We start from the raw sequence: 101,574 nt of genomic DNA, 5'->3' as shown, positions 1-101,574 counted from the left end.
GAAACGTATGCAACCAGTGGCGCCACCACGGGGTGGCCAGGGGTGGCCACGGCCCCCCTACAAACTTGCTGGCCACCCCAATGGCCACCCCACTAGCTTCAATAAATAAAAAATAAATAAATATAAAAAAAACAAACAGATTCTATCGTCAGTTATGCATTTCATCCCTAATCATTTGGGCCAAATGCACAGCCAGCCAGGTTTTAAGATATGAGCCATCTGTTCCCCTTTTCATTAAATATTCATTATTATCCGTCAATAAAATGAACATTTTTGAAACAAGTTTATTTATGTTCAAATTTAAAAATTATATACAAGATCTTCCTTCTTCTTTTAATAATTTCTTTTGTGTTAATTCCGATATTCATTCTTATGCCACAAGGCACAAAGATGATTTTAATTTACCGTTTTGTAGAACATGTAAACATCAATCTTTCTGTCATGATCACAGTTCATGGTTTTTTTTTGCTGTGTTACTGACTCTCCTGTCATCTGGATCCTGCCACCCTCATCAGCCTCATTCCCTTCACCTGTGCTTCCCTGGCCCAGCTCCACACCTGGTTTCCCTCATCAGTTTCCCCTTCATAAACCGGCCCATTCCCTCATACCTGTTGCCAGATTGTCGTGTGCTTTTTCTCCGCTTTCCAGCCTTCCTGATTTCTGTCCTGTTCCTGCCTGCCTGCCTGCCTGCCTGTAACCCTGCATGACTCCCGGTATGACTCCCGGTTTTTGATTTTTGCCTGCCCCCTTGGACTTGTTTGCCTGATCTGCCTGTCTGCCCGGTTTTGACCCCTGCCTGCCTTGGACCCGAATAAAGCCTCTTGGACTCTGATTCTGCCTGGTGTTGTGCATGTGGGTTCTCTGTCCTGTCTGAGCCGTGACAGTACAATCTGGCCAAGACTGAACCCAGCCAACATGGACCTACCACGTAAGGACGAGGATTGTGGGATTTTTTTTATGGGGACCAAGTGGCGTTCTACCACCGTACGGTGAAGGGGACGGGGACATGCCCCCAGTTCCGGCCTGTTGCTGTTCCCGAGGTGGTCCCAGACCCACCCCAGTCCCTTCCCCCTTTCTGGGGAACACGCCTGGCTCTGGGTGGGCCCAGGAGCCTGCAGGCTCAGGGGAGGCAACGACGAAGGCGTCAGCCCCAGCCCCAGCTTGCTCCAGCCCCAGCTCCTGCTCCGGCTCCTGTTCCAGCTCCTGCTCCGGCTCCTGCTCCAGCTGCGGCTCCGGCTCCAGCTCCAGCTCCTGCCCCGGCTCCTGTTCCGGCTCCCCGCATCCTGTCTGCTCCTGTTCCGGCTCCCCGCATCCTGTCTGCTCCTGTTCCGGCTCCCCGCATCCTGTCTGCTCCTGTTCCGGCTCCCCGCATCCTGTCTGCTCCTGTTCCGGCCCCCCGCATCCTGTCTGCTCCTGTTCCGGCCCCCCGCATCCTGTCTGCTCCTGTTCCGGCTCCCCGCATCCTGTCTGCCCCGGTTTCAATTTTTCAATTTCAATTTTATTTATATAGCGTCTAATACAACAGAGTTGTCTCTAGACGCTTTACAGAGACCCATACCCAGAACATGACCCCCGAGCAGTTATTACATAAACAATGGCAGGTAAAAACTCCCCTAGTGGGAGAAAAACCTTAAGCCAAACAGTGGCAAGGAAAAACTCCCCTTTAGGAGGGAAGAAACCTTGAGCAGGACCAGGCTCATAAGGGGGGACCCTCCTGCCGAGGGCCAGACTGGTGGGTCAGGGACGGCAAAAGCACAGCAGGTAGTTGGAAGCAGCAACGGGATGACCAGGGGTGGGGACCGCAGGCCAGCACGCAGCTCCCGAAGCTCCGGCCCAATCAGCAAGTCCCAGGTTGGGGTGCAGGGTCAGGGAAAGACTTGTGCTCCGTAATGCAAGCTACAGGTTCCGGCTCCCCGCATCCTGTCTGCCACGGTTCCGGCTCCCCGCCTCCTGTCTGCCCCGGTTCCGGCTCCCCGCCTCCTGTCAGCCCGACTCCGGCTCCCCGCCTCCTGTCAGCCCCGACTCTTGTTCCTGAGGCGGTCCTGCAGCCCTCGGTTCCTGAGGCGGTCTCTGTTCCCCTTCCTGAGGCGATCCTGGATGGATCTGCCGCAGTCCCAGACCGACCCCCTGACCAGTCTGCCGCAGTCCCAGACCGACCCCCTGACCAGTCTGCCGCAGTCCCAGACCGACCCCCTGACCAGTCTGCCGCAGTCCCAGACCGACCCCCTGACCAGTCTGCCGCAGTCCCAGACCGACCCTCTGACCAGCCTGCCAAGCCCCCAGACCGACCCCTAGACGAGCCTGCCAAGCCCCTAGACCCGCCTGCCAAGCCCCCAGACCGACCCCCTGACCCGCCTGCCAAGCCCCCAGACCGACCCCCTAGACGAGCCTGCCAAGCCCCCAGACCGACCCCCTGACCCGCCTGCCAAGCCCCCAGACCGACCCCCGGACCCGCCTGCCAAGCCCCCAGACCGACCCCCGGACCTGCCTGCCAAGCCCCCAGACCGACCCCCGGACCCGCCTGCCAAGCCCCCAGACCGACCCCCGGACCCGCCTGCCAAGCCCCCAGACCGACCCCCGGACCCGCCTGCCAAGCCCCCAGACCCGCCTGCCAAGCCCCCAGACCGAACCCCGGATCCGCCTGCCAAGTCCCCAGACCGACCCCGGAAGACCTGCCTCGCTGGTCTGCCCGGCACCGAGGACGGCCCCCGGAGCTTTGGCCATGTGTTGGCCGGGGCCCTCCTCCGGTGGGGGGGTTTTGGGACATCTGGAATCTGTCCCTTGAGGGGGGGGGGGGGGTTCTGTCATGATCACAGTTCATGGTTTTTTTTTGCTGTGTTACTGACTCTCCTGTCATCTGGATCCTGCCACCCTCATCAGCCTCATTCCCTTCACCTGTGCTTCCCTGGCCCAGCTCCACACCTGGTTTCCCTCATCAGTTTCCCCTTCATAAACCGGCCCATTCCCTCATACCTGTTGCCAGATTGTCGTGTGCTTTTGCTCCGCTTTCCAGCCTTCCTGATTTCTGTCCTGTTCCTGCCTGCCTGTAACCCTGTATGACTCCCGGTTTTTGATTTTTGCCTGCCCCCTTGGACTTGTTTGCCTGATCTGCCTGTCTGCCAGGTTTTGACCCCTGCCTGCCTTGGACCCGAATAAAGCCTCTTGGACTCTGATTCTGCCTGGTGTTGTGCATGTGGGTTCTCTGTCCTGTCTGAGCCGTGACACTTTCACCATCCTTGCCAATATTCAAAAAACATTTAAAGAACTTTCTTATTGTTTCATCTTTGTAGTGTTTATTATTTAATCTGAGTTACATTTTCTTCTGTTTTTTTTTTTTTTTTTTTTTTTTCCCCCTTGTGTAGCTTTTGTTTTTTTATTCATATATGGAAAGGATTCTATAGAAGCCACCAGGCTTCTTCCTTTCCTTGCATGTTATTTCAATGTTTTTACATTTATTGTTCAATTTGTCTTATACTGCTAAATAAATAAACTAAAACTTTTTTAAATGCCAAATGGTGCTGTTTACAGCACCTGTTACAGAAGCCTTATGACTTATTTATTGGCATTTGGAACTGAGTTACTTAGCTAACGTTAGCTGCTGCTTGTATGTCAATTTGCAGACAATGAAGGGAAAAGTCCAAAGAAATTTCTACTTTTTTTTAAGAAGAAAATGAGTACAGAGTGAGGGAAGGAGCAGAGGCTTGGTGAGGAGGAGAAAGAGGAGGATGGTATATCAGTAGGCGTTTCTTTAAGTATTTCTGAGCCTGTATACTACAACAGTATAATACAATCCTGTAATGATGGCTTTTAATTTTGGTTTCCACCCCAAGAATTGAAGTGGCCCCTTCTGGCCAGTCCGAGGTGATGAGAGTAATTCAAGTAACAACTGTGGTAACCACTGGAACTGATTCATTTATTTTTCTTGCTATGACAGTGTGCTGAAGATGCATTCAGAAAATAGTGGAAGAGTGAGAGTCACTAAGGGCCCCCAGGTGTCACTGTTGTCAAACAGGGTGGACGGCTGCACCATCACACCATCCTCCGAGGTCCGTAACCTGGGCGTCATCTTGGACTCCTACCTCTCCTTCCAGTCGCACATCAAATCTGTCACCAAATCTGACTTCTACAGCCTCAGAAACATTGCCCGTCTCCGTCCCTCACTCTCTGACTCTGTGGCAGAAACACTAATCCACGTCTTCATCACCTCCCGACTGGACTGTTGGAATGAAGTCCTGTCCGGGGTTCCCAGTAAAACCCTGGACAGGCTCCAGTACGTTCAGAACTGCCAGGGTTCTCACACACACACAAAGGGCCAATCCCAATACACCACCTACTTTCTACCACTAGTCCTCACTCACTACCACTAGCCCTAAAAATGAAGCCACAGTCGTAGGGCCCTTGTAATCTTCCCTAGGGATTGGGACACCACTTGCTACGTCACTGCGTGGTTTACGTTCGGGTACGTAAGCGACTGCGTAGTTACGTTTGCACATACGTCACACCATATCAGGAAGCTGAGAGATAAAAGCTGTTTTAATTTCAGCTGTAGCGCTGTTAATATGCCACTTTATTAAGTTTTAATATTTTTTCAGGGGTAAAAGTAACCGTTAAGATCCCCAACCTGGGCTCAGTTTATCCAAATAACGCCTGTTAAGAAATTTGCTCCGATGTTTTCGTGCTCGGGAGCTGATTTATGGTTCTGCGTTAAATCGAGTAATCGTGTAACGCGGAACCATAAATCAGCCTTTATTCTGGCGTGATCTTCGCAACAACGGGCAAGCGAGTGATTATATACATTCACTGAGTGAATATTATGAAAGTAAAATATATATTTCTCGCTAGAAATGTAATCAAAACGCATTTTTATGCAGAAACTAACTCAAAATATAGATTTTATTCACTAAAAAATAAGAAATGTCCGCCATGTTTTTTTGTTGATTCAGTCTGCAAATGATGACGTAAATCATTCTGGGAAATTTCTCTACGAGTCAGCATCTGAAATCCCTCGCTCTGAAGGGCTAGATTCATACACACTAGCCCTCGTTATGCCCACTACCCCTACATGCAAAGAGGAATTGGGACACCACTACCCTCACGGGAACACGCAAAATTTAGGGGTAGTGAAGAAAAGTAGGACTAGGGGGGGATTGGGACTGGCCCCAAGCCCTGGCAGCACATCACCCCAGCCCTCATCCACCTCCACCCCCATCACCCCCACCCTCATCACCCCCACCCTCATCCACCTCTACTGGCTACCCGTCAAGTTCCGCGTACAGTACAAACTCCTCCTACTTACCTACAGATCCCTTCACACTCTGGCCCCCCAGTACCTGTCTGACCTCCTTCATCACCACACTCCCTCCCGGAACCTGCGGTCTTCAGACACTGGTCTGCTCTCCATCCCCCGGACCAGACTGAAGACCGTCGGGACAGAGCCTTCAGTGTTGCTGCCCCCCACCTTCTGGAACTCTCCCTGCTGTAATCTGTGACTCTCCTTCTCTGGACAGTTTCAAAGCACAACTCAAAACTCACCTTTTCACTCTGGCCTTTCCCCATTAAGTGGTTCCCTCCCTTGTTGTTTTGTCCCGCTTGTGTTTTTGTTTTGTTTGTTCTTTTCCTGTTTTTTTCCTGTAAAGCAACCTTGGGTTCCTTCAAAGTCCTCTATATAAGTGCAAGTTATTATTATTATTATTATTATTATTATTATTATTATTATTATTATTTAGAAGTCAAAATGACATGATCACAGCACTACAACAACAGGAGGGAGATCCAAGGAGAAATCCAAGAAGCTGAAATATACTCTGTCCTCTTGGATGAGACCACAAATGTTTCCCCACAAAGAACAGGTGTCATTTGTAGTGCAATATCAGCATCAAAAACATATAAAAGGAATGATTTATTTAAATTTGCAACACTGATCACAGCCCTGGGGCTGGAGAATACTGTAGTATCCCTTCTAAAGAAGAATGGTCTGGAGCTGAAAAATATGTGTGGTCAGGGCTATGAGCAGCCAACATGACTGGCAAAGGTCTTCAAGTTAGAATACGGTACCCACACTCAGTGAGAAGGCCCTCTATGTGCACTGCAAAGCACATTGCCTGAATTTGGTCCTGGTGGAAGCCTCAAAGTCAAATAAGCACCTTCTTCAACGCTGTGGAACCAGCCTGAGTTGGGTTTCTGTCTGTCCATGTTGACCCGTGACGGACGGACGGACGGACGGACTGACTGACTGAAAATCTGACGGACGGACGGACGGGTTTTTAAGGGTCCCACTTGTGACATTTCCTGAGCGACGTGCTGCATCTTACAGAAACCAGGAAATAAAGATGTCCTTTTCTCTGCAGATGAGTGGAGAGTTTCCAGATGAGGACTGTAGGCCCCGCCCCGCTCCAGAGCCCCCCCTCCCTGTACCCCCCCCATCCCGGACCCCCAACCCAGACACCCCGGTCCTCAGGTGTACGGTTTCCGAGGGGACCCCTGTCCAGGACTCTGGTCCTGCAGACTTTGATGTTTCCTCTGTAAAGGTGTAAAATCAGCTTCGGCACCAAACCTGTTTCCATCTGGTGAATCTGTTCTGGGTGACAACAAGTTCATGTAAGAACTGTTGTGTTGACAATCAAGGACAATCAAGGTGCTGATCAAGGACTGGATGTCTAGAAATTTCTTGCTTCTAAATTCAGTTAAAACAGAGGTTATCATTCTTGGTCCAGAGCATCTTAGGAAGGGATTAGATGGTGTTGCAATGGCTTCCAGTGCAACTGTGAGAAACCTTGGTGTTGTTTTCAATCAGGATTTGTCATTTAAACCATATGTTAATCAGGTTTGTAAAATAGCATTTTTCCATCTCCGTAATATTGGAAAGATTAGGAAAATCCTCTGGCAGAGTGATGCAGAAAAACTAGTTCATGCATCTTCTAGACTAGATTACTGTAATGTGTTGTTAGCAGGATGTCCAAGTAATTTGCTGAATAGGCTCCAGCTGATCCAAAATGCAGCAGCTCGAGTACTGACAGGAATCAGCAGGAGAGACCACGTCTCTCCAGTCTTAGCGTCGCTCCATTGGTTACCCGTAAAATTCAGAATCCAATTAAAAATTTTATTACTTACGTATAAAGCCCAAAACGGCTTAACTCCGCAGTATTTGCAAGACCTGATAGTGCCTTATGTTCCTGGCAGAGCTCTCCGTTCTCAGAGTGCAGGTTTACTCGTAGTTCCTAGAGTATCCAAATGTAGATTTGGAGGGCGGGCGTTCTGCTATCAGGCACCATTACTATGGAACCAACTTCCAATCTGGGTTAAGGAGGCTGACACCACCGCCACCTTTAAAACTAAACTTAAAACCTTTCTGTTTAGTAAAGCCTATAGTTAGTGTTTAGTAAACCTCTAGCTGGTGTTGGTAAATCTCTAGGTAGTGTAAACTCTAGTGTGTTAGAGTCGCTCCTGTAGTTTCTTGTGCTGGCCCCCCCTTCTCCTCCCTTTTCTCTCTTTTGTACATGGTGCAGCATCCTCTGCCGGTGGCGAAGACCATCTCTGAATGCACAACACCGGAACCTGCAGTGTGGGAGTGAGAGGGGCAGGGTAACGGCCCGGACTGGCGGGGGAGAGATTTTTCCGTCAAGACTCCTCTCCCTGGCCCTGCCCCTTCTCAACCTTTCCCCGACCCTGAACCTAACCTGGGGCTTGCTGATTGGGCCGGAGCTTCGGGAGCTGCGTGCTGGCCTGCGGTCCCCACCCCTGGTCATCCCGTTGCTGCTTCCACCTGCCTGCTGTGCTGTTGACGTCCCCGACCCCCAGTCTGGCCCTCGGCAGGAGGGTCCCCCCTTATGAGCCTGGTCCTGCTCAAGGTTTCTTCCCTCCTAAAGGGGAGTTTTTCTTGCCACTGTTTGGCTTAAGGTTTTTCTCCCACTAGGGGAATTTTTACCTGCCATTGTTTATGTATTAATTTCTAGGGTGTTTAAGTTCATGTTCTGGATCTTTGGAAAGCGTCTAGAGACAACTTTTGTTTGTATTGTTTTGTATTAGACGCTATATAAATAAAATTGAATTGAATTGAAGAGCAGTAGCTCAGTGCAGTAAGAAAGAGGCTTTGGTCCTGCTGGTTGCTGGTTCCCCATCCTCCTCTATCCACCCCTTCCCCACCACAGTGACACCAGTTTTAAGGGCTCCAGGTACCAGCGTCGGGTTTGAACCGGCGTGCACAGCCCTCCTGGTGCCTTACAGCCGTGAACTAACAACACCGATCCCCTTCACACTGAGGCCGGTTCTCGTACCGCATTTAACCTCTGGTTTCAGGCGGTGGACTTAAAAACTGAACCCATCATAAATTGTGACCCAGATCCTCCCAGGGATTGAACTTGTATCCTCCGACTCCCCAGGCAGCTCTCTGACACCCTGAGCTCCTTTTAAGCCTCAAACGTTTATCTGTCAGCGACTCAGAAGGATCCAGATCGCTACGACGGGCAACTCGGTCCTTGGTCACCGTTACGCTCAAAGGCCTGAATCAAAGCAGCCAGACTTCTGTTTCTGTCCTGAAAGACGTTTCATCTTCCGTCCAGGAAGCGTCCAACTGACGCCGTTTTCCTGCTTGGAGGTCAAACGTATTCAACACCAAACCAGAGGAAGCCTTGTTGCATTAATTGCAGGGTAAACCGTTATTGTTCAAACCATTAATCGGGCCATTATTTTCATCTGGTTTCATCTGTAAACGCTACATGAAGTCTCTGCTCATGTGAAATTTATAAGAATTATAAACTATAAAATAATCCATCTGTCTAAAATGAAACCTAAGTTGCAATTTTGTGTTTTTATTTCTGACTAAATACAAGTTGAGGTAAAAAGAGGTTTCCTTGTACACTGAAGTCTGATATAAAAGGGTTAAATTCAGAGGTGGTCCTCTTTCTGGAATCTGGTGCTGATGAACCTCCCTCTTCTTCCTGCTGTCAGACAAGCAGATGCAGTCGGACCAGTTTCCTGGTTCCCTCCCCCACAGATCTGCAGCTGGAAGGCGGGTCTGAACAACACAAGCTGAACACTGAGAGCTGACAGCTTCCGTTCTCTGCACAGACGCATGATTTATTGATTTATTACAGTGCTCAGACTAGTTTCAGCTTTGAGGAAGTGAAACTGTCTCAGTCTCAGTTACCGAGAGGTGAAATGGCGCAGGAAGGAGATCAGCTGGACCAGGAAACCTTTTCTTGTTCCATCTGTTTGGAGTTTTTAAAGGATCCGGTGGCTATTCCCTGTGGACACAGTTACTGTATGAACTGTATTAAATCCTACTGGGATGAAGGAGAGAAGAAACTCCCCAGCTGTCCTCAGTGTAGAGAGACTTTCACCACGAGGCCTGCGCTGGTGAAAAACACCATGTTAGCAGCTTTAGTGGAGCAGCTGAAGAAGATTGGACTCCAAGCTGCTCCTGCTGATCACTGCTATGCTGGACCTGGAGATGTGGCCTGTGATGTCTGCTCTGGGAGAAAACTGAAAGCCACCAAGTCCTGTTTGGTCTGTCTGGTCTCTTACTGCGAGAAACACCTTCAACCTCATCATGAAGTGGCTCAATTAAAGAAACACAAGCTGGCGGATCCCTCCATGAACCTGCAGGACAACATCTGCCCCCGTCATGATGAGGTGAGGAAGATGTTCTGTCGTACTGATCAGAAGTGTATCTGTTATCTCTGCTCTGTGGATGAACATAAAGGCCACGACACAGTCTCAGCTGCAGCAGAAAGGAATGAGAGGCAGAGAGAGATGGAGGTGAGTCGACAACAAATCCAGCAGGAGATCCAGGACAGAGAGAAAGATGTGAAGCTGCTTCAGCAGGAGGTGGAGGCCATCAATCAGTCTGCTGATAAAACAGTGGAGGACAGTGAGGAGATCTTCACTGAGCTGATCTCTCTCCTCCAGAAGAGAAGCTCTGAGGTGAAGCAGCAGATCAGATCCCAGCAGGAAACTGAAGTGAGGAGAGTCAGAGAGCTGGAGGAGAAGCTGCAGCAGGAAATCACTGACCTGAAGAGGAGAGACGCTGAGATGAAGCAGCTCAGAGACATCGAGGACCACAACCAGTTCCTCCACAGCTTCTCCTCACTGCCACCACTCAGTGAGTCCACACACTCCTCCAGCATCAGCATCCGTCCTCTCAGGTACTTTCAGGATGTGACAGCAGCTATGTCAGAGGTCAGAGGTCAACTACAGGACATCCTGAGAGACACGTGGACAAACATCTCACTGACCGTCGCTGAGGTGGATGTTTTACTGCCACAACCAGAACCAGAGCCAGAATCAGAACCAGAACCAACGAGCAGAGCTGGATTCTTGAAGTATTCATGTGAAATCACTCTGGATCCAAACACAGTAAACACACGGCTGTTACTGTCAGAGGGGAACAGAAAGGTGACTTTTATGAACCAACATCAGTCTTATTCTGATCATCCAGACAGATTCACTAATCTTTATCAGGTCCTGAGTAGAGAGAGTCTGACTGGACGTCATTACTGGGAGGTGGAGAAGAAAGCAGGTGTAATTCGTGTAGCAGTTTCATACAAGAATATCAGCAAATCAGGGCGGTGGAAGGAAAGTGGATTTGGAGGAAATGAGGAATCTTGGTCACTACGTTTTTCCTCAGACAGTTATGAATTTTATCACAACAGCATCAGAACCTCCATCTCAGGTCCTCAGAGCTCCAGAATAGGAGTTTACCTGGATCACAGAGCAGGAGTTCTGTCCTTCTACAGCGTCTCTGAAACCATGACCCTCCTCCACAGAGTCCAGACCTCCTTCACTCAGCCGCTCCACGCTGGAGTTCGGGTTAATAACCGTCCTGGAGAATCAGCTGAGTTCTGTAAACTCAAGTAGACGTGTTTCCTCTTCATGTTTTCATCTCAGTTTTTATTGATTTTCTTTTCTTCTCAGAGACGAACGTCTCAAACTCTGATGGATGGAGGGACGTTTTTATTCTATAAGTTGGTGGTTTGTTGTTATTTCCTCTTTTGGAGGTGGAAGTCGTTCTTTTGTAGCTTCACCTGGGAAATATTCATGTTATTAACATCTTCTATGTCGGTATAAAAACGAAGAAATAATCTGTGTTGTAATTGTTGTTAACTGTTAGTTTGGATGTGTTTCTATGTTGTATTTCTCTTTTCTTCTCCTCTTTTTCTTCCACTTCATGGACTCAGACGACCCACCAGACCTTCTTCATCTCTGATGTCATGTCTGCATTCACACTGGTTTCCAAACCAAATGTTCTTGTTTTCTAAACCAGTGAAGACGTTTTTAAGGTGAAATAACAGCAAAGCGTATCTGACGGCACCGACTTCTGAGATCTGCTCGGTTCTTGTTTAACGCTGCAGAGGTCAAAGTTCATGAAATGGTGACAGATGTTTGTTCTGTCTCTGACTTGTTGATGGTTGTTTGTTGACGTGTGAGAAAGGCTTTGTACATGACAGAAATAAACCGCCACGCTTTAAAGAAACTCCAGCACATCCCAACGGCTCTTTATTTGCACCGCGGATACGAGAAGAAACTCATTTGAACAAAAACGCTGACTAAAGATTAAAGTATTTCTGAGTTTCATTTTCCAGACACGAGCATAAAGTTCATGATGTTCAGAAATGTTACTGACCAACAGCAACGCACTCCAGCTTGGGTCCAAACTGATAATAAGGTAATAAACGGAGCAGCGGGTTCAAACTGCCTCAATGCAGAACTTTAAACAAGTGCAGGCCCACATGGTTCCCTTTGAGAGGTGTAAATCAGGGTGGAACCTGCAACCCTGGTGGGGCAGGAGATGAGGCTCATCAGCCAGGAGGTGGAGGTTGGACTTGTGTGGTCCTGAAAGACCGGAGTGGAGCGCTGCCCCGGAGGACCACAGGAGCTTCATTATCACGACTCACCAGACTCTCCTCCAGGTGAGTGAAGGTCCTGGTTCACCAGACTCTCCTCCAGGTGAGTGTTCTGGTCCTGGTTCACCAGACTCTCCTCCAGGTGAGTGTTTTGGTCAGTGTTGTGCATGAACTCGTTCAAATGAACGCGTTCATTGAACACTTTTTGTGAGATTTCTGTGAGAACGTTGAACTGAGCGCGACATATTTGCAAATTAAGAACTACAACGTGAACTTGTTCATTCTGCAGATCACAAACTGGAATTTGAACTGTTCACATTCAGTTTCACTGTTTAGGTCCAATTACGGAATAATCCTTCTCATCTCACCAGCGGGCGGCACATTTAACATGCTCGACGAGACAACTTCACACTACATTACCCACAATGCAGCGCACACACCAGCATAACAACGGGCACCAGCTCCATGGCAACGGTGGCCCGAACCCGGTGCATCTTTACATGACCAGTGAAGAGAGAGACGTTGCAGACGCAGTGTCAGCGAGACGTCACATGATGATCCTTATCATTATCTGCAGGAATTTTACACATCGTCTCCCAAAGAGTCTGATGGTAAAAATCTAACCTTTCTGTGCAAATTATGTCCACCTGCACTGATTAAACAAGTCCGGCGTCTGCCTCGTCAACTTCACATTTGAAATGTCATGTGGAGTTAAAGCATCCGTCCAGTGTGAGAAAATATCGCAAATGAAGAAAGAGCAAGAAGACCCAACAGCCCCAAACGACCCCAGTCACTGCTGCTCCTTCAGGGGGAGGATTTACCTGCAACAGGTAGACAAACTGATAATAGACTACATTGTTGGAGATTTACAGCCTGAGTAAAGTTGAAAAGCCACTAGGACAATACATGATTATATACAGCAGTGGTCTTCAACCCTGGTCCTCCAAGTCTGTTAATGACAGTCATTTTTATCAGGGTGCTGCAGCAAGGAAACATCTAAAACATGCAGGACAGGGTCCTGAGGACAAGGGATGGAGACCACTGCTATACAGTGAACAGTTTTAGGATACAGTGCGTTTCATTCGTACTCCTCACCTAAAAATATTGAAATGAACTGAATTTAAACTAGTTCAAAATGAAAATGGTGAACTATGAACGTGAACTGTTCGTTTTTAAACTATGTGAACTGAACTTTGAACTAGTTCATGAGAAGTATGAACTTGCACAACACTGGTTTTGGTCCTGGTTCACCAGCTTCCCCCGTCTCATGAGAGAGATCCAACGATGAGACGTCCACCTCTACGTCCTGCTGCTTCCTCTCCAGACCGCTGGAGTCTTCCTCCAGGTCTGGATCTGTGATGTCCTGGTTCCTCCTGGTCCGGGCTGCAGCTCCTCTGCAGGTTACAGAAAACCCCGTCCTCCTCCACCTCACCAGCATTTTTACTGTGGGGGAGTCTGCAATTACGAAAAGATTAGACCAGATTAGATCCTTATTGCCATCGGTATATAACAACGAAATTAAAAGAGCCATCATTCAGTGCCAGAAATAAATAAATAAATCCTATAGTATATAAAACATTTACACACAACATAAAATAAGACAAATAACTGATTTAAAACCAATAAATAATTAACAATAGCACAAAATCCCTCATATCAGTTACAGTTTGTAATGAGTAGATTTAGTTTTGTTACAGCTGTAGGATAAAAACTGTCTCTGAACCGGGTTGTTTTTATTGCTCCATACCGTCTACCTGAGGGCAACAGAGAAAGTCCAGGGGGGGGAGTGTCCTTTGGGATCTGTTTTGCCTTTTTAATGCAGCGGTAAGTCCTCCATGATTGTTTGGGCATTGTTCCCAACCAGTACTCGAGTTGTAAAAATAAATCAGGGGGAATGGTGGATTTTATCATATGGGGACAGATCATTTGTGCTGATTACAAATAATATAATATATTACAAATAATAGCAGTGACCAAAACACCTGCAGAAATACTGCAGGAATGACATAGCAGCAGTTAAATGCAGCCTTCTGTAAGCTTTAAATATCCACTGGGCTTACATCAAATACATCAAAACACAACAATAAAAAACACTTTTCTGAACTTATCAATATGACTCTGTCCTTCACAGGATAAGTAACATGGATCACTGCAAAAACTCACAATCTTTTTTTTTTTTTAACATGTTTCTTTATTGGGTAATCCATGTAAATTATATTACACAGTAAACATTTCTTTTAAAGGGTTCGACAGAATACCCCGTTTTTTATATTTTACCATACACACTCAAAAAAATAAATAAATAACTAAATAACTAAATAGAATAAAAAATAAATAAATAAGGACACAAGACTTAACATAACAAACACCCCAAAACACACACACTGCAAAATACGTAATTATAAACAGGTCCCAAAGTAAGTACCGATTACCAATCAGACTCTGACTGAAGACAATAATAATAGGAAAAATAAAGTAATAAACTAAAATAGAGGACACGCAAAACAGCAGCAACAAAAAAAAATTAAAAAATAAAAATAAATTAAAAAAACAAAATAAGATAAATAAATAAAAATTAAAATAAACTGACGTAAGAGGAACCCTAAAAAAAAAAAAAAGAGACATGGTTAGCAATATCATACTTCTCTGTAATTAAGTTAAATCAGATTAAATTAATCTTCCAAGGATGCCAAAGAATTAACAAAAGAAAGAATAGGTTCCCAAGTATAAGAGAACTTATCAGAGCAACCCCTAATACCGTATTTAATTTTCTCTAAATATAAAAATGACATCAGGTCTTTCAACCAAGAATTGGGAGATGGAGGTTTTTGGTCCTTCCATTGAAGTAGAATACGTCTTCGAGCTACAAGAGAGGAAAAAGCAATTATATTGATCTCCTTCTTAGTAAAACTATTAAAATCTTCAGGTACACCAAAAATAGAAATTAATAGAAATTAAATTGTGATTAAAACTCACAATCTTAACAAGAATATTTGTCTTATTTCTAGTTAAAATGTCTCATTTTAGTAAAAAAATCTCATTACACTTAAAACAAGACTCATCACTGGAAAAAAAAACAACAATTTCCACCTGTTTCAAGTAGATTTTCACTTGAATAAGTAGAAAAAGTAGAAAAATCTGCCAGTGGAACAAGATTTTTTTGTTTGTAATAAGAAGATAAATCTTGTCCCACTGGCAAATTTTTCGACTTATTTCAAGTGAAAATTTACTTGAAACAGGTGAAAATTGTCAAATAAGTTATTTTTCTGGTGATGACTCTAAATGTGGAAATACCAGTAAAACCACATTCATTGATGAAATGACAACGAAAGGATATATATATATTTAGCATATTATTCTAGTTTAACTTGAATACTCACATAGAAATGAAGGTTGAAAAACAATAACCTAAAAAAACAAACCAGCAATGCCATTTTTCTCAATGTTTGGGGATAAGGAGTTTCTTCAACAGGTCACTTTTTTCTGCAACTCTGTCTATGACCAAGTCATTGTCAAGGGACATGAGGATGTCTTTCTCTGTGGTCATAAGCATGAATGCTGTCAGGTGTTCTTGTGACTGTGTGCTCCCCTCTCACAAAAGAAAAATAGAGAAACATATTTTCTCATCAACAAAACATGTTATTTTATTGTCTGAAAGATGGTTCAAATGTTATTTTATTGTCTGAAAGATGGTTCAAATGTGTTATTTTGTTACTTGAAAAATTGAAAATATGTTTTGTTGATGAGAAAATATGTTTCTCTATTTTTCTTATTTTTGTGAGGGGGGATATATATTGTTTTTCGGCACTACCTTGTTCTCTATAGCTGATATAACATGAATTACTCCTATGTAGGATCAATAAAGTTCTTATTTTTGCCATCTGCGAAAATTAAATATATTATATTTGGTGCCTAACTGTTTCCCAAGTATATTAGTGCGTGTGTGAATGAATAAACGAGACGTAAAACGTACATTTCTTTGTAGAAAGGCGCTTTACGAAAATAAGTCCATTTACTTGTATTAGTTTACAGCGCAGTCTTGAACATCCAATATGGCGGTGATGTTGACTGAGTGCTGAGCCATACGCTCAGCACTCCGTAGACTACTTCTTCTTTTTCTGCTTCTGGCAGCATCCAACGTAAAGATGCATTGCTGCCACCTAGCGTACCGGAGTGTGAAACAGTAGATTAGCGGGGGGGAAAAACAGACTGCGTGGTGTGTGGCCGGCCACCGGCCGTCCTGGAGTACCGGCCGTTCTGTGATTCTACAGATCACACAGATGACCAGTCCGCCCCAGGGAGAAGTTGTATGCCTTTTGCAGCGGCATGCTGCGTTAATTAGATTGCAGTAGTCCCAGAATGCAGAAGGACACATTGTGGACCTTAAGAGGCTGTCAGATACCCATTGGACTTGCAGGGAACAAGCACGGAAGGCCTTTCAGAGAACTCTGAAAGCTATAATGATGCTCCTTGATGAGATCTGTGAAAGAGATTCACCTGACCTGGCCCATGGGGATGCAAAGGTGTATAAAAATGCAATTAACTTCCCATTCATCTTCTGCTGCACCAAACCCTCTGCAAGAGGAAAGGGCCTGGACCACTCCACAGCCTACAAGCTAATTGGTGGTGTACTTCATACAGCATACACTTCATAAGCATTGAGGTCTGAGGAAAGGCTGGGAGAGATATTTCAAGGTGCATGAGAGAAGGCAAAGACTTGCAACATTCCTTTAAGCCGGGCAGACACTGTGCGATTGTCTGCTCGTTTTGAACCGATTTTCCAGTCGTGCGACTATTTTTTTGATCGGCCCGGATTTCGACCCAATCGTTGGTCGTGCCTCGTGCAGTAAATGTAACGACGAGAGATTAACACCTCACGACGAGAGATTAACACCTCACGACGAGCTCCCGATCACGAATCGCGTACTCGTGTAATCGTGCAAGAAAATCAAACTTGTTTGAAATCCTGGTCGCTCCTCGTGAAGGAATCACAGTTGAAGCAGCTACGACCCGATTGGACTCATCCTTTCACAGAGAGCATGCGCAATCTCTGATGTCACGTCAAAAACTATTATTTGTAGTTTAAAGTGTTACAAATTCACATTACAAATCATGTTTTAATAGCAGAAAAAAAAGACCACATTTCCCGCGTCTGCCCAGACAATTCCTTGTCCAATCACAATGTTGTCTAATCTTTTTTCATTTATCGCCACACAGAATGGCACAAATTGCTAAAGGCTGATTTATGGTTCCGCGTTACACCAACGCAGAGACTACGGCGTAGGGGACGCAGCAATTTAACGCGGAACCATAATTCAGGCTTAAGGCAGCGCGTTTGTTTTTGCTGAGCATCTTCGGTGTCTCCCACTTCGGGGTTCCTCCTCTTCCACTTCTTTTTGACGTTGCAGTTCCAGTAACAGAAGTCCGACGTGAGGATTATGATCGTATAGTGTGAGCTGACGTGAGGATTATGAACGTATAGTGTGAGCCGACGGAGCATCAAAGCATCGGGTCGTACAGCGTGAGACCATAAATCGTGGGCTGCAAACTTTTGAACTCAGAGATCTAGTCGTGCAGTTTGAGATGGAGCTGAATCAAACCATTTAAAATATCGCACAGTGTATGCCCACCTTTACCCACTGCAGTTCCTGGTCAGGGAAGATAACGGAAAGTGGGGTAGGGAGGTGAAATGAAAAGCATTAGATAGGAGTCTGTCTGTCTATCTACTGTAGGAAAAAATGAAACACAATACACCTATATTTGTTGTCTGTAATATTACAATAGTATTTTGCTTTGTTTGTGTTTCTTACAGGGATCTATCTAAAATATTATCATCTAAACTGCTAGTCTGATACAACCAAGGGCCTTGTTTACAGCTGTATATCAACTGTGTATGTTATGTTATGGGAACTTGCCAGCAGATGTCAGTGTGGAGACGAATTTCAAAGGTTGTGAAGGTTTGAAACCATTTCTGGCACAAATTGTCCAAACATTTATCATAATTTTTCAAAGTTTGGTTCTGCATTTGCCTTTAATATGCTTATCTATAATTTTCTGGTCTCCTCAGACAATTGTCTCCTTTGCTTCAGCAAGGATGAATTAAGTATACATTAAGTGATTGTTGTGTGATTGAAACTGTTTTGTTAATATCAACTATATTCATAAGGTGACTTTTTGTTGTAAGAGGCATTTTGATAGGTAACTATTTTATTTTAAGGTAATTAAAGAGTACTTATTTTGTATTAACAGAGAGTTATTAGAGGTATTTGGGGTTTAACTTAAAAGCATAAAAATGTATTTTTGTTGAACTTAAAGCAACACAAAAAGGTATTGTTTACTGAATATAAAGGTATAGAAGAATATTTGGAAACAAAAAGGAAAAGAAACCTGATATTTTCAATTTGTACAATTTTATTTATACCATTTTGAGTGTTGTTTATATTTGATTTCACAAAGAAAGAATTACCTCATTTTATTTGATCTCATTTTGTAAATAAATACCTGTAAAAGGATGATTACATTTAAAGTACAATTGTGTGGTGTCCTTATTAAGTCTATTTAGGAAGGTTGGAAGTCAAAATTGGGGTAAAACTTAACAGAGTTAAATTAAAGGGTAACATGTAACAGTTCAACAACGAAATCAACGAACACACTCATCGTACTACACACTCAAGATAAACTTAACACAGCTACATGGGACCTGGGTTACAAATGCTTCCTTCCAGGGCCACTTTGAGACGACCTGTGCAACTTCTCTACCCTCTTGAGCTTTTTCACTGATGAGCTGATTGGAGTCAGTCTCATCGGCCGGGAGTGTGTTGCAGCTGTTATGGTGCATAAAACAAGCGCACCCATCCTGCAGTCACCGTAGTTCTCAATTAACTGATTACCTGCGGGGGGGGGGGGGCGTGGTTCATTTACAAATGTTTGTCTTTCATATTGTGTGTGTGTGTGTGTGTGTGTGTGTGTGTGTGTGTGTGTGTGTGTGTGTGTGTGTGTGTGTTTGAACGAAAAGTAAAAACCAGAAACAGAAATATCTCTCTGTCTTCATTTGACAAACATGTCATGCAACAGTTCTAGGCTATGACTGACACCTCCCCCTAGTGCAGGGGTATTCAACTAGATTAGGCAGGGGGCCACAAAAGGACTGTATGGAGAGGGCTAAAATGTGGGGGTTTTCAAAATGTATTTTGCACTCAAAGACGAAGATTTATGTATATTTAATACATTTGTGCTCAGAAATGAGCAGGAGAATATCTGTCTAGTTTACATATGAATTATGTATTAATTGTCTCCAGATTTAGTCAGTGTGAATGTTAAATATAATATTCAGATAAAGAAATATTATTTTAAATGCAAGTTCATTTTGAAACCATGCATTGTGCAAACTTAATGACGTTGATATTGACCTACTTTTAATAAAACACGCCATAATGACAAAGCTCCACTTTCCACCAAGATTTCCTTATTTGAATATTATATTAAGCATTGAGCACAAGCATTTCAGTCCATAGTAGCCAGTTTGATGTTATAAATAAGGAACCAAAATATTAACCATAAGCTCCTTTATTTATGAAACATCTGTTCATTATATCAGCAAAACAAAACAATCACATGAAATTATAGGAGGCTTAGAAGTTCATCTGAAATGCAAAGTCCTCATTTAGAGATTCAAATGAAAAAAATGTACGGCCAATCCTAGAAGCCTAATGATGTAAACAAGTCCTCTATAAACGGAGGTTAATAACAAATAATGTGACAAACATTATCACTGTGCAACACTGGCAAAAAATCTGAAGTAGTAAAAACATCTCCAACAGAGATTAACATGTACAAACACTGTCCAATGAATCATTAACCAACTGAAAAGGCTACCAAGCATCTGAAACTTTTATTAATTAACAAAATGCAATATGTAAACCATGTTAGTTTCGCTTACTTCGTCACTTCCGGAAGTGACGCTACCGGCCGCCACGGATCGGGCGTCCGATCGATCGGGACAACACTACTTTCCCCCCCTTTTTTAAGATATGACCAGGGGCCACATAAAAGCTCCTGGCGGGCCGCCAGTTGAATATCCCTGCCCTAGTGACTATCTGGTCCACCACATTCATTATCTCCATCGTGTAGTGTGGCGCCATGTTGTAACTGTGCGGAAAAAGTGCTCCGATAAAAAACAAGTATACTAGCTTTTCAAGACTACAGACCTGACAGAAAAAAAGTGGAAAGATATGGCTACGACTACAGAAAAGGGAAACTATAAGGAAAAGAAGAAGAAATAACTAAATAAAACGTCTACCGCCAATGCTAAAACACAGCTAGCACTAGCAATGAAGGCTAACGTTTACGATAGCGGTGAAGAACCAAAACAAGGCTCGCTGATACTGGAGGAGCTGCGCAGGCTCAGGCAGGAACATGCTGCTGCAGCTAATGAAAACAAACAACCGATGGACAGAGTAGAGACCAGCATTAAAGACATAGTGGAAAGAACGGCTGCGTTGGAGCAACGAACAACACAAGCAGAAGAAAGAGTGAGTGCTACAGGAGACAGGATTGCTCTTTTAGAAAGAGCGGTCGCCTTTCTACTTCATGAAGAGGCGAAAATGTGAGGACCTGGAGTCGAGGGCAAGGCGCAATAACGTACGGATACACGGCATCCCGGAGGAAGCCGAGAAAAACGATACCATTGGATTTGTGACAGGTTTTATCCGTACATCTTTGCAAATCTCAAGCGACATGGACATTCACATTGAAAGAGCTCAGCGCTCCACGACTCCTAAACCTAAAAGGGTGCCCCTCCGCGGGTGATTATTGTGCGGTTCCTAGACTACAGGATGAAGGACCACGTCATACAGACAGCGTGGAAACAGAAGACTACCTACAAGGGACAAACCATCTACTTTAATCAAGACTACACAGTAGAGATACAACGCAGGAGCAGGTACGGGACGTGGTCAAGAAGCTAAGGGAGAGGAACGTGAAAGCTCAGTCTCCCTATCCTGCACAGCTGGAAGTGTTTCTAGAGTCTGGGACCAAGACATTCAATGCTGGCTGAAGCTGCACCCGCGCTGAAGAACCTGCCTTTGAGCTTGATGGGGAGAATAGAGACTGTGAGAATGAATGTATTGCCAAGGCTGTTGCTTTTGTTCCAGTCCTTACCTATAATGGTTCCAAGTTCTACTTTCAAGTCTTTAGACACAGTCATCTCCAAATTCATTTGGCAGAAGAAAAAAGAAAAAAGCTAGAATCAAGTTTAAGACACTTCTTTGTGCAAAAGAGAGAGGAGGGTTACATTTACCTAACTTTAAAAAATACTATTGGGCAGCTCAGCTTAGAGCTATGGTTATGTGGATACCAGAGACACTGACACACTGTGGGTGGGAATGGAACAGAGCTCTTGTCAGAAGGTTCCTTTGGAGTCGCTTCCATTCCTGAATGATAAGGAACTGAGGAAACTCAAGATCAATAATGAATGGATCAGGGGGACATTGAAAATCTGTTCAATGGTGAGAAAGAAACTTAAACTGTCACATGGCAGGGCCACTAAGATGGCTATAAACCCAGACTTTTCAGGGTATAACAAATGGGCCAGTAAGGGAGTGATATATATTGGACAAATGCTTAAAGGAGCCGTCTGTAAGAAATGGCCAAAACTGGTACTGCAGTCACTTTCAAAATATTGTTGAGCGGCGTGTACCCTCCCCCTCCTCCCCCCGACCAGAGGTTGCCAGGTTGGCTGCAGAATGCAGCAGGAACGTAGGCTGCCATGGCTGCGATAATTAGAGCCGAGCTGGCAACCCGGATGCCGAAACAATACTGACTTGGTGATTGGGAGATAGGTGGAGGGTGGAGCTTCAGGCCAAAACAAAAAATTACAACATAAACATCAGTTGAGGGCTGCAACTCCTCTTTTTAAACTGGAATATCCTGGCATGAGTGCTGTTGTCAGTGACATAAGTATTGTGTACATGATTAGTACATGAGTACATGATTTTTAAATGTCTGTTGACATATCAGGGTTATTTTATGATTCGTTTTATTATTGCTCTTACATACAGCTCCTTTAAGGGTCAAACCATGAAGTCATTTTAGCAACTAAACCAGGAGTTTGATCTTCCAACTCAGGACTTTTACAAGTTCTTGCAGCTGAGGCACTATCTTCAGAAACATGAGGAATGGGCGATTATTAGTAATAATAATAATAATATAATTTTTTTCAATTCAATTTTATTTGTATAGCGTCTAATACAACAGATGTTGTCTCTAGACCCTTTCCAGAGACCCAGAACATAAACCCCCGAGCAATTATTACATAAACAATGGCAGGTAAAAACTCCCCTAGTGGGAGAAAAGCCTTAAGCCAAACAGTGGGAAGGAAAACTCCCATTTAGGAGGGAAGAAACCTTGAGCAGGACCAGACTCATAAGGGGGGACCCTCCTGCCGAGGGCCAGACTGGGTGGGGGGGGCGGTAATAATAATAATAATTAAAGCTGCAAGCAGCGATGAACGGGTCCTCCACCCTTGTGCATGTTCAGGCTGCAGTGGAAGCGCTTGTATGACTTGCATGTAGATTCTTCAGGCCTGGACATTTAGCGGATGACACCACCCACAACTCTCTATATCAAACCATTGAAAAGTTATGGCAGAGAGTAGGAACAGATCAGATATCGACCAATCAGATGAAGGGGCGGGGCTAATTTGCACCAATTATGTTCAAGGACTCAAAACCGAGTCCAATGACACCACCCATGACTCTTTATATCAAACCATTCAAAAGTTATGGCAGATGCCATGGTAACACTTTTGACTGAGAAAAGTGATGCCCATTGAGGCATGATGGAGACGCATCCAACAATGTATGCCATGCATGGGTGCACGTTGCGGTTCGGGCCGTATTAACGGACGAAAAAAGCATGCGGAATAATAATAATAATTCAAAATGGCCGACTTCCTGTTGGGTTTCGGCCATGGTGCCAAAAGACTTTTCTTTAAGTTGCGACATGATACAGGTGTGTACCGATTTTCGTGCATGTACGTCAAAACGTATTGTGGGGCTTGAGGCACGAAGTTTTCTAGGGGGCGCTGTTGAGCCATTAGGCCACGCCCATTAATGCAAACCATTAAATATCAAATTTTTTGCCAGTCCTGGCTTGGTGCAAAATTTGGTGACTTTTGGGGGAGATAAAATAGGGCCTTCGCACTGTCAGTGCTCGGGCCCTAATAACTTGCAGTTATATAGCGCCTTTCAAGGAACCCCAAGGTCACTTTACAGGAAAAACCGGAAAAGAACAAACAAAACAAAAACACAACCGGGACAAAACAACAAGGAAGAGGACCACTTAATGGGGAAATGCCAGGGTGAAAAGGTGAGTTTTGAGCTGTGCTTTGAAACTGTCCAGAGAAGGAGAGTCACGGATTACGGCAGAGAGTTCCAGAGGGTGGGGGCAGCAACACTAAAGGCTCTGTCCCCAAAGGTCAGTCTGGTCCGGGGGATGGAGAGCAGACCAGCGTCTGAAGACCGCAGGTTCCGGGAGGGAGTGATGGAGGAGGTCAGACAGGTACTGGGGGGCCAGAGTGTGAAGGGATTTGTAGGTGAGTTGGAAGAGTTTGTACTGTATAGGGAACTTGACGGGTAGCCAGTGCAGGTGGATGAGGGTGGGGGTGATGAGGGTGGGGGTGATGTGCTGCCAGGGCTTGGTGTGGGTGAGAACCCTGGCAGCTGACTCCTGTAGTGGAGATCCATCTAAACTAGAGGAGCTATTGATATCCTTTACAAAGGAAAGGACTAAAAAAGGGATTGTATCAAGGATTTATAAAGCCCTACAACAGGAATCAGATGGTGATAATATGGGGATCAAAGAAAAATGGGAATTGGAAGTGAACATTATAATAACTGATGGCCAATGGGATGAAACATTTAAAGCAGGACATAGATTGACTAAAAGCCCATTATGGAGGGACTTTGACTCGAAGGTGAAGATGCAGTACTTTGCCATCACAAAATACAGCAATATGTCTGAGCTGTGTTGGAGAGGCTGTGGTCTGATTGGGGACTTTACACATCTATTTTGGGACTGCCTAAAGCTCACTGATTTCTGGAAGAAGGTTGAATTAGAGATTAAACAGATTCTGCATGTTGATTTTACTATGGGGCCAGCCCTAGTCATACTAGGTACACTTCCAGTTGATATGATGGAGAGAGATCTGGCTTCTCAAGTCAAGTCAAGTTCCTTTTATTGCCACACGGCTAGGCCGGTGGAATTTGTTTCTCAGTGCAGGTGGTACAGTAGCTGCAACAATACATCACAGCAATACAAAAGACAGAACATTTTCCAGAGGAAAAAGACAGAGTGATAACAATGCAGACAAAGCTGGACAAGGAACACCACAGCACATATCAGACAGGACCACCCAAATAAGACAAGGAGTTAAGCATTTAGTAGTCGTACGGCCGAGGGAAAGAAAGAGTTGTATCTCTTGTTCCTTTTACCCAGTGACATAAATAATCCTCCTCTGGGTGCGGAGGCGGTTAAACAGATAGTTAGCAGGGTGTGAGGGGTCCTCAATTATTTTAGTTGCCCGTGTGATGGTTTCTCTACTGAGAATTCTACTTTTAGTGGGCAAAAATTGATAACAGTCAACTGGCTGAAACCACAGTCCCCAAGCATGACAGACTGGAGAGAGAAGATAAGACATTAGGGTTGTCCCGATCAGGATATTTTAGCTCCCGATCTGATCCCGATCACTTGCGTTTGAGTATCTGCTGATCCCGATTTTTCCCAGATCCGATCAATTTTTTTGGCTCCCGATACAAATCCGATACTTTTTCCCGATCAGATGAATTAAGTAAAAAAAAAAGGACTAAAAGTCAAATTGTCCCAAGTTTCTTTTTTTGTCCATTCTCTTCAACATGGATATATATTTCTTTTCACTGACTGCATCATTGGATCAAAACAAAGCATGTACGTCAAACTGTATTGTGGGGCTTGAAGCACGAAGTTTTCTAGGGGGCGCTGTTGAGCCATTAGGCCACGCCCATTAATGCAAACCATTAAATATCACATTTTTCGCCAGGCCTTGCTTGCGTGCAAAATTTGGTGACTTTTGGGGCACGTTTAGGGGGGCAAAAATACCCCCATTTCGTCAGAAGAAGGAAAAAAAAAAAACGAGAAAAAAAAAATAATTCCTACAGATACAATAGGGCCTTCGCACTGTAAGTGCCCAGGCCCTAATTAATGAAATGTTGACAATCAATACAATCAATACTTTCAGATAATTCAGCCATACATTGTTTAATTTTGGTGCATTTTTTTTGCAGTCCAACTCTGAACACACCAACAGTGTAATATTCAAGAAAACATGTAGCGCTACCTGTTGGCATCAGGAAAGATAAAGTATTACGTTTGGCATTGTCCTAGAGACCCCAGATTTAGGGTGTGTGTGGGCTCAGAGTTGCCCCCACCCGCCCCAATTTTTTTTTTTTTAGGGATGGGTATTATACAGACAATACCTTGTTTATGGGAATTGGATTGTAAGATTTATGTCTTTTACAATGTTTCTCCAGATGTTACATGCTGTTTATTGGCTTTAGATTTCTGCTACAGTGTATTGATGGTAAACATTCTACCTACTGTAACACAATGTAACAATGTATAGCATTTATCCAATCTTGAACAATTGCAGCCAGCAGCGTGCTAAGCACCTATTACCGGTGACTGGGTTACATGACTGTAAATGAGGTGCATTCACGAATTTCCAGCAGATATGACTTTTTTTCACTGCTGTTCATACTGTAGTTAAGAAAATGTATGCCCCCCGCCCCTTTCTCTCTCTCTTTTGAACTCACTTACAATGACCTTTTCTCCTTTTCTCTCTGCAAGTCTTCTCCCTCTATACAGGTGGAGCCTCCGGCAACAGTGTCTCAGGTGTGCTGTTACCTGCCCAGATGTGCTTATTCCTCCAGCATGGCAGCACAAGCAGGTATGTCCACATTCGCTATCACTTTCACGCGTCATTATTTTTACAACACTATAGCCTGTGGTTACCTATTTACTGTATTCTGACTGAATGAGAAGTAAACGTATTTAAGGAACACCTTAACGTTGATTAATTCTGATTTGAAGTTAGACTAAGTTGACAATACAGACAAGCATTAAGGTACAGTAGTTATCTGTGTTTCAGTTGTCAATCACTTGCTGGAGTTATTGTACTATACCAGGCTACAGTTAAATCTGCAGGCTCCAGTATATTTTTGGGGTTTTTAAATGTAAATGTATGAATATAGGTACTACAGTTACTGTAGTGTACGTTGCTGCCAAATATAATTAAGCTAAAACATCAACATGTGTATTCTAGTTCGTCAGATTATAAGTATGTTAAAGAAGGCATAATCAATTCCATGCTGTAGAGCTGTCATTTAAACAGCATAAGAAACCAGCCATGAAAAGAAGAAAAATGTTAAGTAAACAGAAACTTTTTTTAAATGGAAGGATGTTTTTATTGGTTTCCTCTAATTATTTTGTTTCTCGCTCACATTTTAGATTTCAAGAGGTCTGCTTTGAACAAAAAGTAAATATTTCATGCTGAATCAAACATGCATATTACGAGGCTGTTAATGTTTTATTTGTTTGAAAGATGGGACAAATCACACCAAGAAAAGGGATACAGCTGGTGGAGATAATTTGATCCTTTTACTGATATAAAACAAATGTAAATTTACCAACAGAAAATCAATATGAAAACGAATACATGTCAAGAACTTGAATGAACAAATCCTGTAAAGTAAAAGTGCTGTTCTTTTTCTGCTATGCTAAGAAGGTATAGTGTATGTTATTCTTTTTTACTGAAACGTGCTACTGTAATCTGAAACTAAGCATTGTGCGATATGATTTCTAAATGTACTCTCATTAAATTATATTTACAGTTATTGCTGAATGCATTCATCTAATGTTAAATAAAAGCTTATTACTTTCAGGATGACAGCTAGCCATCGCCTCAGAGAGTCAAGTTCATATTACAGTTTTTCTCTATTGCTTAAACACATTTCACGATACTGCCCTCACTTTTCACAAAACTCTAAACACAAAACACTTTTCTAAAGCTACGTACACTAAACCTCACAGTTTCTTTTCAAAACCAACCCATCACACCAAAACAGTTGCTCATATGCTCAAAAACCAACCCATCACACCAAAACAGTTGCTCATATGCTCAAAAGCAAACTCTGACACCAAAATACCACTCAAGGCCTGCAAAAATGTAAACACTACTGAGCATCATTAACCACATTACCAAAAAAATTGAAAACACAATTTTCACACTGTGAGACTGTTCCTTTTACAGTTTCACAACTGCCAGGATGCATTTGAGCAACCCTTATTGATTCTCAAATATGTTTTGGGCATTTACTATAGATTTGTGCATTTCATGGGAATAGTTACATAATGCAGAAAATTCAGTAATATCACAACTCAATGCAAAAATGAGTACTGTAAACTCCATAGAGGATCCATTACACACAATAGATACAGTAAAGTAACAATTGAGAACACAATGTTCAGGGTGCGATTTCTTTTACAGTATTACAGTACGTTTGAAAATTGACACAGTATGTTGTATGTTGACACCGAAATCATGGGGCGTCATCACGTCGGGCCACAGGACCTCATCAACGTCACAGGCAATATTGTCCATAGCCAAACAACGTGGGAAGAATGCCCTGGCATGCCGCACCCAGCCTTGGAACGCCTCCACAGCCACATCATCACAGGCCAGGTCCATAGCCCTGAGAAGGTTCTCTCTGGTGTAAGGTTGGCGGTCATAGACCTTCCACCGCCATGATGAGAAGAACTCCTCTATTGGGTTTAGGAACGGAGAGTAGGGTGGCAGACACACATTACTGTAATGGATTGCTGATTGATGTTACAGTAAAGTACCTGTTGTGTTCTCTGAAGGCCCGAATACAGTAATGGTGGCCACTGAGAATCTGCTGAGGTTTGGTTGGACTTGTTGTCCTGCTTCGGTCATTGTCATGCCGTGGACAAAGACGTGGTCAATGACTTTTGCTCTCATTTCATCTGTAATGAAAATGCGTTGTCTTGCTTTCCCTCCTTCTCCTCTCCCTCCTCGACCTGCTCCTCTCCCTCCTTGACCTGCTCCTCTCCCTCCTCTGACCCGAACTCCTCTTCTTCTGTCTTGATCATCCATTTTTGTTTTTGAGCCTTCAGCAAACTGCACTGACTTATATAGGTGTGGTCACATCATTTGCAATAGGTGTTTTAAATTATGAGTCGTTGTGTTTACTGATTGACACCAGGTATGTTCATTGTGTTCAAGTTTTGCTGATTGTGGGTAGGATTTTGCATCACATGAGCTTCACAATGCATATTGGAGCAGAGTTATATGCAAAATGTGTTTTAGCAAGGTAAAATGTGTTTAGAGTTTTGAGAAAAAGGGGATGGGTTTTGTGAACAGTGTCTACAGGTGAATTGTGTTTGTGGTTGTGGCAAAAGGGGGGTAGTTTTACTAAATGTGTTTAGGCAACTGGTCATTTGGTTTAGAGTACTGGGTTTTGTGTTTTGGCAATAGAGAAAAACTGTATCCATTAATCCAGGTTTTAGAAGCTGCACTATGTTTTGTGCCCAAAAACACATCTTCGTGATGCATTTTCTTGAACAAAAAAGAGCTTTAAAGACATGAGCCACTCCTGCAGGGTTGTGATTAAAGGAAGACGAGACCTGACAGTGTTTGAAACATGAATCCTCAATGAAGACAGTTCAGTATAAAGCAGCTCAGAGAAACGATCTGATCTCTGACACTATCTTATTTCTGATGGTCTTTCTTGTTCTAAAGAGTCCAGTTAACTGCTCCTTCATCTTGCAACAAAGATGAGCATATATCGGCTTTGTGCAAGAATATCAGTAATGTACTTTTTGGATTTTTCAATCTTGACATTCCACTCTACCACGGATAACGTATAATTGTGTGCATATAGAATTTCAGTCTCATTTTGTGGTCTACATCTCATACTGTACATGACTGTACATGACATAGTAAAACTGTAGAACGAAGAGTGTAAAAAAAGCATCTCCATCTGACTAACTAAATAGTGTTTTTTTTTTTGGTATGGGTTTTTAACAGAGGTGTCTTCAGTATTCACATTCATTACTCAGGTAGAAGTATAGATACTAGAGTTTAAAAATACTCCTAAGTTTTTTACTCAAGTAAAAGTATAAAAGTACTGGTTTCGAAACTACTTAAATTATAAAAGTAAAAGTAATGTAAGGGGAAAAAAGCCATTAAGGACAAAAGCCATTGAAAATGAATGTATCTTAGTATAATGCAAATATATTAAAGAACCATGTATGTGTACTATTGAGCATTAACATGTGTTTCAGAGAGCAGGAGATATGATGACTAGTTGCCTATAAGTATTGTAATGGTGCAAAAAGTCAAACTTCAGAGGCATGTTATCATTTATCCTAACCTTTATTGGAATGTACATCCAAGTTTAGTTGCAGGAATCTGAGGGAACGGATGTAAGAACAAAACTGGACAAGAACATCTGAAACAACCACAACCAAATTCACTCTATCCGGATGGAGCAATTTAACTGGATAGTTTTTATTTAAAGGCCGAAATGAAATAGAGTAACGAGGCTGTTTTTAAAATGTAAGGAGTAAAAAGTACAGATAATTGTGTGAAAATGTAAGGAGTAAAAGTAAAAAGTCGTCTGAAAAATAATAACTCCAGTGAAGTATAGATAACCAAAATTTCTACTTAAGTAAGGTAACGAAGTATTTGTACTTTGTTACTTGACACCTCTGGTTTTTAATTACAAAAGCAAACTTGGGTAAGAGAATTGTTAATGTGCTTAGAAGGTGATTAATTTGCCCTACAACTTACAAACTACAAATACCGCCTGACTGCATATATTTTTATAGACAAAGTCCTTTACTCGGATCCATTTTGAGTTGATTTTGTGGTCTTTGAGGTTTATTATGAAGATCAAATGGTTCCTCCAATAGTCAATATTGGGGTTTCAAGTAGTGTTCGATACAGACATGTTACCTTGGCTTACACTATTTCAGTGATTTTACTTTTCTCATTTTCTGACTTTCTAACCATATGCTGTCAGTTGAGCATCTTTTAATCACCGTGCCCTAAGTGTAGCTGTAACAGCAGCAGTTGTTGTCAATGTGCAGTATTTGTTTCCAGAGGACAGTGACAGAACAAGGGCATCTGTTTTGTAGAATAAGAGTGGGTGAGGTCTTTAGATTGACTTCAGACTTACAGGACTCTCTCAGAAAATTAGAATATTGTGATAAAGTCCTTTATTTTCTGTAATGCAAAAATGTCATACATTCTGGATTCATTACAAATCAACTGAAATATTGCAAGCCTTTTATTATTTTAATATTGCTCATCATGGCTTACAGCTTAAGAAAACTCAAATATCCTGTCTCAAAAAATTAGAATATTCTGTGAATCTTAATCTTAAAGTGTAAACCATAACCAGCAATATTAAAATAATAAAAGGCTTGCAATATTTCGTTTGATTTGTAATGAATCCAGAATGTATGACATTTTTGTTTCTTTAATTGCATTACAGAAAATGAAGAACTTTATCACAATATTCTAATTTTCTGAGACAGTCCTGTATTGATAGAAGCGAAGATGTACAATTAACTGTGGGGAATATGTCTATCTAGAAAAGAGTTACAAGTTTCCTTAACTTAAACACATTGTTAATAAAAAAGATATACAAAAAGAGACAGATGGTTGATCAGACATGGACAGATAACACATTGATAAGGTGTATATAAAGAACGACAAGGCTTATGGCACTTTAAATGATCATTCAAAGTATGCTCAGAAATAGCTGTCAGTGAACATTTATTGCAAGTATTCAGCAAAATAGGGTCACTGTTCTTCATTTATTCTGCTGCGTGTCACTCAGTGAAAGATTCTCTTTGCACATCTCCACAGTCTTTATGTACAGTTTTTACAGGCATGAATGACTTCCTGTCAGATTCTTTTTAGCAGCACAGCTGAAAAAGCCTCCGAATGAAAGCAGTGTTTAATGACAGTGCTTTGAACAGGGTCTGTGTGTCGCTCTATATGTTGAGCACAGTGAAGCTCAGTAGAGCTGCCATGGAGGCCCAAACATTCCTGTTAAAGTTCACCAGTCCCTTGAGGGGATGCACTTTAGTGCTGTACGAACACGTTTCCATTTCCATTTCTGCTGGAGTCACAAAAATGAAACAGCTCCATTTCCCACTTCAGTCATTGGAGTTCAAACAAGACGTATGTGTCTACAGTACGTATAGAAAATATGTCATATCATATTTGTTTTCTTCTTCAGCGGACTACAGACAGTTTGTGGAGTGCATGCCAGTTATGCGAGTTATTTTTCTAAATCAGACGGTGCATTTATATAACCAAAGAAATTGGGGGAAAAAAAACAAGAGAAGACAGTTAGGGATTTACAGAAGAAAACAAAGATATCCAAGGCTGAGAGAAGATAATAATAGTTAATGTGGAGGTTGTACTCAACTCTGCTTGGTGATTACCAATTTGTAGCTTTATTTGATGGTTAATTGAACCTCATTAACCCTCAAAGGTTAATCTACCATGTATCCATGTAATTTCAAACAGATCAGATCATTCCTATCTGACAGTGCGGCCCTAACATTTCTACATTCTATGATTCTATCGCATATTGATTACTGTATCACCAGCTGGTCTTACACCTGTGAATCATTTCTTAGCCCTATTGAGTCCTGTTTTAAAAAGGCGCTAAAAGTCTTGGATAAGAAGCCCTTGTCTTATCACCATTGTAGAATCCTAGACAAATATAATTTTCTGAATTTTACTAACTTAAGAAATTTTAAATCTGCTGGTCTTATCTATAAAACATTACATGGTTTGGCTCCTCTGCCACTGAAAATGTTTATTAAAAAGAGATCTACCCATGGCCCTACTCTGCGTGCGACGAGAGCCACTGATAGAGGGGATTGTGACCTAAGTTTCAGGCGGACAACTTTTGCCCAAAATACCCTATCTTATAAAGGGTGTGCACTTTGGAATAGCATCCCACCCTCGGTAAGGGAGTGCTCTAATTTCACCACATTTAAGAAACACTTGAAGATGTGGTTAAGAGGCAACCAAACCTGTGATCATGCATAATTCAGATTGGGCTTGTCTGGGGTATGTAGACATGGGTATGGATATGTGTGTGTAGGTGTATGTATATATATGTGTGTATATGTGTGTGTGTACGTACTGTACATGCGTATGTGTGTATATATATGTGTATATATACATATGTATATATTAAATACAATTAGTGGAGATACGGTAGAGCAATGTGCAATTTGATTATGCACTTTATATTAACGACGGGTTTTGTGCAATATGTATACTCCATTTTGGTTCCCGTGCAATATAATTTATCTCCTCGCACTAAGCACTTTAAAATATAAACACAACATATATCCACTATAACTGTACTCTACTGTTTAGACTCGTTTACACACTGGTCGTTGGTCTCCTGTTTTTATTCTTTGTACTAAGTTTCGTGTTGTGTTGTGGTATTATGTGTTTCTGTCTTTGTTTTTTCTTATTCCTTGTACTGATTTTCGTGTTGTGTTGTGGTATTATGTGTTTCTGTCTTTGTTTTTTCTGATTCGTTTATGTTCATGTTACCATCAACCTGCCAGGGGACTACAGATGGAAATTAGCCTTAGGCTATAATCTGGCATATTTACATGTGAATGTTCATTAATATGCACTGTCCCATTTTAAATAAATAAATAAATAAATAAAAAATAAATCCAAAGAAAATTTAAACAAAAAAAAGAAAATTAAAACGGGAATATGACATTGTGCCTAAGGGTTACACCTAATTCAAGTCTAATTTATGCTCCTCAAATTTTTGTTTTGATTTATGCCTCTCCATCGACACAGAACGGCATAGCTCTGCGTTGTCTGACGTAAACTTCCAAACTTCTCCGACTAGTGTTGCATCGTCGCCACAGACTGTACAAAACCATGGGTGAAGTCACATGACTCACTGCTTTATGAAGAGTGGCTTTGTAGCCTCTTTCTTCTGAAGCCCCAGATATACTTGCAGTTCAGACGCCTACGCATCATGGCCGCCATGCTTAACCTGATACCAGCTGGTCCCGGTCTGATACCAGCTGGTCTGATACCAGCTGGTCTGATACCAGCTGGTCTGATACCAGCTGGTCTCGGTCGCTGTTTCCTTTGCAGAGATCGCAACCAAAGCAATGTTATAATCTCCTCTCCATCCAATGGTGTCATGTAAACTTGTTTGTTGTTCTAATCTGCTACTGCTACTGCTACTAAATATTTAATCACTTTTCCAACTGTTGCTCTGCTTACTGCCCCCTATCAGTCACCGCCGGTACGACACGCTCTCCTCACGTACTATGCGAGCGACGTTGGGGTTGGTGGTGCAGGTGAACGGACGCGAACGCAAGCACCACCAGCAAGTATATCTGGGCTTTACGCTGTACAGCAATGTAGCTGGGGAAGCTGACAGGACTGCCCACCGTGTGTCAAAGTTAGCTGTGGGTACCTGCTCCTTACCAGCCATTCAGTGCGTTTACATGGGAAGTTTAATTCCTCTTTCATTCAGAATTAAAATTAAATCAGATTTAAAATGAGTAAAAATTACCATGTAAACACCTAATTCCCAATGAAAATGTCCATTCTGAATTAAACTTAATTCCGAAGTAAGTGGCTGGTTTATTCTGATTTTAAATCTGAATAGAATAATTCCACGATCATGTTTACACTCATTCCTCTTTAAATTAATTCCAGTCTTTCTTTCTGCTCGTTCCCTCGCCCGTCTGTCTCCATGACGCTTATATTCCGCTGGGCTGGTTTTCCAAACAAAGTTTCAAGATGCAGCAGCAGTAAACGCTGGTCAAGAGCAGAGACCATTTATTTAATAAATAGAAATAATTAAAAGAACAGATGGAAACAGGAAACATCAAAATTATGAGCTTTTCAAAGTTCTAAGTTAGTTTTTCTTCCGGTAGTTTAACTTCCGGTCCCCCCCTATCCAATCAGAACCTTCCCAACCCCCAGACCTGGAGAGGAATTGGAGAAAGACGACGTGTTTTCCATGTAAACCTCAATTCAGAATTACTATTTCCATGTAAACTAGAAGGAAAATAGTTTAATTCTGAATTATTTAATTCAGAATAATTAATTCCAAATTAAAAAACATCATGTAACTGTGGCCAATGTTTACAACAGAATATACCGTTTCACATGTTCTCAGTGGTGAAACAATGACCACTGTGTTAAGCTGACGCTGCATGAATATAGACGGACGGTTGCTTTACTAAGTGCGGCTGAGCCGACTGTCAATCATTAGAAATAAATGTAATGCTTTATATAAATTCTCCTGGTGAGGTACAAAAAAAAAATCACCCCCTTCACAATGGGTGTGAAATCAAAAGACTGAGAGCAAAATATCACATTTTGATTTGTTTGTTTATCTGCAGATTTGTTGGCCCTCGGTAGCCTGGAAATGTTTGCCGATAGAAACACTGATGCAGCGTTGTCACATCTCAGTGCTGTACTAATGATGTTTAATGTGTTTGTGTTTTTTGTGTTCACCAGAATGAGTTAAGTCAAGAGTGCATTGGACTTGGATTGAGCTCACCAGAGGCTGGAGTCTATCAGTGAACATCAGAGACTAAACCATACCAGAAACCAGCTGACATCCTGGACCTCCGCGCTCACAACATGATCCTCCCCTTTCTCATCTGTGAGTTCACCTCATTCACCACCACACATTTCACTGGTTCATCTCACACACATGGCTTTGTTGAGAGAAGGAAAGAATCTGAAAATAAATAAAAATTAAAGCTGCAAGCAGCGATGAACGGGACCTCGCATTCATGGCCACCGCCCCCCATAAGCATATCAGAAATGACACCACCCACGACTTCCTATGTCAAACCATTCAAAAGTTATGGCAGAAAATAGGAACTATCAAATATTGACCAATCAGAAGAAGGGGCGGGGATAATTCATGCCAATGAAGGTCAAGTACTCAATACCGAGTCAGATGACAATGACACCACCCACGAGTCTTTATATCAAACCATTCAAAAGTTACGGCAGAAAGTAGGAACTATCAAATATGGACCAATCAGATGAAGGGGGGGGCGCGCTTTTTGGCATCTATCATCGCCACGGTAACGCTTTTGAAAGAGAAAAGTAATGCGCGTCGTCGCAGAATGGAGACGCACATTTTGATGTATAACACACCTGGGTGCACGTTACGGTTCGGGCCGTATTAACTGCCGAAGGAATGGCATACATTTCGCCAAAATTACACGATTAATTCAAAATAGCAGACTTCCTGTTCGGTTTCGGCCATGGCGCCAAGAGACTTTTTCTTTGTTAAGTGTAGAAGGCAAGATCTTCTTTTCTGTACTGGCCAAGAGGATGACCTCATACATGACAGAGAACGGATACATTGACACCGCTATCCAGAAAGGTGGGATCCCAGGCTTCTCTGGATGCCTGGAACATACTGGAATTCTCAGTCAGATGATCCGGGAGGCCAAAGTCAGCAAAGGCAACTTGACTGTTGTCTGGCTGGATTTGGCGAATGCCTACGGGTCAATACCTCACGCTCTCATCCATGCAGCGCTAGACCATTACCTCATCCCTCAGCACATCAAGGGAATGATCAGCAGTTACTTTGGCGGAATCCAGTTACGATTCAAAACAGCCCATTTTACAACACAGTGGCAAACCCTGGAAAAGGGAATCGTGACTGGCTGTACAATCTCCCCCATCCTCTTCATCATGGGCATGAACCTCCTAATAACAGCTGCTGGGAAGGAAGCTCGAGGCCCAAAAAAAAAAAAAAAAAAAAAAAAAAATGGAATCCGGCATCCGACAACCCCCAATAAGAGGTTACATGGACGACCTTACGGTGACGACCACAACCCATGTGGAGGCAAGGTGGGTGCTAACAGTTCTGGACCAAGTTGCAACATGGGCCAGAATGAAGTTTAAGCCAAAGAAATCCAGGGCAATGGTGATCAGGAAAGGTAAAATAACAAACAGGGTCAAGCTGCATGTGCAAAGAGAAGAGATTCCATCGATAGAGGATAATCCAATCAAGTGCCTCGGAAAGTGGTTCGATGAGTCACTTACCGACAGGAACAGCGTCACCAGTACAGAAAAGCAGACGGAGGAATGGCTGAGGAGGATAGAGAAATCAGGGCTCCCAGGGAAGTTTAAAGCATGGCTTTACCAGCATGGATTGCTGCCAAGACTCATGTGGCTGTTGACAATTTATGAAGTTCCTATGACAAGGGTTGAAGGAGTGGAGAGGAAGATCAATAAGCACCTCCGTAAATGGTTGGGAATCCCTCCAAGCTTCACATCATTAGGCCTGTATATAAGATCAGGGCAGCTCCAACTTCCTCTGTCATCCGTGGTGGAGGAATTTAAGGTAGCCAAGTGCAGAGTCGTAATGACATACAGAGACTCCAAGGACAAACAAGTCAGACATGCAGGCATCCTCACAAGATCAGGCCGCAAGTGGGCAGCTGACTCGTCTGTTGCACAAGCTGAAGGTATGGTGAAGCTCCGTGACATTATTGGAACACCATGCACAGGAAGACAGGGTCTCGGAACTTCCCACGTCCAGCAATGGGGGAAGGCAGGAACCAAGGACCGAAGGCCCATGATCCAGGTGGAAGTGAGAAGCCTGGAGGAGGAAGGTCGGAGGGCAAAAGCAGTGGAGCTAGCGTCCCAGGGAGCATGGACCAAATGGGACCTACCCAAAAGGAAGATCACATGGGGAGATCTGTGGAGACTGGAGCCTTTCCGCATCTCTTTCCTGCTAAGAGCAGTATATGACACACTGCCAACACCAACAAACTTGCACAAGTGGGGCTTGAGGGAGGACCCATTGTGCAAGCTGTGCGGGGAGAAGGGTACCATGGCGCACATCCTGTCGGGCTGTAAGACGGCACTCGCCCAAGGAAGATACAGGTGGCGCCACGACAAGGTGCTCATGACTCTCGCTAACACTCTGGAGCAGGAGAGATGTAAAAAACGACAACCACAGGGGAAAACAATACCATCTATCAAGTTTGTTCGAGAAGGACAAAAGCCACCAACCACAGTAACATCAAGAAGCAATCTGCTACAAAAGGCCCCATCATGGGAAATGAAGGTAGACCTGGGGGGAAGACTGCAATTCCCCCAGGTTGTCCAGACAACCCTGAGGCCAGACGTGGTAATGTGGTCTGAAGAGGCAAAGAAGATCATCCTCCTAGAACTGACAGTCCCATGGGAAGAAGGTTGTGAGCAGGCGTTTGAGAGGAAGAGCGCCAAATACCAGGATCTCTTGAATGACTGCAGGGGGAAAGGATGGCAGGCATGGCTGTTCCCAGTCGAGGTCGGCTGTAGAGGATTCCCTGCCCAGTCGGTGTGGAGGATGCTCACAGCCATTGGAATGACAGGGAGGGAGAGAAAGACAGCAGCTCGCAGGATGGGGGAGGCAGCAGAGAGAGCCTCTTGCTGGTTATGGAGCAGGAGAGAGGAGCTTAGCTGGAAGCCAGGAGGAGGAGATGGGCAGTGATTTGGCCACCACTGCCGGCCCGCCAATGGGAGTGTGTTGTGGTCCAGGGTCGAAACATCCGATGAACTTGGTTACCACCTGATGACATCAAGTCCTCCTGGCCAAGGCTACATTCACTAAAAGTGAGTGAAGGAGAAGCATCTTCGGATGTAATTATAATCATTTAAGTTGCGACATGATACAGGTGTGTAGCGATTTTCGTTCATGTACGTCAAACCGTATTTTGGGGCTTGAGGCACAAAGTTTTTTCTGTCTGAACCAATCAGATGAAGGGTAGGCGCGCTTTTTGGCGTCTAGCGTCGCCACGGTAACGCTTTTGAAAGAGAAAAGTAATGCGTGTTGTCGCAGGATGGAGACGCACATTTTGATGTATAACACACCTGGGTGCACGTTACGGTTCGGGCCGTATTAACTGCCGAAGGAATGGCATACATTTCGCCAAAATGACACGATTAATTCAAAATGGCCGACTTCCTGTTCGGTTTCGGCCATGGCGTCAAGAAACTTTTCTTTAAGATGTGCAATGATACAGGTGTGTACCGATTTTCGTGCATGTACGTCAAACTGTATTGTGGGGCTTGAGGTACAAAGTTTTTTAGGGGGCGCTGTTGAGCCATTAGGCCACGCCCATTAATGCAAACCATTAAATATCACATTTTTCACCAGGCCAAAATTTGGTGACTTTTTGGGCACGTTTAGGGGGGCAAAAAGAAAGAAAGAAAGAAAGAAAGAAAGAAAGAAAGAAAGAAAGAAAGAAAGAAAGAAAGAAAGAAAGAAAGAAAGAGAAAGAAAGAAAGAAAGAAAGAAAGAAAGAAAGAAAGAAAGAAAGAAAGAAAGAAAGAAAGATACAATAGGGCCTTCGCACTGTAAGTGCTCGGGCCCTAATTAGGGATACTAAAGCAGACTGAAGTGAAACAAAGTTTAGCCGAATGTATTTATTTTTTCACAGAGAGGAGATGAGGAGACAGAAAAGATTTAAAAAAGGGTTGATTCATGCATTTAGAGAAAGACAGAGAAAGAGAGAGAGCAAGAGCAAGAGAGAGCAAGAGAGAGCGAGCTCGTCCATCCATCATCAGGCGGATGAGTTTCTACAAGTAAAATCAGACTGGAGATATTTTGCTATTGAAACATGCCTGTTCTTTCAGCAGACGACTTGTGTCAGACATGTGATTGCTTGTTAAATGAGAGGAATATTGTTTCCGCTGCATTTTTCATGGCCCCTTCCATACAAAAGCAATAAGGTATAAACCTTTATTTTCATGGTAGCTATGTGCTATCTCAGTTTGAAACAACAGTGATGTTCACATGTGAGTCAAGCTTGTACACATAACAGATATAGTGTAATGTAGTTAGGGTTGCCAACTCCCTGAAAAATAAATAAGGAACCCTTCATCACCCTTCCTGGCGTGGTGAATTTTTTTAGCCCCTTTTTTTGTGAGTGAAACGATTTTTTTAAATATTTGACTTGAACCTGAATTGAATTAGATAAATATTTTTGAATGCCATGAACACGTGGAAAACAAATTATTATCCGGCAATTCACTTTAATACAAAATAACAAAATGCACAGAATAAAATAAGTATCTTTCTTAAACAGAAACCTGTCCTGCTTAACTTTAAATTGTATAAATGAATATATAACAATAGAAAGAAAGCAGAACATCCATTCTGTAATAGTGAACATTTTTAGTGCAATAACAAAAGTGCAAACAGAAAGTCTGTAGAAAACGTATTAACGCCACAGCTCAATGCCATTTTTCATTGGCATTTTATGACTATTTTTTGACAGTAATACGGGACAAAGTGCGTCCCTTTTCAGCTCAATACGGGACGCGTACTTTAGGTTATAAATACGGGACGATTCCGTTTTTCCATGGGTTGGCAACCCTAAATGTAGTGTCCACCAGCTTTAGATCCTCCCATTTTATTATGTTGTGATGTTCTTGATGTCTGATGAAAACTGACAGACTGACTGACCTGGATTGATTTTTGGATGCAGTTTTTATTCCAGCGGTGAGACTCCAGGATCCCCAGAGGACCCAGGACCAGTGCGATGGAATTTCCTGTAACCCCCAGCTGGGTGATCTGATGATCGGACGAGCAGCACAGCTGTCAACGTCATCTACGTGTGGTCTGCGTGGACCCCAGCAGTACTGCATCCTCGGATTCCTGGAGGTCAGAGGGGGTTCATAGAAACATTAGTGCTAATCTGTAATCTGGAAGTAATGTGACCACAACAACACTGCAAAAACTCAAAATCTTAACAAGAATATTTGTCTTATTTCTAGTTAAAATGTCTCGTTTTTAGTCAAAAAATCTCAATACACTTCTAACAAGTCATTACCAGAAAAATAACTTGTTTTTTGACAATTTTCACTTGTTTCAAGTAAATTTTCACTTAAAATAAGTAGAAAATCTGACAATGGAACAAGATTTTTTTGCTTGTTATGAGAAGATTAATCTTGTTCCACTGGCAGATTTTTCTACTTATTTCAAGTGAAAATTTACTTGAAACAGGAGAAAATTGTCAAATATTATTTTGTTATTATTTGTAATGTTATTTTTCTGATAATGACTCTTGTTTTAAGTGTAATGAGATTTTTTGACTAAAAATGAAACAGTTTAACTAGAAATAAGACAAATATTCTTGGTAAGATTTTGAGTTTTTGCAGTGAACAAGGGTAACAGTGAATAAAATTAGAGCAGATATGAGTAGTGCAAGGTTTGTTATCAGATGAACTATTATATTTAATGGGAATGATACACCGTGCCACTTTTCTTTATTTGCAGAATAGAATAGAAGCTTTATTTATCATTGTATTACATACAGTGTATCAACACAACAAAATTGAAGGTGCTACTCCGATTAGTGCTTTGAAACAAAATAAAATTAAAGCTGCAAGCAGCGATGAACGGGCCCTCCACCCTTGTGCACGTTCAGGCTGCAGTGGAAGCTTGTATGACTTGATGTAGATTCTTCAGAACTGGACATTTAGTGGATGAAACCAGCCACGACTCTATATATCAAACCATTCAAAAGTTATGGCAGAAAGTAAGTACTATCAAATATCGACCAATCAGAAAAAGGGGCGGGGCTAATTCATGCCAATGAAGGTCAAGTACTCAATACCGAGTCCGATGACACCACCCACGACTCTCTATGTCAAACCATTCAAAAGTTATGGCAGAAAGTAGAAACTATCAAATATGGACCAACCAGATGAAGTGGGGGTGCGCTTTTTAGTGTCTATCGTCGCCACGATAACGCTTTTGACTGAGAAAAGTACTGTGTGTCGTCGCAGGATGGAGACGCACATTTTGATGTATAACACACCTGGGTGCACGTTACGGTTTGGGCCGTATTAACTGCTGAAGGAATGGCATAAATTGCGCCAAAATTACACAAATAATTCAAAATGGCCGACTTCCTGTTGGGTTTCGGCCATGGCGCCAAGAGACTTTTCTTTAAGTTGCAACATGATACAGGTGTGTACCGATTTCTGTGCATGTACATCAAACCGTATTGTGGGGCTTGAGGCACAAAGTTTTCTAGGGGGCGCTGTTGAGCCATTAATGCAAACCATTAAATATCAAATTTTTCACCAGGCCTGACTTGCATGCAAAATTTGGTGACTTTCGGGGCACGTTTAGGGGGGCATAAAGGCCCTCCTTTCGTCGGAAAAATAAAAAAAAGAGAAAAATTCCTACAGATACAATAGGGCCTTCACACTGTAAGGGCTTGGGCCCTAATAATAACAATGCATGACAGACAAGACATCCCCCCAGACGTGCATACACTTCTCCCTCCCTTCACCCTCACTCATCACCCACACAACCATACATACAGTATCTCCACGCTCACAGTACACATGAGTGCGTTTATATGGGAAGTTTCATTCCTCTTTAATTCAGAATTAAAATTAAATCCAATGTAATAGTCTGAGGTAATGTTCATGAGGGAAGTATTCACCAGCTATGAGTTATTTAGTCATCGTATGGCCCAGGGAAAAAACTGTTCGTGAAGCTCAAAGTGTGTGTGTGTGTGTGTGTGTGTGTGTGTGTGTGCGTGTGTGTGTGTGTGTGTGTGTGTGTGTAATCAGTTTCTTTCTCTGACTGAGTTTTCTCAGACTTTCATACTGAGACATGTCCTGATTTGTAACTTCACTGTCTGACACCGTTCTCCCCACCCCGGATTACCTCCACTTCTCCTCATTATTGCATTTTTTTCAGTTTTCATGCTCTTCAGTCAGCTTCTTAGGATTATATATTTTACAGTCTCTCAAAGATATTTCTTGAAAACAAAATTAAACAAAAAAACATAACTTTCCCAGAAACTGTAGCTGTTTCACATCATTTTACAGAAAATGTTACATGTAAATCTCAGTTTTACATGTAACATGTAACCTCAGATCTAAACATTCCTGCCACTATGTTTCACTGAAGCCTCCATTCACAGCAGTAAAAGCATTTCATCTGAAGGATGTGACAGCAGGAGAAGACATCAAGACATCAGACATCAACATGTATCTATGTGGAAGCGTGATTTGACAGGTTTTTTTCTTCTGCCGAAGCGTGGTACACATGGATCTATGTGAAGCACATTCTGACTTCCTGCTGTTAAATCGTCTATTTGCATGAAAAAGCCTTTGGAAAAAAAGAAACTGAGATAAAAGGGATCGTACGGTAGTATTTTCTGCCGAGGTAGGACAACTCGGCAGAACCCCGGCTCGACATGTCTTATTCATCCTGACGCACAGCAGAAACAGACTGCAGGTGGCGCTGCACATGCTCAGCAGGCTCATTTATATGCAAATACAGTCATCAAGTAGTTTGCATTGACCATTCATGGTATGAAGTGGGCGTGTAGAGGGCGGGGTATGAGGCGAATTCACATTTGCAACCTTCCAGCTGGACTGTGATTTATAAAGCGAACATTGCGTGCAGATGTGCGTGCACACGGTTTTAGAAATCCGGATTTTTTTGTGTGCATTTTTGTGTATCATTTCATCCTACGGGTAGGACGATTCGCGGAGGTAGGACAACTCGGCAGAACACCGGCTTGGGTGTACATGGATCTATAAGTCTGATATGTGATGACATTAAAAGTATGACATGAATCTGTCTGGCTTCATTTCACCACCTCACCGCCTGCATCGCCAGTTCCCCATATGAAAATGTTCGTGCGCGAGAGTCAGGGTTGGCATAAAGATACGCACATTTCCCCGTTAGTTTTTTTTTTAATCCCAATTTTTGTGTAGAAGGTGGCGTGCACATCTTATAAGCCCTGTTTTGTGCACAAGCAAGCTTTATAAATGAAGCCCCGGGTTTTTAGTGATGAGTAGCAGCAGCTCATCCATCTTGTTCGCGAGGGAGCGGACATTCCCCAGGTGTATAGAGGGGAGCGGGGTGTGGAAGCCTCTCTCTCTCGCTTCCCCCATCTGCGTCTCCTGCTCCGACCAAAATCTCCTTAAAACTGTCCGGTTCCGTGAAAACCAGGTAAAAAGTTCCAGGAAAAGACTTCCCAATGTTGAGGAGTTGTTCTCTGCTGAAGGTGACCCGTGGTGGGCAGCAGAGAACAGGAGATACACATAAAATGCTAAAAAGTAGCAGAGAGCAAAACACCGTGGCGACCGTGCAAGGAGACTGAAGCCACAAAATATTACACTTACAAAGTGTCTTTTCCAGGGTCTTAAAAGAATCCTGGAAATTATATTGTTATTTAATGATCATGATGATTTTGTTTTCATTAACAGGAGGAAAAGAAATGTTTCATCTGTGACTCTCAACAACCATACGATCGCTATGACAACCTCAACAGCCACCGCATTGAAAACATCATCTCAACTTTTGACCCTGAAAGAAAAACAAGGTGGTGGCAATCTGAAAATGGTGAGTTAAAAAAAAAGGTGATAATGGTAAAAACTACATAGCATACAGCGATGCTAATGTCTGATCATGACATTACTGCCAAAATAACAATCATGCAATCCTAAACTCTGCTTTGTTGTCATTTACAGGAGTTCATCGAGTCAGCATCCAGTTAGATCTGGAAGCTGTGTTCCAATTCAGTCACCTCGTCCTCACCTTCAAGGTAAACGTCTAAACGCACACACACACACACACACACACACACACACACACACACACACACACACACACACACACACACACACACACACACACACACACACACACACACACACACACACACACACACATGCACCAGTTTTTTAGAATAAAAATTAATGTATGTGAAATGTGCAGTTACTGACTTTGTTAATCCCTTTGGGAGGTTTCCCTAGGGCAGGGGTCGGCAACCCAAAATGTTGAAAGAGCCATATTGGACCAAAAACACAAAAAACAAATTTGTCTGGAGCCACAAAAAATGAAAAGTCTTGTATAAGCCTTACAATGAAGACAACACATGCTGCATGTTTCTATATTAGTTATAACTGGGTCCTCGGCTGCAAATGTCTTTCCACATGACTCTTTTTGTTACGCAAATCCATGGAAGAGTGTTAGGGCCAGGCAGGAGAAAAATAAAAATAATATTTTAGAGGAGGAAGATTTTTTTTTTATTATGCAAAAAGTCGAAATGTCAAGATTAATGTTGAAATACAATCTTGAGAAAAAAGTCAAAATTTCGAGAAAAAAGTGGAAATGTTGAGAAAAAAGTCGAAATGTCGAGAAAAAAGTCAAAATTTCCAGAAAAAAGTCGAAATGTTGAGATTAAAAACGAAAGGAAAAAGGAAGAAAAAAAGAGAAAAAAATGAAAAAAGTAGAAAAAAGAAGAAAAAAAAGAAAAAAACAAGAAAAAACAGAAAAAAGGGAAAAAAGAGGAAAAAAAAGAAAAAAAGAAAAAAAAGAAGAAAAAAAGGAAAATAAATCAAATCAAATCAAACATTTGTGAAAAAGCTCCAGGGAGCCACTAGGGTGGCGCTAAAGAGCCGAATGCGGCTCTAGAGCCGCGGGTTGCCGACCCCTGATCTAGTGAAACTGAAATCTCCATCTCACTCACACTCAGCACTATTTGCAGAAATGTACAGAAATTTGAAGGAGAAACAAAAGTGGAAAAAACTCCCAACACCAGCACCCATATAAAGAAAAGAATTGCATATCAGAATAATTATGATACATAATGATACTTATAATTCCCCTGTACAACATAAATGATTGACCGCAGGGATTATTGCACTTCTTTGCATTGTTAGTTAGACGGACTGACTGCCACTCATCCTACAGTCCCTCTGTCCTTCTGTTGCCCCCTCCCCAATGAGGAGTTAAACAGTTTTGTAGTGGCTATTTGTCCTCCAGGTGAATAATAACAAAATAAATAAATAAATCAAAATATTCAACTCAAAGTATCAAACTATAATAATCAAACGGCCACTGAGACACCTAGGGAGTGGATTTACGCAGGATACAGAAAGTCCATTGTCCAGGCAAAAATCAAGTTTCCAATGGTTTATTTTCCTGGCAAACAAACGAGCAAAGATCTCTGACGCCTCTCTTGCCCTGGTAAAAAACCATCTGCCCTCCCAGGTGCCTGGCTCACCTGTCGTGCAGTGCACCTGGAGGTGGCACACACACTTGATACACATTCCTGTATTAATGCTGTGCGGAGATTTGTTTGCAGAAGAGGTCCTGTGTCAAGCATGAGGTCTGATAACGGCACAAACTTCATTGGAGCCAACAAAGAGTTGAAGCAAAGTCTTGCTGCTTTGAATGAAGAGAAGATTCAAGGTGCTTTGGTTCAAGATGGGATTAAATGGAGCTTCAATACACCAGCAGCCCCACATCAAGGTGGTATTTGGGAACGTCTGATTCGCTCAGTAAAGAGCATGCTTTCTTCGATTGTCGGACAGCAGGCGTTGGATGATGAGGCCCTGCAGACGCTGTTTTGTGAGGTGGAGGCAATACTGAACGACAGACCCATCACAAAAGTTTCTGATGACCCCAATGACCTTGAGGCCCTTACACCCAATCATATTCTGTTGCTAAAGGGAAAACCCATCTTTCCACCAGGACTCTTTGAACAGACTGATCTATACACAAGGAAAAGATGGAGACAAGTACAGTATATTGCACAACTCTTTTGGAAAAGATGGATATCCGAGTACTTACTTGTGATGCAAGAAAGACAACGGTGGACAAGGCCAAGAAGAAACTTCTCTCCAGGAGATATTGTCATCATCGCTGATGCTACAGCTCCCAGAGGATCCTGGATGATGGGCCGAGTTCTGAGTACCAAGTCTGATGCCAAAGGATTGGTCCGTTCCGTGTGCCTTCAAACTAAGACCAGTGTTTTGGAGCGGCCTGTAACGAAGATATGCCTGCTCCTGGAGGCCACGGCTTAGGATCATGGACATTATTCTCTCTCTTTCTCCCTTACTTCTCTATACTCTGTCTGGTTGTTTCGTTTACAGTATTCCAGAAGAAGACGGAAGAATCACCTCCCGTTAGAGTTAGGGAGAGATAAAGAAAATAGCTCCTTTTAGAAATGAATGTAATTGTGAGTTTACACTTTCCACAATTAGGGGCCGGAGTGTAGGAGCTATTTGTCACTTTTGTATTATTTAATTCATTTATTATTTAGTTAGTTTTTGTGGTCTAGTTTTGGGAATACACTTTTAATTTGTTTATGATATTTAGTATTGATTAAGTTTATTTTGTTACTTAACCATGTTTTATTTTGAAAGTACTGGGTAGCTGGAGCGCACCAGGTGAGATTATATATATGGGTTGGCAGACACAGGTGAGCCAGGCACCTGGGAGGGCAGATGGTTTTTTACCAGGGCAAGAGAGGCGTCAGAGATCTTTGCTCGTTTGTTTGCCAGGAAAATAAACCATTGGAAACTTGATTTTTGCCTGGACAATGGACTTTCTGTATCCTGCGTAAATCCACTCCCTAGGTGTCTCAGTGGCCGTTTGATTATTATAGTTTGATACTTTGAGTTGAATATTTTGATTTATTTATTTATTTTGTTATTATTCACCTGGAGGACAAATAGCCACTACAAAGTGTAGGAGCTATTTGTCACTTTTGTATTATTTAATTCATTTATTATTTAGTTAGTTTTTGTGGTCTAGTTTTGGGAATACACTTTTAATTTGTTTATGATATTTAGTATTGATTAAGTTTATTTTGTTACTTAACCATGTTTTATTTTGAAAGTACTGGGTAGCTGGAGCGCACCAGGTGAGATTATATATATGGGTTGGCAGACACAGGTGAGCCAGGCACCTGGGAGGGCAGATGGTTTTTTACCAGGGCAAGAGAGGCGTCAGAGATCTTTGCTCGTTTGTTTGCCAGGAAAATAAACCATTGGAAACTTGATTTTTGCCTGGACAATGGACTTTCTGTATCCTGCGTAAATCCACTCCCTAGGTGTCTCAGTGGCCGTTTGATTATTATAGTTTGATACTTTGAGTTGAATATTTTGATTTATTTATTTATTTTGTTATTATTCACCTGGAGGACAAATAGCCACTACAAAAGTAAAAAACCCACCCTAAAGTGAAGATTTGGCGGATGGAATCTCTGGAACCTTGGATATTGGATTGATGATCTATGAAAGAGGATTATTGGGCTGGAAAACGCTTTTCGTTTGGAGAGTCAATGGCCGACGGACATCTCACGAAACTACTCAAACAGCATCGGTGAGCAAAGGAATACAAACGGGCTGTATTGGAAAACGGCTTCACTATTGGAGTGTTTGGATTGTCGTTTCTTTGCACTGGATGTTTATTGGGAGCTTTGGAAGTTTGGACGACCCGCGTGTGCTGCGCAATACTACTATCGCATGGTAAGCCACGCCTCTTTTCATTCATAAAGCTCTGATGCGGAGCCGCATGCCATAAAAGATATCCTTGTGTGAGTACTGCAAGCCAAAGTGTGGAAATTCAAGGATTGAAAAGGATTTGATGTGGAAAAATGTCAGAGGCTGCAGCTAAAGAAAATGACTCTGCATCTGTGCTCTCAAAAAGGAGTGTAAAGTTTACCTTAAAGGGTCTGACATTTTATTTAAAGACATGCCAAGAAAAAAGGTCTTTGAAATGCAAGCAGGTTAAAAGGAGCATGGATAAAATGTGTGATTTGATGTTATCCATTGATAATGTGACGTCGGTGCAAGCCCAGCTGAGTAAATGCATTACATGCTTTGAGGAAGCTAAAGATATGCATGAAGCCATTCTGAATCTGAATTTGCCAGAGGATGAAGTTGAACGGCAAAATACATATTTTCATGCAAAAGGTTTTGAGTTTTCAAATTTCATTGAAAAAGTAAAATGTTGGTTATCTGATGCTGGTTATCCATATGTGCAATCAAATGATGCTGCAGAACCTTCTGGTAACTCGAGTGTGGCTTCTGATGAGATTAATCCCGAAGACAGCGTTTCAAATGTTTCATGTCAAGAGGAAAAGCGTTCCAGAGCACATTCTAAGTCATCTAAGGCCTCATCTACGTCATCTGCAAGAATAAAGGCACAAGCAGACAAAGCAGCACTTATGCAGCGTATGGCTGCATTAGAAAGGAAACACGCGTTGGAAGCCAAAGAGGAAGAACTCAGAAAGGAAAAGGAGCTGTTCACTTTGGAAACGGAACTTTCTGCCGCTAATGCAAAGCTGAATGTGTTGGAAATCAATTCAAAATGTGGCTCTAAATTATCGGACGCACTGAACTCATATTACGACAGGAACTGGACTGGTGCTCCAGGAACACGTCCGCTGAATCTTCACGCGGATGATTTTGTTCCACAAAAGGATGCTGCAAATAACAGTCAAAGTAAAGCTCCCATAGCTCGGGCTGTCACTGTCAGACCTGTAGATGCAACAACAACGCAAACTGACGTCAGGCCATCACTCACAACCAACACCCAAGTGAATGTCAGGCCTGGACCAGCAGCAACGACACAAGACACTGGCCCAGTAATAAGTCAAAGTCAAACAACACAAATGTTTCCAAACACCTTGAATCTACCCCACAACAATAACCCCTGTAATGATATTATGGACATTATGCAAAGGCAAAATGATATCACTGCACTGTTGGTTCAGCAAAATTTAACCTCTGCTTTGCCTGTGAGAAATATTCCTGTGTTTGATGGTGACCCTCTTCAGTTTAATTCCTTCATGAGATCTTTTGAAAACTGTGTAGAAGGAAAAACTAACAATGCCAGTGATTGCTTGTCATTTTTGGAACAGTACACCAGGGGACAGCCAAGAGACCTTATCAGGAGCTGTCAGCATTTGCCCCCAAGTGTGGGTTATCAGAGGGCCAAATTCCTGCTGATGGAGCATTTTGGCAATGAACATAAAATCGCTTCTGCTTATATGGAAAAAATTCTGAATTGGCCCCCCATTAAAACAGAGGATGTACCAGCGCTGCAATCTTTTTCTCTGTTTCTTCGAGGTTGCTCCAATTTAACACAGCAGATAATGTACATGAAGGAGTTGGATATGCCCTCCAATCTCATAATCATTGTGATGAAGCTTCCTTACAAGCTACGGGAGAAGTGGAGGAGCGTTGCATGTGATCTGCAGGAGCAAAATGGATGTAGAGTAATGTTCACTGACCTCGTGACATTTGTGGAAAAACAAGTCAAGATCCTCTCTGACCCATTTTTTGGTAATATTCAAGATCTGCCACCTGTCAGCCGCAGCAAAGCCCCCAATGTCAGTCACACAAAGCAAAGGAGAAATGGAAGCGCTTTTGCCACCAGTGTCTGCGCAGTAAAGGAAAGCAACAAGATCGACATGGACAGTAACATCAAGTCTTCCTCTGCCCAAAACTATAGCAAATGTTGTCTATTTTGCAAACTTAACAGTCACTCTCTGGATAAATGCTCACAGTTCAAGTTAAAGATGCATCGGGACAAGATAAGTTTCATACAGGAAAATGGAATTTGTTTTGGTTGCCTGAGAGTTGGTCACAGAAGCAAAGACTGCAGGAGTCGTTTGGTCTGTATTGTGTGTAACCAGAAGCATCCATCAGTCCTTCACATTCAGGAAAAGGATAAAGGTACATCCTTAAAGGACGCACAAGCTGTGAGCTCTCCACCGAGTGTTTCACATGGATCTTCTCAGACATGTGGAGCTATAGGGGCCGGTGATGAGGATGATGCTGTCTTCTCCATTGTTGCAGTAAAGGTGAAATGTCAGATGAGCAATGAGGTTGTGCAAACCTATGCCTTTTTGGATCCTGGGAGTTCAGGTACATTTTGCACTGTCAGTCTGGCAAGGAGACTGGGCCTGAGAGGCAAACCAGCCAACATTTTACTGAGAACCATGGCGCAGAAGAAAATTGTGAGCACCACTGTGTTGTCTGGTGTGGAAGTGTCTGGCATGGATGTGGATGATTTTATCGAGTTACCGAATGTTATGACTCAAGAGACTATGCCAGTGTCAAGACTGAACATTCCACAGCAAGAAGATATTGCGAAATGGTCTTATCTGAGGAACATAAAACTTCACCATCTGGATGCAGAGGTGGATCTGCTCATTGGGACAGATGCTCCTAAAGTGATGGAACCCTGGGAGCTGATTAACAGCCAGAGTGAAGGACCATACGCAGTCAGAACCAGAGTTGGCTGGGTGATTAATGGACCACTACGCAGTGGAAAGAGCAGTGGAGTCAAGACGGGCTGTTCCGTCATCACGACAAATCGTATCTCTGTGGAACATCTGGAAGAGATGCTCATCAGTCAATATAACCATGATTTCAGTGAAAAGACATCAGTGGAACGGTTGGAAATGTCAAGAGAAGACATTAAATTCATGAAAATTGTGCAAAGTACAACAGAACTGAAAAGTGGACATTATTGCATTGATTTACCTTTCAGAGAAGATGATCCTGCGGTACCAAACAATCGCTGTGTGGCAAAGCAGCGGCTTCAAGGCCTGAAGAGGAAATTTGAGAAAGATATCAAGTACAAGGAGGAGTACACTTCATTTCTCAGTGACATGTTGGATCAAGGTTATGCTGAGATGGTACCCACAGAACAGCTGGAACAAGATGATGGAAAAGTGTGGTACATTCCCCATCACGGAGTACATCACCCTACCAAAGGAAAGTTGAGAGTTGTATTTGACTGTGGGGCCATATATAAAGGAACTTCACTGAACCAGCATCTGTTGCAGGGACCAGACTTAACCAACTCTCTGATTGGAGTCCTCATCCGGTTCAGGAAGGAGCCTGTTGCAGTTATGGCAGACATCCATGCTATGTTTCATCAAGTGCAGGTACCTGATAAGCATGTTGACTTCCTCAGATTTCTGTGGTGGCCCCAGGGCGACACCGACCAAGAACCAGCAGAATATCGCATGAGGGTTCATTTGTTTGGAGCTGTATCATCCCCAAGTTGCGCTAATTATGCCTTGAGAAGAACTGCAGAGGATAATACGTCTGATTTCTCCCCTGAAGTAATAAGTACCGTCAACCATAACTTCTATGTAGACGACTGCCTGAAGTCCACAGCCTCGGGGGGAGATGCCATTCAACTGGTGAAGGACTTGACTGCACTCTGTGGGAAGGGAGGATTCAGTCTCCAAAAATGGGTAACGAACAGCCGGTCTGTGTTGATGTCAATTCCAAGTGACATTAGAGCGACAGAGATGAAAGAACTGGATTTGGACACAGAGCAGCTTCCTGTTGAAAGAGCGCTTGGATTGAAATGGTGTGTTGAGTCTGATAAGTTCATGTTCAGGACTTCAGTGCAGGAACGGCAGCAAACTAGGAGAGGAATTCTGTCTGTGGTGAGCTCGCTGTATGATCCGCTAGGATTTTTGGCTCCTTTCACCATGTCAGCCAAGTTAATGTTGCAGGAGCTCTGTAGAAGAAACCTGATGTGGGATGAACAAATTCCCTCCTCCTTCTCTAAGCAATGGTCTGATTGGCTGAGCGATCTTCAAAAGATGAATGCATTCACAGTTGAACGCTGTATCAAACCTCATGACTTTGGCACATTTGTGACAGCGCAAATCCATCATTTTTCTGATGCAAGTCAAGCTGGTTATGGAACAGTGTCTTACTTGAGAGTGGAAGATGGTGATAAAGTGCACGTGGGATTTCTTGTGGGGAAAGCCAGAGTTGCTCCCCTGAAGCAAATCACCATTCCTCGCCTGGAGCTCACAGCAGCAGTTCTCGCTGTCCGAGTGGATGCCATGTTGCGAAAGGAGCTACAGTGGCAGCTGGAGAGATCAATGTTTTGGACTGATAGCACGACCGTCCTAAAGTACATCTGCAATGAAACTAGACGTTTCCACACCTTCGTTGCCAACAGAGTCTCAGTTATTAGAGAAGCTACGGATGTTGGTCAGTGGAAATATGTGAGCACGAAGATCAATCCTGCAGATGAAGCATCACGTGGATTGACTGCTGAGGAGCTTCTCACAAATGGAAGATGGATTAAAGGCCCGGAGTTCCTCCGTTTGTCAGAGAGTGAGTGGCCTGTGCCTGATTTTGAGCCAGCTGTGATTCCTGCTGATGACCCGGAGGTCAAAAAAGAACCAGCAGTGTATGCCATCGTTAAGCACTTAGAAGATCCCACAGACTGCCTCATTCATTACTTCTCATCATGGAGGAGACTTAAAACATCTGTTGCCTGGTTCCTTGAGCTTAAAAGAGTTCTTTTGCTTTTGAGCCAAAAGAGAAAGGAGTTTAAGGCTGCTGAGAGTGACAAGGAAACGGGAGCTAAAAATTCTGTGGAACAAAAACTTCAGAGCTTCAAGGCCACACTTCGAAGGAGGATTTTTGAACCCGGAAAATTATGAGGAGGCAGAAAAGGCAATCTTTCGTTTTGTCCAGAAGTACAGGTTTGAGAATGAAATTGCCTCACTGACACGTGGCTTGAATAACATCTCCAAGGACAGCCCACTGTACAAGCTGGATCCAATACTGGACGACGGCATTCTCAGAGTTGGGGGTCGTCTTCATAAATTGGCATTACCATCAGAAATCAAGCATCCTGTTATCCTGTCAAAAGACATGCATGTTTCCCAGCTTATTCTACGTCATATCCATCAACAGCTTGGACACGCTGGTAGAAACCACATGTTGCATCGGCTTCGACAGAGATATTGGATCATCAGTGCCAATTCTGCTGCAAGGAGGACAATCACAGAATGTACAGTGTGCAGACGGTACAGAGGAAAACTCGGAGAGCAGAAGATGGCAGACTTACCAGAGGAGAGAGTCATGCCAGACAAGGCTCCTTTTACAGATGTCGGAGTGGATTATTTTGGCCCCCTGGAGGTCAAGAGAGGAAGAAGCCTTGTGAAAAGGTATGGAGTGCTGTTTACCTGCCTCACCAGTCGTGCAGTGCACCTGGAGGTGGCACACACACTTGATACACATTCCTGTATTAATGCTGTGCGGAGATTTGTTTGCAGAAGAGGTCCTGTGTCAAGCATGAGGTCTGATAACGGCACAAACTTCATTGGAGCCAACAAAGAGTTGAAGCAAAGTCTTGCTGCTTTGAATGAAGAGAAGATTCAAGGTGCTTTGGTTCAAGATGGGATTAAATGGAGCTTCAATACACCAGCAGCCCCACATCAAGGTGGTATTTGGGAACGTCTGATTCGCTCAGTAAAGAGCATGCTTTCTTCGATTGTCGGACAGCAGGCGTTGGATGATGAGGCCCTGCAGACGCTGTTTTGTGAGGTGGAGGCAATACTGAACGACAGACCCATCACAAAAGTTTCTGATGACCCCAATGACCTTGAGGCCCTTACACCCAATCATATTCTGTTGCTAAAGGGAAAACCCATCTTTCCACCAGGACTCTTTGAACAGACTGATCTATACACAAGGAAAAGATGGAGACAAGTACAGTATATTGCACAACTCTTTTGGAAAAGATGGATATCCGAGTACTTACTTGTGATGCAAGAAAGACAACGGTGGACAAGGCCAAGAAGAAACTTCTCTCCAGGAGATATTGTCATCATCGCTGATGCTACAGCTCCCAGAGGATCCTGGATGATGGGCCGAGTTCTGAGTACCAAGTCTGATGCCAAAGGATTGGTCCGTTCCGTGTGCCTTCAAACTAAGACCAGTGTTTTGGAGCGGCCTGTAACGAAGATATGCCTGCTCCTGGAGGCCACGGCTTAGGATCATGGACATTATTCTCTCTCTTTCTCCCTTACTTCTCTATACTCTGTCTGGTTGTTTCGTTTACAGTATTCCAGAAGAAGACGGAAGAATCACCTCCCGTTAGAGTTAGGGAGAGATAAAGAAAATAGCTCCTTTTAGAAATGAATGTAATTGTGAGTTTACACTTTCCACAATTAGGGGCCGGAGTGTAGGAGCTATTTGTCACTTTTGTATTATTTAATTCATTTATTATTTAGTTAGTTTTTGTGGTCTAGTTTTGGGAATACACTTTTAATTTGTTTATGATATTTAGTATTGATTAAGTTTATTTTGTTACTTAACCATGTTTTATTTTGAAAGTACTGGGTAGCTGGAGCGCACCAGGTGAGATTATATATATGGGTTGGCAGACACAGGTGAGCCAGGCACCTGGGAGGGCAGATGGTTTTTTACCAGGGCAAGAGAGGCGTCAGAGATCTTTGCTCGTTTGTTTGCCAGGAAAATAAACCATTGGAAACTTGATTTTTGCCTGGACAATGGACTTTCTGTATCCTGCGTAAATCCACTCCCTAGGTGTCTCAGTGGCCGTTTGATTATTATAGTTTGATACTTTGAGTTGAATATTTTGATTTATTTATTTATTTTGTTATTATTCACCTGGAGGACAAATAGCCACTACAAGTTTGATAGCACAGGGGACAAAGGAGTTCCTAAGTCTGTTGGTCCTGCGATTGGGGAGAAGCAGCCTCTTGCTGAACAGGTTTCTCTGGCTGCCGATGACACTGCAGAGGCTGGCCAGCAATCTCCAGTATAGCCAGGACTTCTTCTCTCTGCTAGAGGCTCCAGTTTTGTGCCAACCACGGAGCTGGCCTGCCCCATCAGCTTTTCTAGCCTGGAGAAGTCTCCCCTTTTTAGGTGCTCCCTCCCTTGCAGACCACAGCGTAGGACAGGACTCTGGAGACCACAGACTGATAAAACATCCCAGGAGCTTCTTGCAGATGTTGAAAGATATCCGCCTCCTCAGCAAGTACATCCTGCTCTGAGCCCTCTTGTACAGCTGCCTCATGTTACTCACCCAGTCCAGCTTGTTGTCTAGCCACAAGCCAAGCTATTAGTTTTTTTTGATTGATTAAGCACGATTTTCAAAACAGGGCCTGTGTTTTCAAAACACTACGCACAATTAGCACAACCACACAGCCCCACTAGGGGGAGTTTTTACCTGCCATTGTTTATGTAATAATTGCTCGTGGGGTCATGTTCCGGGTCTCTGGAAAGCACCTAGAGACAACTTCTGTTGTAATAGATGTTATATAAATAAAATTGAATTGAATTGATGTGATTTAATGGTAGATTTTTGTGTGTAAAGTATGTTAAGTGTGTTTATTGTTTTGCAATTCACTGTGTGTAGAGTTTTGCAATATGGGCTGATGTTTTGCTTCTCAAGTGTAAGGTGTCACGGCTCAAAAGGCAGAGAACCCAAAAGCACAACACCAAACAGAGTATCAGAGTCCAAAAGGCTTTAATCAGGTCAAACGTAGGCAGGAGTCAAAAACCAGGCAGACAGGCAGATCAGGCGGACAAATCCAAATGGGGCAGGCAAAAATCCAAAAACCGGGAATCAGGCAAAGTAGCAGGCAGGCAGAAACAGACAAACTCAGGAATGCTGGAAAGCTAGGCATGAACACTAGACAATCTGGCAGCTGGCATGTGGAAGTGGGCTAGTATATAAAGGGCACTGATCACCTGATGGGTGGGGAAGCACAGGTGAGGGGAATGAGTAGATTGTCTGGCTGATGAGGGTGGCAGGATCTGGAATGACAGGACAGTGAGTGATCATGTAAAAACATATCCCAAGCTTAGAAACCATGACATAAGGTTTTGCTAATAGTGCACTACTTTTAATTTTAGTGTGTAAACAATCCAAAAAAACTGCAATAGGTTTTCCCAACCTCCACCTCCCCCACTCCGTTCCTAACAGAACTGGTCGAGGGATCTGGTCCCTCCTTAAGTCAATGACCAGACCAGTTCCTTAGTCTTTTCCTAGTCAAAGTTTCTCACCAATCTGCCGTACTCCTCCTCTTCGCTGTCTCTGATGGCCGTGTCATCTGCAAACTCTTAAATATAACACAATCTACAGAGTTTTAGCAGAATTGTGCAGCGTACAGAGTTGAGAGGATGCAAGGGGCTGGATTGAGTTGAACGCACTCAAACAGTGAGCCGAAAGGAAAACACCGTGCAGCCTTGAGCCTGCAGCACACAGAAACATCACTAAGCATTTGTCTAATAATTAAAAAAACAAAAGGAAGAAAAAAAGTAATGTTACTCATCATGCTTTCTTTTTGAAGAGTTTTCGACCAGCAGCCATGTTAGTGGAGCGATCAAAGGATTTTGGAAGAAGTTGGAAGGTTTTTCGTTATTTTGCAGAAGATTGTGCGCTTCATTTTCCTTCAGTTCCACGTGAGTCGGCTGACAAGATTGATGACGTGGTCTGTGATAGCAGATACTCTGGATCCCAACCGTCCACTGGTGGAGAGGTAGCACATACAATTTGTCTTCATTATTGAGATCAAGTTCGACTACAACATTTTTACATAATCAGTTGTTTCTGTTGATGTTAAATTCAGATTAAAATGTGGAAATGTTTACCCACTAGGTGGTCCTGAAAGCTCTGGATCCTGTTTTTGAAATAGAAAACCCATACGCACGAAACATTCAAGGTGAGGTTTAATACGTTTTAAAATGTTTGAAAGCCATATTCAAAGGTATTAAATGATTAAAAGCAAAAAAGAAGGTTTAATATAATTCATAAAAGTTTGATGTCACCCCTTAGATCTGATCACCGTGACAAATATCCGGGTGAACTTCACCCGTCTCTTCACACTCGGTGATACTCTTCTGTCTCGGAGACGCCGGAACCCTCAGGATAAGTATTACTACTCGCTTTACAACATGGTGGTTCAAGGAAGCTGCTTCTGCAACGGACACGCCAGCCAGTGTGTGTCTTCGGATGGAGGAAGAGGGGACGTCTTCACCCAGGTAAACATCCAAACAATGGTCTGAAACCTTAGAAGAAAACTTGTGCGTAACTAAGAAAACCCACTAAACCAGGGATCGGCAACCCACAGCTCTTGAGCGCCGCCCTAGTGGCTCCTGGAGCATTTTCAAAAATGTTTGACCTTTTTTTTTCCTTTTTTTTCTTTTTTTTCCTTTCTTTCTTTTTTTTCTTCTTTTTTCCTTTTTTCTTCCTTTTTCCTTTCCTTTTTAATCCTGACATTTCTACTTTTTTCTCGAAATTTCGACTTTTTTCTCAACATTTCGACTTTTTTCTTGACATTTTGACTTTTTTCCTCGACATTTCGACTTTTTTCACGACATTTTGACTTTTTCACATTTCGACTTTTTATTCGACATTTCGACTTTTTTCACGACATTTTGACTTTTTTCAGATTTCGACTTTTTTCTCGAAATTTTGACTTTTTTCTTGACATTTTGACTTTTTTCTCAACATTTTGACTTTTTTCACGAAATTTTGACTATTTCCTCGACATTTCGACTTTCTCTAAACATTTCAACTTTTTTCTCAACATTTTGACTTTTTTTCTCGAAATTTTGACTTTTTTCTCGTCATTTCGACTTTTTTCTTGACGTTTCGACTTTTTACTCGACATTTTGACTTTTCTTCACGACATTTTGACTTTTTTCACAACATTTCGACTTTTTTCTCGAAATTTTGACTTTTTTCTTGCCATTTTGACTTTTTTCTCAACATTTTGACTTTTTTCACGAAATTTTGACTATTTCCTCGACATTTCGACTTTCTCTAAACATTTCGACTTTTTTCTCAACATTTTGACTTTTTTCTCAACATTTCGACTTTTTTCTCAAAGTGCATAATGAAAAACAAATACAAATACAGTTATAACTAATATACATGCATGCAGCATGTGTTGTCTTCATTCTAAGGCTGATACAAGACTTTTCATTTTTTGCTGCTCCAGAATTATTTGTTTTTTGTGTTTTTGGTCCAATATGGCTCTTTCAACATTTTGGGGTTGCCGACTCCTGCACTAATAGTGCAGCAGATTAACTCATTTTATCAACACGATACTTCACTTTGGTATAGAAGCATGAAATTTGGCACAGATACTCTCCAAGGTCTACTCTTAAGGGAACAGGTGCGTGCCACTCAAAATTCCAAGATGCCGGCCCCAAAATCCAAGATGACCGCCCAAAAACGTGCTTTTTCCTTTATAACTCAAAATGCCTTGATTTTTAGCCCCATATATATATTAAAGTTGAATATAAAGTTGGGTATTGTGGACATTTTGGTACCAAGTACATGTATGTATCCATTACGGTTCTTGAGATACATGATACAGAAACTTGTATATACCCGGAAAAGTGAGAATTTTGTAAGATTGATTGTTGTTACGAGAACATGGATTCATGAAAATGTTACTCTCATAACCTGATATTTCCAGTAGGGTTACTTACTATTAAGACAACCTGGGGGTTGTCTTATTAGTTAAAGATGTCGGCCCTTTTTTCAAGATGGCCATCAAATTCTCATTATAGTAGAGTATAGTAGAGTGAATGTCACTACACAACCAGGGCACACTGGTGACATCACTGCTGTGGAACTCAGCATGGGGTTCAGTGCCAGCTGATCTAGTTGTACTAATACTGTAGTTGTTGTCTAGTAGTGATAGTATAGCTTTGTTTAGTGTCCCAAATGCTGTCTAACAGCCCCATGTCAATTAGGTAGTACTAGTTAGATGTAGTTAGATAGCCGCACCTGAATTGACAGGTTGTGCCAGTGCGGGAGAGCCGAGCCAAGGGTAAGTGGGGCATTACAAGACTTGTTCATGTATTCTTACCTGGAAGGTGTACAGATCACACGGGACTTAAATGGCACTGGATGAATGATCGGGCTAGGTGTAGGTGACCCGAACCTAGTTGAATCCCATACCCGAATGTGTAGCATTATGATTAAGGTGGTATATAAGGATAACCCCTCGGCCTTAATCAGACATGGCAAATGCAAACCCAATGTTAGCTAAGAGGCAAACTGATTGGAAGAAATGCTGTCTTTGTCAGACAGACAAGAAAGAAGATCTACAATCACCACCTACGCATCATGTTCTTCAACATGATGGCTATACAATGCTCGCCACCAACGTTCCACTCTTCCATGAGATCAAGCAAATGCCAATGATCCTGGACCTGGGAAGGGCGGATGAAGGTGGTGGGATAGAAGCTACTTTGAGAAGGAACCAAGTACCATTTAAACTGTCGAGCTTTGTTCAACAACACAAAGTTACTTTGTGCAAGGAAGAGACACTCCAATACTCAGTGCAGTGAAACAGATGACAGTCAAGTAAAGCATCGCAGATCCATGATGCAAAAAAGTAAGGATGATCAGGTTTGCTTTCTTTGTGATAAGATATCTTCTGCATCTGAGCTCAGCCAGGTCATGACAATGCACACAAACAACAGACTACATGAATGTGCACACACACTGAATGATGGTAAATTATTGGCTAAACTCAGTGGGGGTGATGCCATTGCACAGGAGCTGAAATACCATCCTGCATGCCTCGCTTGTCTTTACAACAGGGAGAAACTCCACCTCAGAAGACTTGAGTCCCTTCAGAGTGACACAGTTCAAACAGATCTCTTTCCTCAGGCTCTCTGTGAATTGGTGAACTCTCCCATCTTCAGCAAACTAGGTCAATACCCTCCTGTATTGACTGATGGTGAGCTAGAGATCTTGGAGAAGTTTGTTGTCCTCATGTACGACAGATCGAGTACGGCCGTTAGTGTAGATGAGGCTAGGCTTGATGTGTTTGCCCGAAAGCAGAGGCCATATGAAGCCATTCCTCCAACAAGAGCAGCTCTGCTTCAACACACTAAACGCGCTGCCTATCAGGCAGGCTGCATATGGGGTCAGGCAACCCAGCGTAAGCCACAAGAAGAGAGCCCTGCTGATTGGGGATGGACAAAGGTCGGTGCACAGTGGCAGGTCTACTGGACAGCAAATGCGTCTGTTGCTCAAAGTTGTGAACAGCTGGCCAAGTGTAACTGCAAATCAGAGTGTTGTGGAAGGTGCAAATGTTTCAAGTTGGGTTTCAATTGCACAGCACTGTGCGGTTGCAAATGTGAATAGAGCAAGTACACTGAAAACCTTGTGGTGGGCCTGGAGCCTATCGAGTACCGTGATGACAAGTGCACCTTCCTTGATATGATGCCCCTGATGCAACCCATAATACTGAGTGCCAAGCAGGGAGAACTGTAGTATTTTAGATGGTCTTTTGTTTGACTCGGCGGGGGATCGAATGCACAACCTTTCAAATTCAGTGTGGACATTAACATCTTAAATTTTTGCTGGTCATTGAATTTTGCGATAACAGTGGCCCTTTGTATGCCTGCAATCTTGCAAAAGGCAGCATCTTGATTTTTTACTGGCTATACACTTTTTCAAAAAGAGTGGCCAACACAATATTTGGAGCATATATGATTGCATCAATATTTAAGCATTGTAACAATGAATATAGGACAGGAGTGGAAGACATGTTAAAAAACGGTCCCATCCTGAATATTTACTGGCTGTTTTCCAAACAAGTGGCCCTTCCTCTTTGTAAGCTGCACCTTGCCGTGGTGGAGAGGCTTGAGTATTCCAATGATCCTGAGGGCTATGCCGGTGGGGATTTTAATTTATATCCCTGGCAAGTTTAACTAAGCTGGATAGGTAAAAGGGGAGGAGGCAGACAAAGCAGCGCCCTGGTCCTCCAGGTTGAGGTTTGGCCATGGGGATATCTAAGATTAAGACAACCCCCAGGTTGTCTTAATAGTAAGTAACCCTACTGAAAATATCAGGTTATGAGAGTAACATTTTCATAAATCCATGTTCTCGTAACAACAATCTTACAAAATTCTCACTTTTCCGGGTATATACAAGTTTTTATATGATGTATCTCAAGAACCGTAATGGATACAGACATGTACTTGGTACCAAAATGTCCACAATACCTAAGTTTATATTCAATTTCAATATATTTATGGGGATTAAAACCAAGGCATTTTGAGTTATAAAGGAAAAAACACATTTTTGGGCGGACATCTTCGATTTTGGGGCCGGCATCTTGGAATTTTGAGTGGCACGCACCTGTTCCCTAAAGAGTAGACCTTGGAGAGTATCTGTGCCAAATTTCATGCTTCTATACCAAAGTGAAGTATCGTTTCACTAATCTGCTTTACTATAAACAGTTCCATTTATCCAAAAAACAATCTATAAATTATAATCATCACCTCCACCAAGCAAACACATCTCAATCATGTCCGTCAAGACTTTTCAATCCATGTACCAGTTCAAACAAAAATGTGAAGGTTGAATGAATTTTTATATTTGAATGAAACTCATATCGAAAAAGTATAAAGGGATGGAGCTGCTGGAAAGATTCATGGTGTTTAATAACTACCAGAAACATGTGATGCACAGACCGTTTGAGACATAGAACAACTTCTATTCATCATTTCTTCTGATTAGACAATACAGTCACTTCATTTGTATGTAGTCAGCCCTATTTAGCAACCCAAGTTATTTTAAATTATTCTGCAAGACAATTTCAAATTTGCTTCAGCACAATAAAATTCTTTAAAATTTGCTTATGTCAAGTTTTTTGAAAAGCAGCCTAACTAAAAAAAATATAAATGTAAATGCTATGTAGAGGATGGGAGTAACAATGAAGAGCAGAACTGGACCGGCTGAAACTCAGAGGACCAGACAAAGATAGCAGAAATAAAAAGTAGTAGAAAAATGATGGTCAAATAAAACTTAAAAATAAAATCAAAATCAACATGGACATAAATTTGCCATTCACTGTATATGCACCTACTTATGCTTCTCAACTTATGGAGTGACGTTATGCTTGTCACTGACATTTTTCTACTCCCATAATTAAATGCAAGTCAAAAAAAGGTTTTATTAATCACCAAAGGAAAATGAATTTATTAATTTCATTATTCAAAAAATATTAATTCATTCAGTTCTTTATCCCTAAATTATCAAAAAGTGTCTCTATAATAACAAATTAAAAGACTGGAAAAGCCGGAAATACAATCACAATAGCTTCAGTGGTTAAAATCTAAACACAAAGTTACTGTTCACCAAGAACCCAAAAACTTGTGCAGGTAAAGATACTGTATGTTCTTCTTTCAGCAGGTTCATGGCCGATGTGTTTGTCAGCATAACACGGCTGGAGCAAACTGTGAAAGATGTGCAGACTTTTATCAGGACTCCCCCTGGTGGCCCGGAGGACAAAACACAGCCAACATCTGCAGGAGTAATTTATGTTAATTTTTCTAGTTTCTCATAGTGCTTCTACGGAAGCGTATTGCATTCACTTGACAAAAAAAACCTGCTCTGTTTTTCTGAATTAACGAGTTAATTATCTCAGAATTCCGAGAAAAGTTTTAATGAAAAAAAAATCATGTTCTGCCTGTCCCAGTTTAGTCCAGTTTTATTTTTCTTTTGGTTTGAAACATTGGGAGATACTCTTGTCTGTAAGTTATATAGATGGTATTGTTATTAGTTTGTCGACTTTGCGCAGGCACCTCAGGACTTTGCGGTTGTTCAGACGGAAGGTGGAAAATGTTTGCTTCCATGAAATCCAGCTCTCAAGTGAATGACAGCTTCTTGCAAGTTGTGAGGTATCTGGTTAATTCAGAAAAACAGAGCAGATTTTTTTCTCTCAAGTGAATGCAATACGCTTCCGTATGCTTCCCCTAAATAAGTTAGCATAAAAAAAATTATTGGCTCTCTTTTTTTTTATTTACCCTATTTTCTGGACTATAAGCCGCTATTCATAGGTTTGAACCATGTGGCTTATACAAATTTTTCTTCCACCGCTCGGGGCGCTCTAACCGGAATTAGAATCAAAACTAAGACAAAATAAATGCAAAGAAAAATACGCTACTTCTTCTTTAGCAGATAGAGGTAGGTAGAAGCAGATTAATTAACAGATAAATGGATAAATAAATTTGCATAAATAAAATAGATAAATAAATACTGGTTATTTTCTCTTGGTTCTGTCCCGTTTTAATCAGCAAAGTTGCTGCCGTGTTAAAAGACACTGTTAGGAAAGGATCTATTTAGGTACAAACATGTACATCATTTACAGTTCAAAATCCTTCTGTACATGTAGTAAATATCTAATCTAACAACATAAATATCTGCGGCTGAAATATCTTTTTTTTTTTAAATAGAGTGGATGCGGGTTGTATATCTTTTTTTTTTTTTTTTTTTTTTTTAAATAGAGCAGCTTATATGCAGGTGCGGCTTATAGTCCATTATAATACGGTCATTTTTTTTAAGAGATTCATATCTGTGAACTGCTAGTTTTTTTCCTTTTTAGTCTGTACTGACGACCTGTTGTTTCTGTCTCCTTCAGGGTGTAACTGTAACGGCCACTCAGACTCGTGCCACTTTGATGCAGCCCGGTATGCAGCCACGGGCGGTGTGAGTGGCGGTGTGTGTGACGACTGTCAGCATGACAGGATGGGGCCTCAGTGTGAACGCTGCCGCCAGGGTCTGTACCGGGATCCACGGAGAGCTCCGGACGACCCCGAGGCCTGCAAACGTAGGTTTAGTTTCACCCACACCTTTACCATTAGGATGAAGGAAAGTGCAAATTGATAATGGTAGCAGGTTTCAGAAGCGGATGATGGTAGAGCAGATTTAAATCCAGGAAAGCACACTACAAAAACTCAAAATCTTACCAGGAATATTTGTCTTATTTCTAGTTAAAATGTCTCATTTTTAGTAAAAAAATCTCATTACACTTAAAAAAAATAGTCATTACCAGAAAAATAACTTGTTATTTGACCATTTTCACCTGTTTCTAGTAAATTTTCACTTGAAATAAGTAGAAAAATCTGCCAGTGGGACAAGATTTATCTTCTCATTACAAGCAAAAAAATCTTGTTCCACTGGCAGATTTTTCTACTTATTTTAAGTGAAAATCTACTTGAAACAGGTGAAAACTGTTTTTTCCAGTGATGAGTCTTGTTTTAAGTGTAATGAGATTTTTTTTTACTAAAAATTAGACATTTTAACGAGAAATAAGACAAATATTCTTGTTAAGATTTTGAGTTTTTGCAGTGCAAAGATTGAGTTCTGTTTCTTTCTTCCACCCACTCTTCCTCCAAGTATGATACAGAGAATTTAAGTTCCTCAAAGACCAGAAGTACCGATTAGGTGGTTCAAACTTACGCTCCGTCTACACTGCGCAGATTTTCAGATTTTTACGAGACTTTTTTAAATGCCCATATGCCACTGTGCTTACTTTTCAGTGATGATGATAGAGTAAACCGCAGCATGAATCTGAAACCAGAAATGCTACTGCATGTTGAGATGAAGATATAATACGATATTGATGCTGATCTGTTAGCTGTTTTGAGTTTTTCACTAATATGATGATGTTTCAGCCTGTGACTGTGACCCGGCTGGTTCTCATGGCGGTGGCCAGTGTGACGCACTGAGTGGAGCTTGTTTCTGCAAGGAAAACGTGGAGGGTGAACGCTGTGATCGCTGCAAGCCCCGCTTCTTTGGTTTGAGCGAGGACGACCCGGCTGGTTGTCAAGGTGAACCAACACATTTAACCTGACCTATTTTTAGTTTTTAACAGGTGGAGAGCAGTGTCCTTCTCAAGTTCAGTGGTGTTCTATGTTTAATGCTTTTAACCAGCTTATCATGTGGCTCTGATGGTTTTTAATGTGCATGTGTTTGATGTTTTTTCAGAGTGCAAGTGTCATCAGCCGGGAAGTATCGGGTCATGTGATCAAATAACAGGAGAATGTGAATGTGCGCCCTTCGCTAGTAAACCACTGTGTGATCGGTGTTTGGTAAGTTCTACGTACAAGCTGCAGACAGTTTATTGTGGTGACAATTGACATTTATTACTTTATAACTTTATAACTGTTTAAGTTTTAAAGAGAAAGCCAGGCCAACCATTTTCCACAAACTGAACTAAAAGTAAATGTCAGGTTTGCATTATGATCTTCAGTTTCATACAAGTACAAATATTTAGCCACAAACGGAATAGTTTCTCTCACTTTTTTCTTTTCCAGAAATTTAACACCTAAAATTAAATAAATAAATAAAAGTAAATAAATAAAGTATGAAAAGTCCCAAACTCCAAATGCACCATGACTGTTATTGATCTTGTGCCAGAGCTCAGAGCTTCACCTGCTCCAGCCTGAGCCCGTAAGGTGAACCTCGTTATCGTTTCATCCTCACACCTTTGGGGACGACACAATCTTTACATCATAAAACAGATTGATTCATGCTCAGCTTAGAAGTAAAAGTTCAGAGCTCAAACCCCCAAGAGTCCCGTGATCGGGACCAAAACGGTACTAGTTTCTTCTGAGCGGAGTCAGATTTTGGTCCGCGGGTCGAGGTCATCACGTGATCCCGCTGCACCAATAGGATGTTACTAGGAAACACAATATATTCATATTAATAACCCAATATCAGCTACAGTTTGTCACCTCCACGACACGTATCGTGACGTTCTGGTATCGCGAAATTTCGTGGCACAATATATTGTTACACCCCTATTATGTATATATATATATATATATATATATATATATATATATATATATATATATATATATATACATATATATATAATATGCATATATTGTACATCTGTGCATATAAGTATGCATGTATGTGCATACACAATTTGTTATTTAATCATACCTGTATGTCTTTCCATCTTCAGCCAGGTTACTGGGGTTTAGGAACCATCAACAGATGTTTACCATGTGACTGTGACATCGGTGGAGCTCATGACAATCGGTATGATTTAATTTCTCTTTTCATTATATTCAGTGTTGGAATTACTGACAGTCCGGTCCAGATGTAATCCTTATCTTCAGAGATATTCAAACACTCATCAAATAGAGCATTTTGACAAAATATCACTTAGTAGTAGAACTATGTGAAAATTCAGCAAAGATTTATTGTAGAACTGGAAAATGTACGTGTTACATAATACTGTTCAAATCATATCAAATCCTAAATTGTAAAATGACACTGAAAGGAGAGAAGACATGCAAGCTGACAAGAAAAAGGGAACCATGGAAGGAGCTAGACACATTTCTCATGATACATCTTCAGAACAGAAATAAATGAATAGCTAAAATAACTTAAGATTAATTCTGAATGTCCCCACCAGCAAATGACTATACATTCACTAGTATCTTAATGTTGAAAAGATGTGCATCTTGCAAGACAGATGTGGAGTGACAGGACAGTCAGTGTTGGGTTTTAGCTCACATGGAAATGAGATAAATATGACATAGGACAGAAATCCCTGGAATACATGTTTTTAGGAAGCTGTGCTGTGTTTTCAGGTGTTCACCAGAGGAAGGACAGTGTCACTGTTTACCCAACATGGTTGGCCGGCGCTGCTCTGAACCGGCCTCCGGATACTTCCTGCCTTCACTGGACTACTTCCTGTATGAAGCTGAGCGTGCTGCCCCGCTGTTTGGAAAAAGACGCCCCCGTTCTCCACCTGCTGCTTCTCTGGTGTGTATCATTGATGAGGGAGTGAGAAAAACAGTCACACTATTTGCTCTTTTTCATGAGTATCAGGTCCAATAAAACTATCAACCAGTAATGCCACGTTCCATTTGTCCTCGGAAGTGGGGATTTCCTAGTTCCCAGTTGGATTTTTCAACTGGAACACCCCTCGAAGTGGGATTTCCCACTGGGAAAGTGGGAGAGTCTTCACCACCCCCGAGTTAACATTCCAAGATGGCTGCCCCGGTTGTAAACAGTAGAAGAGAGCTCTGTAAAAATTCGTAGCACTTCATTCTAGTTTTGGTCACACTAAATCAGTCGTATACAAGTATTGTTCGGCATATATATGCTGCTATAGTGTAATTTACATTTTTCATGTGGTATATGCGAACTACAAACTTGTTTACCTACTTTGTAACTGGAACGCTGATAACTCGGCTGTGACGTCATTCCCAGTTCCGAGTTCCGACTTCCGAGGTAAATGGAACGCAGCATAAGTCTACATGCTGAAAGTGAAAAGTTCTCGATCAACAAAAAGGCATATCCATACTGTATGTATATATATATATATATATATATATATATATATATAGAGCTTGATTATTGTTTACTTTGGTCGCGCTGATAAAATACTGTTTGCGGTCTGATGTAAAGTTGTCTGCTTTATAGTCGCGGTGAATGTTTGGAAAAGTAGCGTCTTAACTGTCACACAAGTATACCCCCTATCCAATCAGAACCTTCCCAACCCTCAGACCTGGAGAGGAATTAGATAAAGCTGATCAAACGTGTTTTCCATGTAAACCTCAATTCAGAATCACTATTTCCATGTAAACTCGAAGGAAAATAGTGTAATTCTGAATTATTTAATTCTGAATAATTAATTCTGAATTAAAAAACATCATGTAACCGTGGCCAATGGTTTGCTATGCTCAGTGTTAATGCTTAAAACCACACTCACTGTTTTACATAGGTAATGGTTTGCTATTCTCAGTGTTGACTTGGTTTAACTCATTTGTGGCAATGCAAAGTGGCTTGTGTGGAGCAGTACAATGTTTAATGTATATTTAGTGTTAAATGTGCAATGTTGCTTGTGAGGGGAATCATTGCATTTCTGCGATTATTGCATATTCAGTTTAAACACTAATGATATTATTCTATACTATATTGTAATTTTATACTATATTATTATAACACTAAATATACTGAGTATATTACTACTACTAAAATATACTTGTAATTTATATTTGTATAATTTATTTATTTATAGATGTATTTATAGTATATTATGTATGTTGCTATCCATATTGCTGTTTACACCATAACCTTTATTCTATTCTGCAGGTTTATAACCTGCTTTTGTGGACTAAAACTAGTTTATAAGGAAACTCAAACAAAGTAAATAAAAAAACCCACAAAGAGATAAAACAACATGTCTTCTTCTGGCGCCCGTTGGGTGGGGAGAATCTTAAAAGAACCGAACACTTGGTGTGTGTTTTTATATGGAGTTTGTGTGTTTTAACAGGTGAATCCACTAGTTTCACCTCCTTGTGAGCAAAACTTCACACGCCAGGGCCCTGACTTCAACGTCTCCGACGGACAAGTCATTTTACAAAGGACTCGTCGACAAAGCCGCCGCAGGAAACCGGAGCAGGTTGGGATTCACTTCCTGTTAGACTTTCGCCAGTGGAAAACTCATATTCCAGCCAATGATGTCCTTAAGTTCTCTGACTTGCTCCGTTGTGTGTGTCCTGCAGCCGAAAACCATTCCTCTGGACCCGGGTCACGCTCTGCAGATTATTCCCAGAAAGAGATGGCCTGGTCAGCCGGTGACGTGGACAGGCCTGGGATTGGTCAGAGTGTTTGCAGGGGCAGGGCTTTTATTTACTGTGGACAACCTCCCCGTATCAAAGGACTACCAGCTCATCATCCACTACGAACCAGAGGTGAGGACAATCAGACGCTCTGGATCACAGTCTGAAGTTTGGCCCGGTTCTGGATTCAATCATTTTTCTGACTAAAGTTAACTGGTGGACCAGGTTCTTTAAGACCAAAGTATCTTTTTTATTTGTTACATAACAGCAGGTAGTGTTTATTTATTTCAAATCACTGTAAAACCTAACAGTACATCTTAATAACAGAAGTAAGTTGAAATAACTTAAACTTTGGAAAAAGTTGTGGTCACTCATTGCCATCAGTTAAAATAACTCAAAAATGAATTAAATAAATGTTTGAAGCTGGTATAAGATGTGTTTGTATTGTGTTAAAGCAACTTAAAGTTGAGTTATTTAACTAATGACAACTAAAACGGTTTAAGGCAAATCGGTTTCCTAAAATGAATTGAGGAGCTAGAAGTTGTGACCACTAGAATGTGATCATTTAATTTAGAGGAATAAAACTGAGTAACTTGAACTTAAGTGGTAACATTTATATAAAGAAGATTCAATTAAATTAGTCTGGTTTAATGCAAATTAATACAATCAACACTTTTTAAATAAGTCTGAAGGACTAGACTACATATGAGTGTATAATACTTATTAGTTTTAAGTTCAGGGAATGGTACTATCAAATTAAAATAATAATAAATAAATAAATATTTGAGTTACTTGAACCTCAATGGAATATTATTTTTACACTTGAATTGTTTGAGTTAATAAACTTAAATGGTTTTAGGCAATCGGTTTCCTCAAACAGTTTGAGTTCAACTAACTTATCAGGTTTTACACCTTCAACACTTTCACCTGAAAATGTATCAAATTGAATGTTTTAACACATCTGTTAGAAATCCCACCAATGCCAGCACGTTAGATGGTACAGTAGTTGAGAGATTTTAGTGAAATTAGAAATCTGTGAGGATGAACTTCTAAATAACAAATTCACATTTTCTAAGATTCTACTGAAGATGTGAAATCAAAAGCACAAACATATGCCAAATCATATAAAATACTGAAATTAATTATTCTTCTATAGGTTTTTTCTCCGTCTTTAAACATGTTTATGAAACCAGTGAAGTCTAAGATCTCTCTATGGAAATGATTTATTGTTATTTACAAAAAAATAAATACATTTCCTGTATTTAATTCTACCTAATTTTTCTTCTGCAGTTTCCTTCTGATTGGTTGGCAACAATAAACATAAAAATGCTGTCACCGGGTGATGGAGGCTGCCCCACTAATCCAACAGAGAGTAAAAATCTGGTTCTTCCTGGAAATACCAGGTGAGACAGCTTCAGTAAGCAACAGACCCCCCCCCCCCCCCCCCCCCGAAATGTCCCCTGGTTGTTGTTTTACAAATGAATAGGACCCACAAAGACACCAAAAAGGACCATGTCTTGAAATGCAACAGCATAGTAATTTAGATTTACAGCTTGCAAATTTAAATTTGCTTTACAGATACATCTAGCTATCATCCCTTGGTGCTCATTAAATAAATGAAGTCTTAGAGATCCAGTCAAGAGAGAGATGGTTGCAGCTTTTTGAGCTTTGGCATTGATTGTTAAAGATTCTGACTTTTGTCTTTGAAAATTGAACAGAAGACAACACTTAAATCACCCACTTGCAAGGTAGTGTTTGCCCCCTTCCTGATTTCTCATTTTCTTTTGCATGTTTGTAACACTTAAATGTTTCAGATCATCAAACAAATTTAAATATTAGACAAAGATAACACAAGTAAACACAAAATGCAGTTTTTAAATGAAGGTTTTTATTATTAAGGGGAAAGAAAAATCCAAACTTACATGGCCCTGTGTGAAAAAGTGATGGCCCCCTAAACCTAATAACTGGTTGTTCCACCCTTAGCAGTAACATCTGCAATCAAGCGTTTGCCATAACTGGCAATGAGTCTTTTCTAGCGCTGTGGAGGAATTTTGGCCCACTCATCTTTGCAGAATTGCTGTAATTCAGCCACATTGGAGAGTTTTCTAGCATGAACCGCCTTTTTAAGGTCATGCTAAAGCATCTCAATGGGATTCAGGTCTGGACTTTGACTAGGTCACTCCAAAGTCTTCATTTAGTTTTTCTTCAGCCATTCAGAGGTTGCTGGTGTGATTTGGATCATTTGTCCTGCTGCAGAACCCGAGTGGCTTCAGCTTGAGGTCACGAACAGATGGCCGGACATTCTCCTTCAGGATGTTTTGGTAGACAGCAGAATTTATGGTTCCATTTACCACAGCAAGTCTTCCAGGTCCTGAAGCAGCAGAACAGCCCAGACCATCAGACTACCACCACCATGTTTTACTGTTGCTAGGATGTTCCTTTTCTGAAATGCTGTTACTTTTACACCAGATGTAATGGGACATGCACCTTCCAAAAAGTTCAACTTTTGTCTCGTCAGTCCAGAAAGTATTTCCCCCAAAGTCTTGGGGATCATCAAGATGTTTTCTGGCAAAACAGAGACGAGTCTTTATGTTCTTTTTGCTCAGCAGTGGTTTTGGTCTTGGAACTCTGCCATGCAGTCATTTTTGCCCTGTCTCTTTCTTATGGTGGAGTCATGAACGAATAGGGCCTTCGCAAACCTTCTCCAGCTACACAAAGTTTCCATACGTTTCTTTTAATTGTAAGAACTTGAGTATGTTTATGAATCCCAATCAATCACAAAATGGCAGCGTGCTCCTTCTGTTTATTAATTACCATAAATACCTGTCCAGGGACGCCCACATATGGAATAATAAATGTGCAGAGTCATCTGGCATATATATGTGAAAACATGGAAATAATGGAGGTCGACAGATACCTGACTGCAACACTGATGCTGTCTGCAAGATTGAACAGAGCAGAACAATGTATATTCTTTGCACAGCAACTTAATCAAAAGCCTTTTTAGGTTTCTTTTGAATTGTTCACTTTTGTATTTTCGCTCTTTTTTTTTCCAGAGCAAGTATTCTGGACTCTCCCGTGTGTCTGAATGCAGGAGGAAGATATTCTGCGGAGATCCGCTTCCACAAACAGCTCACGTCCAACAGCTCATACATCCTGGTTGACTCTGTAAGAAACTCTTCATTAGGTCATCTATGACTACATTTCAACTTCATCTTGGTGCCTTCCTGTTAAAATTATGATCAATATCTAAACATAGAAATCCAGCAATTTTTATTTGAGCCTGCAAATCTCAACAGGGCCATTCTATGCAATGTCATTGTGGAAAAAATGATCTAATACCCATGTTATAAACACAGGTAAAATGTACTATTTCCATTTTTGTCTCTCCCCTAGTTTTTTGCTTGTCGTTTATGATCCAGGTCTTGCTCAAGGTTTCTTCCCTCCTAAAGGGGAGTTTTTCCTTGCCATTGTTCATGTTATGTTTATGTCATAGTAATTGCTCAGGGATTTATGTTCTGGGTCTCTGGAAAGCCCCTAGAGACAACTTCTGTTGGAATAGATGCTATATAAATAAAATTAAATTGAATTGAATTGGTGATAATTACAGACATTTGAAGTTAGCTATGTAGTTGATCTGCATTTTGAACAATACCTTTCTTTAAGTGCATTTGGTGAAAATACAAATTCCTGTGCTTATACTGTATTTTCAGATGGGCCTAATTCCTAGCATTGAGTCAGCTCAAGATTTCTGCTCCAAGAGTGACCTTGACTCTTCCCGTGACTTTCACTGTACTGGTTTGGCTTTAGAGTCTGGATCTCAGGAGTCTCTACCAGAAGTCTGTGAGGGAATTATTAACGGTCTGTCAGCAAGAATCCACAATGGAGCCGTCGGTAAGCTCAATCCCAGTATACATACAGTACAATATCAGTCACAAGCACTACAGTTTGGTCAGTCTGTGAACAAATTAAGAAATATATTTATTTTGATTTCAATGCTGTAAAAGTGAGAATAAAATGTTTAGACATACCAGCGGTTCTGTTTTAAATGGTCCTGGATTGATCATTGATATGACAAGATATCCAAATTTAAAACACAGGAGACTACTAGATGAAGGACTCACAACCTATGCAGTTTAAAAGAGACCTCAATGATACTGAGCCCAAGACAATAAATGGCCATCCCTCCACTGATCACTATTGGGAGTACTCTTAACAGTACTCTGCATTTCAGTAGATACATCTGGAGACAATACCACATTAAACGGAGAGGAAAATAAAAGAGCAAAAATACTGTCCATTTGTGGCAAGGAATTGTTTGAAAGAGAAACATAACCATCTTTGTTTAATGGCAAAAGTCAATATTTTTTTTTTTTTTTTTCGTTTATTTCGGCATGTTTATATAGACACATTTCATCTCCAGAACATTATACATTGCATACTCAGCACATGACGAAAAGGGTACGGGAGAAGCTGACGCTTATCAAAGTCCCGCCCCGTTCTATGTAAGATTCATGATCACATCAACAACAGAATTCAGTAAGATACATAGTTTACCACATAGCAATTTGTCTAATTTCATCCTTCACAGTCCAGATAGCATGTATGTTTGTACACGTGTCCAGTCCACTCATCCTGATCACCGTTCCTGTGATTTACTACTGTGTCCACTGTTCAGTTATTTTAATGTCCAAGCCTCTTTTTGCATGCAATCCACTTTGCAATGGAGGTGCGTGTGTCAATGCAGATTTTGATTAGTCGCCGTCCTCTGGCTCTCTAGCCGCCTTTGCCCCCTCCGCTCGTACTGACTTCATCTCCTCCCGAGCTTTGGACACCTCCGACCATACACTGGTCAGTCTCTCCTGGATGTCAGCGAGGCCAGAGAGCAGCTTTGCCTGATCAGCTCTCACTTTTCTCAACTTTTGTAGCACCAGCATATTGCATATTGCATATTTGAGAGAAGGTGGCCTCAGGTTTCACCTATCAAACACTTAAAATACAAGCATGACTCCTCCCCAGGCAGTTTCACAATTACTTACAGTTGGATTTTTACCAACATCTCACTAGTACTACAGTACTGTTGACCTTAGTCAAACAGTTATGTAGACAAAATACCTTAATATTTGACAGAAGACATGAGTGGGTCAGTGATGGACAAATGATGCACAAGTCCCGTGACAACACTATAAATCTAAAAACCCCAAACCCTTAGTTAGAACTAAAGTAATTTTTGAGATGAGAGGTAAAACATCTTCACTTAACAAGAAAAGTCTATTTACTTTCTATTCAAGCTTTTCAGGACTAGCCAGTTTATGACAAAACATGTCATCCCAAGGCAGAAAGCAAAGAGTTTTATACAAGGATATGGACTGTTTGTTTGGTCCCCAAATGCTTATATGCATGTCTAGAAGTTATCTAGAAGTTGGGCACCATTTTTCAAAAGTCAACTTGTTAAGGTAACGGTCAAGATCTTTAGTTGATAATCCCCTTGCATAGCTTGACAAGCTGTTTCTCCTCGCCATACTTCCATTGCTTGAATGCGTGCCCATATGGTCTACGTCATCATTGTTTACAAAAACTAAAAGGGAGTTTCCCCCATTCTTGAATCCTGAACATTCCACTACTGAAATCCATTGTAAACGTAAATTTAAAGTGTAATATTTCAAAAACTATTTCCCATTATATTCTAAGGGCCTTGGAAATCCTGAAATATCTTAAAAGGTTTAAGGATTTGAAAGACCAAAAGTCATAGCACTGTACTCCTCAAGGAGCTGAATATTTTGATATCTGAATGGTTGCAATAGTTAAAAAATTGTGGAACAAGTTAAGCTATGAAAAATGGCAGAAGAAAAGGTACTAGAAAAAAAGGTATTTCCTCGGAAAATGCAGCGTTGAAGGCTGTCATGCTTAAAGAAGCATGAGGCAAGTTTGAGGCAGGATTTATGAAAAAAATGCGTATACGTTTTAAGTTTTCTAGTAATAATGTCAGATGAAGCGTTCCAAACCAAAAAGAATGAGCCCTCTAGTGTATCTCTCCGTTGCCTCGAACAGGCTGTGTGCTGCAAAATGTGCTGCAATTGTGGGCCAGAATTTCCCGCGCTGGGCTGCGGATGTGACGTCACATGACGCTGCATGCACGTTCTCCCCGTTCTCCCGTGCCGGCTTCACTGTTGGCTGCAGTACCCCCAACGGCCGTCGTGGCACTAATGAGCCTCATTTCTTATTCTTGCCTCATGCTCCTTTAATGAAAGCTGAATGAGAGCTAAACATTGGTGGAAAAACATCTGAACTGATCAAAATGAATGAAATTGCTAAAATCGGGCAAAAAATTGGAAAAAAATGCCAAAACATAGCTGAAATATTTGAAAACTGTTGATGATGGAAGAAGAGAGGAGTTGAAGACAGGAGAAAACACTTAGAAGATGAACATTTGATATTGCTCCAAAGACCCAGATTAAGTCCCAAAATAATCAATGCATTATTTAAAGTAATTTATTATTGAATAAAGGGGAAAAAGTGAAAGGAAGGGAAGGAGAACAGGAATGACTGGTTTCTGTCTGAGGTAGTTCTGGTTGTGTTCAGGGGGGTTTTGGTTGGGTTCTGGTTCTGTGTAGGATGGTTCTGGTTCTGTCTGGGGTATTTCAGGTTGCGTCGTTGGGGGTGGTTTTCATTCCGTCTGGGGTGTTTCAGAGTGGTTCTGGTTCTGTCTTGGGTGGTTAGGGTTAGATTTTGATATCTGAATGGTTGCAATAAAAAAACTGGAAGTTATATGGCGAAAAAAACGGCAGAAGAAGAGGATCTCAATGGGTTGAACGCTGACTCAGTGTTAAACCAATAAAGAGGAAAATAGGTCGAAGAGAAAAAAAATCCCAATAGGTTGAATGCTTTGTGGCAGGGCAAAATATGCAACAAAAAAACTTCAAGACACAGGTAACTGCCAAGATGATACAGAGCTGACGAGTAACTGACAACTGTTCTGCTCTCGTGAGATTACCTTGCAGAAGAGAGGGCTATGGCGGCTGCTATGGGACAAATTATGCAATTGTTGACTATAACCCAGATACTTTAGGAAGAAACGGACATTGAAATACATGATTGGAAGTCACATTTGCAAAGCATTACAAACATTAACTGTTTATTTCTGTTCCACTTGGTGTCAGCCTGCAGGTGCAACGCCATTGGCTCCCTTGGAAAGGCCTGCAGTAAGCTGGGCGGGATCTGTGACTGTAAACCCAATGTAATTGGCCGTTGCTGTGATACCTGTGCACCACTAACGTTTGGATTTGGACCTGAAGGATGTAAACGTAAGAACATCAAACTGATATGAAAATCCATCCAAATTCAAAAACTAAAGGATAGACTAAATGTTTTTTTCTCAAATGATGTTTGCAGGATGTAGGTGTGAACCTGAAGGCTCTGTATCGAAATCGTGTGATCAGATCAGTGGTCAGTGTGCGTGTCGCTCAGAGGTATCCGGCCGTCGCTGTGATCGCTGTAAGACGGGGTTCTGGGGATTCCCCGCCTGTCGACCCTGTGAATGCAACGGACTGTCGGAGACGTGTGATGGAGAGACGGGAGTGTGTCTGGACTGCAGGAAGCACTCGACTGGGCCACACTGCGACAGGTTTGACATTCTATGTCTCTGTATAAGGGATTACAATCATTTTGACCCCCCTCAATTTTTCTTTTAGTTTTTTCTTAAAATTAATTCAGTTCTATTTACTCATCAATTTCAACAAAATGCTAAACAATGATAAGAAAAGATTCTTTATGAATTCTAAAAAAGAAGCTTAAGGTTATAAGTCTTCAGAAACTTGTTTTGATACTTTACTTTTAATAATCTACCTCAAGATTTTGTTGGGATTTTTGATCTGTATTTATTGTCTCTCTCTGACCATTATACTCAGTTGAATTTACATATTTCTCACTTTAGCAGACATCTAAGCTGCTTTGAAACACAAACAGAATGCATCGAGGATATTGCTCCAAAGACCCAGATTAAGTCCCAAAATAATCAAAGCATTGTTTAAAGTAATTTATTGCCAATTCATTCAACAGCTATGGCTGCTAATCTTGTGCATTATTTCAATGCAAGTTTCTTCAATGGCAAAATGTGGCTTATGGGGGGTGGGGCGTCCTTTTAAAGAGAATATGCTTTGGCCAGTTGATTAGATGTCGACATTATTCTTGCATTCTTTACCAAAATGTGTTTTTGTCTAAAACAACCATCTTAAATAAGCATATATAATGAGAGCTTCCTAAAAAAGTTGGCAACTCAAACAAAAATTAAAGCTGCAAGCAGCGATGAGCGGGCCTCCACCCTTGTGCACGTTCAGGCTGCAGTGGAAGCTTGTATGACTTGATGTAGATTCTTGTAGATTCTTCAGGCCTGGACATTTAGTGGATGAAACCACCCACGACTCTCAAACCATTCAAAAGTTATGGCAGAAAGTAGGAACTATCAGATATCGACCAATCGGAAGAAGGGGCGGGGCTAATCCATGCCAATAAAGGTCAAGTACTCAAAACTAAGTCTGATGACACCACCCATGAGTCTTTATGTCAAACCATTCAAAAGTTATGGCAGAAAGTAGGAACTATCAAATATGGACCAATCAGATGAAGGGGGGTGCGCTTTTTGGCGTCTATCGTCGCCACGGTAACACTTTTAACTGAGAAAAGTAATGCCCATCGTCGCAGGATCGAGACGCACATTTGGATGTATAACACACCTGGGTGCACGTTACGGTTCGGGCGAAGAAGCGGCCGAAGAAATGGCATAAATTGCGCCAAAATGACACGATTAATCGAAAATGGCCGACTTCCTGTTGGGTTTCGGCCATGGCGCCAAGAGACTTTTCTTTAAGTTGTGACATGATACAGGTGTGTACCGATTTTCGTGCATGTACGTCAAACCGTCTCGTGGGGCTTGAGGCACAAAGTATTCTAGGGGGCGCTGTTGAGCCATTAGGCCACGCCCATTAATGCAAACCATTAAATATCACATTTTTCGGCAGGCCTGGTTTGCGTGCAAAATTTGGTGACTTTTGGGGCACGTTTAGGGGGGCAAAAAGGCCCTCATTTCGTCGGAAAAATAAAAAATAAAAAAATGAGAAAAAAAAAAGAAATTCCTACAGATACAATAGGGCCTTCGCACTGTCAGTGCTCGGGCCCTAATAACACCTGCCTAAACCATGAAAGGTTATAGTGCCTCCTAAACTCTAAAAAACACATACAAATGGAATGCAGTGTAAGGTGTACACACAAACAAAATGCAATGGTTTTTAAATCTCATAGAACCATATCTTATTCACAGTAGAACGTGTCAAATGTTAAATTTGATTGATTTGATTGAAAGAGAAAAATGTGACCATTTCATAAAAAAGGTTTTTGACAACTGAAAACAGTTTTGACACTGACTTATAGGAAAAGAGGCTAGAGGGGGAAAAAGGGCTAAAGAAAAAAAGAACTAATCCTACACAAACAGACATGTGGTCTTATTATGGAAACTCTGTGTTGATGATGTAGGTGTGTGGATGGTTACCATGGTAACCCAGTCTCCAGACAACCCTGTCAGCCCTGCCTCTGTCCGGATCTTCGGACCAGTGAGCGATTCTTTGCCACTTCTTGTGACCATCAGTCCTTGAGTCTGACCTGTAAATGCCTGGAGGGCCACACAGGTAGGACCTGACGTTAAGTCATCTGATTTAAGTCTGTGGACGCTCTCGTGAGTTTTTGTTCAAGGTTTAGGTTCCTGTAAGCCCAGTATTTAGGTATAAGTATAAATTGGTATTGGATCTATGACATGACAAAAGCACATTTCACCTGATCTCATTTTGAAAAGCCAAGCCAGGGTTGCATAAAGTCTGCCTTATCTAAAGTGAACCACTCTGACCCACTCAGGGACACGCTGTGAAAGATGCAGCCCTGGTTTCTATGGGGATCTGACGTTGCCACGCGCCCGCTGTAAGCCATGTCCATGCAACGACAACACTGACCCAGACGATCATGATGCATGTGACGGCACAACTGGAGAATGTTTGCGCTGCCTTCACAACACAGCAGGACCCCACTGTGAAAACTGCAAACCTGGTTACTATGGCAATGCCTTGCGACAGACCTGCAAAGGTAAGACCAGAAAAAAAACAGTAAGTAAATACATGAACATCTTCAATAACATCTCATTGATGCAAGGAAGCACCATCAACTTTCTGCTGGACTTGTCCAACGGTTTCCAAACTAGGTCTACAGATTTATGGATAAAAAAGAGCCGTCTGTTGAAGTTCACTTTTATAGATCCTAAGTTCCCTTTTAATAACTGTCGTCATCAAATTCACCTCAGAGAGGTGGAGACCCACAGTCTTCCATTGATGGAGTCTTCCTTGACTGAGCCTTGTTTGCCACTCTGACGGTCCATCCAGTCCATATTCGGTGCACACTCAGTCCAAAATTTACAAAACTAGGTCCTTTACAAATCTTACAAATCTTGTACAAACCTTACAAATCTTGCTTAGAAAGCTATGATTCTTGTGATTCCAGCAATATAAACAATTTCAGGATATAATCATAGCAGGTGGTACAAATCAACACCACAATCAAACAAACAAAGATTTGCGCAGATGACGCAACTTACCAATGAAGCTTCATAGAACAAGTCCGGTCAAAAATATTCCCACACAAATGGTCTGGTTACAGTCAGAAAGGTCCAGTAGATCCAATCCAGTAAAGTATTTAGTCCAAAATACATTATTATACCAGTAAATATCCACAAACAGCATGTGATCATGTGATCGTCAACGGATGATCACATGTTCTTATGTTTACATGTCTCTCACTCCGTCCTGCACGTCTGCAGACGGGACACCGCGGTGTCAAAATGGAGCCTGCACCTCTCCTTTTGATTGACATGTCATCCAGCCATACAGGAGCTTCCCTGTCCCCTCCACCGACTTCATAGCGAATGAGCGCCTTTATGGAAATGATGTCTGACTTTTGTCATGAAAAAAATTTTGTCAATTGCAGCAATCGCCCTGGTGACTGGCACATTGTATAGCCAATGAAATGCTGAAAACAATGATATGACGCTTCAGTGGGTCGGGATAAATCCTACAGCAGGAAATTCAATCAGAATGTGAGAATCGCTGCTTGGATGAGACGCGCGTCCGTGTTTTGACTCTTTATATGTATTTATATATATATTTCAGCAATATTTATAGTGAATCTGGATATATGATAGGATACCTCTAAGTGTCAGCTTTGATTAGAGGCCAAAATTATGACTGTACATTCAAAGGTTCAAGAGTTATGCCCATGGGACATAATCTAATGTCTAATAATAATAATACAAGTCTTTGTAAGACATAATCTTACAAAAACATGTGTAAAATACTCATTTTTTGTTTGAAATTTCAAATTTGAAATTGCACTAGATAAAGCTTCATGCTGTGGTCTCAATGTCTTTTCCAGCTAATAAGTCACAGCTTCACTCATCTGCAGACATCTGATTACAAAACAACAACACATTTCCAGCTGAAATAAAAACCTTCTATTTCAGTGTGTTCAAAGTTAGATTACTCAATAGTAGCACTTAGTGACTCTGACAAGGAGGGAAAACTTGAGAGTGTTACCTTTCAAAAGAGACCAGAACCATCCATGTACTTCAAACGGTTCAAGAACAGCTTTCAATTTACTTTGGGTATAACTTGGATAGGCGTTTTGGGTGAGACTGATTGTGCTGTTTAGTTATTAATTCTTGATATTTAGGTAGTGATTTATTCTTTTGATAACCCTTTCATACCCTTTAATAAGTAAACAAGCACGTGTTGAATGTAATTTACAAATTCTTGTGGATGTAATTCTTTGTGTTTCCTAGAATGCTCTTGTGACAGGCGAGGAACCCAGGTGACCCAATGTCCTCTAGATAGTCCCTGCTTTTGCAATCCAAGAACGGGCCAGTGTCCGTGCCGGAGGGGAGTGGTGGGAGACCTGTGTGACGAGTGTGAGGACGGATACTGGAACCTGGACGGGGCATCGGGATGCCAACCCTGCAAATGTGATCCTACCAACTCCCTCTCTAACGTCTGTAACAAGGCAAGGCTACCGGGATGACAGATATCTGTTTCAAATTGAAAATGGGATGCAGGTTTTATTTACTGCTTTAAATCTAATGCACTATTTGCACTGGAATAAAAATTACCTCTGGACCTGAGCTAATTCTGAAATTACACCTCAAAATCTACATTTAGTTCCATGCATACTGGATAAATGTTAAATAAATGTACCGGTATGTAATTTACACAGACATCGATCCTGGAGGTGACATGGAGGCAGAGCATTTTATTAACCCTTGTACTGTCTTTGGGTCAAAATGACCTCATTCTCTTATCCTTCTTTCCTCCTACTCTCTCCTTCCTTCCTTCCTTCCTTCCTTCCTTCCTTCCTTCCTTCCTTCCTTCCTTCCTTCCTTCCTTCCTTCCTTCCTTCCTTCCTTCCTTCCTTCCTTCCTTCCTTCCTTCCTTCCTTCCTTCCTTCCTCCTACTCTCTCCTTCCTTCCTTCCTTCTTTCCTCCTACTCTCTCCTTCCTTCCTTCCTTCCTTCCTTCTTTCCTCCTACTCTCTCCTTCCTTCCTTCCTTCCTTCCTTCCTTCCTTCCTTCCTTCCTTCCTTCCTTCCTTCCTTCCTTCCTTCCTTCCTTCCTTCCTTCCTTCTTTCCTTCCTCCTTCCTTCCTTCTTTCTTTCTTTCCTTCTTTTATTCTTCCTTCCTTCTTTCTTTCCTTCTTTTATTCTTCCTTCCTTCTTTCTTTCCTTCTTTTCATTCTTCCTTCCTTCCTTCCTTCCTTCCTTCCTTCCTTCCTTCCTTCCTCCTTTCCTCCTGCTCTCTCCTTCCTCCTTCCCTTCCTCTTTCCTTCCTTCCTTCTTTTCTCCCTTCTTTTCTCCCTTCCTTCTTTCCTTCCTTCCTCCTCCTTCCTTCCTTCTTTCTTTCTTTCCTTCTTTTATTCTTCCTTCCTTCTTTCTTTCCTTCTTTTCATTCTTCCTTCCTTCCTTCCTTCCTTCCTTCCTTCCTTCCTTCCTTCCTTCCTTCCTTCCTTCCTTCCTTCCTTCCTTCCTTCCTTCCTTCCTTCCTTCCTTCCTTCCTTCCTTCTTTCCTTATTTTATTCTTCCTTCCTTCTTTCTTTCCTTCTTTTCATTCTTCCTTCCTTCCTTCCTTCCTTCCTTCCTTCCTTCCTTCCTTCCTTCCTTCCTCCTTTCCTCCTGCTCTCTCCTTCCTTCTTCCCTTCCTCTTTCCTTCCTTCCTTCCTTCCTTCCTTCCTTCCTTCCTTCCTTCCTTCCTTCCTTCCTTCCTTCCTTCCTTCCTTCCTTCCTTCCTTTCTTCCTTCCTTCCTTCCTTCCTTCCTTCCTTCCGTCCTTCCTTCCTTCCGTCCTTCCTACCTTCCTTCTTTCTTTCCTTCTTTTCATCCTTCCTTCATTCTTTCTTTCCTTATTTTATTCTTCCTTCCTTCTTTCTTTCCTTCTTGTCATTCTTCCTTCCTTCCTTCCTTCTTTCCTTCCTTCCTTCCTTCCTTCCCCTATAGTGACTACAGTAACAGCAAATTTAACGGTAAGCATAACTAGAACTTTCTTCGAAACCCTTAAGGTTTTGCATTTGCAGAGGCGTGATGCAGAAAACATGTCTGTCTTCTGCTGATCTGGACTTCTTTTTCAGAAGTCTCCATGTAAGGCTTAATGTTGATTAATTTCTGCATGATCATCATCTATAAATATCAGATCATCAATTATAGGGGATGGATATAGGCTAAAGTTATAACATATATCGCACTATGTACCGCAATTTCCAAAATGAAACCGGGAAAGAGGCAGAAAAGGCGACAAGAGAACCAGTCACATCACCAAATTACTGACATGCATTCGGATAGAATTAAAATCATCTCCTGACCTCAGTGTTCGCTGAAATAGGTATTTTGCTGTGGAAGTTTTACTTCTTACAGACATGGCCTATTCCTACAGGATTAGAATCACAGACATCCTCCATAATTATTAAAAATGACCGCAGGTCCCCAAATAATTTAATCCTGTGCGAATGGGGTATAATTCTCTTATTTAGCGCTCAATTGAAATCAACTGTTTCAAAATTGTAATGTTTAAGCATAATTGTGGTTCAATGTTAAAGTTGATAGCCTTTTAAAATATGGGCAATAAACCATAAAAGGAAAATATTCCAAGAATATAACATTATTTTAAGAATAATAACTTCTTATGTTTGGTGAATGGTTGACGATAACACTACTGACAGAAGCTGTGATTCACCAGGTGACCGGACAGTGTCCATGTCGTGCTGAGTTTGGAGGAAAACAGTGCGATGAATGTGGAAAAAATCATTTTGGGAATCCAGACCTGCAGTGTATCTGTGAGTGAAAGATCTAAATTGTCTTTAAGCTTATTCTGCAACAAAGTTCCATTTTATTTTGGTTAAATTCACCTCATTGTATTTAGCTTGTGGCTGTAACCTGGAAGGAACAGCGGATCCATCGTGTGACTCTGAAACGGGCGAGTGTTTCTGCCGGACTGGAGTCACGGGTAGTCTCTGTGATGAGTGTGCCCCCGGCTATGAGTCAACATTTCCAGAATGTAAAGAATGCCATCCGTGCATCAGCCTTTGGATCAAAAACATCACTGATGTCCAACGAGCTGCAGAGAAGATGGAAACATTAATTGTTGACCGTGGCGATAGCCTGGAGCCCAAAGACAGCCGCCACGAGCAGCAGGTTGAGGAGATGCAGTCGAAGCTGAATAGCCTTGCCGGCCTCACAGGTCTCTCACTACCAAAGGTGGAGAAGATGGAAAAATTGTTCCTGAAGATGATGTAAGTTGTGCAGTTCTTAACCTGTGGTTTTAGAACCACAAGTTTTAAAAGTAGTACCGCCAGTGTCTATTTTTAGTGCCCGAGCACTTACAGTACACTGCGAAGGCCCTATTGTATCTGTAGGAATTTTCCTTCTTTCTTCTTTTTCTTTCTTTATTTTTCCGACGAAAGGAGGAACTTTTCCCCCCCCTAAACGTGCCCCAAAAGTCACCAAATTTTGCACGCAAGTCAGGCCTGGTTATAAATGTGATATTTAATGGTTTGCATTAATGGGCGTGGCCTAACGGCTCAACAGCGCCCTCTAGAAAACTTTGTGCCTCAAGCCCCACAATACTGTTTGACGTACATGCACAAAAATCGGTAAAACACCTGTATCATGTCGCAACTTAAAGAAAAGTCTCTTGGCGACATGGCCGAAACGAACAGGAAGTCGGCCATTTTGAATTAATCGTGTAATTTTGGCGCAATTTATGCCATTTCTTCGGCAGTTAATACGGCCGAACCGTATACATCAAAATGTGCGTCTCCATCCTGCGACGACGCGCATTACTTTTCTCAGTCAAAAGCGTTACCGTGGCGACGATCAACGCCAAAAAGCGTCTTCATCTGATTGGTCCATATCTGATAGTTCCTACTTTCTGCCATAACTTTTGAATGGTTTTATATAGAGAGTCGTGGCTGGTTTCATCCGCTAAATGTCCAAGTCTGAAGAATCTACATCAAGTCATACAAGCTTCCACTGCAGCCTGAACGTGCACAAGGGTGGAGGACCGTTCATTGCTGCTTGCAGCTTTAATTTATTTTTTGTCATTGTATTCAGATTTAGATTCATATTTCTTTGGCACTCTGACATTACAGCGATGCACTACAGAACGATTGCACAGTTTGTTTAGCAGTCTGATGGGGTTTGGATAAATATTGACATACAGACAGACACAGACATACATAAGTGTGTAAGGAAGCTTAGGTCCTTCAGTGTTTGCAGCAAGATGTTGACTATCCTCTATAAGTCTGTTATGGAGAGTTTAATCACATCTGCAGTTATCTGTTGAGGGAGCAGCATCCTTCCTCCTTTTACACAAAGATCCAACAACCCTGAGCATCCTCTTCACAACAGAGTAACTCAGCAACAGCGTCTTCAGATCTGCTGCAACACAGACCTTTACAGGAAAATACTAATATAATGATTCATCGTTTACATGCTAATATTGATGGCTATACTTTTATACATGAATGTAAACACACACACACTTGCATAAGTATCCACATGTCTGTATCTTTTCTGTCTTGCCCACAGTAAATTGAAAGATGCCATTGATACTAATAAGATCCTGATCAATCCATCTTTACTCGTCAACACTGAAATTGACAACATTCAGTTGGAGTTTAAGAAGCTGCTGAACAACTTAAGAGCCAAACTCACAGACTCAAACGATAAAGAAAAAGAGAAAACTGAAGGTATGTATCATTGCATTTTATCACACTCACTGTAAAACATAAGTTTGTTTTTGGCTCATAAATAATCCATAGCTTTGTGCCTTGTGCATCGTGCTTACAATGTGTATAGATATTCATTATTTGGGCTATTTAAAGAATGAACTGAATTAGTGTTGATCTTCAATTTAATTGTTGGAATGTATAAAAATGAAAAACCTTTTGAATTGCCAAAGAACTTTAAATTCATCCAAATAATGATTAAGATCAAGAAGAGGTGGAAGAAAGGGGAAAGGAAGCGAAGGAGAAGAGGACTAATGCCGCGTTCCATTTACCTCGGAAATCGGAACTGGGAACTGGGAATTGCAGCCATCTTGGAATGGTAACTCGGGGGTGGTGAAGCTTCTCCCACTTTCCCAGTAGCAAATCCCACTTCGAGGGGCGTTCCAGTTGAAAATTCCGACTGGGAACTAGGAGATTCCGACTTCCGAGGACAAATGGAACGCGGCATTAGAATGGAGCTAAGAAGAAGAAAAAGGAAGGGATAGTAGACAGAAATGAAGGAAGACATTGACAGAAGTGCAGAGAGGGAGACATACAGGCAGAGATGTATAAATATAGAAATACATATGATGTTATAATTACATCATATGTCACTGTAGTTTAACCAAAGGAAAATCACATTGAAGGTTTCTTAACTAAAGTTAATTCAGACATTCCAGTCTTAAAGTTTGTCCCATGGAGATAGGGTTGCTTGAGACGAAGTCAGGTCCGGTTTTTCTCCCCTTTTTGTCAGTTTTATGACTCTTGACGCTACAGTGGGGAGAACAAGTATTATATACACTGCCGATTTTGCAGGTTTTCCCACTTGGAAAGCATGTAGAAGTCTGTAATTTTTATCATAGGTACTGTTCAACTGTGAGTGATGGAATCTAAAAAAAAAATCCAGAAAATCACATTGTATGATTTTTAAGTAATTTGCATTTTATTGCATGACATAAGTATTTGATACATCAGAAAAACAGAACTTAATATTTGGTACAGAAACCTTTGTTTGCAATTACAGAGATCAGACGTTTCCTGTAGTTCTTGACCAGGTTTGCACACACTGCAGCAGGGATTTTGGCCCACTCCTCCATACAGATCTTCTCCAGATCCTTCAGGTTTCGGGGCTGTCGCTGGGCAATACGGACTTTCAGCTCCCTCCAAAGATTTTCTATTGGGTTCAGGTCTGGAGACTGGCTAGGCCACTCCAGGACCTTGAACTGCTTCTTACGGAGCCACTCCTAGTTGCCCTGGCTGTGTGTTTCGGGTCGTTGTCATGCTGGAAGACCCAGCCACGACCCATCTTCAATGCTCTTACTGAGGGAAGGAGGTTGTTGGGCAAGATCTCGCGATACATGGCCCCATCCATCCTCCCCTCCATACGGTGCAGTCGTCCTGTCCCCTTTGCAGAAAAGCATCCCCAAAGAATGATGTTTCCACCTCCATGCTTCACGGTTGGGATGGTGTTCTTGGGGTTGTACTCATCCTTCTTCTTCCTCCAAATACGGCGAATGGAGTTTAGACCAAAAAGCTCTATTTTAGTCTCATTAGTCTCAACATGACCTTCTCCCATTCCTCCTCTGGATCATCCAGATGGTCATTGGCAAACTTCAGACGGGCCTTGACATGCACTGGCTTGAGCAGGGGGACCTTGCGTGCGCTGCAGGATTTTAATCCATGACGGCGTAGTGTGTTACTAATGGTTTTCTTTGAGACTGTGGTCCCAGCTCTCTTCAGGTCATTGACCAGGTCCTGCCGTGTAGTTCTGGGCTGATCCCTCACCTTCCTCATGATCATTGATGCCCCACCAGGTGAGATTTTGCCTGGAGCCCCAGACCGAGGGAGATTGACCGTCATCTTGAACTTCTTCCATCTTCTAATAATTGCGCCAACAGTTGTTGCCTTCTCACCAAGCTGCTTGCCTATTGTCCTGTAGCCCCTCCCAGCCTTGTGCAGGTCTACAATTTTATCCCTGATGTCCTTACACAGCTCTCTGGTCTTGGCCATTGTGGAGAGGTTGGAGTTTGTTTGATTGAGTGTGTGGACAGGTGTCTTTTATACAGGTAACGAGTTTAAACAGGTGCAGTTAATACAGGTAATGAGTGGAGAACAGGAGGGCTTCTTAAAGAAGAACTAACAGGTCTGTGAGAGCCGGAAGTCTTACTGGTTGACAGGTGATCAAATACTTATGTCATGCAATAAAATGCAAATTAATTACTTAAAAATCATACAATGTGATTTTTGGATTTTTTTTTTAGATTCCATCACTCACAGTTGAAGAGTACGATAAAAATTACAGACTTCTACATGCTTTGCAAGTGGGAAAACCTGCAAAATCGGCAGTGTATCAAATACTTGTTCTCCCCACTTCATGCTCCCCAGTTCATTTGAACTCGTTCATGCACAACACTGCCACTGAAGTATGCAGAATAGCACCCTTGAACGCACAACATGTTGAACCTTGAGGTGGATGGGCTACAGCAGCAGAAGACCACATCGTGTGCCACTCCTGTCATCTAAGAACAGAGAACTGTGGCTACAATTCGCGCAGGCGCCCCAAAATTGGACAACAGAAGATTGGAAAAAACATTGCCTGGTCTGATGAGTCTTGATTTCTGCTGCGACATTCGGATGGTAGGCTCAGAATTTGAACAACCTGGAACCAGTTAATTGGCAAAAAACTGCAGAAGAATTTGATGTTAACTCATTCGCATTCAACCAAATAATGTGTCCCCCAGTGCTCAGTGCCCAGCACACAGAGAAAAGGAAGGAATACACTAATGCCTAAAGTACCCTTCAGCTCATTTCTTTAGACTTCATCATGGACTGAAATATACTGCTTAATGTTTATTAGTGATATAAGTATTCCATTTAAACCTGTTGCAGAGTTGCTGGAAAAAATAGGAGAGCTCAACAAATCCTTCATGGCAGATGAGAAAAGGGTAAAAAACTCCAAAAAAGCTGTAGAAGACTCCATGGATACCAGACAGGAGGCCAAGGCCAAACTTAGCACATGCAGTAGCAAAGGAGGCTCGGCACCACTTGAAAAGAAGATCAACGAGCTCAGTGCAGGCAAACTCAACAAGACGGTGAGTACGAGTAAGAACAGACTTGTCCATTTTCCTTAGTCAGAATGCCAAGCCTTAGCCTGGGGGGAACTGGATTGATTGACTTTCTATTCTGATTGGGAGCTTAGAGGGGCTTATTTCCTAAACCCTAACTGGATAAGAAGCAAAATTCCCTTTCCCTTTTATTAGGAGAGGATCCCAGTATAAATGTGGAAACTAGATTTTGGGGCAATATGTTGTGACAGCATCTCATTGAAAATGCAAATGTTAAAGTGAGCATTCATGCTGAAATGATTAAAACCAGGTATTGTGGAAAAAAGAAATAAAGTATCAATTTCTATGTGTAAAATACTGGTATATATCACACAAAATTCAGTATCCAGAGGCTACATGCTAAACGCAATGTGGGAGTCCAAGGGCTAGTGAGTAGGGTTGCCAACCGTCCCGATTTAGGCGGGACATCACCCATTTGAGCCAAAATAAGCGCATCCCGCACGGGACGCTCTTTGTCCCGCCGCAGCGGCCGCACGGGTAAAGGGAGGATGCATATATTTTTTCTCTTTGTGCGCCGCGCATTGTGTGTCTGTCTGCCTGCCTGTCTGGCCAGCTGAATCCTAAGGGCACTACTAGGACCGCTCAGTATGCAGTGCTCACGTGCTTATGTGCGTGTGATTCAGTCTCTGTGTGTGTGTATGGGCGTGCGCGCGCGATGTGGGTGTGCTGCGTTGGTTTGTGAGGAAGTGAAACGCGTGCCAATATTCACATCTAGTCTTATATATCTAGCCTATAGTCTTTACACTCTCCTAATTAGTCTGTCCTAGTCTGTCTGTTCTTCTTTTTATTTCTTCTCAATCAGTCAGGACCAATCTGTCACAGACACCCCTGCTTCCCAATGATGGACACTTAAGTCTTAAGGAGAGACAGAGATAGGGAGAAGGCAGACACTGTCCGCGGTGCTGTTTTGTGTGTGTGTGTGTGTGTGTGTGTGTGTGTGTGTTTGCTTTCAGTGTTATATATTGCACCTTGTTGATTTGTTGTTCAGAAGATTTTGCAATTCTGATTTTGCACTTTTTTTGTTGGAAAAATAAGAAATGTTAAGTTACTGTAAAGTTAGTAAGTTTCAAATAAGTAGGCTAGGCAATAACCTAAAACTGTTTGCACAACATGGTTGCACTAGTGGGCCTACGATTTAATTACTGTTACACTGTTTACATTGTTTTAAACTGTTAAAACACAAAAAAATGAGACATTTGTCATCTTCTTATTTTGCACATTGTGCCAAAAATAAATACATACTTGAACTATAAGTGTCTCACATGTATACCTCAAATACAAAACTGATCAAACTGATCATGAGTTGTTATTACAATCTTGTTACTGTAAGTGTATTTAGTGTAATACAGTAGCCTAATGTGTTTGTATAGTCTGTTATAGGTATTGTGCCAAAATGCTGTTATTTATGCGTTTTTGACCCCCAAAAACCCCAAAATCTTTCGGCCGCCCGCCCAGGCGGGCAGCCGGGAGGTGTCCCTCATTTGCAAATCTGAATGTTGGCAACCCTACTAGTGAGTATCAGGGCCACTATTACACTATTGTATATTATTGTACAAGATGAAACATCCAAGCTCCACGAATACACCAGGAAAATGTATGGAGGTTCTCAGGCAATGGAAAGAGTGTAGATAAAGGATTTGTACGACCCATCATGTGAGGGAAAACCCCTGCATGGGCTGTACCACTGACAGATAGCTAAAGGTGCAGATGTGAACAAGACCTACCAATGGCTGTAAAGGGCTGGACCAAAGGACAGCACAAAGGCTCTAATCATTTACATTGGCGAATACCCCGCGTTTAACACACGGATCCAGCGTGTCGTGTGCCCCTTTTACGTTGAATGAGTGTCAAGCTGCCCCGTGAAAAACTCGCCTCTGAAAGTAAAGTAGTCTTAACCGCTGAACGGTCAGAATGGTCAGGTCTGATGTAAACAGAACGGGGTGGCGGGTCGTGGGAGGGGTTTGTTGATCACGTAATAGTCCACCAGGGAGGTTGTTTTAAAAAAAATTATTTATTATTATTGTTTTATAAAATAAAATACTTGCAGAAGATGGACTGGAGACCTCTAGGTCACAATGGGAAACACTTCCCAATGTGGTGGAAAATGAAAGAGCTACTGTACCCTTTGGGACTTAAAGGAGCTTGAGGCTCCTTTAAAGAAATGAGACTCTCTAGCGCCACCCTTCACCACGACGGCCGTTGGGGGTACTGCAGCCAACAGTGAAGCCGGCACGGGAGAACGGGGAGAACGTGTATGCAGCGTCATGTGACGTCACATCCACAGGACAGCGCGGGAAATTCGGGACTGAATTGCAGCACATTTTGCAGCACACAGCCTGTTCAAGGCAACGAAGAGATACACTAGAGGAAACATTCTTTTTGGTTTGGAACACTTCATCTGACATTATTACTAGAAAACTTAAAATGTATATTAATTTTTTTCATAAATCTTGCCACAATCCAGCCTCAAGCTCCTTTAATCCTGAATTATGGTTCCTCATTAAATCGACGCAGAGCCTACGCCGTAGTAGGGTACGCGGCGACGTGCAACTCCCAAAAATTGTAACTACGCATCGAGGCGACGCAGACCCAACGCAGACTGAGAGGGCTGTGATTGGTTCGCTTGGTAGAAACGCATTTCCGGTTCCGGTTCGTGAAGCAGTAGTGAACTTTCAGTTCTCTTTTCTTTGTGTGTGTGTGATTTTTTTTTTTTGTTTTTTTTGTTTTTTGCACAATAGTTGTCCTTATCTCTTTGATTCACTGTGACCGGAAAAGCCAGAAACTAAACAAAGTATCAACTAGTGCTCTGGGGGGTACTGCACCGCAGAGAAATGGAGTGACGGAGAAGTCTGAAGGGTTCACGACAGCGTCACGGCAACGGCGTAGGCTCTGGGTTGGTTTAACACAGAACCTTAATTCAGGCTTTAGAGATACAAACTGACAGCATGATAGTGTCCAACCATCCGGACATTGTGATAATGGATAGGCAGCGGAGAAAAGCTGTTGTGATTGATGTAGCCATCCCCAACGATTGCGTTATCTGGAGAAGGAACACGAGAAGGTGATGGGAATACCATGGGCTCAAGGAAGAGCTGGAGAAAGCCTGGAAGGTGAAGGCAAGAGTAGTGCCCGTGGTCATCACTGGAAGTGGCTCAAGCAGATGGAAATGGATATTTATAGGAAGTATAGGAAGATGGAACAGCTAAGATACTGTGCAGGACCCTCAAGCCCCCAGAGGACATGAGATCCACACCGCAAAAACTCTAAATCTTACCAGGAATATTTGTCTTATTTCTAGTTAAAATATCTCATTTTTATTCAGAAAATCTCATTACACTTAAAACAAAAGTCATCACCAAATAAATAACTTGTTTTTTGACAATTTTCACCTTTTTCAAGTAAATTTTCACTTGAAATAAGTAGAAAAATCTGCCAGTGGAACAAGATTTATCTTCTCATTACAAGCCAAAAAATCTTGTTCCACTGGCAGATTTTTCTACTTATTTTAAATGAAAATCTACTTGAAACAGGTGAAAAATTTTGTTTTTTTCCAGTGATTTCCAGTTTTAAGTGTAATGAGATTTTTTTTTTGCTAAAAATTAGACATTTTAACTAGAAATGAGACAAATATTCTTGTTAGGATTTGGAGTTTTTGCAGTGCAGATTAACAGCCACCCACCCTAACCAGGTGAGGGGGTGGTGGTGGGAACAGACAGTGAAAAAAATAAAAATGAAAACCACACACACCATCACGGCCAATATATTTTTGCCAAGCTGGAAGCTGAAAAATATTAATTCCAAAATCTTTTTAAGGAAAACATTATTTTCAACAGGATCTCCACCACGCACATCAAAATGAGTGAATCCAGATATTGATTCTGTAACGAGTTAAGGGAAAAATATATTGTGTTGTTATTTCAAGAGATGTTCTTCAAGTGGGAGTTATTTATTGAACAGGCATCTAATTCAGCACCAGGTCGCTTTCTGAGGTATTATAGTTTAAAGAACTTTAATGGCATGTCTGAAGCACAGTGATCAAGACAATCTTGAATACACCTTTTTGGTTAGATGATAGTAATATCAAGTTGTCTATGGTCTGATGCAGGTTTGTGGAGAGGACTGTTCAAGATGTGGTGGGACACAAGGTCCTAAGTGTGATGGAGTTGTCTCTGTCAGTCAGAACGCTTCACAAACAGCAGAGGAATCAACGAAGCAACTCAAGGAACTCCCCTCAAGACTGGAGGAGTCCATGAAGAAGGTAGGAGTACAATGAGACTACAGGGAGGACAGCTCATTTGTAACTGACTCTTCAGATATTGGAGAGAAACACTCTCAAATCACCTTTATGAAATACAGATCGAAATGTATCCTCTTAAGTTTTTATTTGATCTGCTCATTTTGGAAGCTTAAAATAATGTAATAACATTTAATGCAGTGCTGTTTGAAATGTTAATTACTGTAATCTGCAGAATAATAAATATACATGGTTCAAGTGACCAATGTAGATAAATATGTACAAATAAGTGAGGATGCTTGCAGTGGAGCTTAGCGCTGAACCCATCATTCTTTGTCAGTGATGTTAATGGATTTTGCACTCTACAAACTTTTGAATGGAGAAAAAAAAAGGTTGTAACACATTTTTCTACGTCAGATCGAAGATGCCAAACAGCTGGCTCAGGACACCAGAGATAAAGCCAGGGATGTGCAGGAGCGGATCAGCAACAACACTGAATCCTATGAGAGGGAGAAAAACAAGACCAAGGAGCTCATCCAACGAGTCAAACTCTACCTTGCTGGTCAGACTTTACACTTTTTTTTTTCTTAATATTTCTATCCCGATTTTTTTCCCATTTTCTTCACCCAGTGCTCCTACTTAAGTCAGTCAGTCATTGCTCCCTCTACCAACCCTGGGAGTTCCTGCACTGAGATCAGGTCTCCTCCTTACTTGAGGAGTGAGCAGCATCTTTTCACCAGACAGGGTGGGGTTTCTCCGGCCGGACGTAGCCCGTGGAAGGATCACGTTATTCCGGCCGGATCCTCCCCACCCCATCTGTTCCCCGGTTGGCCAGAGGGGGCATGTATAGCCCAGGACTGTTGCATGTTTTTGTGAGGGTAGCCCATTAGCTACCCAAGGGAACACGGGGAGAACATGCAAACTCCACACAGAAAGATCCTTTCACCAACCCCACCCATGGTGTGGGCCAGGGGTCGGCAACCCGCGGCTCTAGAGCCGCATGCGGCTCTTTAGTGCTGCCCTAGTGGCTCCTGGAGCTTTTTCAAAAATGTTTCACCTTTTTTTTTTTCTACTTTTTTTTATCTTTTTTCCTTTTTTTTTTCTTTTCTTCTTTTTTCCTCCTTTTTTCCTTTTGTTCTCTTTTTTTACTTCTTTTTTTCTTTTCTTTTTCCTTTCCTTTTTAATCTTGATATTTGCACTTTTTTCTCAACATTTTGATTTTTTTCTCAACATTTCGACTTTTGTATCAAGATTGTACTTCAACATTAATCTTGACATTTCGACTTTTTTCTCGACATTTCGCCTTTTTTCTCAAAGTGCATAATGAAAAAAAAGATCTACCCCCAGTTATAACTAATATAGAAACATGCAGCATGTGTTGCCTTCATTCTAAGGCTTATACAAGACTTTTTCATTTTTTGCGGCTCCAGACATATTTGTTTTTTGTGTTTTTGGTCCAATATGGCTCTTTAACATGTTGGGTTGCCGACCCCTGGTGTGGGCGCTGAAGTCATGGGGGAACTTAACACGCATTCAGCGCCCACAGCAGGAATTGAACCCAAGACCTTTCAGCTGTGACGCGGCTGCACTATAGCTGCGCCACCCAAAGCTAACCCTTTGAGTTAACACCAAACCAGTTCATAATTAAAAAAATCCAGGAAACAGTCAGCAGTATTTTGACAATATAATGATTGATTGTTTGTCTTTCTAAACCTGATGTTCTTTAAAAAAGCCATTGAGTGATGTGTCTGTCTGAAGGAAATCATAATCCTTATGCTTCCATCCTAACAGATGAAAGTGTTCCTCCAGAGGACATTGAGAGAATTGTCAACGCTGTCCTGAGGATCCAGTTACCACGCTCAACTGATGAGATCCGCTCAATGCTCAATGACATCAATAATCTGCTGAGCAATTCTACTCCATTCAAGAATAATCAGAATGACCTGGTGGATGAAGCCAAAACTGTCCAGAAGCTCCTGCAGGAAGCTCAAGATCTAAAGTGGGTATTGACGGACGTGAAGAACTGGCTTTTCTATCATTTGAATGTCTTTGATCATCTGACCTGTTCAGCAACGATAGGAGAGAATGCACTCCTGTTCTGTTCAAGAGTCTAACGCTGATGCTTTGCAGGGCACGGACTAAAGACCTTAACGTTGAAGACATCAACAGAAACTTGATTGATGCAGATGAAGCTCAGAACAAAGCCAACGACCACTTAGAGACAGCCTTCAACGACAAAACCATGGCCCAAAGACTAATCCAAGAGGTGAAATATCTCACGTCTCACACTACAGCTCAGCAATCCCTGTTTATGTGGTTACTGTACATGTTTGTTCTGTCATGTTCCAGGTTGAGGCCAAAGTGGACAACATTGAGGCGCAGCTGAGGAATCAGTCTAAAGATCTGATGAAAAACATTGATGCTGTAAAAAAGAAAACTCAGGACAACAGAGAGATGGCCAGAGAGGCCAGACAGAGTGCAGATTCTGCTTTAAGGGACACTGCAGACACACAGGCGGTAAATGTTTACCATGACAATGTTTGCAGTTTTTTCCCCCTCTTTCTTACTTTAAAGGTGCACTCACACCAGTGTTGTGAGTGCAAGTTGTGCCGTTTCATGCCTGGCATTGTCCATACGCAACTGTGCAGTGCACAAGTAAACCAGGAAAACTATGTTTGAGCATGAAACGAAACAGTCACTGAGCAAATGAATCATTAGACTGGAATGTCTTTGATATCCAACGGAAGGCAACTTGATTCAGACTTACATGTAGACGTCAGTGGTGTGCGTAATCAGTACTGGAGTATAGGGGAGATGAGGGGGGATGAGGGGGATGAGGGGGGATGAGGGGGATGAGGGGGGATGACATCCCCCCCTGAAATAAAAACGGTCCAAATCATCCCCCCTGTAAAACTGCCATCCCCCCTTTCCATCCCTTATGTCATTTCATCAATGAATGTGGTTTTACTGCTATTTCAACATTTAAAGTCATCACCAGAAAAATAACACCAGATAAATAACTTGTTATTTGACAATTTTCACCTGTTTCAAGTAAATTTTCGCTTGAAATAAGTAGAAAAATCTGCCAGTGGGACAAGATTTATCTTCTCATTACAAGCAAAAAAATCTTGTTCCACTGGCAGATTTTCCTACTTATTTTAATTGAAAATCTACTTGAAACAGGTGAAAATTATTGTTTTTTCCAGTGATGAGTCTTGTTTTAAGTGTAATGAGATTTTTTTTTACTAAAATGAGACATTTTAACTAGAAATAAGACAAATATTCTTGTTAAGATTGTGAGTTTTTGCAGTGATCCATTTTACTTATCCTGTGAAGGACAGAGTCATATTGATAAGTTCATAAAAGTGTTTTTTATTGTTGTGTTTTGATGTATTTGATGTAAGCCCAGTGGATATTTAAAGCTTACAGAAGGCTGCATTTAACTGCTGCTATGTCATTCCTGCAGTATTTCTGCAGGTGTTTTGGTCACTGCTATTATTTGTAATATATTATATTATTTGTAATCAGCACAAATTATCTGTCCCCATATGATCAAATCCACCACCCCCCCTGATTGTTTTTTACAACTCCAGTACTGTGCGTAAGCATGGTTTTGATTGGCTGGTGTGAGTGTACCCTAATACCGTATCTACTGAACACAGCATGTCTCAGTGTCAGTTTTAATGTTTCTGATGTCTCATTACTGTCTCTTCAACAGGAGCTCGTTGATGTAGTGAAGCAGTTTGAGGATTTAAATCAAAAATACTTGAATCAGACCTTGGATCAGGGTGACGCTGCAGAACGTATAAAGAAGATCTTAAAGGAGGCAGAAGACATAAAGAGACAAGTGGAAGACAAACTCAGACAGCTACAAGGTTGTACTATTATCCATCTATATCCGCATACTCCTATTTATTGTCACCCACCATGGACAGGTCCCCATTCCATCACAGGGCATTTGCTCCATTATTTTCCTTTGTAATATTTATACTGTAGGCTACAGATGAGTTAAATTATGAAATTACCAATAAAATGCTATCACTCACATCTGTGGACTGATTGAAGTAGTTTTACCATTGACAATACTTGAATTGTGGAAAAGTGGCAACATGTGGAGTTCTTTAAATGATATCTCTGAGATCTAACAGCTCCCCCCCGTATGATCCAGGTCCTGCTCAATTTCTTCCCCTCTTAATCCTTTATAGGGCAGTCAATAAAATACTTGAAATTTCCACTTCAGGAGGTAATTGGAGAATATTAGAGGACATCTATTAACGTTATAACTTTTTTTGTAATAACCATAGCCTGTAGTTCTACTGAAGTGATCAAATATGGTCACTTGCCCTGTAAAGGGTTGAAGGGGAAGGGATTTTGCTACTGTTTGGCTTAAGATTTTTCTCCTACTAGGGTAGTTTTTCCTGCCATTATTTATTTGGTCAGGTCATGCTCTGTCTCTGGAAAGCACCTTGAAACAACTTGTATTGCAATAGATGTTGGCAACCCGGCCATGGGGCTCTCTATCGCCGCCCTAGTGGCTCCCTGGACCTTTTTCAAAAATGTTTGACATTTTTTTTACTTCTTTCTCTATTTTTCTTTTTTTTTCTTCTGTTTGACCTTTTTTTTTCTTCTTTCTCTATTTTTCTTTTTTTTTCTTCTTTTTTCCTTGTTTCCCTCTTTTTTTTTTCCTTTTTCCTTTCCTTTTTAATCTCGACATTTCGACTTTTTTCTCGACATTTTGACTTTTTTCTCAACATTTTGACTTTTTTCTCGACATTTCGAGTTTTTTCTCGACTTTCGACTATTTCCTTGACATTTCAACTTTTTTCTCAACATTTTGACTTTTTTCTCAACATATTGACTTTTTTCTCGACATTTCCACTTTTTTCTCAACATTTCTTTTTTTTCTCAACATTTCGACTTTTTTCTCGACATTTCGCCTTTCGCCATTTGCCTTCATTCTGATACAAGACTTCAAATTTTTTGCGGCTCCAGACATATTTGTTTTTTGTGTTTTTAGTCCAATATGGCTCTTTCAACATGTTGGGTTGTCGACCCCTGCAATAGAAGTTAAATGAATATAATTTAACTGAACTGTTGTTGATATAACTGTCCTGTACCTCTGTCTGTCAGATGTTGAGACGAAGATAAAACAGCTGCTTGAGAGGAAGAAACAAAAGACAACTGAAGTGTCCGAGTTGATGGAGACAGTGGATTCACTCCGAAAGGACATTGCCGCTCGAGCTGAAACATACGCCACTTGTACCTCATAAATACTGCAGAGTGCTGCCTGATGTAGCAGCACTCTTCATGAATATAGCTTCAGTCTTTATATATGACTGTAACACAAATTTGAATTGTCTGTCATTTTTTAAAAGAAAAAAAAAGGATAGCTTAACTTAACATATTAGAACTCCAAGTTCATTCATATACACACTGTGATGGAAAATGTAGCCATGGCCACGTGATTAAACAAAAACTGATGTGAGGAGCAGATTCAACCTCGGCCCTAGTAGAGTGTGCACTTTGGCCCTAAGGGCCGGGACACACCAACCCACCACTGACCATCGGCATAAAAGCAGTCGGACTGAAAGGCTCCCGTCTGCCCGAGTCAGTCAAAAAAATACAGCCGAACACACCGACGCGACCACAACTGGAGCGTCCGTTCTGCGCGTGCATGACGCGTAATGCATCCCCATAACTGCAGATGACGCTAATCTGTCATGTTGCCCAAAAAGCTGTCATCAGTCAGTGTTTTCACGTCTGATAGAAGTCAAGAAGGATTGAAAATACAATGGCTAATTAAAGCTGCAAGCAGCGATGAACGGGCCCTCGTGCGTGCAATTTTCACCCATAAAGATCAAGAACTCAAAACTAAGTCTGATGACACCACCCATGATTCTTTATGTCAAACCATTCAAAAAATATGGCAGAAAGTAGGAACTATCAAATATCGACCAATTAGAAGAAGGGGCAGGGGCTAATTTGCGCCAATTAAGGTGAAGGAGTCAAAACCGAGTCCGATGACACCACCCATGACTCTCTATATCAAACCATTCAAAGGTTATGGCAGAAAGTAGGAACTATCAGATATGGACCAATCAGATGAAGGGGGGGTTTGCTTTTTGGCGTTTAGCGTCGCCACGGTAACGCTTTTGACTGAGAAAAGTAATGCACATCGTTGCAGGATGGAGACGCACATTTTGATGTATAACACACCTGGGTGCACGTTACGGTTCGGGCTTTTAACGGCCGAAGAAGTGGCATAAATTGACTTCCTGTTCGGTTTCGGCCATGGCGTCAAGAGACTTTTCTTTAAGTTGCCCCATGATACAGATGTGTACCGATTTTCGTGCATGTACGTCAAACCGCATTGTGGGGCTTGAGGCACAAAGTTTTCTAGGGGGCGCTGTTGAGCCATTAGGCCACGCCCATTAATGCAAACCATTAAATATCAAATTTTTCACCAGGCCTGGCTTGCGTGTAAAATTTGGTGACACTTTGGGGCACGTTTAGGGGGGCAGAAAGGCCCTCATTTCGTTGGAAAAATAAAAATAAAAATGAAAAGGAGAAAACAGATGCCATGATCAAGTGTAATGTAGCATCTGTCCGACAGCGTTCAATTATCAGGTTGGTGTGTCCCGGCCCTAAAAGATTAGCATTGACATGATGATTTTTCTACCAGAATAGTAGGGATGAATCATTTATGCTTTAAAATCATCAAAATGATGCTTCCTTTGTTCACTGTCATTCCTGCATTGAGACGCCTGATGTATGTTCTGACCCATTTGTAACTGTAACTGTAACTGCAACTGTAACTGTAACTGTTTAATTAAATCTACTGACATCTGGCTCATCTCTCAAGTCTTATTCTTAGTAACTTTACAGTTTTTCACAATTGTTAACACACAAAAAACGAAAACTTGGCACAATTTGCACAACCATCACTTTAAGTACCTAATCAATCAACACAATTTACACTACATCACACTCCCTTATCTGCATTAGACTCTGACTTTCCTTCTTTACACTCTGTTGTCAATTTCACACAACCTTGTTGTCAAAACACTACACTCAGTGTTCAGTCGTTGCACACACTTCTCACATAAAATCACAAAGCATCAATCTACAACACACACATAGTCAAATCTCAAAACATCCACGTCTGGTGAGCCATTTGCAATCAGGACTGCACTATCAAAGGGCCTTGAGAGCAATGTTTAGTTTGGTGAACAATGGAGAACCAGAGAAGAAGAGGGTTGAGAGTGAGAGGAGGACGACATAGAGGAGTAGGTAGACAGAGAGAAGGAGGCGGAGGACAAGGAGAAGATCAAGGTGGAGGAGGAGGAGCAGGAGGAGGAGGAGGGAGAGGAAGAGGAAGAGGAGAAGAACAAGGTGGAGGAGGCCCTCTGGCCAGATAGAAACCAGAGGCATGATGGAGGGGGGGTTTGAGCAGGCCAGTTCACAGTACATTTACGTCCAAAAATGTATAAAAGAAAAATAAATAAAACATTTTTTGGCTGCATATGTTTGTGCTGTTTTATGTTTGACTATGACAAAAGTAGGCCTACACAGTAATCTTCCAAAAAGATAAATTGATTATTCTCAATAGTCATTGACATCCATGTGTGTTCCATTTCTATGATTGTGTTTTCAGTTTTGCACTTCATTGTGCTGTGAATGCTTGGTGTGTGTGCAGTAAATGCTTAGTTGTGTGTACCAAATGAATGGTATGTGTGTATCATTTGAAAATATGGCTGTGTGTACCAAATGAAAACATGAGCTCCATTTTGGGAACAGTTAAGAGATTTGATGGAAAAGAGTCTTCCTGGAGAAGAAGTGACAGGGTTTAGCATTTTGTGTGTGATGTTTTCAGTTTTGTGTGTGCAGTTTTGAGAATGCCGTTAGGTTGTGAAAAACGTGTGTTAGCAATTGTGAAAAACTGTAATAGGTTTTCCCTCAACACACACACACACACACACACACACACACACACACACACACACACACACACACACACACACACACACACACACGCACACACGCACACACATTCCTGTGGTAGGCCAGAACACAACACCACAGGAGTCATTACAAAATATTGATGTATACATATATAAGACTAAAATACAACTGGTTGTCAAAAGCAAATCATGTTTTGTTAACAAAAATCTTTTTGCAAAATATATGTATCCGCTTAACCCTCTTGTGTTCAAGCTTCATCTTTCTTTTTTTTCTGTCTTTTTTTTTTGTTAAAATGTTTACATTCTTTCTCTCTACGTTATGTATTTGTTTGACTGTTTTGTTCTATTTTTTCTTTTTATGTGCTCCTATCCACTTATCCTTTCATATCTTCTCTTTTCCATTATTTCACAGACTTACCAAACTTACAAAAAGGGGGAGGGGAAACACACACACATTTTGCATTTACTCCAAAAACTGGCCACATAAGCAGATTCTCAGGTCAGATAATAAGATCTTAACATTATGAAACAAAAAAAATATATATATATATATATATATACTGTATGTATATATACGGACAAGCAGGACGTTGCACATTCATCAGCTCAGGGCATCTGTCCTGCAAGAACGGAGCTTCAACAATCTGGACTTGGCTCAGAAAGTGATATCTAGCATGTCGAAGCAAGTGCTGTACAGTAATTAAACAATCAGAATTGATCTGGTGTTTTCCACCTTCATAATTCTTGATGAGAAACATAAATTAAGAATATCTGCAGCAAAAGCTTTTAAAAAAAACAACCTTTTCTATTTGACTGCTTTTGGCACCGTCAGTTCTAATGTCCAGAAAGGCAGAATCTTTTATCCATGATTGTGAGGAACCAGAGCGGCCTCCCCACGTACAAGAGGACAAGGCAAAACGACCTGGGTGATGAGGTGTAAAAAAAACCTCGCAGAGCGTAGAATGCCAAAAAAATATGGCTTTTTATTGTGCAAAAAAAAAAAAAGCACAAAGACATACAGGCAAAGGCAAAATCAGTTCGAAAAAATGGCACATTGAGGATAGCCTCTCCACAAGCTTCCTCCATTCAGCAGACCCCTCTTCTGGTATGCAGCTGCTGTTTATAAACCCAGGCAGGGTGGAGAGGTTGATTGGACACAGGTTTGCCACAATCAGTAGAACCAGGCACACCTGTGTGCTGCTCCCCCGCAGACCACGCCCAATCCTCCACTCTGACACACACATTAAAAAAAAGTCCGGTGATGGTGAGAAGGGGAGGGGTTGCTCACTTTCTCACACTTCCCTCCCCCTCTGGAGTCTCGCCAACCCCGTTGCGAGACAGGAAATCAGCCACTTCCTCCGGTTGCCGGCCGCTTCCTCCCGGTTGCCGAGGACGCTTCCTCCCGGTTGCCGAGGACGCTTCCTGCCGGTTACAAGCCGCATCCTGGTCACCGGGTCTCCCAGACTCCTCCTGGTCACCGGGTCTCCCAGACTCCTCCTGGTCACCGGGTCTCCCCAGAGTCCTCCAAACCCACGGCCTCGCTTCCCACCTCTTCTCTCCAGTTTTCCAGGTGGCGCCAAAGATCCCACTCCTGACACCAAATGTGAGGCAACAGAGCGGCCTCCCCACGTTCAAGGGGACAAGGCAAAACTGGACCTGGGTGATGAGGTGTAAAGGAAAGACCCCGCAGAGCGTGGAATGCCAAAAAATAAGGCTTTTTATTGTGTGCAAAAAAAAAAAAAGCACAAACACATACAGGCAAAGGCAAAATCAGTTCTAAAAAATGGCACGTTGGGCATAGCCTCTCCACAAGCTTCCTCCATTCAGCAGAACCCTCTTCTGGTATGCAGCTGCTGTTTATAAACCCAGGCAGGGTGGAGAGGTTGATTGGACACAGGTGTGCCACAATCAGTAGAACCAGGCACACCTGTGTGCTGCT

General features: G+C 41.7%; 2 protein-coding genes across 2 annotated transcripts; both read left to right on the top strand.

Annotated features, from left to right (window-relative positions):
- Positions 1–9,029: 9,029 nt before the first annotated feature.
- On the top strand, positions 9,030–11,452 carry LOC133444814 (tripartite motif-containing protein 16-like). The gene has a single exon (XM_061722714.1). It carries the CDS (start codon positions 9,157–9,159, stop codon positions 10,852–10,854), a length of 1,698 nt encoding a protein of 565 aa, XP_061578698.1. The 5' UTR covers positions 9,030–9,156; the 3' UTR covers positions 10,855–11,452.
- Positions 11,453–34,500: 23,048 nt separating this feature from the next.
- On the top strand, positions 34,501–98,507 carry lamb4 (laminin, beta 4). The gene is made up of 34 exons (XM_061722272.1): positions 34,501–34,645; positions 39,489–39,664; positions 43,243–43,378; positions 43,507–43,580; positions 55,926–56,114; positions 56,234–56,297; positions 56,411–56,616; positions 61,799–61,922; positions 63,030–63,218; positions 64,066–64,221; positions 64,379–64,482; positions 65,367–65,443; positions 66,001–66,175; positions 67,692–67,820; positions 67,924–68,112; positions 69,271–69,383; positions 71,037–71,148; positions 71,694–71,874; positions 75,141–75,284; positions 75,373–75,604; positions 77,509–77,660; positions 77,884–78,108; positions 79,853–80,070; positions 82,287–82,383; positions 82,470–82,839; positions 84,137–84,297; positions 87,205–87,407; positions 91,546–91,698; positions 92,092–92,236; positions 93,466–93,673; positions 93,805–93,940; positions 94,024–94,191; positions 95,393–95,549; positions 96,805–98,507. Exons 1-34 carry the CDS (start codon positions 34,624–34,626, stop codon positions 96,942–96,944), a joined length of 5,325 nt encoding a protein of 1,774 aa, XP_061578256.1. The 5' UTR covers positions 34,501–34,623; the 3' UTR covers positions 96,945–98,507.
- The last annotated feature ends 3,067 nt before the right edge of the window (positions 98,508–101,574 follow it).

The sequence above is a fragment of the Cololabis saira genome, chromosome 5 (assembly GCF_033807715.1).
Source record: "Cololabis saira isolate AMF1-May2022 chromosome 5, fColSai1.1, whole genome shotgun sequence".
NCBI lineage: Eukaryota > Metazoa > Chordata > Actinopteri > Beloniformes > Belonidae > Cololabis > Cololabis saira.
Note: the sequence above shows the minus strand (reverse complement) of the source record. Positions and strands in the feature narration are given on the sequence as shown.

Coding starts and splice junctions, on each gene's coding strand:
- lamb4 (XM_061722272.1), top strand. CDS start 34,624: ATGATCCTCCCCTTTCTCATCT. Junction 67,821..67,923: donor GCCGCAGGAAACCGGAGCAG/GTTGGGATTCAC, acceptor TGTGTCCTGCAG/CCGAAAACCATTCCTCTGGA. Junction 91,699..92,091: donor TGGAGGAGTCCATGAAGAAG/GTAGGAGTACAA, acceptor TTTCTACGTCAG/ATCGAAGATGCCAAACAGCT.
- LOC133444814 (XM_061722714.1), top strand. CDS start 9,157: ATGGCGCAGGAAGGAGATCAGCTGGACCAGGAAACCTTTTCTTGTTCC.